At 40.7% G+C, this 144,179-nt stretch overlaps 1 long non-coding RNA gene across 1 annotated transcript; it reads left to right on the top strand.

Moving 5' to 3' along the window:
* Window positions 1–29,296: 29,296 nt before the first annotated feature.
* On the top strand, window positions 29,297–112,775 carry LOC307224091. Its single transcript, XR_013842420.1, has 3 exons — window positions 29,297–29,434; window positions 39,839–39,934; window positions 112,698–112,775. It is a non-coding gene; the product is annotated as an uncharacterized lncRNA (long non-coding RNA).
* The last annotated feature ends 31,404 nt before the right edge of the window (window positions 112,776–144,179 follow it).

Genomic DNA, 144,179 nt, shown 5'->3' with positions numbered 1-144,179 from the left:
TCATTAGATTCTCTTAATTTTGCCTGCTATGTGCAGTCCATTATCTTCCTTATCCATTCTTCTTTAGTGGGAACAACTTCTTCCTTCCATTTCTGTACATAAAGAATCCTACCTGTTGTTGTTACATGCATAAACAATTTTAACATTTTCTTTGGGATTTCTGCCCTTATAATCCCTAACATAAATGCTTCAGGCTTTTTTGGTCCCCTGATTAAGAGTCCTATTCACAAGCTCCGGGTCATGAGCTTCCAGAAGCTGCAATGTTGCCAACCTTCATATCACATTTGCAGACATCTTTGTAATTCAGAGTTGGTCTGCCAATATACCTAGTGCCTGAAGCCAGCTCCCCATAGGCCACACCTTAGGGATACTGCCACCTTCTGTTCTGTGTACATGACCGAGCCAATGTAGACATCACTGAGACAGAAGTGCAAACATGCTAGGAATGTGGGCTGGGAGAACACAGGTTTGTTTTGAGACTCTGTCCTGCCATATGATGCCCAAAATCTTCCTGATGCAGTACATATGGAAAGTGTTGAGGCATCACTCCTGGCGGTTGTAAGTTGCCCAAGACTCATTTCCATAAAACAGTGTGTTCAACACGCAAGCCTTGTTGATCTTCATCTTGGTATTAGTCATTAGTACCACATTCTCTCCTTTTGGACAGGTGAGCCATTGCAGCAACTGCCTTGCCACTATGCTTGTCCATCTCAGGTTGCTGGTTATGGTAGAACCCAGTTAGACAAACTTGTCTACCACCTCAAGTGTGTGATCTCCAGTGCCGAAACGTGGCATGCTTGCAACATCCTGGCCTAGGATTTTAGCCTTCTTCAGGCTGATGGTAAGGCCAAACTCTATGCAAGCTTGGGCAAAATGGTTGATGAGTCTCTGTAGAGTTTCCTTGGAGTGCATTGTCAAGGCTGCATTACCTGCAAGCAACATCTCTAAGATACGTATGCACCACACTTTTCTCTTGATCTGGAGACATGCCAGGCTGATGATGAGCATTACATATTAGAGCAGTGGGGGGGGGGACACCAAGTCCAAGTGGACTTCAGGCCATGTCTTCTACATAATAAAGATTGCATGTGGCCAGAATCCATGAAAATGCTCCTTAACTTGGTATTTATATACTTATTTGCACTTATTCATTCAACAATGCCATTCCTGCCTTTGGCAGGGGCAGATTTGCTTCATCTCTCCTCCCCATTTATGATAAAGGTTTGGGTTGACTCTGTGTTTATAATAAGTGAGGTCCAGCAAACAGGACTGAGGGAATAACAGGGTCCCACCAGGTCAAAGTAAATAACTTATAATATGTTCCTTATTCATGAACACACAATCCCTCTAATTCCCGCTTAGCAGAAGTGCTTATATAGGATTGCTGCCTTAGAGGGTTTCAGTTATTTACCTCTTCTCCATTAGTATAATATAATAAAGCAAGAGAGCAAACAGGGACAATACAAAACAAAATTAGAACAGCAATTTCTGATTAAACACTAGCAAAACCAGCCCTTCATGTGGAGAACTGGCATTGTTTGTTCATGGGTTTAGGCGTTTCCTCTAAATTAGAAATGAAAGATGGAATACAGAAATTTTGCTGAAGTACATAGCTGAAACATGCCCAATATTAAAGAACAAATTGGCATATGGCATTTTAGGGTTTGATTGTATGCCAGCTACTGGCCTGAAAAATTCCTTTAAGCATGCATTTGTTTTTACTGAAATTATTTGCAAGAAAGAAAAATTAAAGCAATTGCAACTTCAGTTACAATTGAAAGCAGAATATGAAAATGAGAGACATATTTATTTTGTCAAACTATATTAATTTTAAACTATGTACACTATAATATTCCTGTTTTCTAATTAGTCTATTGGCAATCCTCACTGTACGTGATAAATATAGCTATAGTTGGCACTTAAAAATAATCTTATACCAGTTGGCATTGTTTTAAGCTAAACTATGTGAGGGCGCCATTCCTAAAAACATATTTTTCCCATCATAAGACAATGCCGGCCATGATTACTGGAATGGATTCCCATGAAAATGCATTGTCAGAATGGTGCCAAGAAGAAAATTCCAAGCCAACCATTTCAAGAATGGAAACCTTTTTCTTTCTGTAGAGGGAATTAAGGCTCTCTGGGTTACACAAAGGGCTGCATTTTTTGAATTACAGATTTAGAAGGCAAAGAGTGTACCGTCATGAAGCACAAAGTTGGTGCAGCACATTTAGGGGTTAATTTCTTAAAATGAAAAGCAAAGGGTCTTCACGGAAATTATACTGTCTAAACTAGAATTTCTGTGTACAACCAGATTGCTATTGCTCGAAAATAATGGCTATGCTCTTTAGCTCTCCACTCTGTGTGCGATTTTGCCTCTGCCCATTAGAGGAATGGTGGATGGGAAGCAGGTTGGGCCAGGTGTACTGCCTCAGAGAGTCTGGCCAATGAAGGACATTCATAAACACACCAGCTTAAGGCCACCATGCCACCCTTAAACTGCAAATACTTAGTCACAGTAGCACTCTGCTCCCAAATGTAGTTTTAGGGTGGCACTACTGGTTTGTCTGCACTGGGCACCAGCGCTACATCGGGTATCACAACAATGATGTAGAATGGAGCACAAGCGGCAGGTGGGGGGCACTGAATTTTAGCATCACACAGGGCACTGTTGAAATTTGAGAGGCCAGAGTCTGCCACTGCTGCTCCCCAACTCAAATAATGACAATACATTATCAGTCCATTGTGTCAGTGGGATCTGAGTAAGAATTTTCATTCCTAAATTGGAAGTTTGTTGTTGCTGCTGCTGTTGTATTATTTGTGTGGACTAAGACTGGTGGGAGTTGAAACAAAACAAAACATATGGAGACCACCAGTTCCCTGTCCTTGCACTATATGGCATGTTGAATTAGGAGGGCATGTGAGACCCCACTTGTCCACAATGTAAGCAATAGTGTTGAGCCCAATGACTGTATGAACTAGGCATTAGTTTTGCAGGACAAGCTTATAGCCATATTTCAAAAAACTAAGGGGAAAAGGCCAACTTTAGCAATAGAGCAGAAAATGGGTGTTCAGGACATATGCCACTCTTTTTTTGTGTGAATGGAAGCTCCTGATGAAAGCTATAAGCAGCATATCCCTTTATGCCCTATCATGACTAGGGGGTGGTTGATGTTGTCCCTCAGAATGACTAAGCAAAGCCTCAACCAGAAGATGTGGTCAACTTTGTTCATGGAAAAGCTCAGGCTACAGAGATGGTGATCAGTTACCATGATGATGGGGAAAATGTGCAACTGTATCAAGACTGTTTTTCAGAACTAATTTACATGACTCTCTTCTTACTCCACTGCATTTTCTGCACAATGTTTTCCAGAATATGGCTATTGGCAATGACAGTTTTATGTATTATGCTATAGCTAAAATACAAAATAAAACACAAACGTTGCTCTGAAGGGTTTATATAATGTGATTAACAAATCAGGTCATCTGAAGTATGATAGGTCTGGAAGGCAGATACGAACCTGAAACTTGTGGCTAGGGTGCAATTAACAGGAGAAATAGGTTGCATTTTTTTAAAAAAAGCTTCTTCTTTGATATTCATCTGAGGAATAATATGATCCAAATCTAGAAGATGAAGGAATGATGTAAGAGGATTATGATCCACACCTATTTGGATGCTTTTAGTTTATTGGCATGACTCTGCATTGCTCAGATGGGACATTAGCATCAAGGGACCAGGGTATCTTGATGAAATGTGTTGCTTATACTTAATGTTATTTACATTAAGATAAAGGGGGAAATGTATCTTCATTTTTAATTTTTTTACATTTTCTTTGTTGGAGCAGCTGTTTCCTGAAGTTTGGCCAGGATGAAACTTTTGTTTTCACATTAGAGAAGACAAACATAAATGTGACTAAATCCAAACATTTGTGGATTTAGTTTCTTTTGGAAAGAACGGAGGTATGAAGGGTATGTTTAAGTGTAATATTTGAGAGTTCCTATCCTTTTGAGTTGTAGTTTATAATGTCAATGTAGAAGTCATTCATAACATGTTTTGTCCAATTAAATATTTCATTTTCATTATGGAATACCTGACATATTCCTGCCCTATTAATATAATTTATTTTTTCAATGGCAAGAAATAACAAAGCCCAAATCCAGCAACTAACAGCTGATAGCAACAAAACAGGACTGCATGCTTATAATGAAACTTCATAATAAAAATCATCCTGTTCTGTTCAATGAAATGTACTCCTGATAATAATAAGTAGTTAAGATGCCAGTCAAAGAAAGATAAAACAAAAGAAAAATCAGTTTTCTTTTTTGAAAGATTAAAAGTATATCTTTATAAATAACAACATATTGTATCAAAATCCTAAAATTTCATAAAGAGAATTTCTATGAAACATAATAGACAGACCAGGTTTTTTTAAAGAGAAAAGTTAAATGCTATTCTTTTTAGTTTTTAAGGGATAGAGAACTAGCCCAAAGTGCCTCTTCATCTCTGCAGTTTTTATATATTCAGCTGGTCTACACTGACATTACATAATGCAACATAGAAGGATTAGGAGTTGAATATCTGCTTGGGGAATGGATGCATCTTACATAAATACATGTTCATGACCAGTGGAGAACAATTTCACATCCTGCAGCTGCTGTAGTATATTTTCAGGTGTTGATAGCCTATTGTACTATTGTACATACGGCTCTACTTACATACGATTCCAGTTACGACCTTCAGTAGGTGCTTTGACTTATCAACTTTTCTCTAGATATGAACAGAGGCCTTGCCAGCAGCCCGGAGCTCGCCCGGCCTATACTCAGTGTATCAGACCTTGTGAACAAAAATGTGTATTTATCCTCTTTTTTCTACTGGGAAAGTACATGGGGGAACTCAACAATTGTACTCAATCAAATGAAGTATCACACAGGTCAGGTTACACATATCTGAAATCTTTCCAGTTATTTTCTCATGGTATGGACATTATAAGAGCTGTCACAAAAGTTAAGCTACCTGTTTTTGTTGATGGAGAGTTCCAATCACAGAATTTTAAGAAAGAGATATTTATAAAAGGAATAACTATAGCAGATAATATAAATACAAGATTATTAAAAATAAAATAAACTAGACAAAAATTGTGAAGACACTACACTCTGATAATTATATTTTTTAATATAATTTTATAGTAAAATTTTATATTTTTACTATAAGGTCTTTACTGGGTTATCTCTTCTTGTACAATAATACAATTAATTAGTCCAAAGTCTTAAGGTCTATAGGAGAGGGATCTAAAATATAGGAATGTAAAACTCAAGAGTTTCAGAACTAAGGGAAAGGGAATAAATGTGGCGATTGAATTCTTCTTTCTGCCTTGAAATTAGAATTTGTATGAATTAATTGGCTGTTTAAATCTACCCAGCAGTATGGGAGCCACTTTTACTTTTTTGTTATTTATGTCCAAGGTCCACTGTATGACTATTAGGCCTTGGTGCTACTCAGTTGCTATAGGTCTGGTCAGTACATGGATATACCTAGGTATATAAAAAAAGATGCTGCATAGAGTTCCGTGTTGGATGGAAAGTGAGATACAAATGGAAGAAAATAAATAAATAAGAAATCTCTTTTGCAACCACAATCTTCTCTTTTTCTCTCCCATGCTCAGTATCAGCAGGCAGCCGCTTTGCAAACGCTGCACTGCTGGCAAGACCTTTCGCTTTGCTTTTCCTTTCAGCCACACACACACTATTTTGCCAATATTTGTTTTCCATAGGATTTAATGGGACAGGAAAACATTGATAACTGCTGAACCACTGATAAGAACTGCACCAAATCCATGAAAATGTGGGCTACATTACACACATCAATAAAGTTCTTCAATAGTTTTCACCAGAATTAGAAAGAAATGTAGGATGTGCTGTCTTAATAACTTGAAAAATGGGCAAGGTGTTAGTTTGCAGCACTTTTTCATTAGCTGTATCTATGCCAACAGACTTTAGATCAGCCTGAAATTTGGCACTCACTTTCATAGACCTCTTCAGGTAGATCAGCTATGCCAAATTTCAAGTTGACACAGCAGCTGTCCTATTATTTGGCTTATCAAGCCTACATGAGCAATATAATTTTGAGGGGTTATAAGCAGGGGTGGATGACCATTTCAGCTGAAGGGCTACATCCCAGTGGCAGGCAGGTTCAGAAACAAAGTGGTTGGAGCAATGGATGTAAAGTTGATCTTTCTACACCTTTGTGTAGAAAGCCCTATAGCCTCCATCCAGACAAACAACAGTCATTATCAGCTATGATGTACGGAGTTTGGCCTGAGGAGATGAGGTATGGTTTGGGGACTGTTCTGAGGGTCAATAAAGAGGAAAAGAGGGCCACATTTGGCCCCCAGACCTGAAGTTCCTCACTCCGGCTTATAATGATGGAACCTTGTTTTTTTTATACTCACCGTAAGCATAGGAACACTCCCAAGCTCCTCTAAGGACCTGAATTTCTTTCATGAAGGGTTGTGATTGGTAACAAAATTGTCTGCATCAGCACCAAACTCCAATGCCAAGGATTCTTTTGAAGAACCTATGACATGTTTTATAAGTCAGATATGCATTTGTAGTATCCGTACAGCCAGACACAGAGAAACAACAGAAGTGATTTTGTTCCTCTTGTTGTGTTATATGTCGGTACACAATTTGGATCAGTACTTTCATGTTCAATTTAGCTGTGACAGACTAAATATATTCCAGTGGCTTTACAGCAGCTCATTGTTTCTGTTTTCCTTGTCACGTTGCTTTGTTTCCAAATTTTGTTTTTATTTTGCCGGGTCTAAAATTAAGTACAGTGATCCATCAAAACCTTGAAAGAATGTTGCTGTTTAGAGCAAATTGCTGTTGCAAGGATTTGTAGATTATTTGCACCATGAGATATTTGCATGACATCTAACATTAATGCATGTGTATACAGGCTGTTTGAATTACAAGAAGGACTGGGGTTCTTATCTCATAGCAGGTCACAACATCCCAAATGGAAAATTATAGGAGGAGAGTAAGTGAACTTTCCTTTTGGCCCCAAGACAACAATTCAAGGCTGGCTTGTCGGCTTGCTGATTAGTAGCTGGCCATATGTTGACTTTGTGGACACGTTTCATAAAAAAGGGCAACATAATGAAGGATGGACCTGGAGAATAATGTATTTGTGCTATGAGGTTAACCACAAGCATTCCAGAAATCACAGCATTCCCTGCTTCTGCAGATGAGCTGGAAACATAGTCTGTGGCTAGATTGTTTTCCTCCGTTATGTATTGTCAAGCACACACCTATACTGTTGCCAAAACTCTCAATAAAAAATTACTTTGCTGTTTCCAGAGTCTTTATCAACTTTCCAGTTATTCAGATTTGCCAAAGTCAAAGCAATAAACTCATGGAGCATGTAACCATAGTCAGTGCAATTGACTGATTCCTGCCTGCAGGATCTTTTCAGGCCAGGGAAATGGTTCCAAGTGATGTGTCTAGGATAGCTCCTAGGAGAGTGTTGTTAAAATGTTATCTCCTCACATAATAGGGAAAATGGGGCTAATTTCCTTGTCTCCAGTGGTGCTGCCCAGCTGTCTCTGTCTTAGAGTATATATATTCTATCAGAAATGTCAAAGATTATTTCTAAGTTTCTTTCAAATACTAATGACTGTGATGAGTATATTTATCCTCTGCTCATACATAAGCACAGTGAAGCAAATTTATGTTTTCAGCAAAAGTTCGTTAAATATATATATATTCACCACTTGATATAATTTCCTGACCAGCACTTCTAGCAGATACGATCCAGGTAGGTTCATTTGATTGCTTCTTTGAATTAGATCATATTGGAGTTTTAAAAATAATTATGGGAGAGACATTCACACTATAGATATTCACTGTTCTTTTGGAGGACTGTACATCCCATGTTAGCAGTGTTCATGAACCTAGTGATACTTCATTGCTATTCTAATTTTTGTTTCTTTATTAGTAGAGGTACTGCATCTGCCATTGGGGTTTCTGTAAAAAAATAAAAATTAAAAATTAAATGAATATTCATTCAGGATATGCTCACAACTGTTTAATGTCTAGAATGCTGTGTGAATGACCTGCGTGGAGCCAACTTCACTTAAAGAACAACATATTTTTTATTGTCACAAATTTGAGGTGAAGCTTGTGTTTTTGTGTTTTATTCTGCTGTTATAATATACACTATCTCAATGGCTTTATGGTATGAAGTGGCACATAAAATTCTTTAATGAATAGAATAAAATCAAATCATTTATATACCACTTTATATTTTGAAAATCTCTAAGTGGTGTAGTCTAAAAAACAAACAAACAAGGTGTCATTAAAATATTTTAAAAAACCTGAAACCAGTAAAACAACCATGTAAAACTACATAAAAGTATGTCAAAGCAAATAAAAAAGAAATTCAGAAGAGTCAAACAAGTGAAATGGTACAATCTTACAGGTCAAGGAAAGTCTGGGCAAAAAGGTAAAGTCATCACAAGACATCTGAAGCAACTGATGGTTGCTGCTTCACTTATGGCAGAGTGAAGGGCATTCCATAACATATGGGCAATATCAGAAACTGTCCTTTTTTGGGGTCACCACCCTATGGTATTCTGTAGGGTGCCATGGCCTGAGTAGAATTTCACCTGATGATCTAATTGATCTCACAAGTCTATACAGGGCAGGAGCTCTTTCAGGTAACCTGATTTCAAGTTGTTCAGGGCTTTATATGTTTACAGCGAGACCTTGAACATGGCCCAATAGCTAATCGGCAGCCAAAGCAATTCCCACAGTACAGATGGGATATGTTTATGCTGAGGTTGCTTGATGCCCCCTCCTCAACAGCATTTGAAATTTGAGGGTTCTGCTTAAGGGCCCCCAAAAGGTTGAACACTCTGCCTTTTGCCTTCCTTATTTATCAATATGAACATGTAAATGACAGAGAAGAGAGCTGTGCTCATGTGATGTATGATTGAATATGTCGGACTAGGACTGAGAACCAGATTTAAATCCTTTGAAGCTCAGTGGGTGACCTTTGGCTATCTCTCAGCCTAATCTATCTTCCAGAGTTTTGTTGAGGGTAACTTGAGAAACCTTTAAGATGCCTTAGGCAATATTGATAATAATACACCTAGGGGCAGACTGAATTCTGATTCTGAGTAGCTAAGGGCATCGAAAGCAGGTTTAGTGATTACACTACTTTGCTTTTTCTGTAGAAGTGGATAGGTTTTTTTCACTGCTATGGGGAAAATGCTATCTGCAGAGAACAATGTTGCAGGAACAGGGATCTCACAAGCGGGTGCCATGTACAGAGTAGATAGTGCCGCACCCGTCAGGTTCCTTGCAACACAGAGCCTTCCCATAACAATACCAGTTATTTTGCTTTTCTTATATAAATATTAAATTAAACTTGCCAGCAGCTGATCCATAATATTTTGACTCCTCTTTACCCCATGCCTGCACTTGATTTCCTTCTATCTCACATGCATTTGTTTAGAGCAAAAGTACTTTCTCTGGGTCTTCTTTCCATTATTTCAACATGTCTTTCATTCTGAGTCAAAGCACAGCTCTTTGCATTTTTAGTTTTTATGGTTAAGTGCTTCACTGACTTTGTAGGTCACATGTGACATTTCACAAGGAATATCTGCAAGTTGGAGATGATTCAGCTCCTCTCTGTTTAGGTTAACTCCCTTTTAATTTCATGCAAATGTCTGGAAGATGTTATCTAGGTTAACCATATTGAAGAGATGATGTTCCTTGATCCTCATTCATTTCACATCGTTTGGCAAGGCAATGCTACTTGGCACATTACATTGGTCTCATTTCCATTGAAATTTATCAGGAGCAGAAGTATAATTTTGAAACAAAATGCTGGCTAGTCAGAAAATATTGGTTCAGTTTTTATACGAGAGCATCTGACACTCCTTGTGTCACTGAGTGGTCTTTTTAATGCACGGTTTAACACCCACTTTCATCATAGCGATGTAGTATCTCTGCTAGGATCTTATACACAGAATGAGGACTGCTTTCTTTAAAGGGCAGGAGAATATCTGTAGTCAGTCACGCCATGGTTAAGGCAATTTTGCCTTGCATGTGATGAGTTCTGAAGTATTTGAGAGGGTCATGACCCCAATTATTTCCTTAAAAATATTTCATTGAAAACCTCATGTGTTCAGGATTCTGGTCGGTTGCTGTTATTTTTTAATCCCCCATATAAACTGATGTGGATGGTATCATTTTGCCTTTCTAGTTAGTAACCCCCTTTTCCAGCTCTCTCAACACTCCTCAGTCTACTCTGAGGATCAGCAATTTGCACACTTGCATGTTCCAGAAGTGTGCATGCACACGGAAGCTTATACCAAGAACAAACTTAGTTGGTCTCTAAGGTGCTACTGGACAATTTTTTTTGTGTATGTTCCAGATTGTAAGAGCCTTTTGGACAGGGAAGTGACTCTTTTTTTCTGTTTATGAAAAACTGTAAAGTGCTGCCTACGTTGATGGTGTTGTAAAATGATGATGATCCATAATGCTGTGTAGTGTATAGAGAAGACAACTCCCACAGTGTAGAAGTGTAAACTTCCCCCCCCAATATCTATTGAATGCATCAGTGGTTAGTGATGAACCCTTTTTCTTCACTTACCCCCTGAAGTTTGTTTTTAAGTAATTTATTGCTCTAGGGTGACTGAGTGCTCTAATCTACTTAAATTGCATAAATGTATATTTCTGGCACACACTTGGATCCCTCCCACGAAAAAACTGACAGCCTGGGGATCAACAACAGTAACAACAACAATGCAGGTCACTTGTAATCCACAGTGTATGCTGATGTGTTTATTCAACTCCATTCAGTTCTTTTGGGTTTGTTTCTCCTGTTTGCACAAGAAAGAAACAAAATCTCTTCATTAAGGTTGAAGGGGGAAGGTATGGTGCTTGAAAGGAGGAGTCTAGCAGATGTGAAAATGGTAGCTGCAACCGAATGGTAATGACAGCTGTGTCTTAGGAGGAAGGAAATAATTAAAAGTAAAGCTACCTGGACAACAGAGAGATGAACAAGCCAAAGGAGAATGGGTCATTGTTTCCAATGCCGTTATTTCCTGCTGCAGCCAGTACAGCTGATTACTTTCTCATGAACAGGACTTAGGGCTCATCCAAAGTCACTTGAATGTTTGCTCACATGCATACAATACCACATCCATTTTCTTATGGGTAGTCCTCTTTTTCACAGTACTCTGATGTGAAGCTCATGTTCCTCTATGAAACTTGCCACATCAGAAAGCAGGCTAGGTACAATAGGAATGTTCAAGAACATGCAAATGCTCATAGTGTGGTCATGGATTAGTGTGTTCAGGCAAGCCCCCCCCCCCCTTATCCTCATATGTGCATGGGGAGCATAAGGCTTTTGATGTAGAAAGGGGCAGTCCTTCAAGAGACTCTGTCACAGAGAGTGTTGTCTATGCCAGTCTTAGTTCAGGTTTTTCTGGGCCTCCTTCTTGACACATCTGGTTCAGGCTTGTTACCAGGTCATGAGTCTGGGTCAAGAACCACTGTTGCTTACATCCCTGCTCCTTCTAGTCCAGCTCCTCCATGCCAGAATCCTGGCTGCTGCTCTGAGTCAGGATCATGATAGGATTGTAGGATGATGAAAGTGTAATTTTTGAGCTTTAAAAAAATCCTCCAAAAAGTCCCACACAACTTTCTCCATGTTCTAACCTACCGTATCAGGAAGAATGATACAGTGAGCTATTAGAAAGGAACGCAAATACTTATTCATGACTGCATATTTTCCATGTCAAGATGCTGTTGGACAGATTGGAAAGGGCACTGAATGCAGCATGTGCTATTTACAACTTCAATCCAGCAACCAGTTATGCATGTTCTCAGTCTTATATATGTTTTCCTGCTCACAGAAGCCAAGTTTGTCTGAATGAAGAACTACATGGTTCCCTAAGGTGATGTAATCCAAGCCAACTATCAGTGTTAAAGTAAGGGTTGTTCTAGTATGGCCATCAGTAGAAATGGCTCAGATGGAAAAATAATTGCATGGACAAAACACCGAAACTCCCAGAATTGGAAAAAAAATTACAGTCCACACAGAACTGAAAAATATAGTCTATAAACTGCAAAAGTACTGTCAAAAGTGCACATTGCAATGAAACTGATATGCACAAAATATAAGTTTAAAATGACAAGAAGTACAAAATGTAATGTGGACTATAACCAGTTCCAAACCCACCCTGGTAGTGATTTTACAACATTTTAGTAAGTAAAATCAGATAAGGTTAATGCTATATTAATACAAGTCAGCTATGTAGTTCAAAGTGAAGAGCGCTGAAGACTTTGGTAAAGACAGATGTCAGTTCCCCTGGCAACTCAATATGAATCTATAATTTTATATGTGACACTAAAATTTACCAGTTGAAGTAAAACCCTCACAATTGGAAATGCACCTGGTTTCACTAACTAATAAATATGAGCTCATAAAAAGTCAAGGTGAATGTTCAGTAAAAAGTCATCATCTTTCATAAATCTTAACAACTTCTGTTTTTTATATGTCCCTGAATATTGGCAGATGTGAACAAATGTTCCTTTAAAATAGCTTTAAAACATGGTGTGAAAAGATTTTCTGAGGGTCTCAAGGATTTCTCCCAGTAAAGTGGTCCAGATTAGGGGAAATCCCCAAAAGTGGCTTCTGAAGAAGGATAAAATGAAAACCCAATACTATCCTATTTGAAGGAGTTTAGCAAATGATAATTTAATTAGATTTTGTCCTTTTGCAGAGAGGGGTACCAATCTCTGACCCTGCAAAATAGGAGTGAGGAACTGGTGACCTTCCAGGAGCTGCTGGACTACAACTCCCATCATGCCTGACAATTTGTTGTGCTAGCTGTGGCAGATGGGAGTTGAAATCCTCTAATATCTGCAGAGCCCCAGGTTCTCCACCTCCTCTGGAGAATGTTATCAAGCCTGAATTCTGATTTTTACTCTGTTTGGAACACAGGAACTACCCCTTATCGTTCAGCCTTGTGCATTCCTTGGTTAGGGACTTCCCATGCATGCAAAAACAGGCTCCAGCAGATTGAACGGACAAGACCAATAGTGGGACCAACAGTCAAGAAGGCGGTTTCTGCACGTGCTGTAGAGGGATATGAGGGGCTCATCCACCTGGTAAGGTAGCTTATCTAGGAGAAGGGAAACAATGGTCTTAAGCTTGCATTGCCTTGTGGGATATATTTGGGAGAAGAAAAGTCTAAGGAGTAAACCCTACACAAATCCAGAGTGGAGTCCCTAAGATGGTTGAGTGCTGCCTTGTACGCTTCCTTCTAACAACATTGGCAGCAAGCTGGTGCCAAATGTATTGCTTTCCTTTGGACCACATCAGTGATACCAAAAGTGTGTGTGTGTGTGTGTGTGTGTGTGTGTGTGTGTGTGTGTCTGTCTGTCTGTCTGTGTCTGTCTGTGTTGTCATCTGGGCAGCCCAGGACCTACATACACACCGCCCAGACTTGTGCCCTGGGGAGGTCATTTCAGTAGGCAGAATTTTTATTTTCTTTAAAAAAATGCCTGGTGTAAAAATCATCATCATCATCATCAAGCTGTAGGGAAATGGGTTTGGGGAAAGCTCTATGGGTTTTACATAATTAGCCATAATATAACATTGGCAGCAGAATACTTAATAATGATGACTCATGAACATTCTGCACACTATTTTTTCTCAGATTCAAGATTTTGAACAGCTGAAATCATTTTGGGTGCCACTGATAGATTAAACAGGGCACAACTCCATTTCAATAATGAATTCCAGAACAACTAGGATGTAACCATTACTTTTAAAAATAATAGAGTTTAGCTGGAAAGGTTTGCTTAGATACCCATCTTGTATACATGACACATCATTGATTAGTAACTCCATGGATATTAGGTAAGAAAAGGAATAATACTCCTTTGGTACTTTTTCTTTTCAGGAAATTTAAATCATGCAACAACGATACAGACTAATACAATGTCCCATAATGAAAAAAGAGATGATTAGTAGAGGATATTAGTAGAGAAGAATAAACAAAAATCTAACCAGATGATTGTATTTGGATTCTTCAGAGTTCACTTTGGATAAGAAAGATAAGAAAACATAAGAAAGAAGATGACTTTTCCAAAAAAATATTATATTTTGTGTTGGATATTGCTTTTATTTATGTGCATCTATATCCTTCCTTCCTTCCTTCCTTCCTTCCTTCCTTCCTTCCTTCCTTCCTTCCTTCCTTCCTTCCGGGAATCCTAAGCAACATACATCTAGGTCCTTAAAAAGTCACTAATCTAAACACAACCTCAACTGGGCCTGCTTCGCTTCATATATATTCAGATATACACAGCTAAAGGACTGTCTCTATTCCAGATGCATGAAAAATGTATTGAAGGAGGTCTTTAACAGAATTGTGAAAAATTACTGTAGGAAGAAAGAAAACTCTTGCAAAGGTGTAAATCTTTTGTTTCTGATTAGATGCTCAGCATTGTGAAATCTTATCATATTTTCCCGTGACGCCATTCAGCCTGAGTCCATAGTTGCTAAGGGTAAATTCAGTCTCCTCCCTCCACTACATGCACAACATTTCAATTCATGGAGAAAACTAAGGAGCATGTATGCGACCACCCACTTGGTTGTACAAAATTGCAATATGTGAAAATATCTTGTTTCTGAATGCCGAGAGGTTTCATATAGCCCATCACACATGGCGTCAATAACACCAAGGAATCTCCATCAACTCCTTCCCAACCAATCAGCACGCCCTTTTAAAATTAATTGCATGCACTAGTTCTGGTTCAAGTTTCAAGAACAAGTGGCTGAAAAAGAAGCGTGCTGAGAGATTTGGAAACAAGCTGCATTGTCAACAAAGGGAGATGCCTGCTGCTCTGAGATCTGCAGACAAAGTATCCCAGCCTTCTGGAGGGTTTCATGACAATAACTTCAGAGAAGGTTGATGTTTATTTGTGTTATACACTAGCAATTTCCAGAGCACAGCAGGGAGAAGACAGAGTTTAAAAGTACACATGGAAAATACTGGAGTTTAGGTCATTTGTATTAGGATGGTGTCTGGGATATGAAATTGATGTTTGTCTTCTGAGCCCACATGCTGATATATATATATTTTTTAAATGACTCATAGTTCTGTTCTTCCTCTTTCCTGCATGTAGTTGTGAATGGATATGTACACAGACTACTACATAGTTAGCTGAGATCCACCAGACAACATAAAATAAATGACCTTAATTGTTCCACATTATGCAGAATGGATTGTCACAAACTGTCTAGGATGTCCTTTGGTTTTCAGTGCTGCCACTCCTGAACAGGACTAGACAACAGTATCTTGTGTGTGTGTGTGTGTGTGTGTGTGTGTGTGTGTGTGTGTGTAGCTTTCCTTTTAATAATAAAAGTAACAAAACACATGGGAAGCTCTATGTTAGATGCTATTACCGGCATTCTGGTTTGCTAGTTCTTTGTGATCTATTACATTTTCTGTAGACAACAGCTGGGAAACTGCTTGAAAACCTTCCGTTATTATATTTCTGTTTCTTCCCCACTCTCTTGAAACTGTTGGGAAACACAATAAGCTCAGTGGCAGAACATCTGCTTTGTATGCAGAAAGTCCCAGGTTCAGTCCTCATCATCTCCAGGTATGGTTGGGAGAGTCTTCCAATCTGGAACCTTGGATGGTCTCTGTCAATCAATATACTCAAATACTGAGCTAGATTGACCATTGGTCAGACAGCAGCTTCCTATCCACTTCCACCATCATAGGACAAGAATGCTACATTTTTGCTTACTCCAGGTTTCTTCAAAACAACCTTCCAGAAACATAGGACTCCAAGGATTCAATAACTTTTCAAAAAAGTGGTTGATGGTTCTCCACTTCTCCCCCCAGCTCCCATAGGTTCTGGGAAATGCAGATCAATTCATATCATAGCTGCCTTCCCTGGTGTGCCTAGGTCTCCCTGCCTTCACAGCCGCCCTGCCAACCTGATCTGAAACGGGCAATAGATTTGCAATAGATTATATAGACTCATACTCTCTGTCCTCAGAAACCATCTTGGCATTCTCTGTGTGCTCCACTGCAGTGCAGAACTGAATGAATGTGTTATGACCTGCATCAACTGTTATGTTCATGGAGGCATTTGATCAAGTTTATGCAATCCTAGTAGCTGCCGTTTGTCAGTTACTGTGTTCACCTGGTTTTATACACTATGGTTGTATACAGGAGCACATATTCAGGGACAGCTTGGACAGACTGTGTGCACGTGAAGTGTAATGCCTAAATTGGCACAATGACAAAAAATACAGTGTGGTAAAAATCTTAGCATCAGTGTTTATAGTAACGCACACTAGCAGAAAAAAGAGAGCTTTTGATTGCTTAGTATCCCATATCTTCATGCCTTTGTTTCTGCCAACTACTTGTATCCAAGTTTTCATTTAAGGAGAATTTAAATAAATGATATGCAGAACAAATCAAATAAGTTACACATGACCCAGTCAAGCTTCAGAGCTGGAGCACATTAAACTCTAAATTTCTAAAAATGAAAGTCTAAGACTTTAGGAGCTTCTCATCCTTTACTTTTGAGTCCTTTTTTGCTGCATAGGAATAATTGTGGCAATTAAAAAATGGATAGGACAATAAGGGGGGAAGCTGTAAATTAAATGAAGCAGTTACTGCAGAGCAATTTAACAAAAAGCTTCCATAATTTCTAAAATGCTCCTTGAAATTTGGACCGTCTATTCTATTATTGATTTAGCAGTCCATGGTTCTTAAAATGTTTGTAGATCGTGCAGCCACCAGTCAGGGCTACTATGCAATCTCTATATATTCAGCAAGAGCTCAGTGTGGTGCAGCTTTGTGTGTGTGTGTGTGTGTGTGTGTGTGAGAGAGAGAGAGAGAGAGAGAGAGACATAAACCTCTTGTGGAAGGGAGGTTATTGTTTTGGTTTTGTTCTTATTTTTATTACATACTTTGTGTTTTTTATATTGTAATTTTATGTTGTGAACTGCCCTGAGATCTATGGGTATAGGACTGTATACAAATTTAATAAATAAATAAATAAGCAAATAAATAAAAAATAAATATAAAAATAAATAATGGGAATGTCAACATCAACATCACTTGTTGAGTTTGCAAGGGACTTCAGACTAAAATCATACGCATATTATTTCAAACACAATACAATATAGGATTTTGATGTGTTTTAGAAGACCAATAGGAATAAAGCCACCTCTCAAAGTAGGTATTTAGCAACAGACTCCACAGTGACAATTATCCTAATTATATACCTGAGATTAAATTGGTGCCACCCACCCTGCCAAAGCCTCATTTACAATGATTGGGGTTCAGCGGCAGCTTCCAGCAAGATCTCACAAGATCTCATGGGAGCAACAGTATGATTAGATTGTGTTCATCTACTTCTATGTCATAATACAAAATGTTGATCTGATTAACACTCTTGCCGTGGTGTCAAGAACTGATGTATTGCTGAAAAACTGGAGATTATTTACCCAACTGGAAACACTGAAGGAAGTTTTTGCGAAAGTATTTAACACAAACGTGGCAAGTCCGTGGCCCAGATCAAACTGCCAAGCTATTGCCAGTGGCCCACCAGCCCCCTGCTTACCAGGCAAACAGTGAATGCATCCCTCAGACCAAAAAAAGTTTAACCAACTTGCTTTAAGAGAAGATTAGAAATTAAATCTAATGCATCTTAATTCACCAGGTACACATCTCACTGTAAATATGCTACTATTTCTTCTTGCCTTTTGTTTTCTAGTGCATTAACTTCACATCTGAAAAGTAATCTAGGGCAGTCAGCATCCCCATTGTATGATCCTTAATTCCATTTATGTTTGCTAATTTTCTAGTTTGGCTGGCGGCAGGGTGGAAGGAACTGTTAATTTTGATTCTCCTAGTTTCTCATTTCCCCCCAATCATAAATTCATTTCTCTGCATTTCTGAAGCGATTATTGAACCAATATATTCTTTTTAATGCACATCCCCCCACTAACATATATACTATTGTAAACATTGCTTGGTTGGAGGACTGCATCACAAAATTCGGATAATGTTAACTTTGAAGGATGGCTGCATTTTGGTCTTCATTCTGTTTCAGAAAGCCAAATTTAATATATTTGGCTTTGAATGCAAACTGAATCACATTTCTTCCCCATCCTACGTTGTTGGGTAGCATTAAAGAATTAAGCCTCAGTTTTGGGGCCATGTCACACTGGTAACCTCATTATATTTCATCATGTGGTATTCTGTGTGCCAAGTAGTTTGCACATTTTTGTGCATATTCTGATCTAATCAAGAGATTGAAAAAGCAGAATCAAATGTGTATCTCTATTTTTTTTTTAAATCACTACAATGATAATGATAGCAGCAATGTGAAGGGAACAGCTAATGTTCTGTGAAATGGTTTCTGTGTCTTCCATATCATGCGTCAGAAGCAATCAGTGTCCTGGATATGACTCTGGAATGTTAAAGATGTTGATACTGCACTTATTTGAAATAGTTCCTGTGGTAGTTAATTTCCACATCTGGATTTTGGTGTCACATGCTGTTTTGCAGTAGACATTTACAGTTAGAATAGTATGCGACTGAATAAGCAATGTGGTTGCTGTGACATTTTTTCCATAAAAAATTAATTGAAAACATTGTCTCCATGATATGTAGGTTTCCTTAAGCTATAGGTTATGGGAAGGGTTTGTGACTTTCCTAGCAGCAGGGAAAGTTATCGGAGAGACTCAAAACTCCTGAATAAGGTAAATAACGTGTCACAATACTTAAATGTATGATAAATCATGTCCTCCCTAAAAGAGTGTTGTGGTGAGACCTCGAGACTGACCACCTGTGTTGTGGGTGGGTAAGATTGGTCAGCCACAACACCCGATTGGTAGGTCCTCAATGTTGGGTTCAATCTGGCCAATGGGGCACAGTCTAAACGGATTGAGGGACCTATATATACCCATGCAGGTGACCCAGAGCTTCTCTTTCGACTCGCGCATTTGGAACACCCACCCACCTCTCCCTACTTTTAGAGCATTTTGCGATTGACCTTGCTATGCCGTTGTGTGTCGTCTGTCATTGGAACAGGGGCACGGCAGGAATTTTCCCACTTGGCTGATTGGCTGTTGCCATTTGGGTTTTGCCTGCCAAGTAGCAAATTGTCACAACTTGTAAGGTTGTGGATAGGCACTGGTTCAGCTGATAGGAGTGGGAGAACGGTCTCGCCATCCCTACGTGAAGGGTATTCCGTTAAAGGAATCCAGGGACTCAACTGGTTTGGTCAACCGCCGAGAGGGAGTTGTGCCTGTGCCTGAGTCCAGGGGAGCATTTGGGAGGTGAACATAGTCTGTCCCCGGCTTTTCGCCTACCCAGGTGTTCACCCTAGGCTGACCTATGCTGGTGCCCTGGGTCAGCGCTGCTTGCAAGGGTGCAGGGAGCTAGTCGAACCAGAGCCTATGCAACCACTCACCTACTGTAATCAATAAAGTTATGGCCTAAATTATGCCAAAAACCAAAACTAAAATTTGAGTCAAGTGTGACTTTAGGGGGGAGGTCTCTGGGTCTGAACATGCAAAGCAAACCACAGAAGATTTGGTGCCTTGAAGAAGCTCATCACATAAGGAAGAAAAAAGTGGAAAAAGACTGGCTGAGGATGGGGATGGGGGGAACCTTCTTTGCTAGCTTTTTATTCCTGCAAGAAACCTATAAATGACAGAAAACTTAAAGCCACTCAGGAATTTAATTTGCGATTGGTTTGGAAACTGTAGCCTAAAGAGTGATCACTTCCACTCCTAGTCTTTGAGCAGCTGTGATGCCTTGGAATGTTTAGGGAATCTAAATGGTCAGTGATATAGTGTTGACAAGCCAGATAGGTATGACGGTATGGAATATGAAAGGCTAAGGAGAAATATCCTAGGGATCTATGTGGCCATGTGCTGTTCTCAGAAAGACAAGGAGCACAACCAGGGGTACTGAGGAGGTAGAGTAGAAAAAGGGCCAAAAGGGCAAAACAGGAGAGTCAGAAGGCAAGACATCTATAGTAATGGGAGCCAGAGCCCTCTAGGCTTTTTCATGTGTTATACTGTACACAGGTAGAGTACAAGTGTTTGTGTGAAAGAGTGCATATTTGTTGATTTGCAGAGCTCAGCTCTTACATATCTGTACATGGGCTTTACACTCCTTGAACATTACATATGGATGGGTGTGTTGCTCAGATACCATTAAATATAAGACAGGTGCTATCTCCATTGACTTTGCAGCACCTACTGAAGGTCTTCCTCTTTCAACAAGCCTTTTAAGTAAATAACTTTCCCACTCTGTATCTGTATTGGAATTGTTTTTAGATGTTTTCATTGTTTTGTTGCTAGTGTGTTTTGCCACACTGGCTGGCTGGGATATGAGCAGCCACTGAGATGGAAGGGAGATAGAGGAGGCAAAGAGCTGAAATAACGATGGGCAAAGGAGGAGTAAAGTTGAGGGAAAGGGCAAGAAAGGATAACGAATAGTCAAAATATGACAATAGTATCCAGAAAGGGTGAATGCTTTGAACTGAGTTGGGCAGATGGCCAAGAGTGCTGTAGTTCAGAGATAGATGGCACATGACTGAGAGTGGGGTGGGGTGGGGTGCTAAATGTCTTTATTAGAGACACTAATTCTTTACTTCATCAAATGAACAGGGAACTTTAGCTGTCAAAGGTGTGACATATGCTGCAGAATGTTTTCTAAACTGCATGTGTATCTATTACCCACTAAAGCTGTATGCATATAGCCCTGACTGTTTTCCGCTTTGAGTCTGAGGGGACTCTTGGTCCGCCCATCTGACACCCCCCTTGAAGTGGTTCATGACCATTTTTGTTTTCAATCAGAGCTGGTGTCACGCTCCTTTCTAGCTGAAGGAGCAAAGGACTTGGGTACTCAGTCCCACCCCCAGAAGTCAATTTAAGAGGAATTCTAAATTCTATCAACAATTAATCACACATGCACTCCCTACATCACAAACAAACCAGTCCTCAAAGTGCTCCAGTTCAGGCCCCATTGAAAGGAAGCTGTAAGAATGCTTTTAAAGATCAGAGCCATATGGCTTTTGAAAATTGTACCAAATGGGACAAGGCATATGATTAAAGTTGATTATGTTCTTAAGTGCTTTTCTGGAACAAGATCATAGCTTCCAGCACTGGGCAGGATCCCTTATGTTGCATGATATAATATTCAGGGGAATTGTCCCTTTCTCGCTTGCTTCCTTTGCTATTTTTCCTAGTTGCTGCTTTTGGTGCCTTCATTTACATTGCCTTTCCAAATACCCTTAAGAGACGCTTCCTCACAGTAACTGCAAAGCATGTGCTCAGATAATTTGGAGCATGCATAAACACTTTCAATTCTCTCTCAGCTGCAGAGAAAACCAAAAAAGTCAACCTCAGCAACTAAGCTTAATTTGAGGTTGCTTTTCTGCAACGGCTGTTCAATTAAACAGTTCATTAAAACGAACTAACAGAAAAAACACCCCTGACTTTTCTAGGGGAGCTCTTTAACTTTTTTTCCACAGAAGACTCCAACAGATATATTGCTTCCCTAGAATACAGATAGGCTTCCTGGTGATTAGTGTGATCATGCTGGTCTACGTTTTGCAAAGGTTTGTAACAAAGATCCAGGAACAGATAAACATGACGATAGGTTTCCATCTGCTTGGCCAGCCAGTCAAAAAGCAGGAATATGAAAAAAACCAGTTACAGCATGTTTTTGCAATAAAGTATCCTGGACAACTGGACTTTGGCTCTGCTTGGTCTGCAGTTAATTTTGAACAGGGAAGGCCCAAAGAATTTGGCTTGCTTGTGTGATGGAACGCTGGGATCAATTATTATTCAACAATGAGATTTCTTGTAGAAGAGTTGCAAAGGGGGTGGGGGGTGGGGAGGAACCTATTACACTGTCATGTTGTTTTAAAAAGAAAAGGGTTTTATTTGGAAGACACAGCTAAGCAGCTTTTGCTCATCCTTGTCCAATGAGTCAAATTTAATGCTATTGGGAAATCTTGCTCACTCTTTTTGCCATAACCCCTAGTCTCATCATCTGGGAAGGTGTGACTGCAAAGCATGATTTTATAATAAGTCTTAGCTGGCACATGCAATGAAAACAATAAATGTTGCATTTTTTTCTTTTTCTTTTTTCTTTTCATGCAAACATGGAGTTATAGGACCTGAGGAGCATCCAATACATATCTGTGTACTGAGGCATGATCTTCTATATTCAGATCTTGTTAGCGTGTTGTTGGCAAACTTATTAAGATTCCTGCCTGCCATAATTCAGAAGCATGAGGGAGCAAAATGCCCATTTGGCTGGGCAAGCTGATATAAGCAAACTGATCCTACCTCCTGGTAGCTTGGGTTTCTTCTTGGCTCATGCTCATGTCTTTATACCTTAAATGCTTTTTTTAAATGCATTTTTAAAAACGCCACTGAAAGCTAAGAAAAACTAGAATTTTATGTAAGATGTCAGCTCGTCTTCATCTTAAGGCAAGTGATAGACAAAAGCTGCAGTGTAACATTAGAATGTGTAAACCAACACATTTTAAATCTATTGTTCAGTTTTACATTGTGTAGATTATGTGCATGCAGTACTTTCATCCCTGTGGGCAAAGAGAAATATGGTTGTGCCAAACTCAGAGATTGCTGACACAAAGGCCCATATTTTCTTCTTCATTCATTTTAGAACATAAGAAGATCCTGCTGGATCAAACCAGTGACCCATCTGGGTCATTCTCACAGTGGCCAGTTGGATACCTGTGGGAAACCTGCAAGAAGCACCAAAGCACAAGAGCACTCTCTGTCGGAGCTTCTGTACTACCGAGCTGTGATGGCTCTGCTCCTTGTCGTATCTTCGGAATCCATTGACCTCTGCTCCGATGGTGATTAACGACCTAAGCCTTTAATGAGGCTTCAGGCACACTCCCCATTCCGCAGAGTACACGGACAGCAGCAGAAGGAGTAAGAAATATGTGCTACATCACTACGTTTATTTCTAACTACTCAGGACAGAAAAGAATATGCATCTGCTCTCTATGAGAGACAGAGAACAACAAGAAACCAGTAACATCAACATCCGTCTCCCATCTCCCGTGAGACTTCCAACAGTCTGGAATGTCAACAGAGTCTTGTGACTCCAAAAACTGCACAGTGGCATAACAGAAATCTAACACTCTCCACTCCTGTAGTTTCCAGCAATGAGTGCTTTATTTATCTGAAAAAGGTGTCAGTATACATTCCCACCCATCCTGCCACCATTTGCTTGCTCACACCCCCTGCCCCTGCCGCTTGCCCACCCACCACTTCACTCCTCACTCCCTTGCACCTTTGCCTACCACCTCCTCCCCCTCATCCACTGTTCTTTTCCACAGTGGTAGACACAGCCTCCCAGAGATGCTTTGGCGCGACCCTTTTATGATTGCCAAAGCATCTTCCAGGAACTTTCTTGATTATTGTAAATGGGTCATGCCAAATCACCTCTGCTCTGGCGTGACCTTTTTATGATAGGCAGGCACCTTCCTGGAAGGTGTTTTGGCAATCGTAAAAGGGCTCTGCCAAAGTGCCTCTGGGAGGCTGTGCCTGCTGCTGTGGGAATTGGCGGCAGCAGGGAAGGAAAAAAGAGGTGGCGATACAGCCGGCATATACCGCTTCCAGAAAAGGGCTGCCAGCAACTAATATTCAGAAGCATAGCTTCCTCCAACCATTCATAATGCCAGAATGTGGCAGCCAGACTGGTGACTGGGAGTGGCCACCAAGACCACATAACACGAGTCCCGAAAGACCTTCATTGGCTCCCAGTATGTTTCCGAGCACAATTCAAAGTGTTGGTAAAGGTAAAGGTACCCCTGCCCATACGGGCCAGTCTTGACAGACTCTGGGGTTGTGCGCCCATCTCACTTAAGAGGCCAGGGGCCAGCGCTGTCCAGAGACACTTCCGGGTCACGTGGCCAGCGTGACATCGCTGCTCTGGCGAGCCAGAGCCGCACACGGAAACGCCGTTTACCTTCCCGCTGGTAAGCGGTCCCTATTTATCTACTTGCACCCGGAGGTGCTTTCGAACTGCTAGGTTGGCAGGCGCTGGGACCGAGCAGCGGGAGCGCACCCCACCGCAGGGATTCGAACCTCCGACCTTTCGATCGGCAAGTCCTAGGCGCTGAGGCTTTAACCCACAGCGCCACCTGCGTCCCTCAAAGTGTTGGTACTGAGCTTTAAATCCCTAAACGGCCATACCTGAAGGAGCGTCTCCATCATCCGCCCGGATACTGAGGTCCAGCACCAAGGGCCTTCTGGCGGTAGTGAGGGTACAGGGAACGATGCAGAGGGCCTTCTCGGTAGTGGCGCCCGCCCTGTGGAACACCCTCCCTTCAGATGTTAAGGAAATAAACAACTATCTGACTTCTAAGACATCTGAAGGCCGCCCTGTTTAGGGAAGTTTTAATGTTTGATGTTGTTGCTTTTTTATTATTGTTATTGGTGTTCTGTTGGGAGCTGCCCAGAGTGGCTGGGGAAACCCAGCCAGATGGGCGGGGTATAAATATTATTATTATTATTATTATTATTATTATTATTATTATTATTATTAACAACTTCCACTGTTGTTTAAGAATGTTTTCAGCATGGTTGCATGACTGTGGCTAGATTCTGAAGAGCTGACAATGGGTGAAAATGGGAATTGACACATTCTGAAAAGCTGGAGTCATGTCCAATGATCAGGAATACCTGCACACTGCTATACAATCATCCTCGTCCACCAAGAATGGCCAGGTTTAGGTTAGAAAAAAAGTTAGAAAAAAGATATCAAGTGTCTAGGTAGCAGAAGGTGGCAGTGACATTCCTGGTGTTAGTCTATTGAGATATTTGTTTACTTGGGAAGTGCTAATGTTTCGTTATGTTAATAATCTTGGCCATATTTGCTGTATGGCTTGGAGTTACAAGATATCCTCAACTCCATGGGGGAAAATGTTGCCAATTTCAGTGGTTTCAGCATTTGGTAGCTAAACAAATGTTTTCTTTATGAGCTCCAGATTTATGAAGAGTTCTGGGTAGTAGTTATATATGCAGAGTCAACAGTCTCTGACAGTCACTTGGTCATGATTTCCCCTATTCAAAGAGTGTAGGGTTGTTGCTTTCAAAACACAAAGCAGCTGCAGAAAGCTGCAAATCACATTGCGGCGGGTGAGGGAGAATAGTGGGGGCTGCCTCATCTCTTTCTCCAAAAGTTGTTTTCCAGGTTTAAATTGCTTCCTCCTGTGTGGCAAAAGCTATAGTAGCTGAAGCTTCTCTGGACAAAAGCAGGTTGAGAGGGCAATTTTGATAAGGAAAACTAACTTGGAGACCTCTGAACTGCAGGCCTAATTAGGTCCACCAGAACTTCCCCTTTGGCTTTCTCAAAGCCTGATTCCTGTGGGGAACTCGCTCATGCAGTTGATCCCACTGGCTTTGGCTCTACCATTCTCAGCTGAATGGCAGTAGAGCTGAAGCCTGCTTTATATTGCCAGTGCACAACTGGCAGCACACTTTAAGATTCCCATCTGTGAGTTGCTAGCTGTGTCTCTATTTGCTTCACACGTGACATCCTATCACATAGGGTGAAGTGGTTAGAGTGTGTTGAGACTAGGACCTGGGGGACCAGGGTTCAGGTCCCCATGGAGCCCTGAAACTCACTGGGTGACTTTGGGCCAATCACTGCCTTTCAGCCTAACCTCTACCCCACATCATAAATGTAAGGCAAGTGAGTGTAGTGTGGACGGGACAAATCTGAACTCCTGGTGGGCCAAATTTGGTCTTGTGCCTGAGGTTCCCCAGCCCTGTTCTAAATAACCCAGCAGTCACTAAAAAGAAACTGAAGGTTTTAGAAATGGCACAACTTTTGTAAGATGCTTCTATAGCCAAACCATCCAAAAGTCACAACTGTTTTTCCCTTTCTTTTTGTTTGTTTGGTTTCTCTCACCTTTGCATTATTAATTGAGTTGAAACATGCCCTTGCTGGCTTATAAATTGTCTGGTAAGCTTAAAAAGAAATCTTTTAAAAGATGACTGTTCATGAGGAGATTTTCCTGGAAGTGCTCCCATCTTATTCTAAGATTTAACTTCAGCAAAAAAAAATCCCCCCTATTATGGCACATATATCGTAAAACAGCACGTGCACATATCATACACCATATTAATATAAAGCATGCACCAAAAGCTCATGTGGACATAAAGCAACAGTAATGACAAGATCTGTGCATTGTAGTATATTTTAAGTAACATGCTTGCTTTTTAATAAAATTCCAACACAATCAGGTCAAATAAATGAGAAACGGGTGAATTTGAAAGCAGTTTATAGACATATGGCAGTCTGGTGTGAAGGAAAATAAGAGAACCGCACCATAACCTTTATATTACAGACAATGGGAAATGACCTTGAGTGATCTGAAAATTCTGAACAGCACAGCACATTTATACATTTGACTCTTAATTCTCTGACTGCACACCCCACCCCAAAGATCAGTACTTGGCTTATCTTGTGAAATGGGCAAGTTTAAAGTGAGGTTTAATAAAACTCATTGCTCTAATATTGACCTAGTTTCTGTACTGAGAACGAGTAAGAGCTATCATTTACATTTTTGAGGGGGCTGGACAAGCCCCCCCCCCCAAGATTCTAAATGTCCTCAAGCAAGCTGACTGATAGATGGATTGCGGGGCAGGTGGGGCCTCTCCTTATGGGCAAAACAGTCAGAACCACCACAGACATTGGTTATAACTTTAACACAAGGTTGGTGAACCTTTTCGGCTCCTTGAGCCAAATTTGACTGGTGGTTGTGGCTGCCAACCTAATGACATCAGGTGCAATTTAGGGCTTGAAAGCACTTTGCAAGGCACCATTAAACTGAAGTTTCCCACCGTCTTTTTCAGAATTTTATTCTGATGCAAGCCCTGCTAAAATGAAGGTTGCTTCTCATTTGCTTTAGCAGAGGGTTCTGACACAAATTTCCTGTTTTAGGAAGAGGTTTGCATGGAACACCAGCAATGAATCCCCTGCTAAAATGAAAGCCCCCACCCCCAAATCAGGAAGGGGTTTTCATGGCATCCTGCAATTGGGCAGTGTGCCCCTGTGCTCTGCTGGGAACAGGAACACTCAACCAGTGCAGGATTTAACCCTGCTGATCTGTCCATCAGATGATATCACAAGTGGGCATGATTTTGGAAAAATGGTCTTGAGGGCCCAAATTAACCCATGAGATGGATTGAGACCTTGAATTAGAGTTTGCTTTCCCCTCCTCCCTCTTATTCCTTTTTCCTTGTTAAAATCTTTCATTCAGTTGTGGGAATCATGCACATTATTAAAGCTGCTTGCTTATTTCCTCTGTTAGGCAGCTAATTTCATCCCACTGCAGTCAGTGGGGGAGGGTGGAATAAGGTAAGGAATGGAAGAGCAGAATTTTGGATGTAGTGGTTGCTGTCCCAAACAATAAGATTGCTCTGCCCTTCTGTTGATAGCTAAGATGCATAGGGGACTCATGTCTGACAACATATAATATGTTAATTCATAGAAAATATCGGCCACGACTGGACCTAATGGTCAGGGGTCCCTTTACTTTTACCTAATGACTTTTTACTTATATTCAACTATCTTACCTGTTGGTTGTGAGAATATGAAAACATCCCCTTAGTTATGTGTGAAAAGAGAGCAGTTAAGGAAATCAAGGGGAAACCTGTGAGTATAGTTTGAAGTTTATCTCAGAAAAGAGTTTTCTTTGTCTCCTTTCCAGATGCTTTTTGGCTCCAAAGCACCATGAATCCAAAAGAGAACTTCCTATCAGCCAGCTCTCCCTGTTATGTGGTTTTCTTCTACAGTTCCCTACCTTTCAGCCACACATCCTGCAATCTTCAGGGGGATTTCCAGAGAGGTAATAATCACTGGATAGTTGGGAAAAGGATGTCTTTTAAATTCTATTATTGAAATTAATCTTCGTTCCATTCATTTGGCAGGACAGCCGATCCACCAAAAACAGCTTGTGAAAGACAAGTTGGTAACTTTCTTTGGCTGCCAGAAATCCATATTGAGTCTCAAGTGGGTCAAGAAGAAGATGGCTTATTCCAAATAAAATAGCAAAACAATTTTAGACTTGAACACAGTAAATCTGTAGGATCGGTAAGAGTGCGGGTTGAGGGAAGCTACTTTCCTTCAGGAAGTGGGTTAGCTGATGCATGGAGTGTGAAGGTAACACACACTATTAAGGAAATCTCATCTTAATGGAGAAAGACAATTCCAAGTTGGACAGAGATGTTAAATACTAGTGGTTTTGTGAGCTTTCCATGGACAATCCATTTATTTCAGATATCCCTGCCTGCCGGGCTTCAAAATATGCTGTGATTTTCATGAACTAGTTTTCACTTTACTTACACCCTTTTACTTTTTCATTAAATTTAATGTTATTTTGTTCCACTCAATCTCCCTTCTCTGTTGTCCACAAGTTCTGGGGAAGAAAGTTATTCTCTTTGTGCTGAATGCTTATAATTTTAATGCCAAATGGTGGGTGAGCAATTAATTTCTATAACAAGCATTGTCAGCAAGTATCAACATCTACAAGTATCAACATCTTCTAGATCAGTGGTAGCCAATGTCAGTGCCCTCAATATCCATCAAACCCAGTCACCATGGGGTATTGGGAGTTGCAGTCCAAACCATGCAGAAGACCATCACATTGTCATGAACTGGCAGGGTAATGGGGAGGAGGAAGAGGATCCTGGCGAGGGATGTAGCTGGGCTTGGAACATACCTGAGCAAGCTGAGGGTGGAGGAAAGGTTGATATAGGAAGTACTCATGGGGTGATGAAGGATGGTGAGGGGATGGCAGTCAGTGCACAGGAACCAGAGCAGCAGGACCCATCACCTGAGCTAGAAGGGCCCCTGTCTCTACAAACATGGCAGGCTCTGAGGCATAGGGAGCAGTGGGAGGGGTACTACAGGAGGCTGAGGCTGAGGCAGACAAGCACCCACAGCCCAGCTCCCTAGCTGGCCAGGTGGGGCTCGCTAGTTCTGGGAGGAGGTGTGTGATTCCTCAGCTGGAGTAGGCTTGGAGCAGGTGAGGGTCCCATGCCTCATGAAGCCCAGATGCTGCAATCAGCATGCAAAGGGCAAAAGGGAAGCAGAGCCGAGGTGCCCGTGTTGATGGACCTTGACTAGGATACTGTATGGACCTCCACGGGACTGTGTTTCAGGTTTGACTCTGGAATGTATCCTGACTGCTGGACTTTGGACTAGGCTACTTGGATTGACCCTGAACCTCATTTCCTGAACTTCAGACTTTGGACTTCACTTGAGGGTGGATTGATCCTCAGACTTGGAACTTTGGGCTGACTTGCTGACAGGTCAGGGGTTCAGGACACATATTGACTATTCCTGTTCTTGATGGATTGACATAATATTTTTTTAATGCCCAAATCCCGATAAAGTTATTTGTGCTTTATTCTGATTGAAATCAATAGGACGCATTACTGAGAAACCAATGACCATTATCCAACTAAATCATTCTCAGAGTAGACTTATTTGGCTTACATCCATTGATTTCAATTAATTTCCTCTGGGTTATGACTAATGATGGATGCCACCTGTTGCAATTAATGTCCCATTAACTTTCTTCAAAATGGGCCAAAATAAATGCAAATTACCAGTATTAAGATGGTTATCGTTTGTAGTTTTACATATACAGTTACAAAACTTCTCAGGATATACCAGCAAATATAATCTACTAAAATGTTTGAGTTCAATACCAGTGGTTTAAACTGGTATTTTGAGTAAACTTGATGTTTTGAGATTGTATAATTTTTAAAATTGATTTGAATTTTCAGCTGTATTTTAGCCACAAAGTACAATTCAGCCAAAGTAAACCACGGTTTAGTCTTACTGTGCCCTTGAAATCAGCAGGACTTAATAATGCTAAACTTTGGCTGAACCATGCTGGTATTTTTTTTAAAAAGCTCTACTGTAGCTATTTCCTCCCTGTGCTTAAAAAAAAATTAAAAATCACAAAACGCCCTTTCACATTTTCATCCATAAACAACACTGGCCAAAATAAAAATCTTTTAACATTCAAGGGCCCACATCCAGACAAAATTAGTTATGCTTAAGCCCTACCAAAATCAGTGGGACGAATTAGTCACAAGACAACTAATTTATTTCTGTTGATTTCATTGCCCTTCAATGTTTCCCCACAACTGTTCTCCTCTCCAAGTCCAGGCTCCAAACCACAGAACAAAGTTGGTTGGAACCTCCTTTAACTTTCAGAATTGGAAGTGGGGTTGGGGAAGTTTGATTCAAAAGAGAATTCAAAAGCCACACACTAGTCATGCTGAGTTCAATCCAAAGTTTTCTGGCTGGCGGCCATTTCTGATATTTGACTAAGTGACCTCACCATGCAGAAATGTCCAAATTTACTTTAATTTGCATGACGTTGAATTAGGTACACACGTACACATGTGCATATTCATGTACTCTGACTAACAAACACACAGTATTGCAGCAGTGACAACAAATGAGATGTCACAAGTGGCACCTTCAACGAACTATTGCAGTGTGGATTGTACCTGTTGAGAGTTCCAGCCAGCCAACTTTACCGTCTTCCATGATTCTCCCTTCCCTTCCCTATTCCATTTTTCTGTGTCCCGTCCCCCCCAATGGTCAGGTAACATTCTATGGCCACTGAGCATACTCAGCCCTCAAGGAGTTGTTTTTGGATTCCTTTCTTTAGGGTTAATCCTCCCCCCCCACCCCTGGGTCTTTTGTACTTCTGCAAACCTTGGAGATCCCTCAAGCCTGCTGAAACTTTCCTCTTGTGCATTGATGGCACCATTTGGGCTGCAAAAGGATTGATGCTCAGAGAATACATTGGGTATATTTGGAATTGACTTTAAATTTACTGGAGCCAGTTGAGAAGCAGTTGGATGGCTTCCTGTCTGTGCACATAGCAATTTATTAAAAGGGCTGGTCCTTATTCATCATCTCGTCGAAAGTAGTAAGAAGAAATTATTAGGTCATCTAGTCACACTCTCTGCCAATACCAGATTACTCCCCATACTCCTCACAGTAAATTTTCTAGTGCTGGAGTAAGATTGCTTAGAGATCTCACAAGGCTTATGGTTTTGGCCACTTGATGGTACGTCTAATACTAAGAATGTTTCAGAAGTACAAAAATGTTTAAAACAAAACCTATAATGGAAAAGGGCTAAAACTTAACAGAAACTCAGTAGCAATAGCTACTTTGAATTATAATTCTGTAAAATTCCGCTAAATTATGTGGAGACAATTTGTGATAAAGCAAATAACCTAGAACTGGCCTTTTTAAAAACAACACAGCACTTTAAAGTCAATAATGGTGTTTCTCAGGCTCAGCTGACAATAAGTGGAATGGAGAGGACATTTAAAAAAATTCCATCCCCTCCTGTCCACCAGCCATCTAGAGAAGATTTAGATACAACTGAATATAATTTTTGACTTTCAACACATTGTTCATTACACGGTTTGTTTGTTTTTTTACATATTATGTATTCAATTGTTCTGCTTTTAACTTTTTTTTTGCCAGCTACCTTGTGAGGGCTTGCACAATTCACACTAATTAGAATTCAATAATTAGAACTTACCACCTCCACCTTTTCTTCCCTTTTCTATTTCTACATTCCTGATTCTCTATTTGCTCTGTTAGTATCCACCTTTTTGCTAAACCACATTTCCCATCTGTTATTTTCCCATCTCAGATCATTTTCTATTGTGGCTCCTGACATCTGTGACTTCCTTCTGCCCTATATCCCACATTGCTTCCTCTATAAACACCTTCAACAATGCCTTAGAATGAGTGGGTTTTTTTTGGGGGGGGGGGAATCTTTGGCTGAACTACAACGCCCATCAGCCTCAGCCTCACCATTAATGGTGGTTAATGGTTAGGTTGAAGGGAGTTGAAGTTCAACCGCAGATCCAAACGTCCCCCATTCTTGCCTTAAAATGTATATTTTTGTCTCACACACCTTCCATTTATCTTTTTCGTTTTCCACATGTGCTTGTCCCAGTAACTTCCTGGCAGTGAACTATTTTCTGACTCTGGACTGGCCCTGCCCACTCATGGTGGTTTTTGGAATCTCCTCCAGGGGAAGGGCTATGAAATAATTCCTGTTTCAGCTGTGATTTTCCTAGGCAGCAATGGACTTTGTAGCTCTGGTCGGGCCTTTATTTCTGACTCTTGGCACAACCCCTGGCTCCCCTCTGAAAGCTACCTATGGAGCAGCACTTTCAGTTAAGAATAGGGTGATAATGTCCTACCTCACTCAGAAAAAAACTCTGCATCACTTGGTGTGAAGAATTAACCAGGTAAAAGAAGTTAAACCTACCATTTCATTATGTCCTTGGTAAATGAAAATAAGTGGTACTAATGAATCTGGTCACGAAGCATCACTAACTGACCCCCTTAAGGCCTCCAATGCAAAAGAAATAAGCACCCTACCTAATTAAAGCCATAAATTATTTTATTGCAGATGCTTCTTACAAAGAGGCAATCGTGCTGCTGAATTACTACTCTGAGCAAATGTAAAACTGGGAACCACATGATGGTTTGGCAGGCATGGCCCTTGTTCCTGAGGAAAATGCCATTTATAGAGGGTTTTATTACCTCAGGTTAATGACATTTCACATGACGAAGGCTGTGCTAGGGTGACAATGCAGCCTTTATGTTCACAAAGTGGCCATTTCCTTTCATAACAAATGTGGCATCAGTTGTTATATTTTCATTTGCCAAAGATACATAAACCAAAGTGGATTTTAATGGTGTGAGTGGGTGGAGGTTGTTTGGATTAAAAAAAGACGGGCAATGAAGTTCAAAGCACTGCTGAGAAGTACAACTTAGCTTTCATGCAACTATAAAGGCAAATAATCCCTTTCACATTTTAGATTTCACTTCTGAGCATTTTTGACTCTTTGAATCACTGCTGTAGTGAAACCTAGCACATTTCTGAATTTCAAAGATGCACAATTCAGTGGCACCTCGGGCTACAAACACCTCAGGTGACAAATACTTTGGGTTACAGACTCCGCTAACCTGGAAGTAGTACCTCGGGTTAAGAACTTTACCTCAGGATGAGAACAGAAATTATATGCGGTGGTGCAGAGGCAGCGAGAGGCGCCATTAGCTAAAATGTTACCTTAGGTTAAGAACGGTTTCAGATTAAGAATGGACCTCCAGAACGAATTAAGTTCATAACCAGAGGTACCACTGTACAATGCAGAACAGGCAGATTCTGCACTGCAGTGGATTCTATGGGATAAGATTAGGGCCTGCAACAATAAGAGGTTGGGTGCCACAGAAAATGTCTGAGTAATTTCAACAGAATCCAAGCACCATTAGTTTTCTGTGGATTGGTACTACCTACCAAGCTGGTAGGTAGTATTGAACTGTGCAAAGCCCTTTACTCTGTTTTGCTGATGGGTTTTGCAAATTGTCAAGAGTTCAGTTAACTTACCCTTTTGGATTTGGGAGGGTATATTGCCTAATATAGTTCCAAGGATTCCTATTTGTCTTCTGTAGCAAGTGGCTGGATGATGCTCTTATCTGAGCTATTTTGTTCCCTGGTCAGCTTTGTGCATTGCACCTGAGCCCAGCTTGGGACTTGGTGGGTTATAGCAGCTAGGATGTGAACTGAAGTATGTGACTTGAGATATACAATCTATGAAATGTAGTTTTTCTTTATCAAGGTTCAGGTGGTTGAACTGGCACACTTAATATTTGGATAAACATGGAAAGCTGTTTTGTATTCGTCTGTGGAATGTGTGTGAGTCTGGGATGCGGGGTGGGGGGTAGAGATTTAGTGAATTAGTTCAAGAACTAATTGGTAAAATAATACTTTTGCCTACACATTTGATTTCTTTTCCTAAAGGAAATAAGAATGAGACAAAGGTCAAAATGGAGGATATAATAAAGCAAGATAGATTTTGTCTGACTAGAATTGCATGTTAACAGCACAAAACGTGAATTTGTGGTCAGGCTATTTTGCAACAGATCATAATATTGTCTATTCCAGTGCATGGAAACGGTGCTTTAAAAAGTCATGCTAAATGGCAACAAGGGGTTTACATGGAACTTGAAAACAAAGGAAATTGGAAGTTTCGTTGATGATATTGTTGGCTGAGGAATAAAGCTTTATGGCTATCCTAAGTTTGTTTAGGGTTTTCTCTCTCAGTTTGGAAGTATAATATCAAGTGGCGCACTAGGCCTGGAAATGTAACAGAAAATAAATAGTAAAATTTCCTCTGTGTAGCAATATTGGGATTTTAATGTCTGTGATATTATTCTGTCCATTCTTTTTAATTGAGTTGATAAATGATTTTCTTCTTGGAAGTAGCTGGATACTGAAATGAGTTTCAGTGCCTCTGCAAACCTGCTCCTCAGATCATATATCATTTTCTAAAGATGAACACACCAGTGTCTATCTGGCAAACTGGAAAAACAAACCAACATTAACTCAGTGATGGCTTTTAAGGATTTGGAGGGAGAATACATTAATACCCACAACAAGGTCTTACATTATTTTTGTTGAGTGAATAAGTATATGGGTATGTGATAAAGCTAATGTTTCAACTCCACACACCATTATGCCTCTCAAGTCTTCACTTTTTCATTAAGCTATGGGGCTAACCTATGGAAACTGAGAAGCATACAATAAATTTCATTTACTCTTGGTTTCAGGTCAAATTCACCTGAGAAGGGCTTTAGTGCAGTAGGGTACATGTATTGCCATTCTTGAAATGAAAGGCTTCTTTTTGGTGAAAACGGAGGTGCTGGTACACATAGATATTGGGGGAGGAATCATGTGGGTGCCACCACAAAATGGCTGCCATGGGCAGAAAAAAGTGGTGCTGGTACTCTGTACACCAAGGACAAGCAGCTGCACTCAAACACAAGCACAAGATGCAATTCTGCCTTTTGAAGGGCACAGTCATTGTCACAGGAGGAAGGAGGATCCAGTGTGGCCTTTATTGGTGGATCTGTTTGTGAGTGGAGGCCCCGCTCCCCGCTTTGTGATGAAATAAGACACATGGACACAAGTATTTTAGGTCAATGGGCTAAAAAAAGGCCACAACTTTATTGGTTACAGAATGTGAGTGGTATTGGCTTAGGTATTGGAACCGAACCAACTATACTTGACTCCTGCCTACTCTGCAGGGAGTCACACAAGGGTTAACAACCTATAGGGAGAGCTTGTTGATGCAAATCAACTGGAAGCTTTCCCCTAGAGTCACCAGAGGGTCGTGCCACGGCCCTAGCCACCACCTGGGCATCGGACATGAACCACGATTGCCGGATTCCTTTAATGGAATACCCTTCCGGGGAGGGGTAGGTGATGGCCACAACCTCCCCTCCAACACACGGTGCCATTTCCAATGCCTAACTGCCAAACCTTACAAAGTTGTGATGATTTGCTATGAGGTAGGCGAAAAAACCAAGTGGCTGGAGCCAATCTGCCAAGTAAAAAAAATTCCTACCAGGCCCCTTGGACAACCAGTCTCAGTCTCAGTCAGTTTTATTGCACAAAGCCAAAGCCTGCCGCAATGTACACAGAATTATTTGACAATTAAAAAAATATATACTGAATTGATAAAAAAGACTTAAAACATTTATATTAGTAAAACATTACGTACTCTATAAAAGTACCCCAATGTACAAATAAAAACATTAAACAATAAAATTCATAAGCTAAAATCATCACATGGTAACTAATGTTAAAAACAATATCAATTAATACAGTGTGCAATTTATACTCAGAGTTTGGTGACAAAGGCATAGCCTGAGGTAGATAGATAGGATCAAATGAATTCATCTCCTCTACAGTGAATAGCTACCTTGGCTATATACCGTATTTTTCGCTCCATAGGATGCACTTTTTCCCCTCCAAAAATGAAGGGGAAATGTGTGTGCGTCCTATGGTGCTGAAGCTATGGTGCGTCCTATGGTGCGCACTGACCCCTCTCGCTCTCCAGGCTTCAGGAAGCTATCCACAAGCCTTGCAAGCCCGGCGGGAGCTCCCGCCGAGCGCGCGAGGCTTGGGGCGGCAGCCTGTTGCCCGAAGCACAGGGAGCCCTCCGGAGGGCTCCCCGTGCTTCGGGCAAGTGTCTGCAAGCCTTGCGCGCCCGGCAGGAGGTCCTGCCAGGCGCGCGAGGCTTGGGGTGGCAGAAGGGTCTCCTTCTCCAGGTTCGCTGAAGGGTGATGCCCCTTCTCCCTCTCTGCGCAGCACCTCTCCTGTGAAGGAGGGGCGCTGGGCAGAGAGAGGGAAGGTGCAGTGCTCCTTCAGCGACGCGTCTGTCCTGGCTTCTGCTTTAGCCCTGCGCAGCCTCTTTGGGCAGGGGGAGCCTTCATCCCGCTGCCCTGAAGAGGCTTGGCGCGGTTACCCCAGAAACCAGAACAGCCACACGGTATCCCAGAAGCCAAATCCCTCTTGCTGTTCTGGCTTCTGGGGTTCAGAATAATTTTTTCTTGTTTTCCGCCTCCCTAAACTAGGTGCGCCCTATCGTCCGGTGCGCCCTATGGTGCGAAACATACGGTAATTTGCTCTAATTTTCCTAGCAGCAGTTGCAAAAAGTGCTACACGCCAGGTCACATACTTATCTGTGTCTGCGAGGAGATATAAAATCATGTCAAAGGGGTTCTGGCCAGGGGACCCTGTCATTATAGGTACTAAAAATCTTTTTCTTGCATCATTATATAAAGGACAGTGCAAGATATAATGTATAAGGTCCTCTACTTCAGAACATCCCCTAATGCAAACACGTTCGTTTTTTGGTATGCCTCTGTGTCTCCCATCTTTATAAGCAGAGCTTATTGTATTTAGTCGTAGCTCTGTAAAAGCTTTTCGAAGTTGTGCAAAAGTCAATTCATTAAAATAAGATATGTGTTCATTGGCCTCTCTAAGTTTAAAATATAATGGGGTGCATGTAGATGTGCACATAGAGTTTAGATCGTTTTTAGTTGCCACTGTCCTTATGGTTCGTTTAAAGATATTTTTCTGGGAATATAAGGGAAGTTCTTTAATCTCAGTCACTGAGAGGTCATATTTGCCCATCAGTTGGGCAGCATGATGTACCCAGTTTTTAAGGGGTAATCTATTCGAGAGCTCAATCAGGCATTTTTTTGGTAGCCTAGTGTTGTCTATCTGTTGAACTCTAAACCAGTAACAGAGAATTATTTTATCTATTTGGCTCTCTATGCTCAACATGTGAGTTTCCAACCTGACCATGGCAGATTCCACGTCTTTGGGTAAACCTAAAAGAACTCTTAAAAAATAATTCTGTGGGGGTTCCAAACCAGAGATCTTTGAGGTACCCCAAACCTCTGCACCATATAGAATCTGGGCCATTGTTTTTGCTTTATACACAGATAGAGCTGGGTTGACCAAATTTCCACCTTTACAGGCAGTGAATTTCAGAATAGCTTTTGCTGATTTAAAGGCTTGCAATTTAATATTGGATAGCTGTGTATTCCAAGATGCCGTTTCTGAATAATTCAATCCCAGATATTTAAACGTATTTACTTGCTTTATGATGTGTTCGTCCAGGTGCCAAACATGCTTTTTAGAACGCTTCCCAAATACAATGACCTGCGTCTTATCATAATTTATAGATAAAGCATTCCCCGTGCATTAGGAACTTAATTTTGCAAGCAGCCGTCTCAGGCCCACCTGGGTTCTAGATACAAGTACTAGGTCATCAGTATGCATTAAAACTGAGAGTTTTTGGTCGAGAATTGTGACAGGGGCAAACTGCCTTGGACAACCAAGGCGACCAACCGAGGTCCATAGCAAGGTCAGGTGCTGAGGCAAAACCTAAAGGGAGGGCGGGCGGGTGATCCGAGGAACCCTGGAACAAGAAGGAGAAGCTTGTGGGCCCACGGCCATTTTAAACAGCTAAACCACGTCCACCAGCAAGCCAGATTGGCTTGCTGGAGTGCGTGACGTGGGCCCAGGTCTCCAGTGATGCAGGAGAACCTGGCCACACCCCCCTGCGGACCTGGAAAGTGATTCCCGCTCACAACCCCTACCCTTTGGGAAGAGGAGAGGCTTTCTGTTCTTCTGATTAGGTATCAAATGACTGGCAGTGGGGGAAAGTGCAGAGCAACATAATTTTGTTGCCATCCAATTCACGATGCTGCAAATCTGTTGGATCCAAGATTCAAAGGCAAAACTAGTGCTTCTGGTGTTGACTGGATTACAGACCAGGCAACATGCTTTCAGCTTGATGTTGGAAAGGTACTTTCAAATGCTGCAGACTACAAAACATCTTCAGGTACCATATTTTTTGCTCTATAGGACACACTTTTTCCCCTTCAAAAATGAAGGGGAAATGTGTGTGCGTCCTATGGAGCGAAGAAGCCATAGCCCCGCGACCCTCTCCCGGCTGGAGAGGTGACGGGCGGCTATGGCAGGAGCCTCTATAGCTGCGCGTCACCTCTCCAGCAGGGAGAGCGCGCGCGCGGCTAAAGCAGCCCCCCGCGACCCTCTCCCAGCTGGAGAGGTGACACGCGACTATAGCAGGAGCCTCTTTAGCCGCGCACCACCTCTCCAGCCGGGAGAGCACGCGCGGGGCTAAAGAAGCCCCCCGGGACCCTCTCCCGGCTGGAGAGGTGACGCGCAACTATGGCAGGAGCCTCTCCGCTGCGCACCTTTCCCCGCTCCCCGACCTGCTCTTTGGGGCTGGTGGTGGGCTTCTCCCTGCCAGCCCCAAAGAGCAGGTCAAAAGGAACCTGAAGCCTGAAGAGCGAGAGGGGTCAGTGGGCACCCACCCCTCTCGCTCTCCAGGCTTCCAAGGTAGCCGCCTGAAGGCGACTGAACGCACCTTAAACGGCACCTTGTTTTAGAGCGGGAAAACAAGAGGGGGAAGATTCTCCCCCTCTCTGCGCAGCGCCTCCTGCCACTTCACTGAAGGGGCGCTGGGCAGAGAGGGGGAGATTTTTTTTTCTTGTTTCCCCCCCTCTAAAACAGGTGTGTCCTATTGTCCGGTGTGTCCTATAGAGCGAAAAATACAGTACTTGGCCAAGGAATGCAGCCTGGGATTCTGCCAAGCATATCCTTTAACATATTGGTTGGGCCTTTGCACAACCCAGTCCCCAACTTCTCTTGCTTCTTACCAACTTCATATTCCTCCATCTTCTGCAGAATGTGAAAAAAAAACTGGTCTGAGTTTGGAAATACTTACACCAAATCAAGAAATAAACTGACACGTGAAAAGGTAGAAGCTTGTTTCAATCTGGGCAACTTTTCAGTTTCTAGAAACCCATGATAAATTTGATGACAAATATGAAGAAACAGAAATGGATAGTGATAGCTTAGGAAAAGAGACTGATTCAATTTCAGGTAGTGTTCGTTGAGTTTTGTTCCCCTTCTCTTTTTCGCCTCTTTGTTTGCTTGATGATATTGAGGACTGTAGAAAACACAATACTTTCAGAATAAATAATTTGTTTAATATAATGCTGATCATTTGTTTTCATCTGCTTGTAAACTACAAAACCAAAGTGACGCTAGGTTCGCCAGCATGTAACTTCATTCGTAACAAAAATTTAAAATAAATTTCAGTTTGCAATTATTGTCTGAATAAAGTGTACATTAAATATGTCATATGTAAGAATTCTATGACTATAAACCAAGTTATACATGATGCATTTCATGTTCTTAAAGTAACAAAGTGACTTTCAATATGTAAAAAGTGCTTAAAAGCAACTTAAAAATCTGTGGGGTTTTTTCTAGAACACCCCCTCCAGAAAAATCCATCTTTTCCTCCAGTGGGTTGACTCAATATACATCAGCTTCCTGTTGAGAATTTGCCCCACAGAAGACAGGAAGGTAGGTAGATAAGAAGCATAGCACTTGTATCCTGTGGTATGTTGGTAGAAGCACAATCTCCAAGCCTGGTGCTGCAAACCTCATATTTGCATATAAAAAATGAACTGGTTAAATTGTCATACTTCATCCAGATAATCCTGAAAATTGTACTTTTATAAGAGAATGATACTCCCTCCCTTACTTCCCATTCTTCCCATTCTCTTTGCACCATTTTAACATTTGGAGTAGAGGACATGCTTTGTTATCTAAGCTGATGAAAGACTTAAGATATGCTGAATGAATATGAATTTCTTCCTCAAAAAAGCTGAAACTGAGACAGTCTCATTGCCTGCTTATTCCATTTAATAATAAGAAGCCTTGGTGGTTTCCTCTGGAGTGTGTATATTGGCTCTCAGATCTGTCAGGCTTATTTCACAGAGCATTGTGGGATAAAGTGGACTCTTTGGTCACTTCTGGATTAAAGAGAAGATGTCTTGGCTGTATTTATTTGATACCACAAGCTTGTTGGAAGAATATTGTCAGGCTGCTTTGTGAATGGCTAATGCTACTTTACTTTCATGGCATTCCAAAGTAATGAAAAGTTTCTTGAGGCTTGTTTTGCTGCAATAAATCAATAAATCAATATTGATATTCCAGTGAAACATACTAGTAAATTGATATAATAGCAGAAAATCTGAATGCGATCTTGAATCTTGTCAAATACTGTAATGTAATATTAGAATGTTGTTACATGGATGTTTCAACAGGCATTTCCAGTTATGTTTACAGTTCATGTGGTTGCTTGCCTTTTTAACACTTGGGGCAAAAGAAGCAAGATGTAATTTAAAACTAAACCTTAACAAACTCTGGATTGGGGTGTGTTGCGTGAAGAAACATAGAATCACAGAGTTGGAAGGGACTCCAATGGTCATTCCTGTAATGCAGGAATCTCAACTAAAGCATCCATGGCAATTTTGCTTTTAACTGTGCTCTGGATACATGCCTACAATTCCTTCTTACACGTAAAAATTCTTTACCAGTCCATCTTTGCTATATCTTATTTCCTTCTCCTATATCTCCATATTGGTTCCAGTGGAAGTGTCTGTCCTGACTCATTTGAAAGCAGCTTGGGGAGGTCACCAGGACTAAAGTGGAGGAAGGTTTTAACTGTGCATGCTTCCCATGAACCAGAGTCCTGATCCTGAACAGCCCATCATCCACTGTTGTTATATAGCAGTGGGCAGGGACTAGGCACATTAGGCAGCTCATGGGTTCCCCACGACATGGTAGGACCATATAAGCTTCTGGGGAACATGAAATTAGGCATTGCATGGGCAGAAATATCCATAACTGTTTGTCCTTGGCTTGCTGGTCCCAGGGATGCATACTTCCTGCTCTATATCTTGTCTGCTCTCTAGGTTGGTGTGCAACCTATACTTTTGGACTACAATTCCCACTGTCCCTGAACATTCGCTTCACTGAAAATGAATGATGGGAGCTGTAGCCCAAAATCTGGGAACCTAAGGTTGAAAAACAGGGCTCAAGGATGTCTACGGTCCACCATAATAGCATGCTGGGCTTTTTAGTCTGATCCCTCTGATTCATCAGAAGCCCTAGAATACTTGTTAATCAGTTATGCAACCCACTGACTACTATCTCGTAGTAGACTGTTTGGCTCCTAAACAACAATATTACGCATGGATTTAGCATCAAGTGGTTTTGCTCTTAAAGGCTCAACGTTGGAAAGTTGTGTGGCATTTCTGCTCAGATTAAGTCAGGACAAATGTGTGCCTCATTGTAATGAATCAGTGCTCAAACTTCTGTGTGAAAGGTTCACATGATTTTTTTTGTACACAGCCAAGATTGTTCCCAGACCCACTCATTTTGATTATGACTCTATACCCACCTTTCAACATGAATGATTTATAATATAAGAACTCCAGCCATGTTGCCTTTAAACCAGAGAGGCCCTGCATGATTGATTTCCATTTGCTCTTAAGGCCCCACAACCAAGCATGCTAAAGTGAACTATGCCACTAGGAAGCTGAAATTTTATGCATGCAACATCAGAATGGTTATGGGAATAAAAAGGTAGGAGATAAACATTTTTTATTAACTAGCTGGAGGGCCTCAGACTTCTAAGTCTTGGGTGAAAGAAAAAAGGAAATTCTCTCCTGACTGCTTATTCAACTTCCAAGCATCAACAAAAAGTGCCTTGTAATTTTTTATTACACTTCATTACAGACATGGCAGGACATTAAAATGTCCTAACCACTACAGTTTCTGGACAATCAGTATAGTTCAACATGTTGAAAACTTTAAAGCATGAACAATTAGCTTTAAATTATTTGAAAAATTCAAAATAAAAGCATGCCATTCGTAATTGAATTAGGGGCACAATGCAGATGAAGCTGAGCTCTTGCAAATCCCATGGATTTAATTTTGAGGGTTAAGTGTGTGTATTTAAAACACCCTTTAGTGAAGTCAATGGCCATGCAACCTGACCCTATCCAGGGTTAGACACGCAAAAGCCCATTGAAATTAATGGGCTTAAGCATCCCTAACTCTGAACAGAATTTACCCTTTAAAATGCTTAACTTGGGTTGGGTCATGCCCTAGGCATTTAAGTACATTGATCATTTGCCTTGGTAGAATATATATTGGATAGTTCAACAAGCCAAGTTGAGTACTTTGTAGAGACTTGAACATATTTTTTTCCAGACATGTCAGCTTCTTAGGGGCCAAACTAGACATGGTATTAGACTGGCTGGGTATGTTTTATTGTCATTGACAGCTATTTTAAGGTTATAGACTGATTGCATCTGGATTCCAAATCTGTCCTCTTAGAAACCCAGTATTCCAGACGGACATTGTTCATGTCCCAGTGATTAGTATGGGGTTTTGGCTCTTTGGTGTTTTTGGTGGAGAAAGACAGAAGAATGGCAGGAGTGCCCCATTGGGCCTGGTTAGAGAGAGGAGAATGGAAGAGGAAAAAGAGGAAAAATGTGTCAGGTGGTGAGGTGGTTGCTCACGAGTAACCAGGCAGGACTCCGACCTGTCTTTAGCAGGTTTTTATTTGTGCAATATATAGTGCAGAACCAGAAAGTTCATGTCCATCTCAGTCACTTGCAGATTCCGGGAGTGGCCCCTTCCAGTTTTTCCCTCAACATAAGAACTTAGACACCCCAAATCTCCACCTCCCCTCCTTACGTTTCATCCCTCTGTGTAAGCTGGGCTATGGAAACGGCATGCCTGCCTCCTGGCCAGCTGGGCTAGGTGAGGTGCTTGGGCTCTCAGTAGCATCTTTGAGCCCTCCCCTCGCTTGGCTGCCCCCTTCCCACTCTGCTCCACTGGAGGTGCGGCTTTCTCCACCACTGGATGAGGCGCTGCTCCTCAGGAGTGCTGGAGGCTCTCTGTATCTCCCTGGCTTTCTCCCCTGTTCCGATGGCAGTCCCCTGACAGGATGGTTTCATGGTGTGTGGAAGTAATATCTCACAACACGTTTCAAGTTAATAAGCATGTGGATCAGGCTGATAGGTAGATGTTTTTACTTGTATTTTGGTGAGGCTATTTTTGTTGGGACCGTGGCAGAAAGAAGAAAACTTTACCTTCCCTACCTATATGCCCCTGCAGACTCCTTTAGACTCCACTTTGCAGCCAGCAATACAACAAAATAGGTACATCAATTTCCTTCAAGCAGTCAGTGTCATGTGCTGTTTTGTCCCGAATGTCTCAGCTTTGATGTCTGGATGCACCTAGTGGGTCTCTCTCCCCCCCCCCCATTTTTATCCCCAAAGAGCCACTAGCAGATTAGACCATACTGGTCTGATTCAGTGTAAAGCAGATTCCTGTCTTCCTAAATCATCTGTATCTTTCCTCAAAAGACAGCCCATTCCTCCTGGCACCTTGCTCTTGATAAGCTCCTCTGATAGCAGAAGGAATAAATAGCTCTGCCTTGGATTTAAAATTGTAGGAATTGCCACTCTAATGTCACCAACTCCTTATGTGTAACCTCTGGTGTGAAATAAAGAATAAATTGCTTGTAAAATGTGCCCTTGAGGCCCAAGCTTGCCGACTCATTGCCTATACTAGAGTGATTGTCTTCTTATTTTGACTACACAGCATCTCCATCTGACAAGGATTATGTAGAAAAAACAGAAATTTCAAGGTTACCTGCCAATGTCTCCTGCTAAAATGACTCTTTAATAAAAAGACTTTGGCTGGATTTTTTTAAAAAAAAAACCACAAGCCTGATTAGGTAGCAATTTTGGTGGAAAAGAGCTGGCAAGTAAATGGAGAATCCTTGAGATCAATATCAACTTGGAAATGGAGGACGCCATCAATTTTGAATGGTGGGAGTCTTGGAACCTCCAAGAAAAGAAAGATAGATTATGGTGAAAATAAACCAACTTGGGGGGAAATCATAAAAGTGTCAAGAGCAGGGCTTGATCAAAAACATACTGAGAGAGTACTGGCAAAGGAAAGGCATAACAAGAGATGCAGTGTCTAACAACTATTCCACACAGGGAACATTTAGGGTTTCCACAGACAGTGAGGAATTGCAACAAATTACTGACATCACATAGAAACAGAGGGAAAGCAATCTAAGGTTGAGTGAGTTAGTTCATGCTGACCAGTGTAGAAAGTCCTCAGCTCCATGCTGGCTCCAGGCTAGTGTTTGTTACCACTGGTGAGAAAATCATCAGCAGTTGCTTTCTGTCATGTAACTCCCATATACACACCAGTGATGCTTCTATTTGCCACCCTAATCACACATTCACATGGACCTACAGTATGTGTATGCATGCTAGGATGGTGTTCAACTTTGTGGAGGATAAATTAATCAGTGGTTACTAGTCGTGATAGCTATGCAGTTGTTGGGGAGTGGGATACTGTCTTGTTTACGGGCTTCCAGAGGCATCTGTTTGGCTGCTTTGTGAAGTGGATGCTGTGCTTAGTTGGACCTTTGGTACAATTCACTAAGGCTCTTCTAAGGTTCTTACCTGTGGATAATCAACAGATTGGCAGGAGATGCATAGATACAATCCAGCTGCATTCCTGCTCCCTCAACCCTCCCCCCATAGACTGTATATGAGTTCTGGTGAAAATAGCATTTCCTTACCCTGACAGTGCAGGGTAATGTATTGAAGCTAGTGGAGGAAAGGTAGTTTGCTTCATTTTTTTGCATTCACTGCAACACGGTAAATGAAGAAAGCATGCTTCCATGCATGGATTGTTGTCTGTGAATTGAAAAGAAAATGTGAAAGTGCCATTGAGCAAATTCATACATAAATTTCAACTTGGCAGAAGCTAAGCAGGGGAAAGATATGAAACAGAAAAGGGAGATGAATGGGTAGACATAGGATGACAAAGGGAAAACCATCCTATGATTATTGATACATTGAATTAAAAAAAATTCCAATGTTTAAAAGACAATACTGGAATACAGCTTTATCCCTTTAGTTTAAAAATAGCTTATTTCCCCCCTTAGTTATTGATTTTATATTGTGTGTGGCTTCATCAAACCCTCAATACTCTAACACCAAAGAGAATTGGAATTTGAAACTGGATCTAAATGTTTTGTCTGTCCTGTCTGCAGTGAGATTTGCACCAAAATACCAGAACCAGGCATGCTGAAGAACAATGATGTTCAAAATTCAGAATCTGTATTTCCCCAGGGTCATGGGATGAGCTGATATCTTGTGCAGGATCTGATATCTTGTGTTGGCTCTGTTAAGGTGAATAATTAGGGATGCATGCATTTTATATGTCACTCAAACCTTTCTCTCTCCCTTTAAATCAGATGCAGCCTTCTAATGTTTCAGACTTATTTTTGAGCAATGAATCAATTTTCCTCAATATGCTGCATTGAGATTCTTCTCTAACTTCACATTTGTTTAATGTTGTTAATTAAAGATGAATTATCCATGGTTATATTAACTTGAACTAATGTGCTTTTTTGTAATTATTAGATTTTGTGTAGGAGTATTAGAGCTTTAACAGATATCTAAAACATAGACACAATGACCATTATTAAGTACTCTGTGTTCTTATAATAATAATAATAATAAGAAGAAGAAGAAGAAGAAGAAGAAGAAGAAGAAGATGATGGTACCCCCAAATCTTCTGATCTTGGAATGAAGAATGTACAGCTTTAAGTTTGGAGCTTTTAAGCAGACAAGTTATCAACTTATGTTGACAGTTACTCAAGGTAGTCTCTCATTGTGTGCTTGACTACAGTCTTTCAATCATTGTTGGCAGATGCTGCAACACACATGCTGAGTTCAGGGGCTTGGATGTTTCCTGAGAGATTGCCTTTCAAAGTAAAGATGGTAAAAAGATAATCTCCATGCCCTAGTATAACCTGCTTGTGATATTCTCTTCAGTTTCAAAATATGTTTGCCAGGACTGCTGTTCAAGAAACATAAGCTCAAAGTGCATTTGTGGTGAACAGACATAGTTGGTCAACTCTCTGACCCAAGCAAGGGGCTCTGATCCATGTCAACCAGCAACTGCTTCATTTTTGTTCTGTTTATGGAACCAAACACTCATGCATTCTGCTGCATTCTGAGTGCCTGAAACAGGATGTTACATTATCATTTACTGGAACAATATGGGTTCATGTTTGAAATGGCTTCCAGATATGTCACTTGAAACACAAAATTACAAATTCTCTTCTTATTTATACATGCTGTTGTGAAGAAAATTTTGTCCATAATCACTCTTTGGAGTAGTTGGGAGTGAAACATGGAATATATCAGCTTGAACCAATCATTTATGGTTTTGGGTGGGAGGCCCTCATTGTTTCAAGAAGAGACGGATCTTCTGGTTAGAACTACTGGCAGAAGGATTTAAAGATACTGCGATCTCTGGAGAAAGTACGCCCAAAGATGAATTCCAGCTACCATAGAATAAAATGTCACCCTCTTGCTTTCACTGATCTTAATCCTGTCTGGATTCTATTATTCTTGAAAAGGGCTGCTGATGAGGAAAGTCTCTGTTGCAGACATGCAAACAATTCTTCCAAAAGTCCTCAGAGCAAAAGGGAGAAAAAATGGTCCAGATTATAGCATTATGAATGTCTTGGAGCATCTTTGAAGGACTACTTTAAACACCCACCCACCATGCTCATGTATGTCTGCTTGGCATCATCCAGAGAAGCATTTGGCTTGTCACATTTTGACAACAGAGAATTTAAGCATTGTTTAGCAGGTCAACATAATGCAGACCAAGATTGGCTAGTTTGAGCAGGTTGTATTTCAAACAACCATAAATAATACTGACCCACATGTTTGGGATCTCTCTCTCTCTGGCCAAATTCTCTTCCTAAACTGACTTTTCCCAGTTTTGTCTGAAGTGATACTATTGGATAGCAGAACAGGAAGGCACAGGGTGTAAGATGGTGTCTAGAGAACTGGCCACATTGCACTTGGGAGAGAGCGACACAAACTTGCACAGGGAAAGTCAGTGGTGTACTAGCGCATCATATTAGTGTCTGTGTCAATGGTACATTGTATCGATCAGTTATAATACTATTTTACTGATTGTTAAAAGAAACTAATGGAAACAGATCAAAGGACTGGTGGAGCCAGCACAGGGAATGATGAGATACAGTATCTTCTTAGAAAAATGGGAACCTGGGGCCCTCCAGATGTTGTTGGACTAAACCTCCCATCTTCCCCAGACAGCATGGCCAATAATCAAGGATAATGGGAGATACATTTCAAAAGGTTCCCCTTGTTAATTCTGGCGGCAGCTCTTTGCAATCTCCTTGACTGCTAAAACGACTCAATGTGTGAGTTGTACAAAGGTTCTTGACTTGTAGTCTGAACCAAGGGCTTATTACCATAATGGTTCTCGAGTCTCTGATCTTGGCTTGGGGTTCTACCTTATGTTCTCTGACCCTATGTTGGCAATCTTTTGGCAACCACATAATGGCAGTCACCAACAAGGCAGCAACTTATAATACAGACTCCTAGGGCATGGGGCAGAGCAGGTAGACTGTCTGAAATCCCTTGGCAGAAAGGCAACCTCCCAAAGCCAAATCATCAGTTTGGTTTAATGTGAATTTCACATGCAATAGATAAAACAAACCATCAGTTTATAGTTAGTTAGTTAGTTTGTTTGCATTCATGTATGTATCTTGCTTTAAAGAGAGTATAGTATTAAAACTATATATTAGGCAAAAGCATGGGGGGACCATTTCATTCCAATATATAGAGCACACATGATTATTTATTAGCCCGGTGAATTTTATGTCATCCAACTTCTAGTCAAAACCCCATTTTTAATGTCATCAACCTTGCATGAACAACTGGCCTTTTAAAATCCAAGATGTTTTCTGCTTTCATACATCATTACCGATAACAGGCAGATAATGGAAACCATGTCCTAATTCCCAATACATTGTTTTTCATTTGAACTATAAATAGGAAATAGTAAACAGAACAATACCAAATCAAATTTACAAACTTGAAGAATCCTGCAGTGCAGAATTACAAGGCAAATATAAAATGTTTTGTCTTCCCAGTCTGCTGAACCAAAGCGAAATAATGAATGCTACAACATTCAAACTGTGTTATTCCCAAAGCACATTTTGCGATTGCAAGGTAAAAGAAGTGGCAGAATTATGTTGTTATTATTTCATCCTTTGATTTTCCACATTCCCTTTTTGTGCTTTTCTGGTTCTATAATTACATGTTTGCAATATTCATTAGCACTAACTTTAACATTATTAAAGTCTAGAGAGAGCCCCATTCACCTTTCTGCAGCAGCAAAAGCAGCTCAACGTAGTTGGAAATAACTAATGTCAGCACTTACATGAAATAGGCAACTGGTACTGCTTCTCATCTCTTTAAGGAAATTAGGATAAGTAGGAATTGAAGCATCCCAGAAAAGAATCACCTGTGGTCCTCCATTGGGGAAGGGCTGCAGCTCAATGATAGAGCATCTGCTTTGCTTACAGAAGGTCCTAGGTTGAGTCCCTGGCATCTCCAGGTAGGAATGAGAGGTACTTCTGTCTGAAATACCTGAGAGTCAATGCCATACAGTGTAAATGATACTGATCAAGAGGGACCCAATGATCTGACTCAGTTATAAGGAAGCTTTCTAAGTGTTTGACTAAGTTTCCACATTTGATGTACTTTAGCTTTTTCTTTGCATGTTTTATTGTTTTTAGTTTTGTAAAAAGCATTTTCAGTTCAGCTAGCATAAAAATATCCGAGTATCAGGAACAACAGATATCAATATTATTTTTTAAATGTAGCTCTGGCAGGAAGATATGCAAGTTATCCTATTGCAGGAATAGCTTGCTCATCAAACCATTGGGGAAATGTGCAATGTTGATTTTGAACAAGGCAGAGAAACATGAAAGGAAGGAAGCACACACACCCTGCACACTTAGGATCATGGCTGAGACAAACCACACTTGCTTCTTCACTAGTTCCTGCTGGGGTAGCAAAAATGACACCCAGGTGGTGTTGGACTCTGGTTCAGGTTGGTGGGACTTGGTGTCCCTAGCCTACATTTATCTCCAAGCTACACTGAAAAGTGCAGCTTCTCAGGATTGCCACGACTGAATAATTTCCCTTCTTTTCTATTCCTGCCTCTTCCACACTTTGGGCCCCCCCCTTAATGTACAGGTGCAGCCACAATGTTGTGACTGTATGTAAGGATTGCCAGAGAGCAGCATGGGACTGAGCCCCAACTTCCTTGCTTCTGTGTGATGGCTTGTTGTTGGGTGGGTCACTCAGATGCTTCAAGCTATGCCCAAGTAGCAAGTTGTTCAGACTGAGAAACCAGGCTTGCTTTGGTTGCTTTATAGGGCCACATAGTATGTAAAAAAAGAAGAAAAAAAGAAGCAAAGGTAGTCATGTTGTCCTATGAGAGGAACCCCCCCCCCACCAAAATCCATATAATGGATTTTGAAACTGTTCAAAAACCAAGGCGTGGCTTCCGATTGGCTGCAAGAGCTTCCTGCACTCAAGCGGAAGCAGCAGTGTACGTTCGGCTTCTGAAAGACATTCGCCAACCTGGAACACTTAATTCCGGGTTTGTGGCATTCAGGAGCTGATTTGTTCGGGAATCAAGCCATTCAGGGACCAAGCCATTCAGGGACCAAGGTATGGTCAATACTTTTATGAGGTCAACCAAAATATCACAAAGCAGTCTGCAAGCTTTTAAGTTCTCCAGAACTCTGTATCTAGCAGAGTGACAGGGGAATTATTTTTGAGTGGTGGGTGTTGATGTTGAAGCCATGGAGTCTGCATCTGGTGACAGTCTTAACTTGGAATCAGGGAAGAGGTAGCAGACATTTAAATGAGATTCTTTTGGATGCTGTGCTGGTAGGAATGGACACATTTATCCATTTAGGCTCTCTGTTTCTCATCTTTTCAATCTTACATTTAATTGTTCCCATTTTCACATCTGCTATCATTTTTTTTATTTAAAAATGCATGAAAATTCATAATATGATTTGGATGCATTTAACCCAATATGCACATATTTGCAAGCAATTTCCCCTAATATGCATTTTGGACACACTTGTGCCTAATATATGCTTTTGGCATGCACATTGGGGTTGGATAAGCACAAAATGTGAAGAAGTGCAGATTTTTAAAATAGAAGATTTTATTAAATCTGTAGAAAAGTAACATTGATCAATTCCAACAAAGCCTGCAGAATGTTACATGCTTTTTTGAATCACACATAAGAAGGGGGAGAAGAATGAGTGTTAAGCCTACTGAGCAGAGGTGGGGATCCTGATTTCTAAACTTAGTTTGACATTGCAGTACAGATTACTGGTGTGGATGAAATTTAGCATGGCATGGTGGTATATAGGTATTGCAGTGTGAGAGGAACATTAGAGAATGAGACAGAAGCACTAGTAACAGACTAAGCCCCCACTTTTGAATGCAGCCTAAGTCCCCCATGTAGGCTTCCAAGAAGCAATATCACAGTAAAGGAGACATTCCAGACAGGGCAAAGCAACTGAAGGCAGACTGGAACAGGGTTAGTGAGGAGTGTCCTGGGGAGAGGAGATGTGGGGTAAAGGGCATCTCAGGGGGCTGGATAGGGGTTCTGGAGGGTTGCATGTGGTTTCCATGCCTAAGGCTCCCTATCTCTTTCCATCAGTTCCCTGCAACTACTTTGAAACAGGGCAGGAGTAACTCTGTGAAGCGTGCAGGCTTCAAGAAAGCCTTGCTGAGCTTTGTTCTTATTGTCAACCATCGGAAGTCATCCTGGTAGAGGATATCACAGGTAGAACAACTGCAAAATCACTCCATCAGCCAGGAGCAGGAGGCAATATGGAGGGCTGAACCCATTCAATCCTTTTGATAAATCATCAGGAAACCTCACCATTGACTTCTGTTGCCAGCAGAAAGATTTCAAATATCCAATCATTGCACCTCTCAAACAATAAAAAGTACCATATGCATCAGATCTAAGTTTCAAAACTCCTGATACTTTGCATTCATTCCAGAGAGCTTTAATTCAAGCCTGGAGCATTAATGCAGTGCAACATTTTATTCTTGTGAGGTAATGTCTTTTCAGAAGATGGCTTTTTTTTAAGCATACAGATCCTCAGATCTTCAAGTTAATGCATCCTACCGCAACCTCTATGTACTAAAGAGATGAAATCTCTGCCAAGTACAATATGGTCTCTGTCCTCTACTCCCAGTACCCTTCTGCTATTCATTTCCCTGTCCAGGCTTTGGATATGAATGGCCAGAGGAGAAAATATGATAAAAATAAGCAGAATAGATCTTGTTCTAGGGTACACCTACACTTAACCTTCCCCCACCCCCAAATGGGAAAGAAACAGACTTGTGTAATGGCCACTTGGGGAATTTGGATTGCATTTGCTACTCTCTTGGACACCATTCTTTACAATTTTCTTCCAGGCAAGCGCCACTGAAATGAATGGGAGGTGCACAAGAAAGCATTTTAGGTGCTTTTGCATAACCCCCCATTCATTCCAAACGGAAGTTCCAGATGGAGCATGTAATACTTTATAGTGTTACTGGATATTAATTCATTTCCCTCTCCCTAAGCTGCTGCATGTCACTGACAGATGCGAAATTTATTAGCAAGCACAAGACAGTATGGATATCCAACAGACGCTAACATTCACCTCAAAAGTGTTTAAAGAGCTACAAAGTGAACAGCAGATTGTAGCAGAGTTAGTTCAACTTAGCATCAATTAAAAGGTTGCAGATGGCCCCGATGCAGTTTGAAAATTGCTAATATGTTTGTTTCCAAGAGCAAAGTTGATTTAGGCAAGCAAAACGTCACGGATAGGGTTGCATCACATTCTTATGGGGGTTGTTTTTCTCAGTGAGATGAGATGAGAAGCCAGTGTGGTGTAGTGGTTAAGAGCGGTAGATTCGTAATCTGGTGAACCAGGTTCGCGTCTCCGCTCCTCCACATGCAGCTGCTGGGTGACCTTGGGCTAGTCACACTTCTCTGAAGTCTCTCAGCCCCACTCACCTCACAGAGTGTTTGTTGTGGGGGAGGAAGGGAAAGGAGAATGTTAGCCGCTTTGAGACTCCTTCAGGTAGTGATAAAGCGGGATATCAAATCCAAACTATGTTGGCAGATCCAAAACTTTCTTAAGAACTGTGTCCCTGGGAGCAGGGAATCGCCTTTTGTTGCAGAATTGGGAATGACTGAGAGGGGTCAAGCTGGGAATTCTATTATGTGTTCTGATGACCTGAAAGCTCCTGTTCCAATGCAGGAAGCTGCTAGTGCACACTATCATAAGTCGCAGTAGGTAGCAACCAGAGGGGCTATGCAAATGGCTCCATTGCTCTCCTGAATTCTCTCCTGTCTGCACTTTGGTGAACTCCCTGCTGCCCTGGCTCTCCCACTCAGTAACTGGTGGAGACTCGTGGTGTTGAGAAGCCAGGAGACCAATGCAGCCCCACCAGCTGCTACTGATGACTCATCTTGTTTATCAGCATAGCTTCTGTTGGCAGATGGGTCAGGGGAAATCGGACATGTACAGGACTATTTGTGTGCACAAGTCCTCATTCAACTAACGTTATGCGTGAGAAGAGCCTGCTCTGTTAATGTATCTGGCCTTAGCCGGAGTGAATCATGGAAGTACACTGCATGATGAAAGAGAATGCTATTATAACAAGGCCCTATAAAACCAAAGGCATTCAAATTTAGCTTTGAAAAGCTGAAAATATCTCAAACAATTCTATATTTTACTCCCATGCATTTTGTAGCTTTCTGTAGTGCTGTAAGGAACTAGTCCTGCTATAACATAGTGCAAGGGAAGAGCTACGATAACTAGACGTTTTTATGGTTTAATGTACCATGTGGCTGGGAAAATGTTTCATAAACTAGCGGATGTCTGATGCATTTGACATAGATTTGTTTTTGAAGTTAGGTTAATATTAAAAAAGCAGCTTTTATCTTTTTTGATTACTCTTTGCTGCATGTAATCAGAGCTAATTTTTGTTCTGGGCCTGATAGTAAAGTAGAGATTTCCAGTCTTTTCTCTGGCAACTGTACAAACATCTATAAATCTGTCTGCCATGGAAATAAAAGGAAAGAAGAGGAGAAATTTTTTTTTTTACAGACTTTTCATTTGTATTGTGGTGGATAACCCCCCCCCCCCCGAATTACAAAGTTCTTGGGATTCTTATTACTAAAATAAATATTTTCTCCTTGTTGAGTGCTATTAAGTAGCACAATTTGATATTAAAAGTTGCATTATTCCCCTTTTTTAACCTCTGTTCACTATATTGCAATCCTGTATTATACTATCACAAAATATTATTAGGGCACAAGCTAGCAAAATAATGCACTAAGTCTAAAATATGCACTCATGATTATCTTTAGGAGGGTCCCCTCATTGATTTCAGTGGGAGGTGGAGTCCAACCAGTGAATGTTCCCACCGATGTCATTCTGATAACTCCACATGTTTAAAATTATGCACAGCTCAAGTACTTTCTAGTATGGACACATTAGGCTTATTGTTTCCTTTATTAATGGAGTCCGAGAAAAATGTGTGCTTCATTTTATATGTAACTTTGGAGTGGCTAGATCACTTACAGACAAACCATGTTGCTATTAGTGAAAGAGAATGATTGTAGGGCTGATCTCCCTTCCACTTTGAAATCTAACCCAATGTTGCTTTCATTCTGGTCAGTTTCACATTCACTAAAGTTTCTTAAGTAATGCTATTGGCAATTAACTGTACAAGAACTGAACTTGCTCAATTAAAAGATAGCACTCAGCAAGCTTGTGACTGTCTTTCGCAAACCAGTTACACATTTTTTGCACCACTTAGGCCCTTTCAAACATAAAATTATTTGAAACTACCTCCTGAAAACACCTGCTAGAGCCCAGCACAGAAAACACAGAAGCAAAAACCCAAAACGAATACAAACAAAATCAGTTTAATTGGGATAAGTGTTTGCCAGTATATTGTGACCTTTGAACTTTTGCAGCTGGGAAATCTACATTTTGTTTACTGCTATTGATTTTTATCTTTGTATGCATTTCAGAATGGCTTTTAGCTCTTTTTATTTCCCCCTCTGTAATGGGAGGTGGGATATAAATTTTTAAAATACAAATAAAGAAATGGAAGGTTGCATTAATGCAGTTGCTCTGGAGTAGAGAACTGTCTTCAAGACCCTGGTTGGTTGGTCACTCTTCATCTTATTAGCTCCTGGTATTGCACTGTTTTCCCAGTAATGATGTATGGAAGTGAGACCTGGACCATAAAGAAGGCTGAAGAATTGATGCTTTTGAATTATGGTGCCAGAGGAGGCTCTTGAGAGTCCCATGGACTGCAAGAAGATCAAACCTATCCATTCTGAAGGAAATCAGCCCTGAATGCTCACTGGAGGGACAGATCCTGAAGCTGAGGCTCCAATACTTTGGCCACCTCACGAGAAGAGAAGACTCCCTGGAAATGACCCTGATGTTGGGAAAGATTGAGAACACAAGGAGAAGGGGACGACAGAGGACGAAATGGTTGGACAGTGTTCTCGAAGCTACCAGCATGAGTTTGACCAAACTGCGGGAGGTAGTGGAAGACCAGTGCCTGGCGTGCTCTGGCCCATTGGGTCATGAACAGTCAGACACAACTAAATGACTAAACAACAACAATTTGCACTGTTGATACTAAATTGCACCCAAAATGAAAATTTGAGATTAATGTTTGGCGGTACAGTCAGGTATGTGTGTGTGCATGTGCAAGAAATTGTGAAGAAATTTCGGTGGAAAAAATAAGTTCGATAATACTGTTGGAATTTCTTAAGAGGTTCTGAACATCTAATGCATAATCTCTCTCTCTCTCTCTCTCTCTCTCTCTCTCTGTGTGTGTGTGTGTGTAAGAATTGCATTAAAATTCTGATGAGTTGGACAATAATCTAAACTTGATTTCCACTTCAGTGCTATATTTAAGGTGAATATTTTCTTTCTACATTTTAAATACAGCTGCCACTCTATAAATGCTGCATAAATAGTTTATGGAGAAAACATGACATCATATGTCTTGCTTTCAGTCTATAGAAAGTCAATTGCAATAAGAAGAAGAAATAATTGTGTTAATCACAGAAATATGTTTTGAATGCTTCCAATAAACAAACTCTGGGAACCCCTCATGGTAACATTCATTTACCTACTTAAAATTCCTTTGCCTTTATGAAAGTCTCTGGCAGATATTTTAGTTTGTAAAAGGCAGCCCAGACACTAATAAGTCCCATTTTAATGAAGGGGTTCCCAGGTCTACTTAAATGGGGTAATATAATGTAAATTTAGTTTGGAAGAATTCCAAATGTCCTTCTGTAACACAACCTTGCCTGACAATGTCACAGCCACTACCTACAGCATATAATTCATTTTGCCCCTTTTCTTCAATAGCCTCAGAGGGTCTTATATATGAACACACATTTTTTGGAAAGATGGTATATTTAATATCTGCCCATGAACTAGTAGGTCTGGAAATACCTTGCCTCAAATGCCTCTACACCCTTGAGAATTGTGATTGCCTCATTCTCTCTGCATAAAATTTACACATTCCTCATGATGTGGAAATGAAATGACAGTGGTGTGATACTTAGCTCCCCTGGGCTGTGAAACCAATGAGATGAAGGACAGTGCTAATCCATGACCCAAAAATAACCATGTGCAATTTACAAGGAACTGGGGGTAATTTATACAATGAAATTTTCTGCAGCAATTCAGTGTGGATTTGCAGAAATGACACTTTGCCTCCCGCATCTTTTGCATTACAAACTCCATTGAACTGCTTGCAGAAATATAATACAATTGCTGAAGTCTTGGCAATGTTCTCTGCTTTGCTATTTGTTGTAAGCAGGAGCAACAGCAAACGGTCATCTAGGTCCCATTGCCATATAAATTTTTAGAATTTGCCAGGAAGCTTACCTGTGTCTCTGGTGCTGATCACCTTGCTGGACTGAAAGATGCAAGCATGATGCAGCAAAATGAGAGGGAGGCGTTCTGAAGTAGTAGAATGGAATGCACCGCTTTGGACTGAAGGTGGTGGTAGATAAACAGAGTCCGCTGGTAAAAAATGAGCCGCTGGTACTCATATTCTGATCAAAGTGTTGGCACATCATAGAGGAGAGAGAGAGAAATGCCAGTACTCCATATTAGTGAGTACCATTGCAAAAATAAAAATAAAAATACTGGATATACACCTTTTGAATTGTCCCTCATGCCATTGACTTTTTGGCTTCATCAGGATTTGACATGATTTGGCAGCTCCAAAAGCAATAGGAGGAGGTGGAGGATGGAAAAGATTATGCAGCAGCATGGAAACAGTGCTGATGGTGACAAGTACAGTTCAGAACAGAAATTGCTGCCTTCTTACATCCATAACCTTAACTGAAGCCAAGATGCTCCCCGCCCCCATGCTTGTAGAATAATCTGGCTATATAGCAATATGCATATCACATACCATGTGATTTAACACACTAATAAATATTGATTGCATTCTGCATGCAAAATCACTTTCTCCCTACAGGGATACATTCTTGCTTGCCATTTCCAATTGCCATCCTCCATTCCATAAAGAAGGCTGGACTATAAAGAAGGCTGATCGCCGAAGAATTGATGCGTTTGAATTATGGTGCTGGAGGAGACTTTTGAGAGTCCCATGGACTGCAAGAAGATCAAACCTATCCATTCTGAAGGAAATCAGCCCTGAGTGCTCACTGGAAGGATGGATTATGAAGCTGAGGCTCCAGTATTTTGGCCACCTCATGAGAAGAGAAGACTCCCTGGAAAAGACCCTGATGTTGGGAAAGATAGAGGGCACAAGGAGAAGAGGACGAGATGGTTGGACAGTGTTCTCGAAGCTACGAACATGGGTCTGACCAAACTGTGGGAGGCAGTGGAAGACAGGAGTGCCTGGCGTGCTCTGGTCCATGGGGTCACGAAGAGTCGGACATGACTAAACGACTAAACAACAACAACATTCCAAAGATAGTGTGGCATACCTCGTTTTCAATTTTACGTTCTTTACTTTATATATATATATATATATATTTATTCTATCTTTTTGCCCGCCACTGCATTTCCTATTTCTCCCAGTCTACAGCTGCCTCAGAAGTGTGAAGCAAGAATTCCCTTAATCTAACACTCCATCCCACGTGTGGCTTAGTTTGTTTTGCGCTGATCACAGTTACCAAACAGATGTCAGGTTCCAAGGTTCAAGGGAAGGAGGTTAAAGCATTTCCATTTTTAGACTTGAAACAATTGGGGAGTGCTTGGCTCGGTATGTTCCAAAGTCAACTTTCTATCATGGAAGTACATTAAAACATATTTATCTCCCCTTCCCTCCCTAGACCATATGTATGAAATGTATTCATGGAAGCCTGCAGCATGTGTGGAGGCCTTGTAAGTTCTAAGGTGTAGAAGTAAATCACAGCTTTCTCACTGTAGGCTGTTTTGTCAAACATCTGATCTTCAAACCAAGTGCTAATGCTAGAACTGGCTAATAACCAAAACACTCATAGTCAAATTAAGTGTTCCCATCTGAGGTGATAAAGGGAGAATACATAATTGTAAAACGTGGCTTATGTAAAACAATTCCTTGACATCTGGTCACAACAGCTGGCTTTGTAAATTGATACAACAAAGTAAATGCGATAAAATACTTCCAGGTAGTTTGGGAGACTCCCCCCCCCTTATGAAACTCATTTTCAGGTTCACTTTTGAACCCTTTATCCAATTAATATCATGCCATCGTTGAGAAATTGAAGAATTTATTTCCTTTCTCAATTACCAGAAAGCAGTAGATAGCAATAAATGACTTACACCTGTGTGCTTGACAGCAGAAAATGAATCCCAGCAAGTAGCATCGTGGTGTTATTATCACCTGTTCCATGCTCACTATAAAACTATATTTACAGTTTGAGTTCTGTATGTGTTTATGATCCAGGAAACTGAAGATGATTTCCCCCCCAAGGGCAGTTGCTACTCCATGCCTGTCTGATCAATAAAAGGCAAACAACCCACAAGGAGATTGTCCTGCAAGTCACAAATGATCTTAGAAATTTCTGCTTAAGTTGTTGTTGCTGCTGAGATTGCTTATATCACTAAACAAAAAGATTTTGGTGGAAACACAGAGACACATCAAATCGGGTCCATCTGAGAGTAGGTTACTTTTGCTCACACAGTGGGATTTAGTCTCGCTTTTGAACTCCCCAGATACTCCTCAAATCTCATCCACAAGGTTGGTGGTAGTGAATCTCGGTTTCTCTCAGATTTTCATTTTCCCAATTTTAAACTCAGTTGTCCACATTTCCTCATCATTTTGCAATTATTATTTTGTTTAATAAACCACCTCTTCTTGAAAATTTATCAGCAGTTTCCTGGGACAATTTTGCCTAATAAGCACTTTTTTGCAAAACAATTTTCCTCTAATATGTATTTTATAAGATATTTCCACTAGAAGGTCTGAAGGGGGATTCTCAGTGTGTTCAGGTGCATTCATACACATACCTTCAGCACACACACAAATACATACATACATACTCACATAGATTTGATAGACCTGCTATCAGCTTTTCCCCATTTGTATGGGGTCCAAGTTCCCATTAAATCTCAATGACAGTACAAATAAGGAAGGCACCTCTCTCAATAGGGCCGCCCAACCCTATCAAGAACTCAGAAATCCTGCATCCAACTGTAAATAGACAAATACCCACTGGCAATGCTTGTTTCTTTTCACTGTTCAATGTTTTGTTTTTGACATAAATACTATTTATTTCATGGACACATTTCAATGTTTTGCAACACAAAGGACTGTTTGGGGGAGTTTTGACTGAATAAATGAAATGCTTGTTACCTCAGGTAACAAGTGGTTTGGTAAATTATATCAGAGCGTCAGTGTGTTTTTAAAAACAATTTTACCACAATGTTTGGTGTACTTTTGATAAATTATTGCTCATGAAAAATGAGCTTTTAGTAGTGCTGAACTAACTTTGGGAGCTTCTTTAATTCAGTGGTAGCCAATGTGGAGCCTTCCAGATATTTTGGATTCCCATCAGCCTCGGACACCATGGCCAGTGCTTAAGAATAATGGGAGTTGTAGGCCACAACATCTGCAGGGCACCATGTTGGCTATTCCTGTTTCAGTCCCTTGCTGTGATTTTTAATTACCAACACAGAGAACAGAAATATTATGATAATTCTGTAAAACAATATTTTATTTTGTTTTTAATGACTTTAGTTGCTGATATCTGAGCCTTACATTCTGTCATATTAGTCAATGCCTGCTTTGAGAGAGAAAAGCAAACCTGTCAAGCCAGCAGTATTTTCACTCAACTTTGCACTTCTACTCAGAATGATTTATGCCCTTTCAATCTTTCCCGTGATTATGCTCTTCTCTCTAAATGTTTACTTTTACACTTTTGGCTTTTCGAGCACACCTGAATTTGGGGCTTGCGAAGGTGGGATGGCTTTGGTGTTTTTCATGAGTAAAAAGTGCTATTGTGCTGCCAGCAGTTCTGGATATTGGAGATATTCTGTTTCTCAGCTGCGTGAAATGTATATATTTTATTTTACAGTATACACAGAGAAATTCTTCATAGCTCTGCAGATGGGACAATTATAATGCAGTTGAGACTTATTGGGTCAATGGCAGAGGTTACGCGTCACTGTCAAAAATTTACTGGGACTGACAAAGGCACTTCCTGAAATTACGGTTTCTATAGAGAAAGTAAGGACCTTCCCCTCCCTCCACAGGTTTAAGTTGTTTTTCTTCCTGTCTAGCATGGCAAATGGCTTTTAAAGAATTTAAGGACTGCAGATACTGGAATATGGAACTCAGCAAGTAAGATGAATGAGTACATGTGGCCCAGGGTGGGCAGACTTCAGGCTTGTGGGTTCTACTTTTTATTTTTTTACTGGAATTCTGAGACCTACCAACCAGAATCTGGTGCTAAAGACAGGCACTGAGCCTATGAACTTACAGTGAGTGCCAGAACTGAATAGAGTTCACAGTCCTTGCAGACACATAAAATCCAATACTGACTACCACTTTCCCCCCATTTCAGTATGTGAGAGAGACTCATTTTGCTACTCTGTTGTTACATCGAAATGCCAGAAATTCAACTGAATCTACAGTAAATTGACCAGTAGATCAAGATCTACCTTCTGCTTGCCTATGCACTGCTTAGCTGACAGTAGGTGGACATTGTTTAAGAGACCATAGTTACCTTCCAACATTCCACTGAAGAAACCAGGAACTAGTTGTAACATTCCTACTCTCATTTTTTTTTTTTTTGGGGTGAATGTATGAATCACCTTCTGTATGTGTTTCAAGATCTGTAAACATATAATAAAAAAGCTAAAATAGTTTTAAAAACAATACAGAAAATAACTGGAGCTCTATTTTAAAACAATACGAAATGAATAAATGTGGCAGAGACCCAGCTGGAAAAGCTTGTCAATCGAGGATATCAGAGACCCAACCCATTCACCTCACCATCATTGCGTATTGGTGAATTCCCTTCACGGCCTGTTTATGCTGTGCCCATTAACTAGAGCAAACAGGGTAATTTAAGATATACTTGGAAAAAATAATGCCAGGCTAAAATGCCTTATAGGGCAAAAAAAGAAATACCTTGCTTCTTCATTTGTGAGCAGTAACATGGGAGGAGGCAAAGTTGTGAGGAAGAGAAATTTTGAGAGTGGGATTAAATTTGCTGCCAATAGCGACAAAGTACCACTTCACAGTCACCAGTCAGCTGCCATTTTTCTTCCCAGACCCATCCATCTTCCACTGATTTGGGGGGAAGGAACTGAACCCGAAGGAATGGCATTTTCAAAAATCTGCAGAGACAAAATACTAAGAAAGCATTTGCCTAGGGACAAAGTGAGGAGGGAGGGCCAGGTACCAAAAACCTGGGTCTCTACCTTGTAAGTAGGGATTGCTGGAGGGCATGAATTAAATGCTTTCTTCTTGAAATGTAGCTGGGAATTAATAATTACTGTTTTAAATGTGGTTTGTTACACCCCAGTTTACATCCTGAAAACACAATGCATTATAACTGAAATAAGGATACTTAAAATAACAAGTGAAACAACTGATATTTCAAAAGCATATACATTACAGGGAGAGATACAATTACAGTGATCCCTGACAATCCATCCCTTACTGACAGTAAAACTGTAGCGTTCCTATCCACTAATTAGAATCCAGTGTGTAGAGCCAATACAAAAATCAAACATATAAATTGTTTTTTTTTTGGTCATAGATGTCTTTTTTTCCAGTGCTTGTGTTCCAATGGACCATATGCTTTGATTTTCTTTTAAGTTAATCCAAGAACATATTTAAAAGAAGAAAAAGGTTGTAAAATAGGAAACCATGATTTTAACCATGATTCTCAGCTCAGAATGATATAAAATAATAACTGTGATGGGTATCATCTATTATAATAGAATTCATTCTGGAGTGTATGTCTGTGTGTATAATACAAAGACCTCCTTTGTCTTCCTTGTGTAGCTATTTGATTTAGTGCCAGTAATTATTTCAAAGTAGTTATCTGAATGATGCATTGGTTGAAATTCTTTCATTGCTGAGAGTTTTCAGCACATGAGCCATGTTCCCATGTGGGCAACATTCTGAGGACCATGTACCAGTGATTGGCAGGGCAAGAGGCAAAATTGGGAGGAACAATGGGTGCGACTCTTAACTTTGTACAGTAGGCTGCATCCCTGCCAGGGAAGATGGAGGTCCGACACCCCCCCATCCATAACACAAATATATACCACTCTCTGCCCTGCATGCAGGCAAGCAAGAGACATGAACACAATTCAAAGATGGACCGAATGAGGAATTTGTCTAATAGTTGTTAATAGCACCATGGAAGATCATTATTACAAACTGGAAGCAGTTTGAGAGTATACCTATTCTGTTAAGTAGCATGGTATAGCCAGGTTTGCTTTCTAGTTGCAATGGAAAAAATAATACAAAAGTTAAAATTAAGTTCGGGACAAGTAAAGAAAAATAATATTTATTTTTTATTTTTTATTTTAGATATAAATGAGGTAAGTAATGCTCAGATTGTTCCAACAAGATATGGTGGTATTTGGAATGTTTAATGGTTCTTGAGGTTCAGAACTGCAATGTAATTGTAAGATGCTTTTTCTTTAATTTATACCATTCTTGAATACCTGCAAACCAGCTCAGAAAGAAAACACTTTTAATGTCTGATGAGGGCCACATATATATAGTGGGGTTCTTTTTCCTTTTTAATCTTTTTCTTTTTAGATTGTATTTTAAAAAATTAGAATGGAATTAGAATGGCATTTCAGCCTTGCAAAATCATTCAAACAGATGAAGAGCATGCATTAATATTGATAAGAAATTCACCGGTGCCATCAATTGCATGCAACTGTAGTTTAGGTTGTGAGAGCAATTGCTTTCCTATCCAAAATCCATTTGCAGGAGGGCAGTATCATCTGCCATGGGAAGGATCCTGAGATTTGCAGAATTACAAAAACCCTCAGATTTAAAAGATCCCTAGGGAGAAAACCTTGAAAATAGCTGAATGAGGATTGAAGGTGCCCATTGGCCATGCTGGGTGGAGGAGAGATGGAAAACCAGAGGGAAAGATGAAGGAATGGAGTGGCTGGAATCCTGAACAGCATACTGCAACATCTTGTTACAGGAACACTCCATACTGCAACATCTTGTCACAGGTTTCACCTGGAAAGAAGGCAAACAGCAGGTGAAGTCTTGGAACCAAGAGCTGACATGAAATTCCATGTCTTAAGTCAAAGTTGTATGCACTGATAATTTGGGGAAACCTGCAGGCTGTTATTAGAATACAGCTCTCATCACCCCTGACTTTTAGCCATGCTGGTTGAAACAGAGGGACGTTGGAGTCCAGGCAGATCCAGGGACAATATAAACATACTAAGAAGACATGTGTTCTTCATAATGTCTTAAGCACTTAAATCCTGTTATTAGAACTGTAGGGAATAACTGAAATAACTTTTCAGATGACTAAGATGTTGAATAAAGCAAATCTTGAGATGACCTTTATTTGCAACTAGTTTGAAAAAGTCAGACCTTCTTTGGCGTAGTCCTATTGGGTTTGACTTGCTTTTTGTAGGCTGTAGTTGCAGGATAGCTTTACTTTATTAAAGTACTAAGGAAACATCTTTTCTCCCCTTCCCCCACTATCCAGTTCTTTACTGAACCCTTTCTGAAGAATAAAAACAAAGGTTCATCATTATTCCAAAGGGCTTATTTAGCATAGGCCTCATTTTACATCCCAATGTATTTTCTTTCTTTAGAAACACTCTTCCCTCCGCTTTTAGTACAGCAAATTGTTTGTCTGAAACCCTACACCATGAATCCTGACAATGCCCTGTGTGCAAAAGACATTAACCTTGTGACTTCTCAAGATGCCTGTGCCGCTCAGAGCTTGCGTCCTACACTTAGTGCCTTTGTCTCTCATTTGCCCCATGTCAGATTGAGAGATATGGGAAAGGGGTTAGGTCTGAAGGAGCATGCAAAATTGCTTCACTTCCTTGCCGTAGCTGATGGTCTTGGCGAAATCACTTCATGGAACGTTCTGAAAGAGCTGGCATTGTGGGCTTGATGGCTGCTCTTGTGCTATCAGCCCTTTGAGGAGACAAGCATGCATTTTGACTTTTTCTCCTGGAACATAAATAACCTTGTGTTAGTAAGTAAGTCCTAGAGGAGGACCGAAACCAAATGAACTATTTCTTGCAGCTGTTGGGAACTCTTAATGGATATGTAAAGAAGAAGAAGCTTGCGTCTTTTCCACATAATCGAGGTGCCAAATAAGGGTGGTGCTTCTGAAATTTATAACACAAAGTGGCTAGCTTGTTTTTGTCACACAAAGAGATTCATTTTACTATTTAATTTACTTCCCTCCCTTTTAAAAGCTTCTAGTTTAGAAGTAACACATCAGGGAGATGTTAAGTGGGAAAAGGCAGAATCAAATCAAAGCTACCAGGTTTCACCTGTAGTTCCTCTTCAGTGTTCCACTTTTGTTCCACTCACTTCATGTTACCACTGCAGTTGCATTTAGCTCTTTCGTTTACAGTGAAAATACTGAAAGCAGACTTTTGAACTTTACATTCCAGGAGTGTCAGCGTAACTTCCTGAGGGTATTTCTGATTCCCTCCAAATATTTTTCCAGGAGATACTTTGTATTCTTAAAACTATTCAATGACTTAACATACTTTTATTATACTATACATGGAAATTTATGAAGATTCTCCCTCTCATTCTCTGTATGTGTACGTGAGAGAGATGGCAGCATAACAATCTCAGTTAATAAACCTGGTACATGCTGTGTGCTTGCACTCTCCCCCACTTTCCTTCTCTTCCTCTTGCACCTGGCTTCAGTGAAGCTAAGTCAGTTTCACAGGATGTCCAAATTGAAGAGCTGCCTCAACGCCATGGTATTAAATCAAGCTCTGATCCCGGTTTCATGTCCTGATGGGTTTAAGAAACCAAGATAACTTTGATAAAGATGGATACCTGATGGAAGGATAGAACAAAGAGGTGTAGTACACAGGCACACAATGCTAGACTGAAAAGTAATGGTTTATTGGACTGTGACTGTTACATCTGAAGCTCAGTGCAGAACTCACTTGGTTCCATAAGCAAGCCACTCTTTCAACCTCAGTTTCCCCAGCAATAATATAGGAAAAATATTGCTGGCCTCCTTTTACGTGGCAGTTGTAATGAGTACTGAGATTATGTGTGTGAAATGCATTGAACGCTTATACCCGGTGTTTGTTGCATTCTTTGTAAATACAAGCACAGCTTTCCAAATAAAGATATCTATGCAGAGTCTGCTTTTCACTCTGGAACTTTTGACTATTTTTAGGCCAGTGCAGTTCATTCCTACCGTCTTTTACTTATTTATTGGGGTAGGTGGGTGGGTGGAACCACTTTATCTCAAATAAAACTCTTCAGGTTTTTCTGTCCCCAGTTTTAAATTTCCCTTTCCCCATATCCCTTTCTTTTCTTTTCATTTTTCCATACAGGAAACTAGCAATTTCTCTTCACTAAATAAAGGCAAGCTTCATGTTCCTCTATTACAAGGAGGCCACTTTCATTCAAGCACAGTCATTCATAAGTTTGTACATGTGGCAGGTCAACTGGGAGAGGTAAAATGTTAAGTTCAGGAAAGAGAATGAAAAGTTGGGGAAAGTTTTCACTTGCCTTTTCACAGAGCAAAGTGATTGGAGCTCATTAAGGGGGAGGAGAGTGTTATTTTTAAAATCGTACGCAGTGCCTGCTTTTCATAGAGATCACTTGCTATTGAGAGGAAGCAGTGTCCATAGTAGCTATGTAAGAAGAGACAGGGAGTATGGCCACAGCAAATAACTTTCCTTTTCACATAATTTTGGAACCAGATTGCTTTGGTTTTTAAAAGTAAAAAGAGTGGCTAAGTTCTGTTTTTAGGAACATAAATTGGTTGCAGCTCAAGATTTCTTATGAGCCTGTTCTGTTCCCGAAGGCACAGAGCAGGTGACTGTTTAAATCAATAAATACAAATATAAAATATAAAACAAATGGCAAATCTACCAATAACTCTGCCTTTCACATAGGCCCTCATAACAAAAGACATAGATATTTAACCACTTGTATCATAAAGAATGAATGTGAAAAAACAGAAAGAAAAAGGATAGACTTCCCTGATTGCTATATGGAACCCAGGAAGTTGCCGTATTTTAGCATGATTCCATTTACACTATATCGGTATGTATCTTCCCTCCTGGATAACTTAGATACAGAATCCATGTGTCCAACCATAGATTTTTTTAAAAAAATCACTAGGACAAGAAGATTGGGTTAGCAGAGATTTGCAGGCATAAGTTTGGAAAATGACGGCAGTTGCTCTGCTGATGTTTGCTATTGGGGCACAAAAGCAAGATTCACAGATTATTTAGTATATTACTGTTCTTTCCAGATTTAGGATTTATGAGGACATTAATCATGGCAGACCACATTGGAACAAGTCTTGCCATTCCTGGAACATCAAAGGGAGAAAAAGAACCACATCTTGATTCTAAAAAGTGCATCATCCATCAAGTAGATAATAAGCAAAACACCACTGCAGTTTGCAATTGCAGAAAACATGTTTTGGAGTACTGGAGCTTAGACAAGTCTGAGAGAAGTGTTTGGTGAAATGGAATTTGCAGGAGTAATCAGGGTTATAAGTAGTCCCTTAATGAAAAGCTTAGCACAATTGACTTGCATGAGGGAAATAAAAAAGTCATGACACTTCAGTTGACAACTTTTCTGAACAGTAGACACTCCTAATCTTCTCTGCAACCAAATGCACCTCTGTCATTGCTATCCAAATCAGTGACACACCAACAGCAGGTCATTTCTGGTCATCAGCAGCATAACAATGTAAGAGGACAATTGTGAATGTGTCAAATCGAACACATTGGGCAGCTATGTTCTAAGTTCTCATCTCGAAGAGAAGGGACATGTTAGTACCAGAACCTTATAATAGCCTGATTTCCATTCAGCTAAATAGCTCTGTTGACCAATCTGACCAATGATTTCTTCATCAGGACTCTTTCTATCAGTGTGATCTAGGCTTATATCTCAAGAAACTAGGCACTGCAAGAGTCTTAATTCCATCAGCTAAATTCTTGGTCAAGTATATGTGTCAGATATGAGTTATATTTGAGATACGTTTTTATCGGGTGATATATGTTTAAGACATACTCAGAAAAGACCCCTTTAAATCTATATGGCTAACATGAGTACATTGATTTCAATAGGTCTGTTCGAAGTATGATTAGTCTGATACCATCCATTGACTTGTACTAAACCCATGCCCTCTAGAGCCAAGTCTTTGGATGGCATCAGAGTAATTCCACAAACAGCAGAAGTTATTTAGCACTAACAGGGCACTATTCAACCAACTTCAGTCTTGATTCTTCCAAGCCCACTTGACTTCTTACAGTGAATCCAGGGGGAAGTCATGGCTTATGGCTTTCTCCTCCTCAGTCTGTCTTACCCTTGTAGAACTCAGCAGAGAGTGCCCTCTTTCTTTCTTGGTGATGCATTTCCTCTTTTCTGGTGATGTGACCCTCTCAGGTAACGGCCTCAGATAACTCCCAGAGCTGGGAGATATGCCAAATCAAACTCCTGATTTTCAGAAATGTCATTACAAGTCCATAGTTAATGCAGAAACTATGATTCCTTCATAAATCAAAACTGCTGTTATCAACTCTTTGTGGCTGATCATTACTAAGTTTCCATTAAGGTTATATGGCTTTAATACATATAAAAAGAGTGACTAAACTGTTTCAACTGTTAACAAGAGATAGATTAGATTAGATTAGATTAGATTAGATTAGATTAGATTAGATTAGATTAGATAGAGATAGATAGATGATAGATAGATAGATAGATGATAGATAGATAGATAGATAGATGATAGATAGATGATAGATAGATAGATGATAGATGATAGTTATTTCTCCCCTTATCTGGAGCTCCAGCTTAGATGTGGCCCAGTTTGGAAAGGATGACTTGAAACCATAGTCTGATTTTCATTGTTTCAGAGTAGTTTCTTCATGATGCTTGGGCTGTTTTGGATTATACTCTGCTGCTCTGACAAAGCAAAACAGAAACCAGCCTGCTTAACTAGCCTTGGTTTATGACTGCTCTGCATGGCAGCGAAAAGCCTCAGAAGCGTGAAGGCAAATCTCAGCCAAGAGAGGTCCAAATGTCTGCATTGTTTCATTTCTGCTTAGAGGATGAAGATTGTAGATCTGCTTGGCATGTCCAGAAAGTATGACACATTACAGCCCTCGTTGTTAAATCTCTGTGTCTTTTCCCCCTGGCCTGATTTTGAATTTTTATCAGTCCTCAACAATACAATACAGCTCACCATGAATTAAATTTTTATTTCTCCAATAATCTGCAATTGACAAAGGTAATGCTCTGTAGTATGGAGACAAGGTCTTCTCTGTAGTGGCATCCTGGCTATAGAACTCGCTCTCCCTAGAAGCAGAGATAGCTACAATTAAGCTTCTGAAGCCTGCTTAAAACACACCTATGGTTTCAGACCTTTGGACGCATTTAAGGTACTTTGACTTTAATTTGTGCCTGAGGTCTTAGGTGGCAATCAAAACCACTGTATGGCAGCAATGGGACTAAATGGGTCAGGGTAGCCGCTGCCACATCCACAGCACCCTCTTCTCATGTGGAGGCGGGTTAAAAACTCATTTTGCTGCACCAGCTCCCTGGCTGGCACACTGAAAAGGCCGAGATAGGGTCCATTTTCATCATGTGATGACAACAGTGGAGGCTTAGGGTCAAGTCGATCATGTGCTAAGAAAGCCTCTTACCCACCCTAAACATCCCATTTGCAGGGGCTTCCAGCGACTACTAATGGCATGGTTACTATCAGCAGTCTTCCTGCTTTCAGGGCGAGTGCATTGGGATGCTCTTCATCAGTTTTGTTCCCCCATTTCCATTGCTGGCAGAGGCTAGTGGAAGTGGGCAGGGCCACATTGAAGAACAGCTCCACATGATCCTACTCCCCTTTCAGCATGGTGGATCAGTGATATGGATTGCTGTGTAATAACTCGTCCTGATTTGCTGCTGTTTACCTATAATTGTGTTACACTGGATTTTATCTTATTAGTTTTGTATGATTTGATTTATTTGTATTATGCTTTTAGTTACTGTGTTGGAAACTGTCCCCTGATTGCTAGGCAATGAAGGATAGTCAATACATTTGGTTAATAAAATAGACCAATAAAACACCTAATATTGACCTCCCCTCTTCCAGGCACCTTAATGAGCAATCTCTTGAATTTAGCTTGATGCCAAACAGCGGGGCAACAAATGATGCTTTACAACTGGCAGATGCCATAGGAATGCTTTCAGGAAGTAGCTCCAAGGTTCCTGCAGTTTTTCATAGAACACTTCACAAAAATAACCCTGAGACAGCATTACATGGAATCACATAAAACTGATGTCGGGGGGTGGGCAGTTGTGGTGCACTGGTACAAATGCACATAGCTAAAAGTGCACACAAAAGCAATCATGATGGAATGATACCTACACCAGGTCATTTTTTGCAGTGTTTTATCAATGGACAACTGTGCATTATTAAAATTTACAGTTAAATTCTTGTTTAACTTAGAAACAAGACTTGGTAACCAGGAACTCCAAAATCTGGGGATAAAATCTTTTGAGGGATATTTATGAAGCATCCACAATAATTATCTCTTGATAACTGATCTAGTAAAGCAGCAATATCTATTTCTCAGTCCCCCATGATCTCTAACCTTTGGGCATTCTGGCTGGGACTGATGAAAGATGGAGTTCAATAACAACTGAAGGGCTACAGGTTCTTCACCTCTGTTGTAAAGAAGCCCAGAATAGTTGTTCTTTTGAAGCCATTTTAAAAATAAATAAATTGTGATGGAATTAAGTTGGAAGCCAACTCATAGTTAAGCAGACTTTTAATTTACTCTTAGTAAAGTGTTCTTACTTCTTTTCAATAGATGAAATTGGTGGAATTCTGCCTCGGTCAGAGGAATGTGCCACGCTGCAGGCACCGGCTGAATTCCTTGCTGACCTCCCTCCTGCGACTCCCGGCAGGTAAACAGGCGAGGTCTGTATCGGCGATTTTTCCCAGACTGTGAGAAAAACACACCACTGCTTCTCCCTCCTCCCTGCTATCCCCAGGGAGGGGAATCAGACACAGACAGAAATGTATCTACATGCTTTTATTTCTGTCCTTTGCAGCCATACAGATAAAGATGTCTGCACTCTTTACAACAACAGCAGAGAGAGAGAAAAAAAACTCCACCAATGTACATCCTGTACAGGTCATATGGGTCATATGACACACACTGAGCTAACATCCAGTGCTCAGTACGGAGAATGGACTGCCCCTTTCTTGCCATGGTAACAGTCATAAACATCCTGTCTGGCTTTCCAGCCACCAGCAGCTGACGTAGCTGCTGCTTGCTGCTGCATTGCTTCTTTATGGTAACAGGAATATGCAAAAAAAAAATGATATTCTTGTTTTTTCTTTGGTACGACATTGAATGCTGCTTGAGACTCCTTGCTGTACAATTGTTTTTCTCAGATAAATTTTAAGATGAAAACAAAGAAAAAAATACACTAATTACTGTCAAAGCTTTGATGAGCTCTATTTTTTTTTTGTATTCAATCTCCTTCCCAAGTCTGTTTATATTTAATAGTTAATTGATTACAGCCATTGAACTACCACATCATAAATTGTATGCAATTTGCAGTGCAATCCTATCCATTTTTTACTTGGAAGTAAGTACTGCTGTATTCAATGGGCCACACTCCCTTATAAATGTTAGGACTGCAATCTTAGTATATAACAGGCTAGGTAACAGTATTCCCCTAAAACAAAGAGAGGGAGCTAACAAATCTCTCTGAAATTACTGGATATTTGTGTTGCAGCAGAACTGGGTGGACTACACGTAGAGTCAATATTCCTTTAAATGAACATTTTGCCCTGAAGGTAAAAAATAACTGATTATGCATTCTGCAGAAAACACATTTTTAGAATCACTGATCTAATAAGGAATGTGAGGGTAGCCTGCGCTCTATCATTTACTTAGTTTATGAATCACCTTCTACATGGGTCTCAATAAAGAGAACTGAAATAGCTTTTAAAAACAATGCAAAAAATGACAACTAAAGCTAGGTTAAAAACAGTGCAGAATAAACATCTACAGCAGAGATATTTTCACTCAGCTGGAAAAGCTTGTCAAAGCAAACATGACATTGATCATTTCTAGATCCTAAATCGTGTCCTCTTTTTCCAGGACATGCCCTCTTTCTCTCTTTTTTTTTAAATAAAATTTTTATTAATTTCCAAATTTTTTAACATAAACAGAAACAACATAAAAACAAACACAAAAAATCATATTTTCTTAACCTTATTTCCATAACCCTCTTTTCCCGGACTTCCCCATACCTTTCCCTTTTTGCATCCTTAATTTTAAACCATTATTCAGCAACCCTTCTTAACCAATTAAATGTAAATTCATTCTCTTTTTCAATTCCACCCTAAAATTAAACACAATTTTCCGCTGCAATTCTACGTCTTCTTTTCCCTCAGCATTTTAGCACTCCTCAATTTTATAATAGTTCTTAAGATACATCTTAAATTTCTTCCAATCTTCTTCCACAGTCTCTTTCTCTTGGTCGCGGATTCTGCCGGTCATTTCTGCCAATCCCATAAAGTCAATCACTTTCGCCTGCCATTCCTCCAGCGTGGGTAGCTCTTGTGTCTTCCAATACTTTGCTAGAAGAATCCTTGCTGCCGTAGTAGCGTACAAAAAGAAATTCTTATCCTTCTTCAGCACCAACTGGCCGACCATACCCAAGAGAAATGCCTCTGGTTTCTTGTTAAAGGTGCACTTAAGCACTTTCTTAATTTCATTATAAATCATTTCCCAGAAGGCCTTAATCTTTGGGCAGGTCCACCAAAGGTAGAAAAAGGTACCTTCAGTCTCCTTACATTTCCAACATTTGTTATTGGGCAGATGATAAATCTTCGCAAGCTTGACTGGGGTCATGTACCACCTGTAAATCATTTTCATAATGTTTTCTCGTAAGGCATTACATGCCGTGAATTTAATACCTGTGGTCCATAACTGCTCCCAGTCAGCAAACATAATGTCATGACCTATGTCCTGTGCCCATTTAACCATAGCAGACTTCACTGTCTCATCTAATGTATTCCACTTCAACAGCAAGTTATACATTCTTGATAAATTCTTAGTATTGGGTTCTAACAGTTCTGTTTCTAGTTTCGATTTCTCCGCCTGGAAACCAATTTTCCTGTCTTGTTTGTAGGCCTCCATTATTTGAAAATAATGGAGCCAATCTCGTACCTTGGACTTTATTTTCTCATAACTTTGTAATTTAAATTCACCACCTTCTTGTTCTAAAATTTCAGAATATTTCGGCCAATTAGTTCTCATGTTAAGTTTCTTTACCTCCTTGGCCTCCATAGGTGAGAGCCACCTGGGAGTTTTAGACATGCCCTCTTTCTCATGGGTAGAGTCATCATAGTGATCCATAGTTAAAAGTAGAAGTTGGAAACTGTGTCCTCTTTTTTTGCTCTTTTTTTTTGCAACCCTACATGGGTGCAGCAGACTTCCTGCTTCAAACTTCCTCCAATGTCTGACCTTACTTTCACCTTATGCAGTTCTGCAACAGAAGAACATTTGAACAAGTTGGAACTAGAATGAAGGCATAGGAGAATATTTGTAAGGCCACAACTTTCATTTATTTATTATTACATTTATACCCCCTCTTTTCTCCAAGGAGCTCCAGGTGGTGCATATACGTCTCTCCTGCTCCATTTTATCCTCACAACTTACCTGTAAGGTAAGTTAGGTTGAGAGATAGTGACTAGCTTAAAGTCACCCAACAGGCTTCTCCAAGGTTGTAGTTCAACACTGACCACTACACCATACTTTATTCAATATAATGGTCAAACAAGTAGCTGACACATTCACCTCAGCTGTGATCTTCCTATAACTTAAGAAGCCACCTATTTTCCCTGTTGAGAAATATCAACCTGGCTACTTCAGAAAGCTCACTGATCCATCACTTGAACATGGAAAGGGCTAAATGAGAGGCAGACTTGACTGCTGTACCCCACTCCTGATGGTGGCTTTCAGTGGGCTGAAACCAACATTGGCACAACAACAATTCCCTTTCTAGCTGGACGGCAATGAGAGATAGCACAGGACTTCACCCCCCCCCCCCCAGATACCTTAGGGTGCTAACAGGGCAATGTCTCTTACCTTCATCCCTGCCTGTAGTTCCTGCAAATTATGACCAAGGAAAGGAAACAGTAACCAATTAGACAAATAAAATGAAGGTCCCACCATTGTGTATCTAGGCAGTACAGTGTAAGTGAAAAAGGGTGACACCATCCATTCCCCATTCTAAAAGGTGACTTAAGTGATCCCAAACTCCTAGAGTGGGGCAAGTGGGTGGGTTACTACACTTTGTTTGAAGTTGAGAAGTGGGGCCACCACCTTATGAAGACAATAGATCTCTCTCTCTCTCTCTCTCTCTCTCTCTCTCTCTCACACACACACACACACACACACACTGGTCAGACATCACCCTTGCACCAAGATGCCTGGATGCTCTTCTCATGTGTCCCCTTTCCAGCACAAAAGAGACCAAGACAAACCCATCCTGTCCTGGGACAGAGGAAATGGTATACTATAGAAAATGAAAGGATACAGTGGTACCTCGGGTTACATGCACTTCAGGTTACAGACTCCGCTAACCCGGAAACAGTACCTCGGGTTAAGAACTTTGCTTCAGGATGAGAACAGAAATCGTGCTCTGGCGGCGCAGTGGCAGTGGGGGGCCCCATTAGCTAAAGTGGTGCTTCAGGTTAAGAGCAGTTTCAGGTTAAGAATGGACCTCTGGAACAAATTAAGTACTTAACCCGAGGTACCACTCTACTCTTTTATGGCAAAAAAAAAAGAGTGTTGAGAATGAATTGCTCTCACCATATATGAACTATGGAGGTGGTAGCATTAAAAAATATATTCTTTCCACATGCTGTACATGAAAATGAGTTTCTATAATAATGAAGCTTTTTTTTTTTTTTTAAAAAAAAAGTCAATGAGATTAAAATAATAGAAAGAGGCAGATGTGTTTGGGAACCTTCCGCCACAACAAACATTTGTACGAGGTTGCCTGAGCAAGTATTACACGGTGCATGCCACACATTCTTATGACTCTGTTTCATCTGCCATGTGCTGCAAAGGAGCTGCGCTCTTGAAACACAGAACCTTTCAAAAGGCTTGGTTCAGTGATTCTTTGAGGCCTGTACTCCATTAAGTTCTGGGCCCAGCTGAATCAAACAGTCTGTACAGCCCCTGGCCCTGGTTTTGAAAGAGTTGGCGACCACTAATGAAATGGCATAAAAGACCGCTGAGCTAACCTTTTATTTTACTACCTTGGACTGAGTTCTATTTAGCGATGCCACAAACTTTCTATCAGGTTCCCTCCATACGGTCCTTTCATGGGCCCCAATAAAGGAATGAATACCAGAACAGAGCCTTTGCCCATTCAGTTTTCAGCTCTATTAGCTTTCAATACCAGAAATGTATTTAAAACTGGGTAAGGTTTGTTAAATCTAATATAGCACTGTCACTCATCCTGAGTTGAAAGAATAAAACTATATATGCGATGGGATTTGCAATTCAAATGACACCATTTTGCTTCTTGGAAAAAAGGCTACTGTGGAAGGAAAGGCGGGGGCGTGTATAAAGGATCACATTAACCTACAGCAATAATATTATAGCAGCGCAGTTCATGATACCGTAGTAAGAGACATGGGATTTCACTTATAATCCCTTCTGACTCGTCAGCTGTAGCATTACTCCACAAGTTAAAACTGGGAAGACTTTAGAAAGGTCACAGACAAAAGCTGCTGCTGTTGTAGAGTGAATTTCTACAACTCTGCAGATGGTAGATGGTTGTGATGGTGCTTTAGGGAAAACAAAAACACATCCTTTTCCCCCTTGCACTGTCACAATTTTATTTAAAATGTGGGTTTGTTGCAAATACATGCTTTTCATTATTGTGTCCGCAACATTATTTCCAGTGCAATCTTTTGCATGTTTATTTGAAAACAAGTCTCACTTTGTTCAATGCAGCTTATTCCCAAGCAGGGGTGAGGGAGAAATCCCATTAAATTAGCATTTAAAGGCAAACCTGTCTAAATTGCACTTCCTGAAACGATATGTGAACTAAAACACACAAATCCTTTAAATTTACACATCACTGAATTTTTCAGTGCAGTTCGCCAGCTAGGTTATACACTGAAATGCATATACTAGGGTAAAAACATGCATATATTAATGAAAAGAAATACTTAAATGCATTGTATTATGGGAAAACACTTGCAAAATGTATATATTGGGCAAAATTGCATTAAAATGCATACATTATAAATCATCAGTATAAATAAATAAACTGAAATTAAGATTGGAAAAATGAGAAAAGTGAGAGAAATTGAAACTGACAGATTTGACTATCCCTACTCCCATGTAATAGAATGGCACCTGGATAGCAGAGATTAAACTTTTAATAGCTCAGTGCTACATATGTTTACCCAGAAGTCCTCCTACGGTGTACAGTTGGGCTTACTCACAGGTAAGGCTGCATCAGCACTGTACATTTAAAGTCATAGTCCTAGGTGCAACCCAAAACATGCACTGAACATGGTAGACTCAAATTTAATTGTCTGCTAACTCTTCTCAGACTCTGTCTTAAGTGAACTAGGCCTCATTTGTGGTATACATTTGAAGCAGTATCATACCACTTCAACCAGTCATGGCTTTCCCCAAAGAATTATGGGAACTGTAGTTTGTTAAAGGTGCTGAGAGTTGTTAGGAGAATCCCTCACAGAACTACAATTTTCAGAAGAGCTTAACTATCACCTCCTCTTCCTTGGAAACAATTCTCACCTGCTCTCAGGCCCAGAAACTCACCCCGGGGTACAAGAAGGAGGCAGTTAATTGTGACATAATTGCAATTTAAATCCACTCATCTTCCACTTTAATAAACTTTGTAACTTTCAGAATTAGTCTCTGAAACTGCAGTCCTATACACAGTTACCTAGGAGCAAGTTCTGCTGAATTCAATTTAAGGATTGTACTGCAGGCTTGCTTGCTTTTGGATTCCTTCATCCCACTTTCTTTATGGGTTGTGTCATTCAGACCACAAGCCTGTGGGCAGGGACCATCTTGTTTTTATTACCTTATGTAAGCCACTCTTTTTGGCTGAAGAGCAGAGTAAAAATGCTTTGAATAAACGAACAGCATCAGGATATAAGGGAATTATTCTAGGATGGAACTCTTTTGACTTGCATTAGCTTGCTGGTTACAGTGGGTATAGTCAATCACCCCCTTGTCAAATAGTGAGATGAATTTTCTGAATGGTGTATAGAAAAGGCATTAAACACCCCCCCCCCACACACAGAGCATCTCACCATTAATATAGCTGCCTATGCACCCCAAAGAGGTCCTAGGCAATAATAATAATAAGGTCTAGAAAGCTTTCAAAGTTTGGGAGAGAGGAATTATGAATTCAAAATGCAGCCGCCTCAATGAGAAGTTCTGGAATGTTGCCAATACATATTTGTCTTCTTAGAACTGTACAAACCCCCCAGAACTTTAGTTTATTTCATCTTCAACACGGGCCACACAGTGTGTCAAGAATTCTGACTTGGCAAAATAAAAAATAATAATGTAGGATACTTTGATATAAAAATAAGAAAGAATAATTTTGATTAGTGGTGACATGGGGCTTGGAGAAGGGGAGAGAAGAGAAGACAGGATCTGAATTTTAAATAAAGTAACCCCACTGGAAAGGGTAGGATCTAATTTGGTGTCCATACAAGTTTTTCCCCTAGTTTAAAAGGTACAGAGGGAGAAGGACAGAATTATTGTTTCGCCTATGATTCTCTTAATTTAACAACACTGCTAAACACGTTTTGAAATATCTGCTTCTATAATAATCAAACGTTACACCTGAATAATGCTTAGTGAGATCTGAAGGCAAAACGATTTAAAAATGCTTTGTTTTTTAAGTCTGCAGTAGCTTGATATGCAAGACTTGAAATAAACCTGAAGACTTCTCAGACTTTCTATTGAAAAGGATTCTCCATCCCCCTTAAGATGAAAGAAAGAAAGAAAATGAATATTTATCTAACGTATGACCTGCTTTAGGGGCTGCAAAGAAAACATAGTATAGTATCAGGGTCCTATAGTGCTCACTTCCCAGGAAAACATGCATTGGATCACAGCCTAGGTTTCATTTTTGTACTAAGATTTTAAGATATGAATGTACCACGAGCAGCTAATATATGCCATACAGATATATGCTCACAGAGAATAATCAAACTAGCTATTTTGTATTCAGAGCTCTTTCAAAATTTGTATAGATTTGGCTTAAAATGGCCATGCAGGAACAGGTTATCATTGTATTTCGGGATTAGGGAGAAATGCAAGATGGAACATTTCCTTCTGCACTTCTTCCAGGGAAGGGGCATTATTTGATGGGGCCTTTTCTTTTGCAGGTGAAAGGTTGAGGGTTTACCAAAGGAAGTTTTCCACTTTCCCCTATCCCTCAGTTCTCAGATGAACCTCTTCCACTTTTGCAAATGAGATTCAGAGGAAGAAAGTTGACAGGCATACCTGCAAGAGCGTGGGGCCTTACTGTAGGACACATAGAGGAAACAGCAAAAACTACTTCAGTGTGCTGTAGAAACAAATGAAAAAAAATGTTGTTGTTTTAGATTCCAGTACAATGCAGTGCATTTAGGTCAGGCATAGGCAAACTTGGCCCTCCAGATGTTTTGGGACTACAACTCCCATCATCCCTAGCTAACAGGACCAGTGGTCAGGGATGATGGGAGTTGTAGTCTCAAAACATCTGGAGGGCCAAGTTTGCCTATGCCTGATTTAGGTGAATGCTAAATAAATTGTATTGCAACTGTGTGTGTTTAATCACCTTGTATGGAACACAGAATTCCTTATAGCCTTTGGCTATCTTTTATTTCCTTTCCTTTCTTAATATTCATTCATTTTCCAGTGTTTTTACAATGGCAAACTAACCCCAATTTCCTTCTGAAGAAGAAATACTCACTTGGTTGATTTAATTCCACCATCCCCATATTATGAAAAACACATTAACAGTGCAGGACAGCTCAATTTAAAGCTCAATTTTCTTGTCAGTGGCACAAATGTAGACTTCTTGTTTCTCCATTAATTTCTGTATTAATCTTGAATAAACACAAGCCTTTTGTATCTTGATAATGCAAGCACCATGGACTGAAAACTCTAATCAATTTCTTCAAAATCCAGGTCTCTGGCCAATAATATACCTTCCAGCGTTTGTCAGATGAAAATATATGCACTCATTTTACAGTATGTGAGTTTCTCATACTAAAACAGAGAACAAGTGAAATGAGCAAATGACTACTACAGATTCTGTTTGCTGGCAATCACTTGGACAGATTTTTGAATGCCTCCATCTCAATGGGTTGGATCCAGAATAGGTTAGTCACGTTCAGATAGTCAATACAAATTTTTCTCATTGGTTTCACTGGGAATAAAGCATGACTAGCATGCTCTGGATACAGCCCAATATGTATATGTCATACTCTACAAATCTAGAAGTATGTAGATTTCTTAAAGTACCCTTGAGTGCCAAGTAAAATTGCAGTAAAACCAAGGAAATGCAAGTATGCTTGACTTTCTGCTGGTTTTTCTACATGTAATAATAAGAAATCAGTATCAGTACAATACATTTCATTCACATTAATATTCTAGGGTGGTTCCTTAGTAAGACATCCCTAAGGGCGAGTTCAGACATGCATGTCCATCTTCCCTAATTATGGTTGAAATGGCAGCCCCATTTAGAAGTCTTCCCATCCCTTTGTGGAACATATAGCTTGTAACATGTGGAACATGTAACAGGACGTGAAACTTGCCCTGTGTCCTATGGTCACCATGCTCAATGTTTTCCCCATCCCCTTTGCTTAACAATTAATGCTATAAGAGAGGTGAGAAAATAAGCAGGACTTTAGCACCAACTTCGCAGTTGTAATAACTTATTGATCTGACCTAAAATATTTAAGCCAATACTTCCATGAGTGACATGGCTCTCACCAATCAGACACCACACAGAGAATTTTTAATAATAATAATAATAATAATAATAATAATAATAATAATAATAATAAATTTTATTTATACCCCGCCATGCCCAGACAGAGCCAGGCTCAGGGCAGCTAACACCAATAAAATTTCAGTAAAAACATAAAAAGAAAAAAAAACCCCAATTTAAAATACAGGTTAAAATGCAATTTAAAATGCAGCCTCCTTTTAACATCAGTTTTAAGTCATCTTTACATCAGGGGCCACCAGAATAGCAAAATCTAACCCAATAATTTAATATTTAGCAAAGTTATGCATAGTAGCAGATAGTATTGATTCAGTGCTAAGGCAAAGATTAATGCTGAAATCAATTTTAATGCTATGTTGTGCTGGTAGAGCATAGCCATCATGACTAGCAGCCATTGATAGCCCTCTCCTCCATCAATATGTCTAATCTCTTCTAAAGCCATCTAGGATGGTAGTCATTGCTGTCTCCTGTGGAAGCAAGCTCTGTGCTTCATAAAGAAGTACTGTCTTTTATCTGACCTGAATCTTCCAAGAAAACCAGACCAGCCATGTAATACAGTCTTCCACTGATCTGTCACCCACCAGGAACTTTGGACTGGGGCGTCCGGCAGGTGAAAAGTTGATGGCATTTTACCATTGTACTGTTGAGAGTGTATTAACTTATGTATTAACAACAATGTTGTCCAGGGTTGTAAAGACTGCGGAGAGAATAATTGGCTGCACTCTCCCTACCTTGGATCAGATCTATGCTTCCAGGTGCCATAAGAAAGCTTGCAGAGATAGTGCAGGATAGTGCACACCCCGGAAATTATCTCTTTCAGCTTCTGCCTTCTGGAAGAAGGTACAGGGTTATAAAGACTAGGACTAGCCGCCTGAGAAACAGTTTCTACCCAAATGCGATTTTGGTTTTAAATGCAGTGTAAGGTAGTTTCTATGGGAGTATATTGTATTTAATTATGGGGTATCAGAGTTTTTAGGGGGCTAACCAGGCTGGGATAGCAGGCTTGTTGGTTTCTGAATGTTTGATGTAGATTTTCAATTTCATTGTTCTGTATGGGACAATGAAAGATTATTGTATTGTATTGTATTGTATTGTATTGTATTGTATTGTATTGTATTGTATTGTATTGTATTGTATCGTATTTCCTGCCCACCCTTCCTCCACATACCCAAGCAGTTCAATTGATGTCTGAACCATTTGATCCTCTTGTGATTCCTGCTTTGCAGGGCCTTGGGCTAGATGACCCTTGTGGTCCCTTCCAGGTCTACAATCCTATCTTTCTTTTTTAAAAAAATAATTTTTTATTAACCGACCAATCAAATCAAATCAAATCACATCACATCACATCACATAAATTCCGAATTACAAAGCCGAATTTTAAATTTTTGTTGAGGGGACCCATATTTCTGTTATTCTAAAGCAGCAATGCTGCAGCAAGCAAAGGCTCTAGCAGCTCAGTCAGCTGCTTGTGGCTGCAAAGCCAGACAGGATGTATGTGACTGTTGCCATGGAAACAAAGGGGCAGTCCATTCTCCTTATTGAGCACAGGATGTGAGCTCAGTGTGTGTCATATGACCTGTACAGGATGTACATGGGTGGAGTTTTGGAGTTTCTCTCTGTTTGTTGAAGAGAGCAGACATCTTTCACTGTATGACTGCTAAAGACAGGAATAAAGACATGTAGCTACATTTCTGTCTGAGTCTGATTCCCCTCCCTGGGGATATGCAGGGAGCAGGGAGGAGGAGAAGCAGTTGGTGTGTTTTTCTCACAGCCTGAGGAAAATCGCCGGAGCGGACCTCGTGTGTTTTTCCTGCCGGGAGTCGCCGGAGGGAGGTCAAAAGAATTCAGCCGGTGCCTGGAGAGATAGGCACATACCTCTGACTGAGCCTGAATTCTAACAATTTCAAGTTCCGAAGGGGGATTCCGATCATCTTCTTGCTACTGCGTTAATGTCCAAATCAGTCCAAATAATGTTCATAATTCTATCCAGTCTTATCCTGCTATTTCCACATCTCATCTTGTTCGTATATTTTCCCCTTTTTTTCTTTATGATCTCTTCTGATAATCTCCTTAAGCTGATAAACACCAATTATAATCCTGTGTGAATTTTTCCGTTCATCCAATCCTCATATCAAGATGGTTTCCATATATCATCACTTTCATAAACAACATCGCTCTTTCCATCTCGCAGATCTGTCGCTCTTAAGTCCCTCTGAGGTGTCTCACCCACAATATAAAAACAGCTCTATTCCTCCTCCCAGACTTAAGTCCTCCGACAGAACTTGCCAACATGGTGACGGTATTTTTTACTGTGTCATTCCAAAGCTCTTATACTTTCCACGCTCTTCTTAAAACATGCTTTGGTTAGAAAGTTATCTCCACACAGTCATAAATCCACAGCTTAAGTCCTTAAAACGGCATTTCTGACTTGTGACTTGTGGGGGGGGGATTCTTGGTTAATCACATAGAGAAAAGAAAGGAAAGCTTTTTCCCCCTCCCCCATCCAGTCCCTTTGCCATACCGAGCCTTGGTGAATCTTCTCATGATTCATTCTTGTTCCTCCGACTCGTATTGTTTTTCAGAGATCTCTTCAGTTAACAGTCTTTACTCCCTCTCCTTCTTTGAAATATGTGCATTCGCTTCCTCCTAATTGTTTCTTTTGAAGTTATTGCAGCTAGAGGCGCAGATCAGAGACAGCGTCCAGGAGCGCCGAAATCCGCACAAGGGCATTCTGCCTAGTGCGCCCACCCCCACAAATTCGGGGGTGGTATAGGGCACAGCAGGCAAGGTCAGCCCCCCCCAAACTTGGGGGGGGTAGGGAGGCTATTTACTCCCATCACAGCCTCCTAATTACCTTGTGCGGGTCGGAGAGATGTTATTGTCAGCCATCTTCCGATGCGCCCCTAGTGGCCCCTCAGGTCTACAATCCTATCTTATATAGCGTCCACCAATGAATCAAATTATGTCATTTACATTTTTAATGTGGAATTTCAAAATCCAAGTCAGATTTTGACTTTGAAATTTACCATGAAATTTAAGTGCACTTCAGTTTTCAGCATTTCATCTCCTGAGCTCTGAGTTATGTCAAAAATATTACATAGTATCTTGTGTATGCTGTCAGATTCCTCATTCCATTTATTGCCAACAGTACTGTCAATCACTGAATATATTCATTTTTAAAATATTGTTGCATATTGAAATAAAATATATTTGGCTGTCAAAATATAAAATATATTTGGCTGTCAAATACTCAGGTACTATCTCACAAACATTTTTATTTAAAACATTTATTACTTTCCTTCTAGCTGAAGTTCATGACTACAATTTAAGGGCAATAAAAATGAGACTGTTGAAATTCTTCACTGGGTGGTAGAGTAATAGTTTATAGGCATTCTCTTGTTGTTGATGCCCATCTTATTTTACTCTGTTGCTTTTTATCTACCTTACTTTATTCTCTTTTACTCTTTTGTACACGTTTGAACAATGTGTTTTATGGGCTTTGCTTTCTGTTTTGTTTCCTTGCGTGCTGATCACCGACCACAACAATAATTTGGGAACTAGCAAACTTTCCTTAGGATTGGAACTGGTAATTTGTGGACACACCTCCAGGTTACATGTAGCTGTTTGAAGCAAAGGAAGCCTGCAATATAAATTCTCATTTGAGAACTGATTGTACCAGTCCTCATTCTGTGATTCATATTCATTGCAGGTGGGGTTTCCTTGCCTAAGTTGCTGATGATGTTTCTTGCGGTTCCTGGCTCATGGAGGCAAGTGCAAAAGTCACTGATAGGTGGAGGTGACAAAAGATGTTTACAAGGCCGCTCTGCTCTCAGCTGCTCCAGTTGCTACTCTCTGGCTGTGTTTCTGAGCTTTAATAGGCCCTGGGAGTATTGGACCTTCGCCAGAAACAGCTGCTGAAGCAGCTATATGTCAAAGCCCTTCACAGGCTGAAGCTTCCTCCTCTAGGTTGCCAAAGAGGTCTCTCAGTTTTGGGTATTCAGGGATTATCAGAATACAGTAAATTCCCAGATAAGAATGCTGAGGAGAATCTTTATTGTTGTTAGATTTCTTACCCACCCCTTCACCAAGGAATTCCAAGGGTGGGTTGCAGAAATGTAAAAATACGATAAAACCAGTTAAAGCAATTTGTGGTCAGAGTGGATCCAAGGGCAGGGGAAAGAGGTACACCTTAATTAGGAGTAAATTCATTTTGGCTGTATTGTCCTTTTTTAATCTGGCCAACTCCTCTGTGAAAACAAAAATGCTGCCTTGCTAAGGCCTGCAAGAGAAGAATCACTTCTTCTCTAAAAAGACTCTGGACCCAGTGGCAGCTCAGAAAAGGCCTACCTGCAGCTGTGAAAGCAATCTTCAACTTGCCTTGACGGACAGTTAAGTTCAGCGCTACGTTGTGATGTAGCTCTACAGCAGTGTCTGTAAAAGGTGTTAGCGTGGCTTCTTTCTTAGGAATGAAATACCTAATCAAATGCTTTTTGTCTTACTGTACAACTGTGGGAGACTGAGTCTTGGCACAAAAAACAATCCTTGGCTCCAGTCAAGGCTCCAGTGTTATTTCACGTTGACTTCTACAGACCACACAATTTCTTCTTAGAACAAAAGTCAAAGCACACAATGAATGGCCTTTTGAAGATGTGGTGGGAGATTCCACCCCCTACTTCCATCTCTTTCTTTAAGCATCATTAATACTTTCACATAACAGTTATTATTATATTAATATTGCACAAATGGTTCTCTTTCCCCTCTATTTTTTGGGGTGCCAAAGTAAGGTTTCCATGCTTGAAAGACTAAATACTAGTCCCGTTTAATCACTCTCTCTCTTCCTGGGGTCTTTCCATAAGCACTACCGCCTAGCTGGTTATTTCAGCTGAACAACCAATATGATGTAGGGCTATTTAATTTGAAGGTTCATGGAACACCTTTGCCATTCATGCCGTTTTGTTATTACCTGAAAGGAAAGTTTTGACATGTGAAATTGTCCACCAACCATTGAAGGATTCAGACATGCCTCATAATTATAATGGGGGAAAACCGTAGATGCTAAATGACAGAGCTGACCTTCCAAAGCAAATAAGAGAGACTTGGCTGCCTACCTTCCTCATCCAAATCATTAGCAGAAAGAAAGACATATTATTCGTAAAGATTTCCTTATGGAAAATGCAGTGTGATTTCACTAGAATGATAGCATTCTCTGCTTGGCTTGAACTGTCCTACTGAACTGTGCTAAAGAGTGAATTGTCTGTTGTTTTTTAGGATGTAGAATGGGTTAGCAACACTAAATAAATGTTGCTATCCTTTCTTAAATTTTGTAGTAGGAAGGAGGGCATTACAGTTGTTTTATATGAATTACATTTTACACAACATGTTTTACAGATCTCTCTTAATATATCTAGATGAAAAAATGTTAGAAGACCCCATTGAATCAGATCAAGGGTTCACCTAGTTCAACATCACCTTCCATCAGTGGTTTCTGTGAAAAGCAAAAGCAGGGGATTAAGGCAGCAGCCCTCCCCTGGTGTCTCCTAGAGCTTATTTTTGAGCCTATCAAGGAGCTAACCAGCATGGTCAATGGTTGGTTAGAAATGATGGGAATTGTGGTCCAACTACATGGTCACATGTTCACCAGCATAGCGAAAGGCCCTTCTCATTGTCCCATTATTGGGAGAAGTACATTGTGTGGTGATGTGAGATAATACCTTCCTTGTGGTGGCACCACAGTTCTGAAGTGGCCTATCAAATCAAAATGTTTATTCGGCTTTACGCCCATCATGAAACGCGACACAACAAAACAAATCAAATAAAACAGCGGACTCGTACAAGCCACAAATAGTATAGCACAGTTCACAACTCTCAAGGACAAATATTAGCCATTCATAAGAAAAGTGTAAGATTAAGATTAAAATTAAAAAATTTTTGCACTACACTAAAATCAATATCTGATATCGTTATAGAAAATTCTTATAGCTATCAATAATCAGCTAACATTCCATTCCGTCTCTTGTACGAGAGGACGGCTGTTAGGAATTTAGCAACCTGTAGGGTAATATAAGGATCCACATCTTGAAGAACCCAGACAAACTGTAAGTTTACTGGTTTGTCAGCCATAGGCTGGATTATGGAGTTTAGTATACTAGCACGGGCTGAACTGTACAAAGGGCAGATAAACATAACATGATGTAGAGATTCAGATGTTTTCATTTCACAAGCACAGATTGAAGGGACTTGGCCCTTAGTGAATCTATGTCTCAGCACGTTTGTTGGAAAGACATTGAACCTAGCTCTAATGAAGGCATATCGGTGAGACGCGGCCATAAGCGATGTTAAGTAGGACGGAGCGCGGTAGATAGGGGTTATGCCGAAATTTAACGGCGAGCAGGCTCCACCACCAGCTACGAAATTTTGGTATAGCTCCGCATCATCCAGCCTTTGATTTATACACCTTTTTGGAAGTGGCCTATCTCCTGATGTACATTATGTCACACAGCAATTATTTTGGCATTTCAGTGTAGCCATAGTCTGTCACTACAACAAGGCTGCTGTGGGTGGCTCTGTGAATGAACATGTTGATTTTTTACCTGTTCTTAGTTCTATTGTAATTAGTTCTATTTTAATGGTATTGAAATTTGCCCATGTTTTGATTGTGTTGCATCGCACTCATCGCACTTGCATGATGGAAAATATTCTCAATAAGCAAGAAATAGATAAGACTAAAAATACTTTTAATAATAAATTAATATTAGATACTTATGTTCCTACTGTGTTCCTGTTATGTGGAAAATCAATTAACTGGATATTGTGGGCTGAGGACGCATCCAACTGGGGAATGCAGCTTCCACTTGTGGCCCTCTGCCCTGCAGTGAAGTGAGTTTCCCCTCTTAGGTTTTCAAATTTTATTACCACACGACAGTCACAACCTGCTCAATATGTTTGTCTCTCTCAGTCCTCCACACATGGCTGCTGCCTTGGAACAATTACAGAGTGAGTTGTAAAACATCAGGTGGTGAGCTGAGAATAGTTTCTCATAATGGTTGGGTTTTGTTTTAGGAAAGAGTTGTAAATTCTGATGAAGAAGAGCAATACTTCCAAGTTTGTAAACTACACAAGCCTTTTATTGATTCACAGCTCTCTGCACTTTTTGAAGTACGTATCTGGCAAAAGGACTCTAACCACCTACCCTGTGGAGAAAGGCTCCCTTTGAAGGGCTCCCACATCACATGCTGCAAATTTGCATCCCCGAGTTGCTTCAGTTGAGGTTTCACAAATAAGCCTGACTTTCCTGAGAAAGCAACGACGACAATAAAAAAGCCTCTATTAAAATATCAGCTACTTGGCGTGGTTTACCAAAGACAAACAGCTGTTTGTACAAACATCACTACAAAAATGTGACAATAACAATAATTTTCCAAGCTGACAGGCTACTGAGTTTCTCGTGCTGGATCATTAGAAAGTCTGCTTCCAGGACATACCCCCAGGAAATATATTTATTTGAAACAGATAGCAGCTTTATGTGCAAAAAAAATTATGTCCATTAAACTCTTGAGGTTCCCATCGGCTGCTCTGAAACTATGCAGCCACATTATCCAGTTTGGTAGACTTTGGTCATCAAGCATGTCTCTTTAGGTGTCCTTCCCACTGGTATATGGACATAACTGTTAATTAGACTTTGCTCTGTCCTCTTTATCACAGACAGCACTGAAAAATAGGGTGCTGGGTTGGTGGTGTGAGGACATACACAGAGCTACATAGTCCAGGTGGTGATTTCCCCCACCCCCCACAAAGAAAGTGTCACCAAAAACTAATTGATAGCCATTTTCTTGATGGGTGCTTTGTATTTCATCTTTCAAAAATGACTTACTAACTTCTACACCACCTTCTTCATTTTTCCCTATCACAGGAGCCATGTTCAAGTATGTATTCAGATAGAATGGTTGCGTGTGAGAGAAAGATCAATGACATGCCTTCTGATCCCAGCCCTTTCCTCCACACTTTTAGTAAACCAATGCACAGACCCTATATACATACATCTAAATACACACCAGTCCTGCGTTATTCATGTGTAGAGTGTTACTGTGATTACTTTGGAGCAGGGCAATTTTTTAATATTACTCTTTATTGGTTTAAAATCAACACATACACCCAAAGAACATTTAGAAAAAAGGCCAAAGAAGAAAACAACAACAACAAAGACATAGCAAAATTATACATAAGAAAAAATATGCATCTTTTACAAACAAATAAAAATATGTAACATTGCTTTACCAATGCACAGAAATATTTCAACTTCCGACTTCCTTGATATGGGTCCTTGTTTCCTCGATTCCTTGCCTCTGATAGTCCAATAAATTTGATCTGTACTAAGTCTTGTTTATATTCTTTTTACCTTATTTCAATTGAGAGTTATTTGAAGCATTTTAAAGTTTTTATATGAAGACACTGTTCTTTTAGATATTGTTTATACATTTCCCACTCCTCTTTAAACGTTTGTGTCAATCAGTCTCTATTTCCCCCCCATTATATATGCTAATTCCATATACTCTAACAGTTTTACTTGCCACTCCTCTTTTGATGGAATTTTATCTCCCTTCCACCCCTTGGCAACCAGCATCCTTGCTGCCATTGTAGCATATAAAAAGATTCTTCTTTTCTTTCTTGGGATGTCTGGTGCCATTATACCTAAGAGCAGGCATCCCCAACCTTCGGCCCTCCAGATGTTTTGGACTACAATTCCCATCATCCCTGACCACTAGTCCTGTTAGCTAGTGATCATGGGAGTTATAGGCCAAAACATCTGGAGGGCCGCAGGTTGGGGATGTCTGCCTAAGAGGAAGGCTTCCGGTCTTTTGCTAAACGTTATCTTGAACAATTTTTAAAATTCATTATATATGAGGTCCCAAAAGCTTTTTATCTTCTTGCAACCCCACCACATGTGATATAATGTTCCCTCTAACTCTCTGCACCTCCAGCATAAATTTGAGTTGGTTCTATACATTTTTGATAGTTTACTGGGGGTGATTTCTCCCCACCTCAGTATTGCAAATTCATCCTCAAATAACTGTGTGTTGCTCCACATGATTGGATGTAAAGTCCCAGATGTAAAGCCATCCAATCACATAAAGCCCTTCAATGCATGTAACAGCTCTTTTGCTGGGCTTTCTCTTTAGAGAAAGGCAGGCAATGAATAGTTGCTTAAGGAAGGAGCAACCCAGCTCCAAATAAATGTGGCAACTCATTACACCTGAGTAACACATGACAGAGGCTATAGACTCCCATACATGCATGACTAAGGCTATAGACTCCCTTATACACTGGGGTGAGCACATGTGAACTAAATTCTTCCCGCCGAATGGCAAAGAAGCACTTGGAACAGAAATTACTGGCTGCGTGGTGAAAACCCACATTGGTTAGGTTGTTGCTAGACGCATGCCACAGAAGTTTCTTTTTAAAGGGGTATAAGAGCAGAGAACAAACTAGAAACGTATTCTAAACAATCATCTATTTTGCATCTTTTTCACATCAAAGTCAAGCAACTTATTATCAGCTGGTAGTAGGTGACATGTCTCCATCACAAATCTGTTTCTGAGGTTTTGTTGCATTCCTTAGGTTGGGGGATGGCTAGGCTAAACAAAAGAACAACAGATAAAGGTATGGAAAAAGTGAGTTTTAAATTGAACTGAACCATAGATTGTGAGGTCATACTTCATCTGACTGTTAGCTGGGGTGTGGGACTTTTCTGCTTCCCACCAGGTCGAAAAGTTATTTTTGGCCTGCATTGGAGTTAGAAGTAAAATAGCTTCCAAGGACTTTTGGCTAACTGAATATTGCTTAGCCAGGTGTCTGAAATGTATGAATCGGCGGGACAGGTTCCTCCCTAGAACTGATGCTCTGATTCCCACCCAACCCCCCTTCAATGAGTTGGATCCTGATCAAGGAGTCTGCTGCTTAATAAAGACTCCATTGAAAATATATTAATAAATTGACCTTTGCATCTACTTGTTACTGGTATTCAGGGACATATTAACTACACCTAAAATATTGCTTAGGAAAGACCTACGAAATTTATTTGTCTTCAATGACCTCTTGAGAGAATGGGCTCTTTAAAGCACTGAGTGGGTTGTTTTTCCCAATTTATCTTTTATAAGGCTCTCTGTTAGGAACTGTGTAGCTCAAATACTTTACTTTGGCCCTTACTACAAACTTATAAATTACTTTCTGTGACACACTGAAAGGTGCAATACCTCCCAGAAGGTCAGAGAATAAAGCTATGAAGACAAAGGTGATTGCTGAGGTATTGTGATTACAAGCTTCACCTGTTCTTTATATTATTGGCTTCTTTCATTGACCCAAATATTCCCTCGAAATTTCATATAATATTTCTATTATCATAACTAACAAAAATCCATTTTGCAAAATTCCATGTCCCAATCCTCATAATGGCATCTGAACAGAAGCAAAAGCATTCACACCAGTCTTTCCTAGAATACTGTTTGAATGGAGTTTGTTTTGAGGGTTGGAATCATTTGTTCAGCACACCCATTTCCTCTTCCCTTCCTAATATCCCAAACTACGCTGCTGTGGACTGAGGTGCCTGTTTATTTTGCACTTTAATATCAAGCCTTTCCTTCATCTCAGAACTCTAAGAAGTTTCCCAGAAATTTTACATCCAGCCGCTGATCAGACTCACACCTGCTCAGTTTTAGTGTGGTGACTGCGTTATGTGCTCTCAGACCATTCCATGGGACCATAAAATATTTCTCTCTCATTTTTTAAAAGGTAAAAAATAGGGAGCTGAGAGTCACTTAACCTCTCTCCTGATCTCCAGCTGCAGCAGGGCTTGAACTGTCAGCTTTGATATGGTTAGGTATGGGAATTTTTAATACTGAGTAAGGTGTGAACATATCAAAACTTTATCAAAATTTAAACAGTTGATTTTTTAAGAAAGAAAGTGGGACAGAGGTATTCACTGTACTGTTTACATCCCTTGGTTTAGATATTATTGGGCATCCTACTGTGTAGTGAGCCCATATTCACTGGGAGTCAAGGATTGGGAAGAAGTAGTGAAAACAGGACAGCTTCTTTGGATCAAATTGGCCAAAGCTTTGATTATAGACGTCAGTAGCCTTTGGCAAAGACATTGGGTGTGTATCCTGAATCAACCAACCCATCTGCTGGCAAATTATTTCCAGGGACAATCCTATGTTAAGGATTGTCCTATGACATACATCAAATTGGGGTGATGCCTCCAGGAGCACCATGGGGGTGTGTGCTTCCTGGCCTATCAACCCCTGTCTGAGCATCCAAACAGAAGCACCCCTCTTAACCCTTTACCACAATTCCTTGGAGTGGGGAAGAGGTTGGGCTCCAGCCTTTCCCCTCTACCTAGACTAAGGAGCCACCAGAAGTCCTCCCTTGACTCTTCCATGGCTGCACTAGGCCACAATCACCAATTACCACCAGACAATGGTAAGTGGTTCATCCCATGATGCAAGAAAGATGCAGAATGGGGATCTGAGTTGGTTGGATGCCTCACAAAGCAAAACCATTAGAGTGAGATACAGACACGTCTTTGCAGAAGAGGTTGGGAAAGAGAGATCCAACATTGGAAGTGTCCATTGATGTACCTGCAGAAGGTTCACAGCTGGTCCTCTATGAGGACAGTGGCAGATTTATGGTTTGCAGGGCTCTTGAATTGACCTTCAGGACGATGATTATTAGTCTACCCAAAAATATGTAATGTGTCTGAAAATATGATGGAGCTAAATAGATAGCCATCAGCTTTATAGTGTGTGGTGTGTGTGTGTTTTACATTTGCTTCACACAAAATAATCAACTTGTTAATATTTACATCTTAAAATGCAGAATGTTCAATCACTAAAATCACTAAACTAGCTAAATATTCTCGAGATAGTAGAACACATATACTTTGACTCTTGTAAGGGTGTTGAACTATCTTTCACCAGCTACATTTAATATGGGTAAGGTTTAAAACTTTTAAAGAGTTGTTTCTGCATTTCGAAATGAGACACTCAAACCACTAATAATGACCTTGTAAAAGGCAGTAGGAGATTTTGATGATTCAAAGTCCTCATTGTTGACACAATGCAGGAAGTGTTGTAATTTGTCTTCACAAACAACAGAATCAATGTTCTCTGAATACATATCCAGCAATGTTTGGAAGTTGTCATCTTTCTTCTCCTCATCAATAGTCTTTACAAAAAGCACCTGGAATAAATCCAAAATTGATTTTGTGGGGTTTCTTTTTTTCCAGTTGTACAACTAATTCACTAGAAATCATATGACAGAAGTCAAATGTGAAATTGCTGGTCTTTAAACAAATATATAAAACATATCGCTCAGATCACCCCCTGTACCTGATGAATGGGAAGTAATACTGGAAAGCCAATGTAACACCAATTTTTAAAAAGGGATCCGGGGCAATCCTGAAAATTGCAATCCTGTTAGCTTTACCGCTGTCCTGGATAAACTGGTGGAAAGTATTGTTAAGATAAAATAACCAAACATAAAGAAGAACAAGCCTGGCTGAAGTAGAGCAATTATGACTTCTGCAAGGGCAAGTCCTATTTAATGAACCTATTATTAAAAGTGCTTTGAGAGTGTAGGCAAGCATATTTCTAAAGGTGAATCATAGTGTACTTGCTCTTTTAAATTGCTTTCAACATGGTAACTCACCAACAATTCATGAGTAACCTTAGAAGTCAGGGAATAAGAGGACAGATCCTCTTGCAGATTAAGAATTTGTTAAGTAACAGGGAGCAGAGAGTAGGAATAAATGGACAGGTCTCTTCATGGAGAGATGTAGGAAGTCCCACAAGGACTGTTATTGGAACATGTGTTTTATTATTTATTCATAAACAATCTAGATTTAGGGGTGAGCAGTGAGGTGAAGGTTTCTGACCATGATATATTGTTCAGGGTCATTGTGGCAGCTGAGAAAAAGGCAAATTCTATTAGCAATGGTTGGAGGCATTAATGCTTCTGAATACTAGTTGCTGGAAACCAGGAATGGGCAGAGTGCTGTTGAGCTTGGGTCCTGCATGAGAGTTTCCTGTCAGCATCTGGTTGGGCACTGTGAGAACAGGATGTTGGACTAGATGGGCCATTGGCTTGATCCAGTAGGCTCTTCCTACATTTTTTTATGACCTAGCATGTCTTTGACAAAAGATATAAAGAAAAACTGACTCCCTTCTTTTCTCTTTCCTTTCCTTCCATCTCCTCTTAGCATAATTAGTTCCATGAGCCTTTAATGAGAGTTAGCTGCTGCAGGAAATGTGTCAAGAACATTTTAGCAAACAATTTGTCATCCCAATTATCCATTAATAAATATGGTATGAATAAAAAAAAGACAACCCCATTTGTTTTATGAACAAGAAACTCAAAGTTTGTCCAGTGGCACTCATGCACACAAATTTCTGAAATAAGTAATAAAGAATCAAACACGGCTGGCCCTGAGCTTTGCTATTCTGGAGGGATGGTCTTCAAAAAACAGCACTGAACATGCTCAGAACAGATGTAATTGCTCGTGGGTGTACCAGATAGGTAGACCTGCTAATGTGCTGGATTGCCATCTCAACAACAAAAGGGAGGAGGAAATTGCATGAACTGGGCCAAGAGTCTATTAATATATAGATTTGCTATCACATTATTTTTCTGCTTGGTGACAGATGGGTAGGATCTCCTGGCTAATGCAATGCTTTGGGATGGAACAGAAGGTTGACAGAAATGTTACCCTGTCTTGAATTTGCTTCCATGTTTACATTCTTTCAAATTTTAATGCTCAGGACACAAGAAATTAATATGACACAGAGTAAAGAGTAAAACCAACTTACAGCACTTCCCTATGTATATATATTAAAAGTTATTTCCTATAAGACTTTTATCCCCAGTGAATATATATGATTGCTGTCTATATATTTTTTAAAAGATGAGAAGGTGGGAAATGTTCATTAGGGTATTACTTTGAATATTACTGATGAGAACCCTGTATAATGTGCTATTCCTTTGACTGTGAAGAGCAGGTAGCACATTTTATAATAACATAATATAATATTTATCCTCAGTCTTATTTTTTCTCTTTTGCAATGGATATTATCAGACTCTGAAGACATATAGGACCACTAGATGGCACTAACATACAGGGAAGCCTGTTCTGCTGTCTGTACCTGTCTGTACTTTGTGTCTCTAAAAGTTTTCAAAACCTCAACAATGTAAGTGGATTGGTGCTTAAGCCAAAATGATAGATTTTAAATTGGAACCATTGTAGTACTCCCCTCTTGTCTTTATTTGTTTTGACTAGTGTATGAACACATTCCTGCAAGGAAAAATTCATCATCCACTGTTGACTGGTTACCAGTTTAAAGTGTTTTTCTTGGGGGGGGGGTGAGTGGGAGGAAATATGTATACAGCACTTCCAAGGAAACTTTGCTGTTGTTCAAATATTCCCTAAATAACCCAAGTGTATTGTTTCTGTCAGGACCTGATCCTCTAAAGCTAAAGCCAGATATACTGAGGTGACAGTGTTGCCATGGTACATTGTAGTGAGCCGGTCCACAAGGTGTCCACTTAATAGAATTTTTTATATAAGAATTCATGGTGTCTCATGGTAGCATGAACTTGGGAAATCTCTAATATGGGAGTAGAAAGTTGTAATCATAACACACACTTGCCAGGGAGTAAGTCCCACTGACTCAATAGTATTTACTTATTCAATGGTGTTTACTATAAGAGTGCATGGTAACTTTTATATTAAAAGGAAGCCTGTTAGATCAGGTCCATCCAAGTTAGTTGGGCATGAAAGGCAGTGGATGTGTCTGGTTGGTTGTATGTGGTTGAACTCCCATTGCTCTGTCCCAGCTTCTGCCAACCTAGCAGTTCGAAAGCATACCAGTGTAAATAGATAAATAGGTACCACTGTGGTGGGAAGGTAAACGGTGTTTCTGTGCGCTCTGACTTCTGTCTTCTGTTGCACCAGAAGCGGTTTAGTCATGCTGGACACATGACCCAGCAAGCTGTCTGTGGACAAATGCTGGCTCCCTCAGCCTGAAAGCGAGATGAGTGCCACAACCCCATAGTCGCCTTTGACTGGACCATTCAGGGGTCCATTACCTTTACTTATGTGGTAAGAAGGGGTTGTCTCAGTTAGCATGCCTGCTCTCTGGAACCTTCCTGGGGTGACGTAACTTAGGCCTGGGATGCTAAATTGATAATCTAGAAAAACAGAATGCTAGGTCTAAGGTAGTGCTCTGGGCCAGACAACTGAGGTAAGGGAGATGAGAAATTGCAAAGCAGGCCGATATATTATTTAATTATATATAAAAAGTTATAATACATATTAAAAGTCAAGTCCCAAACTACTATATTTCTGCAGCATAGTTTTGTAATGAGTATTTTCATACAGTTTTATATATTGCTATATATATCAGCTTATGCACCAGTTCCTTCAGGGAACCTGGGGTGTATATATGTGTACAATATGTGAGAAGTGTTTGTATTCTTAGTGCAACAGTAAAACAACAACAATACACAACCCTCTTATCGTTTTTGATTTATCGTAGATTGAGGAGTGAAATGGGAACTTAAATCCATGGGATGTGATTTTCTGAAAATGATTTTGTGAAATGATTTTCAAAAATGCCATTCTTAAATGAGATTAATGCAATTGCATATCATTCTATGATCACCATCATTGTCATCTCAGAATGGGAGGTGGCGAAGCCAGCTAACTCTGTGAATGTGTCTCTAATGAATCTCTTTGTGTGTATGACTCACTCATTATGTGTTCTTGCACTGGATACTGGGTGTGTATTTTCAGCTTGATTTGACTGTGGTCAGTGGTTTTGTGTGTGGCTTGTAGCACAGTCTCTGCATCCTATCTGATTTCAGGGCACCAGCTGCCACTCTTGGAGCAAATTGGCTCTGTTGATTTCGGTATCCTTTTTATAGCAGACTTTTGGCCAGAAATGCACAAGTTTAGAGTTCCTTTTTTAAACAGAGCACACACACACACACACACACACACACACACGGTTTTTATTTCCTAATCATCCTCTGTATTTATTTGGTTGCTTCTGTTAAACCTCCATTCTATGTTTGTCATTTAGGATACTAAGAGAAACAACACAAAGGAAGAAAATGGAGACAAAGGGTTCACATTGGTTGTGTACATGCATGGCTTTTTCACTGCATAGAGCCCAGGATCACATAGCAAACTTGAGCTAGCCTATGGGTTTTGCTTTCTCTCTCTCTCTCTGTCTCTGTCTCTGTCTCTGACTCTGACTCTCGCTCTCTCTTCCATGCAATATTGCAAACTGCATTTGAGACTTTGCTCAGTTTCAAAAGAAGTTTGGCATGTGGCATCAGGAACTGCTGCTCAACAAAAACACAAACTCTGTGGAGTTGCAAAAGATGTTTCATACTGCTTTGGAACCTGGCCACAGTTTGCACTCTCCACTCTCTGCGCTTGGGTGTATACTTCTGAAACACAACATATTATTTTTGTGAAAATGTAAAGTTTTTTAAACAAACCTTGTGGACTTCTTTTCTATTCCTTTGAACTTCCTAATTAAATTTCTGAATCATACAAACTTATGTTCTTCAGAGCTCTCTCATGCAAGTATATCCTGAACACTGTTATGAGTGTTCTAGGACATTGGTCTCCAAATGGTAGCTTGGAAGCCACTACTAATTTGCAGCCTAAACCAAAGTGAGTCACAACAGCATCCCACATTCCCAATATTGTGCTTGCATGAGGATGCTGCAAACATGATAGTTTGTTATTGGAAGTGAGATGTCATTTTCATGTGAAGTGTAGAACATGAAAAGCATTTAAAGACAGTTGATAATCCATGGGTTGCCAACTTTTCAGGGGCAATTTTGGAATTTTAAGAATGTGATAGGGCAACCATCACAAAAATACGGTCACGGGGAGGTGGCATAACACAAAATGGTGTGAACATGCCCCTACCTTCAACTGGAAAAAAATATACACCTCAGCTACTGACACATTTTCTCAGAATGAGAGAAACTCTTCGCACCTCTTCTTTGGTTAGAACAGGTGGGTGTCCACTCCACGCATCTCATGAAATGTGGCATGTTCAAGGGTGTGTGTGTTGATGTGGGAGAGGCTGAGCCAGTGCAAATAGGAAGCACAGTTTTTCATGTATTGTGGATTTTTGAGAGAACATTTACCAATAACTTTCATGAGTGCCTTAGGAGGTACAGAAGGGCACACTAGTGCCCATGTTACCATGTTGGTGAGCCAAGGATAATCGCACGGTTAAAGTTAGTTGTGGAAGAGCAAAACACGATCAGCCAATCTCACCTTGAAGTGCATTGCTCAGAGAGTCTTGCTTTACAATAAGCAGAACAATAAATGCAGATTGATTGAACCCATTTGCTAAAAGGGTCACATGGCTGCCTTTAATGCCAGGATTTTTCTGTCAGACATGTTTTGTGTATCATGGCATTATCCAACACATATTCTGTAGTAAATGGGCTTGACCTGGTGCTGGGTTGTGATCATTACATTTATATTGCTGGATATTTCAACTAAATAGGGTTGTGCTATTGTCTGTCTTACAATCAGGTTGAACTTTTTTCATTTACTCAATGAAGCCATATTTCAAGCACTAGATTGCTATTGCTGTCTTTATAGCATTTGTCCTCTATTTTAACCAAATCTATTTTATTGTGCCACAAAGTGCAATGAATGAAAGAATGATGTTTGCTGAGCCTCAGTAAGGAATTTCAGTAGTCTGAGAGAACAGCAAAAAGCCCTTGAAGATATTGGAAGGAACAAAAAATTTTTAAAAAGGAGACAAGCAGTCATTGACAGTTCAGGTACTTGTCTACAATGGCACTTGCAAGATGTCTTTCATCTGAATTCTGGCAATTTGAGGAGGCTGGAGCCCATCAACGCTGGTAGGCTGGAAGTAAGGGAGGGCAACAGCAGGTGGAGTCTGAGTCACAGGAAAGTGGAGTCAGAGGCGGTGAGAGCAGGAGCAAACTCAATCTAGTTTTGTCCTGGTTGTCCTCACTGCTGTGCCTTACAAGGGCAAAAATGAGAAGGGGCGGGGAGGAGCCAGGTGTCTAGCTGTAAGTAAGAAAGTCAGCAAGTGTGGAATGGTTGAAAACAGACTAAGGTCACTGGAGCAGTGTCCCATTTGACTTAATGGACCAAACTTCACTGAGGGCAATATTTAAACCCACTTGGACAAGGCAATCTTCTTTCTCATGAGCACATGCTAACAAAAGCTGGTTTCTGCTGACTTAAGATGAGGCAACTCACTATTCAATGTGATTGCAAGCAAAACACTAGCAGCCTTTAGCTGAAGTTATATCTGCAGCACTAAAGGTTGCAAACAGAACTGAATGGGGTTTGAATTGGTACACAGCTTTTCTTCAGAAATCTGCTCTGGGCAATGGGAAAACCAGAAGGAATTCAAATTTGAATCCCACCTGTGGGCTTTGCATATGTCTATTAGAGAAAGAAAAATAATATAGATGACCTTGATTGGATTGGGCAGAGCTGAATGAATAAAGTGTTCTTGATAGGTAAAGTTTATACTCCTCTGTCACCAAAGCATCTGCTTTTTGCTGCTGCTGAATCTTCTAGCAGTAAAAACAAAGCTACTTAGGAGGCAGTATGACCATTCCTTTATAATTCAGTTTTTACGGTCTTCCATACCTGTCATGTCCAAGCAGGCTAGATGCCAACAGCTGACAGTTCAGGCAGAATTCCAGTTTCCATACCTGAAAAGGGAGTATGGCTTGTTCCAGGACTCCTGAGTGAAGGCAGTTTCATAGCAACTCCACACTGAGTGCTTCTGTTTAGAGTTGCCACATGTCCACTTTTTCCAGGACAAGTCTTCTTTTTCATGGATACGTAAAATGAGAGTCGTCATAGAGATTTATAGTTAAAAGTAGAAGTCGGCAAAAGTATCCTCTTTTTTGTTGTTCAAAATATGGCAACCCTGTCCCAGAAGTAAGTGAGAAGAGTAAGGGCAATTTCTGGCAACTAGCCTCTCAACTGTGCCCAACAAACTCCATTTTAATCAGCAACGGACAGGGCAGCTAGAGTGCCAGAATTTCTTCACCTTAGCCCTTTGCCTTCAGCTATCCCTGGGCATACTTCAAAACCCTATTCCAGCATTACATTTAAAGGCTGTTGGGTATAGGGGAGGAGGGTGATGCTCTGCAAGTGTAAAAGAAAGCTGCATATGAAGCATCACCTGCATCCTGCAAGCTCACCTCCTCCACTCAACAACTGCTGACGGATAGGATGATCCTGGGGCTGAGGAGGCATCTGGCAGCAAGGAAGGTTTTCCCACTTTACCTGCCTCTCCCTCCTGCCTCCTGCCCTGCCCCTTGAAAGCCACAAATCACTCTGGACCATTGAAACTGACCTGTACTGAAATGTGGCTATCTCAGCCAAGCTCATCTGGCAACCAAGTTCCCTCCAAAACACCTGATTTAGCTCAGGACTTGGCTGGATCTGGTGTACAGCCCTAATAAATACATTGATAATTATGTACAGTGCTTTTTTTTGGGGGGGGGGTACTCAAGGGTATGCAGTATCAGCACACACACCCCGGTTAGAAGTGTGGCACTTACTGTAACAACTTCATGGTGAGTACAGGCAACTTTTTTTCTTAAAAAAACCAAGACAAGACAAGACAAGTAAACACTGATTATGTAGCATAAGCCTTTCTGAACTATTGGATCTCACCAAACTGTTCCCTGCTACCAACATAAAGGTAAAGATAAAGGACCCCTGAAAATTAAGTCCAGTTGCATATGACTCTGGGGTTGCGGCGCTCATCTTGCTTTATGGGCCAAGGGAGCCGGCGTTTGTCCGCAGACAGTTTTTCCAGGTCATGTGGCCAGCATGGTTTTCTGGCGCAACAGAACACTGAAACCAGAGCAGCTCACGGAAACGCCATTTACCTTCCCACTGGAGCGGTACCTATTTATCTACTTACACTTTGGGGTATGCTTTCGAACTGCTAGGTTGGCAGGAGCTGGGACCAAGCAACAGGAGCTCACCCCATCGCAGGGATTCGAACCACCAACCTTCTGATCGGCAAGCCCAAGAGGCTCTGTGGTTTAAACCACAGCACCACCCCCATCCCAACCAACATAGACTGCTGATAATCTAAACAATCTCAATTTACAAATCATAGACCTTGCCATTCTACTCATGAATTATTTTTATAGACATCCATTTGAATTTAGTATCCCAACTCAACATGATCAAAGTTCACAGTCATGGGGAAAATAATTCTGCGAGAAGGTTCACCTCTTCAGGCCTTCCTCACCTATGTGAATGGAGGGAGGCCAGAGCTATTAGCTGAATCATGGCTCAACTCTTCCACTCGCCCTGATTTTACTTTTATGAAAGAATAAGACCATAGTTCTACCTGACAATTACTCTCTTTCTACTGGCACCACTTCAAATCTAGTACTTTTTAACTGAATCAATTCACAGATTCAGCTGCAAATCAAACTAGGACAAATGATCTTTAGGAAAGTATAGCCTTCTGGCTAAACTTATCCTTCATTTTAATTTCCTGAAAAGTCAAGTCAGTATGTGTGCCATTTATCCTTTGTAACACCCTGTTCTGCATATTGTACATTGTAGAATATTAATACATTGTACTTCTTTGGACATCGGTTTTAAACAATACCTGTGATATTCAGGTGTTTTTACATCATAAGATCAATAAATCAATGATTAAAACCAGAAATACAAGTGATATAAAGTGTATAATAACAATAAAAGTGTGTGAGAGGATTGTTTAAGTGACTATCCATCAAATAAATGGCTATTACTGGATTCTTACACAGTGCTCCATAGTCTATTAGAAGGCATAAACCCATGATAAAACTGCCATCTACAACACGCAGTTCTGGTCCAGCAGGAGCTGACAAATACTTACAACTTATAATCCTCATAAATGACCCTTTATAAATAATGTACTTAAAACCATTTATAGTACACATCAGTCATTTCTACAACATGTTTATAATATAAACAAAATTTATGAACTCTTCTTAAAAAAATTGTTCTGACATACTTTTCATTGGCCAGAAGCCTTGAAATGGATATGAAGTTCCTCTCAAATGCCAATTATTCAGGATAGCTTAAGGAGTTGTCTCCACATGCATTAGAGAACATTTTATCTCACCATTTATTTTTCCTCCTCTTGGAACTCCCTGCATTTGCAATGTAGTTTCAGATATCCTACAAGTTTCTCTTAGGCTATGTACTTTGTTTATTTATAAACACATTTCAGTTCTGTAAGGGAGTATGGAACAAAATAGTCTAATGCCTAAAAATTCACAGTTCCTCCTAAGAATCTTCCACAATGTTCTCCAGCTGTCTATAAACTGTTTTATTCCACTATTTGTAGGAAATGTCTTGCCCTCCATTTTCCATTTTGTCGCTTGCTTCATTTTTGTTTCAGAGAGCCTTCTGTTGTGCTTTTCTGTTGTTCAATATTTACTTATTTAATTAATGATTTTTAAACTGCTTTTTACATGGCGGTGTACAAAATGACCACCATGGGTAGCACCATATAATACAAAGTCTTCAAATCCATTCAAAAGCAGCTTTAAAAGGCCATAGAACTCAATAGGACCGAATAAATAATATGTACACTCATTGCTAGGTCAAATTAAACTTGTATGTGGAAACCTGCTAGAGGTAGTATTTTCATAGCACCTCATATCATGTCAAAGGCAATATCTTTCAATGGAGATAATTCATAAATTCAGCTGTCAATCATCAACTGACAAGAACGGTTGTAAATGAATTTGTGAAACAGCACTTTGAGTCCAGGAATTGAGAAATATGAGTGTTTTACAATTTTCCAGCTACCACAGGCTATTCAGCTCATTGTCCTTCTTTGACAAATAAAGCAAATCTCTCCAAGTATAGAGAGGATTTACCAATCAAACAATAAAAGACTTCCATATTTCCCCCTGGAGGTCTTTGGCATACCCATAATAGCAGCAGTGGTTTTTTTATTGATATATTTTAGGTGTTGAAGGCTGCAGTCCTATATTTCCTGGGAGGGTGTCCTAGGAGCTACAGAAGTTAAAATCAGATCCATTGACAGATCCATTTCTCCTTTGTGTCAATGGAGAAAACACCTTTTTAAGGGGTTTAATTTACTGAGACAATGTTTTTCTATAATGTGTAAGAGTTTACTGCATGTGTGGGTGCTATGTAAAGTTATTTGAAGGGTTAAGTTTCAAATAGTAAGTATTCATTGGTGGCTGGTCAGTTGATTGTTTCTTAGTTGCATAAGACTGGTCTGGGAAAATCTAGGTTCTTTCTATACCGAGTTACGGGACTTTACAATTTCACTTCTGGTTGACTTGCTGGGTAGAAATTATTGGTCACTCATTGGATGGGAAAAGTGGTCTAATGAAGGGAGAGAGTTCTATGCCACTCAAATCTGAGTGATTGAATGGTAGGCTGGCTGGAACATAAATAGTCCAGTTCTAGCATGGTTGAGTTTGTGTGTGTGTGTGTGTGTGTGACTGTTTGAGTGTTGACCAGCAAGCAGCAGCAGCAGCAGCTACAGAATCTGGGTGAGTAGATTGAAGGCAGAGGACTGAAGTCTGAAAGCTAGAGCTGAGACTGGTGGAAGATAGGCAAGAAGCTATGGAGGCTCAGATATGAAGGTGGAGTTGGCGGATAGGAAGGGGTGGCAGCTCCTAGTAATAACAATAACCTTACAAAAGAAGAAGAAGAAGAAACCCTTAAAGAAATGGTAACCAATTTAAGGATAACCACATTTTCCCCAACACAACTTTATAGTTTACAATAAATTGAGGATATCTTGTTAATTTTAAAGTCTGGCTGGCATTGTACCATATCTAAAGTTCCACAGTTACTGGGTGATAGCTTGATTCATTGGCAAACAGCATAGCATAGAAATATGGTGTCAGTGGTTAGAATGTTTCTGAAATATATGTACAATTATGGGAGTAAAATAGGAACCTCTCTGCATACTTGAATCAGCAGTGGCAAAGTGAAGCTGGTTCACCACAAAAGTGAAGTAACACTCCGCAGTGCTACAGCAACTTCCATGTCTCTAAGCATACCACTGTTGGAGATCTCACACTGGTAGGGCCAAAAGGGGACATGTCAGGCTTTTATGTGTTGCTGGTGGACTGGAGCGGGAGCAGCCAACTCATGGTCCACGAGTAAGGCTTTGCTCAGTAGTGGGCCTCTGACTGACCTGTTTGAATTCAGGATTTTTGTGGGCAGTCCTGCCCTGAGGTTTAGCCAGCCAAAGAGTTTCTCAATGACCGACAAAGACTGCGTGACCCTTCTGCCAGCTATTTGAAGTATTATAGTTATGGTTATAAAAAAATCAAGGAAGAGTGATATCTACCAACAGGAGAAAATGTGGCCCTTTAGATGTGTTTGGACTACAACTCCCATCACACCTGACCATTGGCAATATTGGCTGGCAGTTTATGGGACTTGGCATTAAACAACATATGGAGGGCTACAAGTTCCAAATCCCTTCATGATACCTCAACATTCTTCACTTGCCTGCTCTTTTCTGGGGACCAAAACAAAAAACCCAAACAAACCCAGGAGATGACCTTCACCTGTTGACCTTCCTGTAAGCTTCCAGAGGCAACTAGCTGGTCACTGCTGGGAAGAGCCTGCTGGACTAAATAAATATTGGTCAAATACAAGAAGTCAATTCTTATATTCTTAGATATGTAATTTTGGAGAAATCTGCCTGACTGCTAACCCTGTGTTTACGTAGACTTGTTTACAAGAACATTATTTTGGCTTTATATAACCGTTGTTTGGCATGAACTTATCTGCCTTGCAATGGAAAATGCAGTGATGCCGGTTGTGATGACTGATACATTCCTGTAACCAGCAGAGTTCCCTTTGCTGAGTTAGCCTGAAATGGGATGCCTTGCCTCAAATACAGGGAAGTTAATGAAAAAAGAATTCATCCCAACTTACCAGCTGTATCCCCCACCCCACTCCTTTTATGCTCATAAAAGAAGAATGAAAATAGCAAAGCAACCCACAGGTTTTAAGAGACTGTGGATCCTGAAGTCTCCTTCTCTTAGTTGAAAAGCAGCTGCTAGTAGTAACATAGCGGTGCTGATGTTTGGAAAATAAAGATTTGTTTGACAGTAAGTTTCTTGATGTGGGTGTGCCAGTCTGCAAATCACACACACACACACACACACAGAGAGAGAGAGAGAGAGAGAGAGAGGGGGGGGGAGGGAGGGAGCAAGGAGCAAAGACACAGGGTCACTCCAGATTGCTATCCTTGCCAACAAAGATCCGTATAGTTAAATTTATGGTTTTCCCAGTAGTGGTGTATGGAAGTGAGAGCTGGACCATAAAGAAGGCAGATCGCCGAAGAATTGATGCTTTTGAATTATGGTGCTGGAGGAGACTCTTGAGAGTCCCATGGACTGCAAGAAGATCAAACCTATCCATTCTTAAGGAAATCAGCCCTGAGTGCTTACTGGAAGGACAGATCCTGAAGCTGAGACTCCAATACTTTGGCCACCTCATGAGAAGAGAAGACTCCCTGGAAAAGAACCTGATGTTGGGAAAGATTGAGGGCACAAGGAGAAGGGGACAATAGAGGACGAGATTGTTGGACAGTGTTCTCGAAGCTACCAGCATGAGTTTGACCAAACTACGGGAGGCAGAAGTGTCTGGCGTGCTCTGGTCCATGGGGTCACAAAGAGTCAGACACGACTAAACGACTAAACAACAACAACAAGCAAAATGAAGATGGAAGAGTGCTGCTTTCATCCAGTGCTCAGACTCCCAGCCTGCAACATGGGACTCACTTTCACATTTTCACACTTGACTTAGGATCCCTCCAAACTGGTGGGTTTGGGCTTTGTTTGTTTTTGCAAGTGTATTCTGCAATATATTACTGATGCAATAATACTGTGTTAGCAGTTATGCTGAACTTCTCACCCACCCTTCCATTTTGTTCTCCAGTGCTACCTCAGGATTTATTCATTATTGCCAGCTGGAGGAGCACTCCTGTGTTATAATGCTACAAAAGTTGGACAAAAAAATAATAATGGAACATTCGTAGTATAAAAAGTTACAGGATTACAGCAGGAAGTTCTGGGATATGCACCAATTGGAACAAAGCAATATGTCTTCCTCCACCCAAAGTCTTTTTCAGGCACAAAAAGTATTGAAAGTGGATCACGTGATATCAGCAACATTGGCTTCTGCCAGAAGAATATCTGCAGGCTGTAACTTCCTGCCTCTCCCTCTCCATCAGCGGCGATCATTTCCAAGGACAGGATTGGGTAGAGAGGCAATTGTGTTGCCTTCTAGTGCCTCTCCATCTGCCATCAACACTGAAACATTAGGCTTGCAGCCTAACCTTTTAGGAAAGAACTGTATTCTGTTTTACATTGGAGAATCTCAACATGTTAATAAAAAAAGGAACATGCCTGTCAGGGAACTGCCATCAGAGCCAGAAGGAGAGAGAGGGCTCCAGAGGGATTTCGGAGAGCGCCCCGGGATGAGGAGAAGCAGCCCATCTTCTGGGGAAGGAAATCAGTGTAGCACCAGTGGAGAAGGGGGGCAGATGGGGGAATCGGCGAGGCAGTCCCTTGACTCCTCGCCGGGGACCAGCGGGGAGAGCATGGGTCCGCCGCTGCCCACACCCTCCTTGTGCAGAAGGCTTCCGCGCAGGGAGAGCAGGCGGAGACTAGGCGTCAAAGAGCTTCTTTGCTGGAAGAAGTTCAAGAAACACCCACTGACGGATTCTGCCAGCAATTGAGACAGCCACGGGCGAGTGGCTGTCCGGACAGAAAAGGTGTGGCGCCGGTTTACGCACGAGCAACCCCTAGAACCATCACAATGCCCATATCAAAATAAGTACATTTCAAAACTGTTGAGCAAAAAACAAACAAACCCAACCATTTATTTAATGGCAGACTTGTTTCTGAGGACAGAACTCATCATCTGGGCATTATTAAAGTGATCTCTTTTTAAAAGAGTTTTTTTACAGAGTTTCTTTCATAACACTTGAATGTGCAGACATCCAATGATGTGGAATGTTGGAAGAACAGATAAAAGGAAGTACTTCACACAACACATAGTTAAGCTATGGAACTTGATCTCTTAGCAGAATAATTGAGACAACATTAAAAAAAAAATCAAAAAGGTACAATGTCTTTCTTATCAAACTTTATTAAATCTCAAGAACATACATTAATTACAACAAATAATTAGTATTTTACCATACAGAAAAGTGATTACATTCATGAACATATATATTTTATTTACTCTTCAATTGGTGGAATCCATTTATCGTTAAGATGTTCTCCTCTTGTCTACCATCTGTCACACTAATCAATTCCGTAAGTTTATATTGCTGACTTAAATTGCTGACTATTCTTTCACTTATGATGGGGACCCAGTTTTCCATTTCTGTGCAAAATCCAGATGAGCAGCTACTGTTAGATTCTATATTAACTCCTTATGGTATATTTGTTGATCTAAATATCCTAATGAAATTATCAGGGGGTCTAATGACAAAGTATAAGGTGTCATTAAAGATACTGTCCTCATCACATCTCCACAAAAGATTTTAATTATTGAATGAGTCCACCAAATATATTTCATATCAGCCTTTGAATGCCCACATCTCCAAACGCGTTCCATCACAAGTAGTGTAAATTTTACTCAGTCATTATGGAGTCACATACTATTGACCAAGCAGTTTATAGTGATTTTGTCTAGTTTATATCTCTATTTGTCTAGTTTAGTTTAGAATCATGTTATTTCCTGAGTTAACCCACCATTCTTTTTCAGATATTTGTCTGTGAATAAGTGTTGGTGGTGTTTACCATTAGAGGAGAAATTATTGGCCCACAAATGTGGATAACAAATAATCCTTTCTGTAGTTCTGCCTGTCCTGAGACCAATGAAATAAGATATGTTGGAATTTGGGAATAGGTAACTGAAAGAAAAGGTTGATGAGGGATGGAAGTCGATACTCAGAAGACAGAATTCTTAGCTGGTAAAAATTAGCACAACTTTTAAAAGAAGTTTCTTTTTTTTTTGCACTAGTGAGCATCTGGGCAAATAATGAAATCCGAGATATAAAACCTAAGGTAGATCCAGTTCTGTAATGCCCTGATAGAAACCCCTTAAACTGCTGCAGAGTGAATACTGTCAGAAAAATAAAACCAGACCAAATAATACACCCCATTTTAACTTTGCATCAGAAAGAAGACATAATTAAATGCAAAAAAATAATAATGTGCACAAGCGAAAAAATGAGAATAATACAATTCAAGATGTTGAAATGACAGACAAGTGAATCACCAATTAGAGAATATTACAAAGAAAGAAAGGATAGAAAATGAAATGAAATGACCACAACATTCCACAGACAGCACATCATGTAAATTGGTGGTTGTGAGAGCGTGAGCAGCATCGAGGCAAATCCGAAGAAGGAAAATGTAATCAACAGAAGGAATGAGTTCTATATATTGACCCCATCACGTATAATGTCTTATTAGCAGCCAAACCATGAATGACATTCATACCCAGAATCATTGCAAATGATGAATTAATTTCAGTTTTGGAATCCTCCTAAGTGACACCATCCTGAGCAAAGGAGCAGCTGATTGCAATAAAGAGATCACAAAAAGTGGAAGTGCCAAAATAGCTTAATTTACTGCAAGTCACTATTAGGAATCTGGTAACGCTACATTCTGCAGACTTAACCCTGAACAGGCCAAATGAATCAGATTATATAAATTATGAAAATGTTCTTTGATTTAGAGATGGAAAAGAACAGAATTGTATTGAATACGAGGGGGGGGGGGGAGAAGGAGTCCCAGGCTTTACATTTGTTCTTGGATAGAACAGGGTCTGCAGAGCAACCCTCCAAACATAAGATGAGCCTGCAGGATCAGGCCAGTGGCCCATCTAGTCCAGTATCCTGTTCTCACAATGGCCTCCAATTTGAACATGAATGCAACAGCACTCTGCCCACTTGCAATTCCCATGGCACATCTGAAAGAGGCGGTAGAACATAGCAATAATGGCTAATTCTCTTTTAAACCCATCCAAATAGGTAGCTATCACTGCTTCCTGTGTGAGATGGTTCTATCATTTTACTATGGGCGCTATTTACAGTGGTTCTGGTCCTACCTAATGGACTGAGTTCAGAGAGTGGCATTGGGAGAATACTTTTGGGCGTAGCAGTTATGTTATGGGATGCTTCTGAGTAGACATGTTATGTTATGGGCTGCTGAAGGCACTATTTTATACCCAATGCTATTTAACATCTATTTGAAGCCTCTGGGAGTGGTCACTAGGGGTTTGGGGTCAAGATGCCAACAGTATGCAGATGGCACTCAGCTTTTATTTCTCCATAACATCTAAATCAGGAAAGGATGTACAGGCACTGGAGCAGTGGTGGGATGGGTGAGGGAAACTAAGCTGCACATCAGTGGAGGCACTGAAAGTGTTTCCTGTGTCCAAGAAATTGGTCAGTTGCCTGCCTTGGGTGGGGTTGTGCTCCCTGTGAGGCAACAGGTATGCAGTCTGGGGCTGTTTTTGCATCTCACTTTGTCACTGGAGTCCCAGATAGGCTCAGTGGCTAGAAGCGCCTTTTACCAGATGGAGGGGTGGACTTTGGTAATATGGCACCTTGAGCAAGTACAAAATTCGGTGCCCCCCAAATATTTCATGTTTTGGTACTTTCAATAGGTACCCATATAAATATAGGAATGATGATGATTTGCAATCCTGTGGCTTGGCATCTTGTACAGTGGTACCTCGGGTTACATACGCTTCAGGTTACTTACACTTCAGGTTACAGACTCCGCTAACCCAGAAATAGTACCTCAGGTTAAGAACTTTGCTTCAGGATGAAAACAGAAATCATGCTACGGTAGTGCGGCAGCAGCAGGAGGCGCCATTAGCTAAAGTGGTGCTTCAGGTTAAGAACAGTTTCAGGTTAAGTACGGACCTCCGGAACGAATTAAGTACTTAACCCCGATTTAGGGGAGCCAACTCCACCGCCCTAAATCCGGCACTACCAGGTGTTACAACAACTACATAGTGGTAGAACTTGGCCTTCCATTTTGTATCTTCGTTTAGTGGAGTGTATGTTTGTTATATATTAAGCTTGGATCCTAGAACAATAGGCAGGTAAGATCCTAGAATGCAACAACTGATTGGCTTGCAGGAGAAGACCAATCAGGCTCCAAGAGGAAGTTAATCAGCCTATTAGGCTGGTAGGATCATAGAATGCAACAACTGATTGGCCTGCAGGAAAAGACCAATCATGCTCCAGGAGGGAAGCAGAATCAGCCAATCAGGCAGGACTCATGTAAATAATGTATATAAAAGCCTGAGGTTTTGGGGAAAATTCAATTACTGTTTTACAAGCTGCAATAAAGAGCATGAAATCACTCCAAGTATATTTCAGTGTTCTACCATCCAGTGGTAGAACAGCATCTTAAAAAGTAGAGACATCACCTTGCCGACAAAGGTCCGTATAGTAAAAGCTATGGTTTTCCCAGTAGTGATCTATGGAAGTGAGATCTGAACCATAAAGAAGGCTGGTGCTGGAGGAGACTGCAAGAAGATCAAATCTATCCATTCTGAAGGAAATCAGCCCTGAGTGCTCACTGGAAGGACAGATCCTGAAGCTGAAGCTCCAATACTTTGGCCACCTCATGAGAGGAGAAGACTCACTGGAAAAGACCCTGATGTTGGGAAAGATGGAGGGCACAAGGAGAAGGGGACGACAGAGGATGAGATGGTTGGACAGTGTTCTTGAAGCTACAAACATGAGTCTGACCAAATGGCGGGAGGCAGTGGAAGACAGGAGTGCCTGGCGTGCTCTGGTCCATGGGGTCACGAAGAGTCGGACGTGACTACACGACTAAACAACAACAACAACACCATCCAGTGGAATATTCTTGTGATATTTAGTACTGGGTGTACTTGGTGTTAGGGGAGGAGTAGTACCTCTGGTGTGGGACACATCATGTTCCTTCTGGGATAGTTTGTCCACCTTTGGTCCCCACCCTGCACTCAGCTCTCTCCTGTGGCTCCTAGAAGCTGTCAGCATGCAACAGTGGCCACACTTGGGAACAACAACAACTGGCCTGCTAAACCAGGTCAGGGTAGCTGATGGGTCTCAAACCCTCAAAGAGCTAGGGATTTTCTCTGCATGCAAAGACAGGCTCCAGTGGATTGAGTGGGTGAGACTAATAGTGGGTCCAAGCATAGGAGCCAGCTCCTAGAGCCCAAGGGGTCTGTGTCCCCCAATAAAATATTTGAGGGGGCAAAGCCCCCCAAAGTTGATAGGCATTTGCTATTCAAGTGGTGTGTGTGCACTATGTCATGTGATCGGTTATGCCTAGCCCTCCATATTTTATTAAAGTTGGCACCCCTGGGTCCAACAGTCAAGAAGGTAGCTTCTGTATGTGCTTTAGAGAGAAGTGAGGGGCAGATGGGTCTAGTCTACCTGGGAACGTAGCCCATATAAGAGAAGGAAAACTCTGAGGCTAAACCTCTGCTGCCTTGTGGGATATATTTGGGAGAAGAAAAGGCTACACAAATATAGAGTGGAATTCCTAAGATGCTTGGCTGGCAAGCTGTACATCTCCTTCTGATAACTCCTGTTGCCAAGCTTGTGCCAAACATATTGCTCTGCTTTCCTTTGAACCACATTAGTGAGGCTGAGAATGGGGTCTTCTCGTCTGGGCAGTCTAAGACCTCCAGACAAACTCTCCAGGCTTGTGCCCTGGGAAAGTCACTTTGGTGCTGCTAATGCAGCAGTTCGACTTCATCCCCAGAGGTGCACTCCATTGTCTCTCGAGATAGACTAGGAGTCAGCAACCTTTTTCAGCTGTGGGCTGGTCCACCGTCCCTCAGACCATGTGGTGGGCTGGACTATATTGGGGGGGGGGTATGAATGAATTCATATTTCACACAAATAACCCAGAGATGCATTTTAAATAAAAGCACACATTCTACTCTTGTAAAAACATGCTGATTCCCAGACCGTCTGCGGGCCAGATTGAGAAGGCGATTGGGCCGCATCCGGCCCCCAGGCCTTAGGTTGCCTACGCCTGAGATAGACCTACAACAATTCTGTATAGAAAAGAATAAACATGTTTTGTTTTATTTTTAAAATATCAAACACCTAGCAACTTTCTGTTGTTGACTTTTCTCCAGCATGTCTTCCACTGTTAGCAGAGGAGGATCTGTGAGTGTTCTGGGAATCAGAGTATTGTGGCTTCAAGAATTATCTGCTTAATCGGCAGTCTTGGTGAAAACGTGTTAAGAGAATTTTCCAGGGAACATAGTCACAGTGTTCTGCCAGCACAGCTTGGTCTTATGCCACATGTGTGCTTCTTACATGAGAAGGCTTTGCCAAATTTCTTCATTATTATCAAAGTAGAATTTTTATGATTCTGGCATTATCTTACCCTCCTTGAGAATTATAATTCCCTTTTTTTTAAAAAAAAATGATTGTTGTCTCCTACATACTTCCATCTTCCAGCAGCATACAAATCAGTCTGGCTAACCTGATCCAAAAGCACTCAGACATACCCCACTCACCCACAAAAACAAATCTCACTACAGCCAACCAAAGGCAACCAACCACACCCTAGGCTACCCCCAACCTCTCTCACCACCAAGGAAATACAACAAGTGAATAGTAAGAGAACCCACACAAGTGACGCTGCCACAAAATCCCACACATACACTTAGTAGAAGAATAGAAGCATTGCCACCCAGCCCCACCCCACTTACCATTTCCCCCCTCTTTCCTCCCTAACCTAACACTGTACATAACACTAATGTCTCACAACAAATGAAACTGATCCATAGAAAACGTAACTTGAAAAATGAGACAATGCCCATATTTTGTAAACATATATATATGAGAGAGAGAAAGAGACTTTCTTTATCAACTAGCATCTGACCCATTTTGTAAAATATTATTTTTACAGGTGTCATTGTCTGCTGTCAAAATTCCATAGCTCATAGTGAAGGCAAGGTAGTTGAGAACGTAACCCATTTCACTCCCTGTGTGCTCTTGTTTCACACCAGATGAACGTATTTAATTTTCAGTGATCTTTTTGATGGTTTTACGGGCTTTCTTTAGATTAATTCCAACAGATTGGGAAGAGAGCCTTGTGCCGTGTTTGCTTGGTGGTGTCACCACTCCCTCTGTGTTAGCATCAATTGTTAAGATCACTGTTGTCAATTTGTTTGATTTAAGGTTGCATTTAAGGTTTTACTATTCCACCCTATATCTGTTTTATTTTAGCCACAGCTAGAACTCAGGCTCCTCATTGATCTACACCACCAGCACTTGTCCTGGTGGCTGCTGTTTTCCTGCAGGTGGGGTTGCCATACACTGCCATCTCTTTGAGAACTGTTGGACCTTTTCCCTATATTGAACTGGGACCCAATGAGAAGTCATTCCCCCACAAACACCAAGAGAAAATTAAACTTTGCAGCAGGAATGCAGGGAGGTGAGGGAAACAGCTAGTAACAGATTTTGTTCTCTGAACCGCCCTGAGACCTCCGGTGTAGGGCGGTATATAAATGCAAATAATAATAATAATAATAATAATAATAATAATGTGCAAGTCAAGTGTAATTCTTGGATTTAAGGTGGTACAGACTGTGATCATAATAGAACTAATTCAAAATTGAAAGAGCATACATCTGAGCAAATGTGTTTTGAGTTGAAGTGTAAAGTGTATTCATGGCTTTCCATTTCTTGATTAGATACTCTGCATTAAAGGAGAATGCCTGAGGATGAATGGTGTATAAAATATCCAAGGGATGAGGGTGAAAATGGAAAAAAAGGAAAGAAGGAGGCCTAGGAAAGAAGGAAATATAAAGAATCATTTCCTGTTCTCTTTTACATACCTGGACACCAGATTTTCAGAGTTCTTCTTCCTCAGAGATGAGCAGAGGAAGCCATAAACCAAAATTATTTTCACTTTAGCAGACTTTACGATCAATTTTTCTGAAGCCATTTCTGTGCTAGGTCATGTCTATGCCTAAAATGGCTGCCTATACACTTACATTTGGAACATATGTATTCATTTTAGAAATGCAATACATAGATACATGTGCCAATATTGCTATTTGCATACAAATAAAATTTCATTCATATATATGCACTTTGCACAGCCAGTTTCAATGTAACTTTTAAAATGAAATTGTTTCCAGAATGATTTGTGTACTTCTATAACTTAGAGCCTGTAGAAGATAATCCTAAAAAGTAATATGCTGTTCTTGACCTTTATTCAGACCTAATCCAGATGATTGGGAACATAGGAAGTTGCTGTCTATCAGATCCATCTAGTCCAATATTGTCTACTTTGACAGGCAACAATTTTCCAGGTTTTTACACAGAGGTGTTTCCTCCATAGCCTAAATGTGTACTTTACTCCTGATCTATGCCCTCTCCCCAAAGGCAGATGCATGACCCTGGTGTGATTTCAACACAAAGACTTCCATCTGGAGTCACATGTGCTACCAATGCATCCCAAGGGCCATACCGAATCATCTATTAAGGTAAACTGAAATGCTTTCTCTGTTGTCTCTTAAGAGTCTTCAGTCAAATTGGTACTGTGGATCTTCTCATAGCTGACAATCACATGACATAACAACTAGATTGTCCCATTCCATGGCCAAATCAATTTCCATTACTTTGAAAACGATGATAATTGCTCAAACATAAAAAGGGGGGAAATGGTTCTGGCTGCAAAATGTAAAAACCAAACCAAACCAAAAACAGCTTTGCTGTACAGCCAGCTGTGAATTTGCTGCATGTTAAGGACAGTTTGGGGGCTTGTGCTGCCTCTTCATTTTCCTTAAGATGGTAGGTGCTTTCAAATAATGGAGAGCTTTCCACCATTTTTGTAAAGACTTTGCAGTGGGTTGCTTAGATGCAGGACTACTTGTCAGCCCTACCAGTGTTCATCATTTCCCAGATCTTGGAAATAACAGGAATTGGCTGCTACTGAAATATTTAAAATGGCACATATGCTACAAATACTAGTGTTATAAGCTGTGAGGTGCATGTCTTTCTGATGGAGCTCTAACAGTGTTGGATTCTGATTGTGTGTGTCCAAAGTGTCTTACACACTTTTCATCCATGTAGAATATGATCTGCAAAGCTATGCATGATGAGACTATTCCTTAGACTCCTCAGCAGGGTTGTAGCTTCTCCGTAAAATATGATTTAAAAACTCAGTAGGACATTACAGAAGAGTACTACACCAATTCTTACATAACATTTAGCCTGTTTAGCATTCTCTGTGTCCGTTAGCTGTGATTAGCAATTGGAATGGACAGATGGGGCTTTCCTGTAGTAGAATGGGAGTCATGACATCATTATCTGTAGACCTTGGGAGGTTAGAGGTATATTTAGATGGAAGCCCCTCTGGACTGTGTGATCTGTGGGGCTGAATATGGAATGCCTTTGGGACTAACCAGTCTCACCCACCAGGAGTTGTATGTTCCAGGGCTGGGACTCATCTTAAGAGTGGGGCTCAGGTAAGCGTTTATGATCTAGTCACTCCCTTATCCTGAGCAAGGTGGCTTGCTCAAATTGAATTGGGTTACTTCCATAGCATTTACCTTCCACTGACATCATAACTGAATAATATGTGGCCCTAATTCATGCCCACTTACTTTTGTCTTGCCTCTTATTTACCTACTCCAGACACAATTTCTGTTTGTAGACATTAGTGCTGTCACAGCTGAGAATGAAAGCAAGGCTCTTAAAAAACATCACTTGGGTTCTTCTGATTTTTGTAATGTTCAGTGAGAAATCTCTCTATAAAAAACACAAGATGGTGGTTGACTTCCTGGCATTCCTGGATATATGTTTTTTTAATTCTGTTTTAGTCTGGCTTCAAGAAATAAAATACCTTTGGTGATAAACTGAAACTGAGTAGAACAAACAGAAGTACTCTTGGATTATGGTGGTTTATCAAAAAATGGAAGTTCTGTCATTTATGGGAATGTTTTCACTTAAAAATAAGATTCCACATTGTTGATTGGCTGAAGTGACACCCATACCTCATAGTACTTTTCATCAACTTCAGTTGATACATCTTCCTGGAGAAATGATCTGGCCACAATTTTCTATACATGAAGAAACACCTGACACGCACTGTATATGAGTCTGCCTTTGAAATGTGTTCAGAAGGCACAGAATAAGAGAGGAAGTTACCTAGTTTGTTGTACAAAAGCAGCAAATCCACTTTAATTGTTCAACTTACATTTGCCAGTATATGACTGAATCCCATCCACAAAATAGTGACAGTTTTGAAACAACTTAAGTGTGCATATGATTTTAGCCTTTGAGGTTTTTTGAGTAAGCTAAAATGTGTGATGTCATTGTGCTAAGCCTTCTGAAAGATGTCAGAATGAAGTATAAAGAGACATGGATTCCTGTAGATCAAGGTCATGAAAAGCTGGGGATAATTTTTGCTTTAGCTTTCATAGACCTTGTGTTAAAACATGGAGTAGTCAGAAATACTCTGGAGAAACATTTCCGCTGTGGTTACAGTACATCTGTGACAGGGTTCAGTTATTGGGTGAACTGTATGCTTGGGATCTGTAAAAATGCCTCTAAGTTTTTAGGAGAAAAATAAAATGAATGCAATCTGTGTCATTTAACTATCTGCAGCGAACAATAAAATGGGTACAAAGGGGGCAATTCATTCCCATATGGAAATCCTATATGGATTTCTGTGTTTTTAGACACTTGCTTAAAAATATTGTATACATTTAAAATATCTCTCCATGCATAATATTATAAAATTTTTCAAAGCTGACCTGCGTTCAGGATATATACATTGTTATTATTTTTCTTCTTATATCATCATCCAACACTAGAAATACTCAGAGTAGGCCTATTGAAATTAATGGACTTACTTAAGCCTATTGATTTAAATGAGTCTATTCTGAATACAACTAATGTTATATTTCACTAATTATTTTTAAACCTGTTTAATAGTGGGTAGACATGACAGACGACAGAGCGATTTCTCCAAGCAGCTCTTTATTTTGTAAGCTGGAATAGAAACTGAACAGCAAACAGCTCAGCCGGCCTGCTTTTATAGGCAGCTGGCTGTCAAACATTGTAGCAAGAACAACCCAGGGTTTCCCGCCTAAAATAACTGACGTGGACCTGAGTGAAAACTACATACACAATACTCCTGGTGGCCTGAGTGAGAACTTCAATACATAACACCCCTCCCCACCGAGATAAGGCGTTAGTTACAATCGTAATGGTTTCCTTATATACAGCACTACACGTAATGGTTCAATTAGGCACAAAGCATATCGGTTACATTTCACATTACTTCCATTAGACCAACAGTGTTACATGTCCAACAACATAGTCCTTTAAATACGGTCTACTGGCCTTGTGGATTTCCTGGGCGGAGAGTTCAACAGCTTCTGAGGCCACGGCCTCCTCAGTGGCTTTCTGCAGCGTGAGGTCTGGCATGGCGAGGAGATGCCGTTGCAGACGGATGTCCCGGACCCCACAGATGATTTGATCCATCAGGGCATCATCTAAGTCTCGGAACTCGCAGTGCATTGCAGCCTGTCAGAGGGTGGTGGTGTAGTTGTTGATTGACTCCCCCTCTGCCTGGTTCCAGTGGTAGAACGCATGGCGGGCAGCAATCTTGGACGGCTTTGGTGCGTAGTGGTTGCGGAGCTTCTCTTGAATCGTGTCTCAAGGTGCTGCCTGGACTGCTAGAGGCGCAACCGATGCTCAGGCTGTCGCGAACACTTCGGGGCCACAAAGGCTGAGGAGAGGCCCCGCTTCTGCTCTACAGACCCTCTTGTCAGCTCATTTGCTTGGAGGTAGCAGTCAAACCGAGCGAGGTAGGAGTCCCAGGATTCAGAGGCTGGGGCAAACGGCGGTAGAGGCACGAGTGAAGCCATGGTTCCGATGCCGACGTGGAGGCGATGGATGGTACACTGTGCTCTAGCCAGAACGGTCAGCTCTGAATTGGTTCTGCTCCGTGATTTCGCTCAGTGTTTCAGCTCCGTGATTCAGCTCATCTCAGAGGGTGGCCGTGTCTGGCTGTGCTCTGATGTCCATTGATCCCACCTTCGTCGCCAGTGTTTAATAGTGGGTAGACATGACAGACGACAGAGCGATTTCTCCAAGCAGCTCTTTATTTTGTAAGCTGGAATAGAAACTGAACAGCAAACAGCTCAGCCGGCCTGCTTTTATAGGCAGCTGGCTGTCAAACATTGTAGCAAGAACAAACCAGGGTTTCCCGCCTAAAATAACTGACGTGGACCTGAGTGAAAACTACATACACAATACTCCTGGTGGCCTGAGTGAGAACTTCAATACATAACAAAACCACCTTTCAACCCAGAGGTGGGTGAGTATACAGATGTAATCAATAAAGTACAGCATATCAAAATCATTATTAAAACTATAAAAGCAATTAATATCAGCAACACACGGGCCACATTCATACATTTAGAGCACTATGATACCACTTTTAACAGTCATGCCCCCTAAAAAATAAACACTGGAAGCTGAGAGTTGTTAGGACACCTCTATTCCCCTCACTGAACTAAAGTGATTTAACAATAATCCTTCTGAGAATTATAGGTCTGGGAGGTCCTAACAAATCTCAGCAATAAACTGCAGCTCATAATGTGTTATGTCCAAATGTTTTGTAAAAAAAAACCTTGTTGTAGATAAATAAGAAGAAAAAAACATTCATAGCAAGAGGAGATTCTGATAGAAAGCATGAGCTTTCTGTTGGTAATAGCTGTTTGACAGTGGAATGGACTCCTTCAGAGAGCCGGTGTGGTGTAGTGGTTAAGAGCGGTAGTATCGTAATCTGGGGAACCGGGTTCGCGTCTCCACTCCTCCACATGCAGCTGCTGGGTGACCTTGGGCCAGTCACACTTCTTTGAAGTCTCTCAGCCCCACTCACCTCACAGAGTGTTTGTTGTGGGGGAGGAAGGGAAAGGAGAATGTTAGCCGCTTTGAGACTCCTTAAAGGGAGTGAAAGGTGGGATATCAAATCCAAACTCTTCTTCTTCTTCTCTTCTTCAGAAGGTGGTGGACTTGTCTTCACTGGATTTTTTTAAACATAGATTGGATGGCTATTTGCCAGGTGTTCCCCATCAGAGATCCTACCCCTCCCCTAACATCCCATACTTCTATGCCATTATCAAAGTAGATCCCTCAGTCACAGAAGATCTGTTGCTTCACATTCTAGGAGTCTTACACCAAGAGCTCCGGAGTCATTCTAATTTGTTTGCATGACAATAACTGGCTCATATAATATTTTGAAGTCTAATCCCACTCAGTCATAGCAAAATGTAACAGGGATGGGGAAAGAGAGAGAGAAATCATATGTTCTTAGCTTTGTTGAAATTTGAGCAACATTTTATAAAGATGTGAATGGAAGAGCTGACCTTAAATGGATGAGGAATCATTATGCAACCAGTATCTATCTATGATACCCCTTAAATGTTTGCAAAGTAAATGCAGATTAGGCAGCTGTCATGTCCACGAATTGACTTATGCCTTCCCTTCATGTAACCAAATCACTAGTTTCATAGTACTTCCTGGGAAGAGCCTGAGATCTCCAAAACACACAAGCCCCTATCCAGCTTCCTGACTGTAGGTAACGCTGCAGTCATTTTGGATTAGCGATAAACGGTAATGAAATTGGAAACAGGCCCTCTTCGGCTTTACATAAGAATCTGCAAAAGCATGAATACTTGAACCCAGAAAGTGTGATTCCAATTCAAACATCATAAAATAATACACAGTGCATGCTTAACTGCATGCAAGGCCATGTGAACATAATAAATGACATTGCCAGATGCCCAAGACAAATATGGTTTCAGCACTCAAATGTACAGAAATTTTGACTGTGCCTACCTACACTGCTGGTGAGGCTTATTGTTAGAAGCAGTAATGTATTATTATTATTATTATTATTATTATTATTATTATTAATCATTATTAGTCACATGTTGCTTGCCATTAGGTTGTGGTACCATCCACTTATTCCTGCAAATGTCAAGCCCCAGCTATGATAGCTATGACTCACTTTGCCCCATTCCCCCCACACACCTGCAGTGTGCTTATGCAATGTGCCTATGTGCGTACAGTACATTACAAGATCACACTGAAAGTCACATAGTGTGGAGGAGAAAGTCTGTGTTGTGAACTGACAGGATGACAGGGAGGAGGAAGAGGAAGAAGAAGAAGATGATCCTGGTGAGGGGTGTATCTGTGTCTTGGAAATATTGTGGCAAGCAGGAAATGGGGAAGGGAGTATTCAAAGGGTGATGGAGGATGGCAAGGGGATGGGGGTCAGTGCACAGGAACCAGAACTGCAGGACCCACCACAAGAGCCAAAGGGGCCCCTGTCTACAGCGGGTTCTGAGGCATAGGGAACAGCAGGAGGGGCGCTACAGGAGGCTGAACGGGCCCGCAGCCCAGCTCCCTAGCTGGCCAGGTGGGGCTCACTAGCTCTGGGAGGAGGTTGTGATTCCTCAGCTGGAGTAGGCTTGGAACAGGTGAGAATTTGCCATTGCAATGCTATCTCTTGGTGGATTTGATGAAAAGCTGTACTTCAAAAAGTATCTAGCTTCTGTGATTCATCTGCCAAGTTAGCCTATTTTCTATACTATCAAATAGTTCTGAACAAGGGTGGCTCACTTGTGCCCTCAGGGCTGCCCTCAGCCAGTATGGTCAATGGTCAGAGATGATGGGAGCTGTAGTATCCAAACAGTAGCGGCCAGTGTGGTGGGGCAGAGCTGTGGAGCTATCCTCCCATCTCTGGCATTGATGCAGCCTACCTGGGCAGGGCTGGGGCAGAGCAGGGTAGTGGCAGAGGCAGATATGGGGAAGTGCAACCAGTTTGGTCACACTGTGCATGGAGTTTCAGGGGCACCATAACTATTATGTAGACTAGAAGACAAGAGCTAGGGGTGTGCACCAAATTCTGGTATTACACTGGGCACTGTTGAAATTTGAGACCCCAAGATCTGCCACTGGTAGTGGAGCTGGGTTGGCCACAGGCAGCCTCACTGGATTGGTTTGGCCAGTACGTCCTTGTTGTCAACATCTGGAGGGTCATAGATTAAGCCACCACTGGTGTAGCAGGTAGGGAAAAGACTGTAGCACAGTGGTCAAGCAGCCATATGCAGCTGCCAATGGCTATTTTAAACAGGAAATGAATTTCTCCCAACCCTGTTTTTCACCCAGGGGTTTTTCCTGCAGGGTGATCTAGCTTTGCTTATGCAGTAAACTCATCTGTTGTTTTAGGATGCATTCTGTATTTTTTTCAGTTTTGTTGTTCACCACCATGATATTTTTCGAATTTTGGGGTTTATAATTTTTTATTTTTTATTGCAAATGATAGGTAGATATCTAATACCCAGAGATGCATGGTGCTTTTGTGTGCAAAGCATATGCTCTTTATCATGGAGCTACAACATGTTGTGTGATGTTAGCGAATCATACTAGGTGCTGTAAAAAAGTTAGTAAAAAAGTTTATCTGTCAAAGATTCATAAAGAGGGGGCATGCATTGATTGGGCAGGAGGAGAGCAGATATGGACAAAGATGTGCTTCCTAAAAGTTCTCCCCTTGAATACAGTTTAACAATAGGTAAAGGTAAAGGTACCCCTGCCCGTACGGGCCAGTCTTGACAGACTCTGGGGTTGTGCGCCCATCTCACTTAAGAGGCCAGGGGCCAGCGCTGTCCGGAGACACTTCCGGGTCACGTGGCCAGCGTGACAAAGCTGCATCTGGCGAGCCAGAGCCACACACGGAAACGCCGTTTACCTTCCCGCTGGTAAGCAGTCCCTATTTATCTACTTGCACCCGGAGGTGCTTTCGAACTGCTAGGTTGGCAGGCGCTGGGACCGAGCAGCGGGAGCGCACCCCGCCGCAGGGATTCGAACCGCCGACCTTTCAATCGGCAAGTCCTAGGCGCTGAGGCTTTAACCCACAGCGCCACCTGTGTCCCTTTTAGTTTAACAATATCCCCTTACCATTCCTTATCATATTGTGCCTGCTTATAATGCTTGATCCTAAACCTAGCTGCATCAAGGTGAATTTGAAGTCACTGTGTGAGAGCCAGTGTGGTGTAGTGGTTAAGAGCGGTAGTCTCGTAATCCTGGGGAACCAGGTTCGCGTCTCCGCTCCTCCACATGCAGCTGCTGGGTGACCTTGGGCTAGTCACACTTCCTTGAAGTCTCTCAGCCCCACTCACCTCACAGAGTGTTTGTTGTGGGGGAGGAAGGGAAAGGAGAATGTTAGCCGCTTTGAGACTCCTTAAAGGGAGTGAAAGGCGGGATATCAAATCCAAACTCTTCTTCTTCTTCTTCTTCTGTGTATAGACATTAACATTCCTTTAAAGTAGACGTGCAACTCTTCAGCAGGCATAATTGCTCAGATTCAGGATCAGGCCTGAACTATAAACCAACATAAAATTTTAAGTAAGTTCTATGCCACGACGATAGAAAGTTAACCAATATTAGGAACAATACTGTGTCCTAATTTTTGAGAAAAAGCAACCGATACAGACTTGGAACCGTTACTTTTTCCAGGTAGCAATGCACAGTCGCTTCTTCTGTTAAAGTCACCGAAGCATTGTAGGTTTTTATGAGAGGGCAATAATGTTCCAGTGAATAGGCTGTGTGTCTCACCTTTTCCAAATGTGCTTAATGACTTGGATTCAGAATGTGGGCCCAGATCGGTGGTTTACACCTGTTTGTATAGAGCAGTTTTAGCTCTTTGTGCAGTAAATTTGCCTGAAGCAAAAGGCAGGTGGTTGGATTTGATCTGCTCAGCTGCAGGTTTGAGGATACCATCTGGGCTCTGCTTCAGGCAGCAGTAAGTACTGGACTGGCACTGGGCTCTCAGCAGTGGGTGTTATGGTCCCTCTCTAAAAGTTTGCCACTTCAAATTCAAAAATAAAGGAACAAGAAGTTTCCAAAAAAAAAGGTAACATTCTGCTGGGGAGCCTGCTATTCATTGCTCTCAATCACATTTTTTATTTTGTCTTCTATTGTGCATATGATTGTATGGAAATCTGTCCATGCAATTTGCTCTGTGGAATTTTAACTCACCCTTTCCTGGATAACCTTTACTCCAAAACTTCCAGTTCCACAAACGAAGAAAGAAGGAAAGAAAATATATTCTAAGCCTCTTTGGCAAAGGGCTAGTTATGGGTCACTTAAAATGACCTGTGATTACTATGCCAGTGAATAAAATGTCAGAAGTAATTCTGGAAAGGCTAAAGCAAAAAGTAATTGAAAGGCCTGATCAGTATGGATTACATGAAATTGCATCTGTTTCTAATATAATACGAACACTTGCATTTATATTATATTGCAAACAAGATGCACACTCTGAAATGTACTGACCTATTGCTAATATTACATAGCATACCAGCCTTTGGAGGAATAGTATCATGCATTTTGATCAATAGTGAAAACTACTAAGATTTTAAAATGCATGACAATGCATCCAGACGAGCCTGGATGAATTCTCAAATGCCCATCTCGTCCAACATTCTGTTCTTACAGTGGCCGAACCAGATTCCTGTGACAAGCCAACAAGGAGGGTTTGAGTGCAACAGCACTCTGATCCACAGAAAATGTGTGAGGGGTTTGGTGCAGAGAGACCAAAGAATGATGTCAAAAAGTGTCAGAACAATTCAGTCTATTGCTTTATTAGGAGAGAAGGCAAATGGAATTGGGCTAGAAATAGGAGAAGTGGGAGGATAATAAGACCATGTAGAGTAGTATGCTTGATGAATCCCTCCTGCTGCCCCCAGATGCATCTAGGCTTGACAAGGCAAGTGATCCAGGTGTTGCCCCTTCTTAGCCTGTGGAAACTGAGTAGGACTCAGGGGCACAGCCTGCTGTGACAGAGTGAGTCATTCAGAAGAGGAGGCATGCTCAGTGATGTCACCCAGAGAGGCGGGGCATCAAAAGAAGACAGAAGACTCATGCCACTAAGAGGAGTGTCCATTCTTAAATAACAAAAAAGTATCAATAAAAGTAAATGTAGTTCATAAGACATCCTATCTTTTATATGGCTCATAATCAATTTCCACTAGGATAAATACTTAGGACATTCCTTATAAATATGGAACCAATTGGCACTATTAGTGCCATATTCCCAGCACTTAACATTGACTGTTGCATATTTGGCTGAGGCAAGATGGAGTACGATATCACCTAATGTAATCTTATAAAAGAAGTTCATGGAAGGAGGATAAAATTACTAAATTAGTATGAATTCAGTTGTGCAACTTCCCCCATTCTTTGCAGTTGCTGTAAACAGTGCACATTTTCTCTTTGTTTTCTTTCTTGAATCTACAGTATTTGGGAATTGCATAACGGATCCAATGATTTTTTTGTATGTTGAGAAGGGTGATTGTTTAAAACTTAAAGAGACAGTCACTACCTTAAACTACAGTTGATTGCCGAAATAGCTGTTGATTTCTGTTCCTGGGCTCATCGCATAGAAGATTCAAAATGAATTCGAGTACAGTATATCTTTTTTCAAAATGGCTTCCATCCATAAAACATGAATGTTTGTAATGTTTACCAACCAAAGCTAGCCCAGTAAATGATATAATTTTAAACAGGGATATGCAAACCTCCTTTGAGAAACCCAGCTGCTCTTAGCAACACTTTTTACAGCTTTTCTTAAAATTCCTCAAATGTCATGCTTGAGCAATAACCTCCAAAGTCACTTTGAATGTTTTATTAGATGGAATTTGGGAACATGGATATGAGGAACTCCTTAGAAAAAAATTAGTTAACTGCATTAAAACTTTATTTTATTTAGGGTGCAATCCAACCCCGCTTTCCCTCATTGCCAGCCTCTACTTGCAAGATGACACCACTACCATTCTACTGGTGGAGAGCTCCACATTTCACCCGCTCAGTGTGGCAAGTAGAAGTGCCACTGGAAAGCTCTCTGCTGGTGGCAATCATGGAAAGCCCCCAAGCCAGCCATTCCAGGGGTGGGAAGGAAGATTTGAGCCAATCCCATTGCTGTCACATGATGATATTGGACCCAATTTGGGTCTGATTGCTGCCCTGGCTCCAAACTGGTACAGAAATTTGCCTGCCCTACCTGCAACATGGTCCACATAAGGACTGCATATGCACTTTGTTAATCCCATTGAGCAGCAGCCAGGATTAGGATTGCACCCTTAGATTGAGATCCAAATACCTGAAGGGCTATCTCTTGCTCTATCATCTTGCCCGTACTCAAAACTTTTATTGGAGACTCCTCTTAGCATGCCAATATTGACCACCTGTTGTGTGGTAATGAGAGAAAGGACCTTCTGTGTTGTGGCACCTCATCTCTGGAATGCTCTTGTAAGCATGTTTGGGACAGACCATTTTGTTATTTCACTGCCAAATTCCCTCAAAGCTCCTCAGTTATTTTGCTTAGATAAAAGCCTCCAATTTTACTTTTGAATTTCACTTTAAGAAAAAATGTTGTTGGCAGACCTCAGTTTGTACCTTCAGAGCCAAGGAATCCATGTGTTCATTAAGAGTGGGCTATTGTTACAACTGTTGTTTACAATGGCTCATAATATATTCAAAACACCGACACAGAGCAATGTTTTTACAATGGAAAAACACAAGAGAAGTTGTCCCAGGTCTGCAAATTGTTACTGGAAAATGACTTAATCCGATGTCTAAAGGCTCTTTTTCTATACATAACCCAATGGGCTATGACCTCTTAATTCTTTCATTCCTTTCTAAAGAGATGTTTCTGGTTAAGAACGAATGGCAGATATTCCTATGGGGGAAAGTCATTGCCAGCTCATAAGCTTTATTCTTTTACTGCAGGTCATGAAAATACTGCTGCTTCTTTTGTTCGGCCACTTGGAGGGGGTGGGGAATAAAAGACCAAAGTAACAAGACAAGACTAATTCTTCTAAAGTTTGAGAAATTGCAAGTCAGTGCCTTCAGAACAGATGCCATCGAAGTGGCTGTTTAATTATTTAACTAAAACCAGTTAAAGTTATATTCAAATGAATAGTAATGGGAGAAAAAGTGAGCTTTGTGACCAGTTACACAACAGTTACACAACAGTTTGTGAACAGTTACACAAGAATGCAAAAGTGTTCTTTGAGAAAGGTAATGCAATCTCTACAGGACTTTAATTGTATTGAACAATCTAGTACTGGCAGAATAAATGAGCTAGATGTTGTTGAACTCCTGATGTTGGAGGGAAACACTTTGGATATCTCTATTCTAACAGAATACATAAAAGAGCAACACAACCAAGTGTGTTGTCCTTATGAGGCATAAATTAAGCATCTAGGTCTTTTTGGTTAAAAACGAAACAAAACAAAACTATATGGCCAAGGGATCATGGCATAGTTTATAAATCCCTAAATGTTATGGATGGCTAAGTGGAGCTTCCATGGTTCATAGGCAATATCAGCAATCATGACAACAATGGGGAAAGGCTATCGTCTCCATACCCTATTTATGGGCTTCCCAGCAGCATCTGCCTGGACACTGTCGTGAAACAGGGTGATGGACAGAACAAAGGTAGCCGACGTGCTTCCCAGAACTTGTTGGGTATAAATTTCCATCAGCCCGAGTCAGCATGACCAATGGATGAACTACCTGACAACCCATGCTATGTTACAAATTCAATGACGGTCTATATTCCATAGTACAAAACCAGGGCCTAAACTATTGTTTAATGTTATAGAGTCAACAGAAAGTGTAGGAAGTTGGAGAAGAATGTTTGTCTACTTAGGACAAAAGGAAGTAATGGCTGCCTCATGTGAAATCAGGTAACATCCTGTTTTCTATGTTACAACAAACTTGGTACAATTCACAGCATACTTTTAGCTTTATTTGAATAAAGGGGAATTAAAATCATGTGATCACCAGATGTACTACTCAGAGTAATTAGCTCAAAAGGTCATAATTAGCAAACCCAGAAGGTAACATGATATGGCTTTAAAAGAAATATTTATTGAAGAACTGAACACCAGCTGGCCCAGCACTGCTGGTTCTAATGAACGTTTTTTAAAAAGAGAGTACCCTTCATATGAAGATTTGATTGGTAGCTGGTATTGTTCTACAGGCAAAGATTTATTTTTAACCACAGGTATCGAGAAACAGCAAAACAACTTGAAAGGAGCCATAGGCTCCTGTAAAGCTGAACTCTGTTTCATTATCTAAAGTATCTTTGGCATTAGCATTGAAGGAATGGTAAATTGTGTTCAGTGAAACAATATGCTATGTTCTTAGTTATGGAGAAATCAGCTGGAGCTGAAAGATTGGAAAATTATGAGTTGGAAGAGATTTGGAAGTGAAGGTGTGGGAGGAAGGCAAATGATTTAGATGTGATTCCACAGGGTATGACCTTATTTCTTCCCAGAGTGACTGCATGGGTCAGGGGAGAATACAGAATGAAAAGTTTGGGTTGTATCCAGTGGTGATTATCATCTGAACTTCTGTGAAACAGGGAAAGAAGTAATTTTCATTTGTTCACCATGCTCCATGTAGTCTGCACCCCCAAATCTGCTTTAGAGAGGACCCTCCAGAGCAGATCTAGGGGTGAAGGTTATTGGGCTGGGAAATTACTGAAATCTGTGGGAAATCTTTGCCATATGTGTGTGTGTTGTTGTCCTGGAAGAGATTTAAGAGGGCTAGTTCTGGAGTTGCTTCTATCACCTGTTTTGTTATTTTGGAAATTTCCTGCAGCACTGATACTCAGAAGGATTGTAGTATGGGGCATTCCCATCACTTGTGGAGCTCTGTGCCTATGGATGTGCAGCGCCCCCTAGCATTTAGATGAGGCTCCTGGGTATGTCAATGACAGCTTCCATGGAGTTAGGTACCATCAATATTTTAATGGTTCTAGGGGTTGCTCGTGCGTAAATCGGCGCCACACCTGGCTGGGTTGCCTGAGTGAACCCTTTCTGCCCGGACAGCCACTCACCCGTGGCTGTCTCAATCACTGGCAGAATCTGTCAGTGGGCGTTTCTTGAACTTCTTCCAGCAAAGAAGCTCTTTGACGCCTAGTCTCCGCCTACTCTCCCTGTGCGGAAGCCTTCTGCGCAAGGAGGGTGTGGGCAGCGGAGGACCCGTGCTCTCCCCGCTGGTCTCCGACGAGGAGTCATGGAGCCACCTCGCCGATTCCCCCATCTGCCCCCCTTCTCCACTGGTGCTATGCTGATTTCCTTCCCCATAAGATGGGCTGCTTCTCTCCTTCCCGGGATGCTCTCCAGAATCCCTCTGGAGCCCTCCCTCTCCCTCTGGCTCCGATGGCAGTTCCCTGACAGATATATAAGTTTTAGGGCGAGTTCTCTTCTTTTGGCTGAGATGGATTTAAATGGTGGTTTAGACCACAGTCTAGACCAGGGGTTGTCAACCTGGTCCCTACTGCCCACAAGTGGCTGTTTCAGGATTCTAGGTGGGTGGTAGGGGATTCTACGGCACAAGCTGAATCCTCCTTCTGTCGAGCACTGGTGGGTGGTAAGGAAATTTTACTATCAAGAAAGATGCATTAGTAGGCGGCAGGTATAAAAAGGTTGACTACCCCTGGTCTAGACCATTGGGTAGGGTTTAATTTGTATCCTATGTCATGCTCCCATTTGTTTTTAATCATGGTAAGGGGGTTTGCAGTGTCTTGGAGCAGTATTTTATATATTGTAGAGACTACGCCTTTACTATGTCTTCCTAAATGTTCTGAATCTTGCAGCAGGTTTGCAAACAGCTATCATGGATCTGCAAAACAGCACACAAATAAATGGCAAATAGTGATAATGTAGAAAGAATTCTAATAGTGATAATGTAGAAAGAATTCTATTAGAAATGGAAATGGGAGTAGAAATTTACCAATGATCATTGAATTGTCCCATGTTTTTTCTTTCTTTTTGGGGCAATGTGCTTCTTCAAAATGAAAGTAGAAATTGGGGATAAAGAAAAATACATAAATGTTGTGATTCCTGCTTAGCTAAAACACCGAGACCTCAAGCTAGGGTGGAGATGTCTGTAGAAAGCAAAATATGGACCAAACAAATCAAAATCCATGCTCAATGAAGACAATCTAACCTCTGTGTAAGCTTTGTGCAAGGAAATCATTCAACCTGATTTGCTTGCATAAAGCTTACACAAAGGTTAGATTGTCTTCATTGAGAGTCCATTCTGATTTGTTTGCAGTGATGTTATATGACACTGATGATTCATCTTTATTTGCTTGCAGGCAGTTTATGCCTCTTTTCACTAATCTTTTTTCCTCCATCCCGTGTTTTTGAATGCTTTTCCCCATCACTTTCAGTAGCACAACAAAGCATTTAAATAGACTTTAATTGCATAACCCTAAATTTCCCAGCATGCGCTTCAATCCCTTCCGCCCTATATTGCAAGGCTGCAGATGCCCTAATAATTTCCTAAGAAAACTTGCAAATGGTAAGTCTTCTGTCCTGTCAGTTCAAACCCAACACACACACACCTTGACACTGCAGCTTCCGTGTGACATTAAAATCGAACTTCTGTATGCCTTCTTTGATGCAAAGTGGAATCCAGTTTGCCTTGAGGTCTACCACCACAAAAAGTGAGGATTTGGGTGTGGGGGAGGAATCTGGTCCATATTTTCATTTCTACAGACATCTACACCCCAAAATGCAGGCCAGGCTAAGGGATAAAGACATTTATGTACTTTTGTTTATCCCGGCATGGTGGCCTCTTTTTCCCTAGACCATGTCTGTGTAATGGAAGGGGCTGGTGATTATATTGTTCTAATCTGGTGTTTTATTTATGTGTCTGAACAATTGGGAACTGTCATACCCTGCATGAGGGAGAAAACGATATTGCTATAAAGAAATGCTAGCATGAAGAGAAATGTTTAACTGGAGAGATTGACAGACCACAGAATTCTCCAGAGTCCCTAGTTGATGATATCATTACATTCCAAGGCTTCAGACTCAGCAGTAAAACGTACTGTGTAACGCAAGGCTGGGGGTTGATAAAAACCCAATACAGACATACCTTTTCTTTTTAAAGAAACTGCATAACTGCAAAGCTTCAGATTTATCTACTAATTTGAGTTTTCATTAAGTCCCCCCCCCCCCGTGGCAATGTGCTCCTGCCAAATGAAAATAGAAACTAGGGTTGAAAGTGGTGATGCTGGTAACGGTTGTAGAATAATTTTACAGTAGCTAGACTGTGCCTTAAATGGGAAACTGATGAGAACCAGTTTGAATAGAGAAACATATCATAGCTGGCGAATCTCTATTTGGATAGGGAAGATCATGGGCAGTAGCTATATGAATCTATCAAACCAATGTATTCAGAAGTAGCTTATAAAGAAGAGACCACTCACTTTTTCAGACCTGCGGGCACATTTGCAAACCTGGGAAAGAGCTGTAGGCAAAACACACACACCACAACCAATTCTCTGGGCTACAACAGAATGCTTCTTTCGAGCCTAATTTCAGCATGAGAAGGAGTCTATGTGGGATTCCAGGGATGGAGTCATTAGAAAACCAAGATTTTATTTACATTCACTCACAGCTGTTCATTTCTTTCTGCTTGAACTGATATGTTTTTTTTTTAAAAAAAATATCTTTGTTCTTCTATAACTGCTAGCTCGACAGTACTACTATCTGAATTTTTCAACAAGTGAAATACGAATTTACTATAGGACCTAGTGGGTATTTGAGACATTACAACACGTGTACCAATAATCACTTTTGCAGATAAAAATAGAGAAGAGTGACAGCCCCTAAGTATCCTCACCACAAAGCATTTATTTAAGTATTTCCCATCTAAGGATTCACTATGCAGCCTGAGAGTGTTACTAATAATTGAATTATTTTGTGATTAAAGCCATTCATATTTGGTGTCAATGTTCAAACTTGATTTATGGTATGTTAGGGTCAAGGAAACATCTGTTTATTATTCAGGTTTTTTAATAAGCCTCCCCGAGTTCAAAGGGGCTTACTCTCATGCAAGTGAATATTGGATCATAGTATTCACACAGTATCTCTATCATACTTAGAAATGGAAATCAGCAAGTACATCCCACCACTAGTCTTCTAGGTTGTTGTCTTCTTCTGTGTAAACTATAACCAATTAAAAAAAAGTTAAAATGATACTGAGATATTTAGCAAAAATTGCATGTCAGCATTTCATAATCTCAACTTCCCTGGGCATAGGTAGTTCCAGAACAGATGATGATGATTTTTATTATTAATCATATGTCTTATGCACCCTTAATTATGAGATACCAGGGTTTTCCCACAGCAATATTTTATTTATTTATTTATTTAGGGAAGTTTTTAATGTTTGAAGTTTTATTCTGTTTTTAATGTTCTGTTGAAAGCCGCCCAGAGTGGCTGGGGAAACCCAGGCAGATGGGTGGGGTAGAAATAATAATAATAATAATAATAATAATAATAATAATAATAATAATAAATAAATAAATAAATAATTTACAAGCAGAAGAATAGAGTGGGTCTGAAAAACATACGTGAAAGGATACAGTGAAGAGTTATATCTTTGGCATATGACAAAAAGCTACACATTGAAGGTAGGGTTGCCATACGTCTGGATTTCCCTGAGATTCTAAAGGTGAAATCACCATTGGGGCAGATTTTTTAAATTTTGAAGAATATCCAGGTTTTCTTTCTTTTGTGCATGCTGAGGAAGCAGGTGAGCAGTCTGTCTGTCAGCCAGGCATGTGGGCTGCTGGCTGGCTGGCCGGCTGAGCGGGTCCCACCTCTCCCCCTTGCTCAGTTAAGAGCCGCGCCAGGCCTCCCTCCTCCTACTCCTCCCCTTAGTGGCCTCCGGGTCCAGGCCTGGCTGGAGCCCCTGCAGGCCCCACCGCTGCCATGGAGCCACTCGCCGGAAGAGGAGCAGGAGGCTCCCAGGGAGACAGGCAAAGCCAAGGCTTGAGAGAGCAGAGAAGTAGTCCGGGTGCAAAATGGTGGCCCCCAGGGGCAAAGCCTAACCCAACCCTCCTCTCCAAGATCGCCACTGGCCTGCTCACCACCTGCCCCTGGCTACCAATCCCCAGCCAGTGCTGATTGCCTGCTTGCCCTGCCGCCAAAGACGGAGCTAGCTGCTCTGGCATATGCTGTACACCTGGGGGTGGGGCTGGCCGCCTACAGCGAGCATTCCGGGGGGTGCTGCCCATGGCAAGTGGTGAGTATCCCAGGAGGGCCACCCACAGTGAGCGTCCCAGGCTGCCTCCACCACACCCCCTTCCTTCACCACTGCCTGCTGCCGCCAATGATTGCCCGCCCGCACCCCACCTGTCCTCTTTTTTGGTCTTCCAAATATGGCAACCCTAATTGAAGGTGTGTCTTGCCGTTTAAAAGATTATGATTCTTCCTGCCCTGGTTTCTCTTTCTGCAATTGTAGGAGTCTCCTGCTCCCTCAGAACTTTGGCGTATTCTAGTTGTAGTTATCACAAAGCACAACAATTTTCAGTGACTGTTATTTATTGCTTTTATATGTCAGTAAAGTATTAGAAGGTCAAGAGGTCTTTCTGTTCCAGTAACTCCTTTGAAAGTCTTGTTAATATTAGACACACACAAAAATCTTAGCATGGGGCCAATCCAACCATAAATGGAGTCAGGTTCCTGTTTCTCTTTTGCATTTCCAGCACTGACGATTATAGCTGTCTGTAGTTCTATGTAATCTTTAAGGAGTTATGTACCATCATAATTTTATAGCAACCCTTTCTTAAATTAATTCAATATGAGAAATTAATACTGTATTTCCAGATGTTTTCCCAGACACCAGGGTTTATAATTATAAACTTTATAGGATGACCTAAGTCTTGTACCTAAGTGATCTTGATGGGTTTTCTTTTTCATTTGTTCTATTTTATAATATTCCATCAATAGTTCATATATATTTGATACTAAATGGATTTATCTATTTTAATGTATCCCCCCCCCATTTCCCTTTTTTTCATTTTTGGAAAGAAGTTAGTTCTTTGAACTGAAATTGACTTTTGGGGACTTGGCTGTCTGGCAAGAGAGCAAGTGAATGGCTGAGGATGGGCTGGAAAGGAAGAGATCAACTGGGCATGTCCTAATGTATTGCTTCCTCAGAGATTTAACAGCTAATTGCAGGATAGAGGGCTAAGCCTAGCCTTTGTAGTGACTGTGGACTGTCTCTTTAGGAGACATGCTTGGTCTGTGATAGATTCTCTCCTCCCTGGGTGTGCTTCTGTGGCGATCACACAGGGCTCCCGGATGTTTGATGGTCTATTGACCCTGTGCCACCACTGCGATTGCTTTTTCCGCTGCCACCACCCCGTATCTCATGGGGACACACGGAGTCCAGTCAGTTGTTAACATTAACAAATAATTAAGTTTATTTTTAAATGCAGGAACAAGCTTATGGTTACAGTTAGGTTTTTTTTGACAGTTTCTTAATCTTAGTTCCTAACAACTTCAAACTGATTATCCCCAACTATCTACCTGACTCCACCTAACAAGTCCTCTCACTCTCTCACAGTACAACTCTACCAACCCACATGTAATCCTCCCTCTTCCTTCTTCAACTCCCAAACCTCAACTCACTTTCAAAACCTCCCACTTTAACTTTTACTCCTCCCTTGCATTCCCACTGGCCAATCACATCACACTCATTTAACCCTTTCCTTATGACCCACCTAGGAGGCAAACGCCACAGCTTCCCTCCATAGTTCTGTGGGAACTAGTTGGAACTTTAGTCTTCACTACCATATGTACCAAGACTTTGCGCCTATGCTGAGTTGTTGATCTGTTGTTTGCAAATAAATGCAGCTATTGAAGTATTTCTGACTCCTGCTGCTTCTTCGTATTGCAAAGTCTCCTCACACAGTGAGCAGCCTTGGGCTAAATCCTAAAATACGTAACAACTCCAGTATGTTTTGCTAAGCAAGTTCTAATAAGGCAATACAGTATAGGGATAAAAGAGGAATGGATATTTACAATGAGCAAGTGTAAGAATATAGGGCCTGCCCCTGGTAAATTGTAGTGGCTGGAGTCTATGGAATGGGTGCCTTTTAATAAAAACTAGGTATGATTACTTTATTATGCAATATATTTTCTAATAGCTAATGGCTATATAGAAATGAGCTCATACCAAAAAGGCAAATTTTAAATTAACCCCCTACTGGTCTCAGTACTGTAGTTTTTTCTAAGCAGGGACAATATTTTTACTTTTGAACCGTTGCACCAAAAGCTACTCTCAGTGACTAAATTATCTTTGATCATGAAATCAACTTTTATTGTTAATAAAACCTGATTATCTTGGATGCAAGATTTTGGAAGGAGTTATAAGGCAGCATTAATATTAGGCCTGCAAATGGCAGTCAATGACATTTCATTTTTTTGGATTCTTTTAAAACACATAACTTAATAGAGAAAACATAATGCTTCAGGCATATTATATATCCTTAGCCGCTGGCTTTAAACAAGTATAGCCAAAACTTCAGCCTTGAGGCCCACTGCTTTTCCACCCCTATCTACTGTTTTGTGTTTCCCTTTCATCAGATTCCACCCCCCCCAAGTGTTTTGGAATCACTAGAGATATTACTGGATGGTTTCTGAGAAAGTGAACCTGTAGCAATCTACAATATATAATGCCTGAACGATTCACCAAACCCACTTCCTTCATGGCTAAGCTGAGATGCTGAACTATGAATCCACACTGGCACCTGGGTAATACAATTGAACATCAATAGTCACATAAAAGCGATTGCTAGGATTCACTTGTGTATGTCAGAAATGTATCTGAGATCTACAATATTCACATAAGAATGTTAATATGTGTGACATTTTGCGATAAACATTAGGAGCCACCCTTCAGCAACATTTGGTACAAACAAAATCAAGGAAAATTCTTGTGAAACAATAGACTATAAATGCATATTTTAATATATTTTTAACCATGATTTGAAGATAAACATTTTTTTTAATTCTCCATGTCTATTGAATCCATTAATACAGTCTGTGCAATAAACTAAACACAGCTGATTGTGAACTGTTTAACTCTGACAGTAGTTGATGAGGGATATTAAATGGAAATAGTTTTTTTCCTTTCAAGATATCATGGTTTAATGTGTCATGATGTAGCCCGAAAACCCAAGACAAAGAACCAGCTACAAGGATATGAAAATATGGTGTTTAATTTTACATTTCTTTCCAGCATCTATTGATTAGACAAAAAGTAACCGAATTTTTCAATACATACTTGGGAGCAGAAGGCCTGGCCCGACCAACTACACATTTGACCAGATGTGACCCTACTGCATAGACAGTAAACCAGACCACCAATAAAATTAGGATAAGTCACAGGAAGGTATGAGAATACTGCTATTCTCATTATAATAACTGGGCTTAAACACTAGACGTCAAATCCAGATCTTTATTCCTTAAATTTGGAGGTCTTCACAGGAACTTTACAAACTCGGAGGATTTATGTAGCATTTCCACAGTTAAGAAATAACAGCAGCTGTTAATCCTGGTTTTTTTCTGTGCAGACGTAACACTTACTGTGAAAGAAATAAAATAGTCCTTTGCATGTTAGCTTTAATTGGAGCCAAGGACTTGATTAAAGCTATTTTGAGGCAGACATATGTGAGTCTTGGGGGGAATAGAAGGAAGTGATGTACCTATAGTTGCAGATGCATATAAACCTTCCAGGCAAATACTTCCCAGCCGCATAAAACAGCAATGAAAACCGGTGTCCTGCTCTCATCCTTCTTCTCCTTCTCCACCCACTTCTTTAGGCAAGGCCATTCCATCAAGAAATGCAGAGCAATTAGGCATGGCGTTCCTTTAAATTGCCTCATTTTTATTACTGTTTCTGGGTTGCCATGAGGATGGAAATGGAAACAACACGCTGAAATATGTCAGTGGTTGAAGATGGAAGGTGGCATTTATCACCATGAAATCCACAACAGATCAACGGGTAGAGAAACCTCACAGGGGCGGCAAAGTGCTCATCCCCAGGAATCCATGTTAGAACCAACACTAGAAAAGAAGGAACATGGGAGTCTGTCTTACACGGAGTCAGACTATTGCTCAGTATGGTTGATACTGACTGGCAGGGGCTCTCCAGGATATCAGACAGAGTTTGCTCCCAGCCTTACCTGGAGATGCCAAGGTTTGAACCTGGGAACTACTGCAAAGCAGCTGTTCTACCACCCACTTACAGCCCTATTAGAGTCACAGAGAAAAGTAATGTTGAAAGTCAAGACTATAATCTATGGATATAATCAGAAATCAACATGCAAAACAAGATTCAAGATTGATATCATGATTTATAAATTGACCAGTCAGATGTCAGGCTCACGGCCTTAAGAGTTGGAGCAGGACAGGTATTTGTCTGTAATTTGAAGCAACAGGTTACAGGAAATTGGACAGAGTGGCATATTTCAGTTAGCAGAGCATCAGGTGCTTCAGAGTTTCTGTTCAGGCATGTTTGAGCCCAGTTCAAAGTACCAATGCTTTCCTTTAAAGAAGTTTAGGGTTTTGCACTAGGGCGCCTGTACATTTAGTTTTCTTCACATGAGCGTATCCATATATCTTTAGAGCCTGAGATCATCTTCAGAGGCCAACCATCAGTTGTCACCAGTGCTGGGAAAAGAGATTTTGTTTTCTTTAGAATTTGTTATTTGTTTTATTGTATTATTTTTAGTAAATAATTGGTAGGGAGGGAGAACCTGTGGCCCTCCAGGTATTGTTGGACCAGACCTCCTATCAGCCCCGGCCACTATGGCTGATGATCAGGGATGATGGGGGCTACAGCAACATCAAAAGCTACCATGTTGGCTACTAGTGGTTTATTATTATATTGTTATTGCTATGGAGCCATAACAATATAATGAGGAGATTGCTGGCTGATGCATGAGATGGATGGTTGATGTTTTCTGATTGAGAGCAAATAGGAAACAACTCGGTGTTTGCCTTGAACATTTTTACTGAGAAAAGTTTCTTGGATTAACTCTTTATGCAGGGGGACGGGGGACTGCAGTACTGGAATAGACAGAAAGGTGGGGGGGGGGGTGGTAAAAGATTGCTAGGAGTTTAGAGGGACGCAGTGTGCCTCCCTCTAAAGTTTTGAGGTGAGAATGTAGATCAGCCAGCCTGGTAAGAGTGAGCAAACAGCATTCCTCCAGGGGCTTCCTCAGAGCAGTTTACTGTGGGTTTAGTGCTCTTTATGCATGCAAGTTTATCACAGCTCTCATATGACATCCTTGTGAAAAATCCATCCCATATTCCACACACATTTAATCCTGATTTACTGCTCCACCGTATTCTTTGACTGGATTGTCAATGGAAAGCGCAAATCTGGATTTAATAGTAAAATAATATGGCTTGGCGTGAAGATGACATCACATAGGTTGGAAAAACTTCCTTACACAAGCAGCATCAGGTCCTAAACTACCTGCTGTGTTGAATCAGCCTTCATCTGTGCTCGACTTGCACACTTGTAAATCAAGCGTTAGAAATTCTAATCTGCACAGAATGGCAAAGGGGTGTTTGCATAGATAAATTGATTTATCTATGCATTTTTCCAAATAATGAATATGCAAGCAGCATGTTTTCATGTACTTTGTTTTTTCACAAGCTGGGAGTGCCATTATAATTTATTTATTATTATATACATTCACTCCTCTTTTCTCCCAGAAGGTCTACATGGCTCTCTCCACTTCCCATTTTATCTTCACAACAGTCCTGTGAGGTAGGTTAGGTAGGGAGGTGGTGATTTTAACCCTGCCCTCTATGGTCCTAGTCTAACTCTAATCACCACCGACACACTGGCACTCTCTTCCATTCATATGCATATGAAACACAAAGTTACACAATTGAGAGCTGTTCCTATTGCAAAATGAACGGCCCCTTTCCAGCAGTGAACCACTTTAACACAAACACACCCACCCTAAATTTCCCTTGTGTTTTTGCTGGATCTGATGGTCTTTAACTTCTGTCTCTTTACCCTTACTAACTAATCATTCCTTGAAACAACCCATTATTTTTTCAGCTAGATATGCTTCATGACACAGAAAACGCAAAGTCATAGAAATGTGGCCTGCTGCAGCTGGAAATGATATTCATTACATCAATTAGATCTCTCCTAAAATTTTATACAAGCAGAACTGAACCATAAACAAAAGGGCATTTGATGGATGATCCTAAATATACTTTTGTTACTTGATGAAAGAGAGAAAATAGGAAATGAACAGGTCTTATTTTCATTTCATTGAACCCTAGCAGGTAATATGTGTATTAGGAAGATTGCAACTTCTAATCAGATTAATCTGTAGACGAATCAGTGAAAGCTTTAGTTGAGTAATTAGTTGGTGGCAATTTAATTGGTGAGGGCAAACTTTAATTGGTGATCGTTATGCTAGGGAGTTAAGGCCCACTTGTTTATTTTTAGTAGCTATTTTGGTTATAATATGCTCCTGCAAAAGGAAATGAATGAGACAGACTTTCCTTTTGACAAGGCAGAAGGGGGCTTAAAAAGTGATGATGAAGGTATAGGAAGGAATTGATGAAAGGGCATCTTTGCAGCCCTGCCCCAATAAGAACAGGAGGAAGGGAACATGGGTCCAACAGATGTGGAGCTTTGCTGTAGAGACAATATGTATTGATTTCATTATCATTTATTCCAAATACATTTATTCTTTCTTTTCTTTTTAAAAACATCCAAGGCAGGAGTTCAAAATAGCAAAACAGTGGTAAAGTACAAGGTCAATACTGAAACAGCAGGGCAGGTACATAATAAAAGCAGCTGTTGAAAACAGTGGGGTAGTAGTGTCATGTTTTGGAAAGCTGGATAAAGAAACTGGGTTTTGCCTGGCATCAAAATGTATTTCAATTGGGCACCAAGTAAGTCTGCTTAGGGAGAACATTCCATAAAGGGGTACCATAACTGAAACAACCATGGATAGCTCATGGATAGCTCAGTTGGTACAGCATGAGACTGTATACTGGGTCATGGGTTTGAGCCCCACGTTGGACAAATGATTCCTGCATTGCAGGGGGTTGAACTAGATGACCCAGGTGGATCCTTCCAATGCTACAGTTCTATGACTCACTCACACATAGCTTTCATAGTCTCTCTTGGTTGTGTGACCTATGGAAAGACCTCAGATTATGAACTGGGTATGGGGAAACAGGCAGTTTGCCAAATCCTAAAATGCATTGTTCTGTTGTTTTCACTAATATATGCACATTTTACCCTGTGAATTTCAAAGCGTGGTTGTGTTTTGGTACGCAGTTTGGTTCCGAATGTAGCTGTCTATAGGTAAAGCTGTGAATTTATTCCTTATCCCTACTCTCTATAGATAATTTTGTAGCTGTCTATAGGTTAGAGGCAGAACATGGAACCACATTGTTGTTGCTCCTTCTGTTGTTCATTCTACCCCCATGAACATCTGCAAATGGCTTAAAATAAAAAAGAATAAGGAAGAAAGTAAATATAATGATAGTGTTTAAGGAGGGGGGGGGATGCAATTATTTATTTATTTTGGCTAGGTTATAATTAAGCTATTCATTTTCTATCATTTGCAGTTGTGTTAGTCCTAAGAGAGACAAATTTGAAAGCAAACATGTGTCGAGATGTTGAGTGTTTCCATTGAGTAGCCCTTCCCAAATGGTTAGCCAGTTTCTAAGCGAATTCTTCAGAACCGCAAGACAAACAAAGCTAGACTTCTTCAATGTGGGGGGAAAAGTGATTGTCTGCAGCTCCCTGTCTTGAATGGCATTCAACACTGTTAAAATGCAGTACAAATGTTGTTTTCCCCAAAGAAAAAGATTGCTGGATTAACAGAATCAAAGGAAGAGAAGATTTAAAGCCATGGGTCAGTTCCTGAAGCCCTTTAACCATTTATTGAAGGGGTTGTTGGATAATGGCCCAGAAAGAAAATGGCTGGAAATAAGTTAGAACCTTACAACTTTTGTGATAGAAGACTAACATGCACACAGAGGAGCATGGATAATAAAACTTCTGTTGTGCATATTCTTCAACAAAGTTTCCTACAAGTTATCAATAAATGTTATTGTTTATAGTCCATGGCCATGACAATACAGTATGAACACAAATCACACAGCTACAAAACAAAAGACATTTCATGCACCAGACCAGGACAAATCTACACTGTCCAAAATTTAGGAACTTTCCTTCTAGTCAGGATCCCTATGGTTTGGTGCTTGCACCATCCAGAAAGGTTGCACTTATCTATCTTGCTGCTAGTGAAAATAGTGCCACTCTATACAGTGGTACCTCGGGTTACATACGCTTCAGGTTACAGACTCTGCTAACCCAGAAATAGTACCTCGCGTTAAGAACTTTGCTTCAGGATGAGAACAGAAATCATGCTCCGACAGTGCAGCAGCAGCGGGAGGCCCCATTAGCTAAAGTGGTGCTTCAGGTTAAGAATAGTTTCAGGTTAAGAATGGACCTCCGGAACGAATTAAGTACTTAACCCGAGGTACTTATCAACTTCTGCCAACAACCATTTAATTTTCAAATCATCTTGCTGACCTAAGGTGATCTGAAAATGGGATATAAATTTAGCTCTGGGTGAATCATACAATGGGCAATATAAAATACAGTGTACAAGATCCTCAATGGACCCTGATCCACGTATACAAAGGAAGATAAACAAACAGTCCTGCCCTAGCTAAACAAAGCAAGGAAGAGAAAGGCGAGATAAGTAGAATTAGTTGGCTCTGCATGTCATCACTCTGGCTCCACCTATTGTTGGTCTTGCCTTGTGTCTTACTGTTACTAAGGGGCACCAGCCACCACTTGATGGTTATCACAGGAGCGTGCTGGTCAGTGATCACTCAGTTCAAAGTTGGAGTAAACTATTCATTAGCTAAAACATGATCTCCTCAAACTTGGTTGATTGTCAGGCCTAATGAGCACAGCAGCTCATTCCCAGTGGTCTTCCTCCATGCAAATCAGTTGCCAAGACTGAAAGTCCCTGCTTCCTCTCAGCTGTCTAAGTCCCCTCCTCTCCAGGGCTTTCCCCCAGCAATTGGAGACTGTGCCTATGTGAAGCCAACCTCTCATCTGTCCTTTTCATGACGTTGCTGGTTCTGGGAGGAAAGCGGGGAGGGGAACTTGCAGCAGGAGGGGGAGACACCTATGACTCTTCACCAGCCAAACTCATATCTACCTCTTGACTTTGCTCACCCCACTCTCCTGCTTCAGCCTCTGCCTCTGATTCTGGACTTCTTTCTACCAACAATCTCCCAGCTCACTAAGCCCTGTTATCTCTTCAGCTTCCAATACCTCCTCTTCCCAGTCTTCCCCCTCTTCCCCCTCTCACCACTCATTATCCCATGCCCATTTCCTGGGCTCTGAGCCTGCTCCCCTTGGTTGTTCCCCAGCTCCCACCATTCCTCTGAGTCCAGAACGTGGCATCAGTGGGCATTGATTATCAATGAGAAGGAATGAAAATATCCACATTCCAATTTTTTAGGTTCTACTTTGTCCTTGATTGGTGTACTTATTCAGTCATGTCTGATTATAGACTCTTAGATTATGGCTGAAAAACAAAACCTCTGAATATATTCAGTGCTTCATTTCAGTATTAGAAATGAAGTAATCTGAAACAACTCCTAATGATCAAGGCTTTGTGAATCAACTAATCCACCACGGTCCCCTTAGCAATAATTCCTGAGCTAATATTGCAATGTAAAATAGACTGGAGTCATTGCACTAAAAGTCTCATTTATGTGTTTTTTCTCAGCAACACCCCATGCTATGTAAAAATCCACATAATCCTACCCTTAAATATCACGTATAAAATATATTAGTTTTATTATGTTTTCATATTAGTACTTCAAGTCATTTAAAACGGTAATGAATGTGCTTAATTATATACAGGAATGCTTTGCCGCAGGGGAAATGAGCTCTCTGCAAACTTGTGTCTTTGCTTTGACAGATGTGACTGTTCTAAATTACACTGGAAGAACACAAGAGGAGTTTTAAAGACATGCATCCTCTCTCATTTTCCCTTTTTCATTTGGTGCACAGCCGAGGCTCAGATGGACATGTTAAATGACATTCCTTGCACTGAGCAAATAATGGAAGAAGTGTCCATAAATAGTATACATATCGTTAAGAAGTAATATAGCCCATGTTTCTATGGCATCCATATATGAAGCCATCATTTATAGAAAGACCCTGGTCCTTTTCTACTTTTGTCTGGGGAAAATATTATAAAAACCAAATGATTCGTTCACAGAGAAAATAATTTATTGCCCAATAATTTATTCCCCAAAATAATTTATTGCCCAATATTCTTACTGGTGCAAGAGCTCAAATTCATACATGGAACTTACTTGCCTCCAGGAAGTTATTTATTCATTTACACAAGTGGGACCTGCAACAAAATGTTGCAGAGATTATGAGAGCATCTATTCAGGGTTTCAGCCATGTCTTCTTCTTATTCATCTGACTTCCCATGCTCCCTCTCCTCCTAGCCTTCTGCTTCCAGCCCCACAAGACTCGGGCAACTTTCCACATCCTCTGAACATGTTCAGTATTGATTGGGCTCATCCACTCATTTAGCACACTTTAGGATACTTCTAAGTTGATACTTCCCTCTTGGGCTTTGATGGTGCTGCTTTGGCTTAATAAGGATCCATGCTTGGATAATGAGCTTGCTATTAGTATATATGCAACGGATAACTGAAAGGACTGAGTCTATGTACATTGAGAGGAATGTGGGAGAATTATGCATTTATTTACACAAATCATATGTTCACAGACATCTATCTGCTAAGTGCTATAAAGCATATGCAGTATGTGCAAATGAAGCATTGCCTCTTAATATGCACGCCACATCATTCATCACCATTAATAACCATGCCTCTCCTTTCTCATGAAGAATCACTTTGATCAGTGTTAAATAAACTGCATCTTCAGCTTTGGGAAACATTGCATGGGAAGCAGCCACATTGTGGACTCAACAAAGGCCGTGCGAATACTGCTTGCCCAGCATTGGAAAGAAGTCCCAACTAAAGAAGAATGGCAAACAAAGTTAATGGAATATGTGGAGATGGCTAAATTAACTAGAAAACTCATAAATCAAGATGACAACAAATATAAAAAAGAATGGGAAATGTTTATTATATATATACAAAAGCAATGTAAGGAAGTCAATATATTAGCAGGATTTTTTTAAAAACAACAACAACAACATTTGTTATGGGTAATGTTTAAATATGGAAGTAATCAGAGATAAAGTTTTGTTGTTGTTGACATGCCTAAATGCAAATAATACAAAAGAACCAGGGGAGGGAGGGAAGGGAAGTCAGGGGATTAGAGAAATCCCAAAATATGGAATTAATATCAAGAGTATACATAGATATTTTAATTTTTTAAAAAAGTTTATTTTTGTTTTAATTTCTTTACAATCTTGAAAAATAAAAAAGTTATACAGTCATACCTCGGGTTACAGATGCTTCATGTGCATTTTTGGGTTGCATACCGCACCAAACCTGGAAGTACCGGAACGGGTTACTTCTGGGTTTTGGAGCATGCACAGAACCACTAAATTGTGCTTTGCGCATGCACAGAAGTGCTGAATCGCAACCCACACATGCACAGACGAGGCGCTGCAGGTTGCGAATGCTGCGGGTTGCGAACGTGCCTCCCACATGGATCACGTTCGCAACCCGAGAGTCTACTGTAAATCAAATCAAAGCAAAATAAAAAATAAAGCAGTATCATACCACTTTAAGCAGTCATGGTTTTTCCTCCAAAGAATCTTGGGAAGTAGTTTCTTAAGGAGGCTGAGAGTTGTTAGGAACCTCCTTTCCCCTCACAGAGCTCCAGTTTCCATAATTCCTTTGAGAGATTGATTGATTGTTAAGCCAATCTCTCTTTTCAGGGAACTCTGGGAACTGTAGCTCTGTGAAGGGGAAAGGGGGTTCCAAGCAACTTTCTGAACCCTTAGCTAGTTTGTTTAAAGTGGTATGATAATTTAAGATGGGGCCACAGAAGCCCAGAAAGAATAAAAAGAAAGACAACCTGATAACCTCACTCCCCAACATATTTAAAAAGGGCATTGTAACCCTTAAGCTGCAAACAAAATGATCCCCGCTATGGCACTTCCAACAATGACAACAACAAAACACTTGATGTTGAAGTCTTGTATTGATAATTTGGTTTGTGTGAAAGCTAGCCCTCTAGCAAATTGTGTCCTCGATCCATCCTCAGAGTATCATAGCAAACATGTTTAAAACATGGAAACTAAGCCAAGTAATTGTAATGAAAATAATAGCTCATTCTTCCTTTCTTCACCCTTGCTTCCCCTTCCTCTGTTGTTTCCCCATGCTGAATTTCAGATTGTAAGATCCTTGGGGTAGGGACTCTTGTATTCTGTAAGGTATCCTGCACATAAATGACACTCTCTTCTTTTTCTTCCTCTTCATTGTCAAAGTAGTAAAATGCAAGGAAAACAGGAATTTAGCAATGGCTTCTTGCTTCTTATATAACAGTGTTGCTGATAAATGTCAGCTCCTTTGGGTTGTCTGTATAAAAGTGCTCTTGCAATCAAGGACAATAACCACACCATTTGTTTGTGTTTATATGACATGAGAAAGCTCTGGGCATAAGCACTGAGATTCTTCTTGATTGCTACCAAGTAATCTTTTGCAGGCTTGTTAATCAAAACTGTGGTTGATTTTCGTCAATGTGATTGTCATGTTTTCGAAACTTAGCTAATTAAAACTTTATGATCATGCCATTAGAAAGAAGACAGTTCTTCTTTTCTGCTTGTGTTTTCTTACCAGAATTTATGGGTGCATTGTTGTTGCTGTTCTGTTGTTGTTTTTCCAAGTTTTTTATCCCTTTTGTGTCTTATAGCTCGTGCTTTATTTTATGCACCATAATGTATCTACCTTCAAGAACTACTTCGAAATATGGAACAATAGCAAAGATGATGGATCACATGAACTATCTATTATTCTGAAATTGGGATTATTGGTTTTGTTCTGTTCTTGTTTTTATTATGCACTTTGTGGCTTTATTTTGTATTTTTATGTTGTGAACTGTCCTGAGAACTTTGGCAGTCCACAAATTTAATAAATGAATACTCATCCAAACTTTTGTCTTGGTACCCAAAGGGACTTAGTTATAGCTAAGTGTGCATAAGATTCAGGTAGGTAGATTCAGGTTGTCCAGTAGCTAGTAGCACCTTAAAGGTAAAGTTAAAGGGACCCTTGACAGTTTGGTCCAGTCGTAGACGACTCTGGGGTTGCGGTGCTCATCTCGCTTTATTGGCCGAGTGAGCCGACGTACAGCTTCCGGGTCATGAGGCCAGCATGACTAAGCCGCTTCTGGCCAACCAGAGCAGCGCACGGAAATGCTGTTTACCTTCCTGCCGGAGCGGTACCTATATATCTACTTGCACTTTGACGTGCTTTCGAACTACTAGGTTGGCAGGAGCAGGGACCGAACAACGGGAACTCACGCCGTTGCAGGGATTCGAACCACCGACCTTCTGATAGGCAAGTCCAAGAGGCTCAGTGGTTTAGACCACAGTGCCCCCCACGTCCCTTCCAGTAGCACCTTATAGACCAACGAAGTTTGTTCTGGTATAAGCTTTTGTGTGCATGCACACTTCTTCAGATACACTGAAGCAGAAGTCACCAGACCCATATATATAGTGGGTGGGTGGAATGGGGTTTTTCTCAGAAGGGTAGTGGGAGATGGGTGATTGACTCAATGGGTAAGATAAACCTGTTGACGACTTTTAACGACTGCAATTAGTCCTTCAGGAAAAAGCAAGGGATAGTATGCAGATGACCAAAAATTGCTTTAGCATATGTAATGAGATGAGACAAGAATCCAATATCTCTATTCAGACCAGGTCTCTCCATAGTTTTCAGTTTAGTAATA

Source organism: Podarcis cretensis (genome assembly GCF_951804945.1).
Source record: "Podarcis cretensis genome assembly, chromosome: 9".
Lineage (NCBI taxonomy): Eukaryota > Metazoa > Chordata > Lepidosauria > Squamata > Lacertidae > Podarcis > Podarcis cretensis.
Note: the sequence above shows the minus strand (reverse complement) of the source record. Positions and strands in the feature narration are given on the sequence as shown.